The sequence below is a fragment of the Phaseolus vulgaris genome, chromosome 8 (genome assembly GCF_000499845.2).
Source record: "Phaseolus vulgaris cultivar G19833 chromosome 8, P. vulgaris v2.0, whole genome shotgun sequence".
NCBI lineage: Eukaryota > Viridiplantae > Streptophyta > Magnoliopsida > Fabales > Fabaceae > Phaseolus > Phaseolus vulgaris.
In genome coordinates this window covers 1,865,221-2,000,111 of record NC_023752.2, presented here as the reverse complement: position 1 = coordinate 2,000,111, position 134,891 = coordinate 1,865,221, and the positions used below count along the sequence as shown (strand labels likewise).

The 134,891-nt window shown below is 30.9% G+C and overlaps 17 protein-coding genes, 3 long non-coding RNA genes and 2 other non-coding genes across 33 annotated transcripts in view; 10 read left to right on the top strand and 12 right to left on the bottom strand.

The window, feature by feature from the left end:
* The window catches only part of LOC137823760 (pentatricopeptide repeat-containing protein At3g29290), a 3,504-nt gene extending 3,072 nt beyond the window's left edge, over nt 1-432 (bottom strand). The window contains exon 1 of one of the 2 annotated variants that reach the window (XM_068629020.1): nt 1-432. This exon is cut by the window's left edge and continues 1,870 nt beyond it. In XM_068629020.1, the coding sequence (XP_068485121.1) occupies nt 1-269 (269 nt within the window). In that variant the 5' untranslated portion in view covers nt 270-432. The other variant, XM_068629021.1, reaches the window with a different exon arrangement.
* A 1,661-nt stretch (nt 433-2,093) lies between these two features.
* On the top strand, nt 2,094-3,799 carry LOC137823482 (putative UPF0481 protein At3g02645). The gene has a single exon (XM_068628644.1). It carries the CDS (start codon nt 2,094-2,096, stop codon nt 3,771-3,773), a length of 1,680 nt encoding a protein of 559 aa, XP_068484745.1. The 3' UTR covers nt 3,774-3,799.
* Nucleotides 3,800-4,226: 427 nt separating this feature from the next.
* On the bottom strand, nt 4,227-7,815 carry LOC137823761 (amino acid transporter AVT6A-like). The gene is made up of 6 exons (XM_068629022.1): nt 7,413-7,815; nt 6,834-7,300; nt 6,563-6,715; nt 5,816-6,022; nt 5,185-5,650; nt 4,227-4,729 (listed from the first exon to the last, which is right to left on the bottom strand). Exons 2-6 carry the CDS (start codon nt 7,267-7,269, stop codon nt 4,591-4,593), a joined length of 1,401 nt encoding a protein of 466 aa, XP_068485123.1. The 5' UTR covers nt 7,270-7,300; nt 7,413-7,815; the 3' UTR covers nt 4,227-4,590.
* An 8,717-nt stretch (nt 7,816-16,532) lies between these two features.
* LOC137825220 (WPP domain-interacting tail-anchored protein 1-like) lies at nt 16,533-21,499 on the top strand. Of its 2 annotated transcripts, none has more exons than XM_068630894.1 (5): nt 16,533-16,681; nt 16,911-17,451; nt 17,844-18,997; nt 19,677-19,778; nt 21,040-21,499. In XM_068630894.1, exons 2-5 carry the CDS (start codon nt 16,950-16,952, stop codon nt 21,226-21,228), a joined length of 1,947 nt encoding a protein of 648 aa, XP_068486995.1. In that variant the 5' UTR covers nt 16,533-16,681; nt 16,911-16,949; the 3' UTR covers nt 21,229-21,499. The 2 variants fall into 2 exon arrangements, with proteins under 2 accessions (XP_068486995.1, XP_068486994.1); XM_068630893.1 differs by having other exon boundaries at nt 16,533-16,716.
* A 73-nt stretch (nt 21,500-21,572) lies between these two features.
* LOC137825219 (pentatricopeptide repeat-containing protein At3g02330, mitochondrial) lies at nt 21,573-25,495 on the bottom strand. Of its 2 annotated transcripts, XR_011083294.1 has the most exons (3): nt 22,537-25,495; nt 21,986-22,094; nt 21,573-21,781 (listed from the first exon to the last, which is right to left on the bottom strand). XR_011083294.1 is itself a non-coding variant. In XM_068630892.1 (1 exon), the coding sequence occupies exon 1, from the start codon at nt 25,390-25,392 to the stop codon at nt 22,717-22,719; it is 2,676 nt and encodes an 891-aa protein (XP_068486993.1). In that variant the 5' UTR covers nt 25,393-25,495; the 3' UTR covers nt 22,165-22,716. The 2 variants fall into 2 exon arrangements, 1 of the variants encoding a protein (XP_068486993.1); XM_068630892.1 differs by lacking the exons at nt 21,573-21,781; nt 21,986-22,094 and having other exon boundaries at nt 22,165-25,495.
* A 13,176-nt stretch (nt 25,496-38,671) lies between these two features.
* On the top strand, nt 38,672-39,548 carry LOC137826449 (basic leucine zipper 43-like). Its single transcript, XM_068632412.1, has one exon. The coding sequence runs from the start codon at nt 38,783-38,785 to the stop codon at nt 39,368-39,370; it is 588 nt and encodes a 195-aa protein (XP_068488513.1). The 5' UTR covers nt 38,672-38,782; the 3' UTR covers nt 39,371-39,548.
* A 3,062-nt stretch (nt 39,549-42,610) lies between these two features.
* LOC137824470 (6-phosphogluconate dehydrogenase, decarboxylating 2) lies at nt 42,611-45,622 on the top strand. 2 transcript variants are annotated; one of them, XM_068630121.1, is made up of 3 exons: nt 42,611-42,669; nt 43,011-43,089; nt 43,907-45,622. In XM_068630121.1, the coding sequence occupies exon 3, from the start codon at nt 43,917-43,919 to the stop codon at nt 45,366-45,368; it is 1,452 nt and encodes a 483-aa protein (XP_068486222.1). In that variant the 5' UTR covers nt 42,611-42,669; nt 43,011-43,089; nt 43,907-43,916; the 3' UTR covers nt 45,369-45,622. The 2 variants fall into 2 exon arrangements, with proteins under 2 accessions (XP_068486222.1, XP_068486223.1); XM_068630122.1 differs by lacking the exon at nt 42,611-42,669 and having other exon boundaries at nt 43,088-43,581.
* A 2,459-nt stretch (nt 45,623-48,081) lies between these two features.
* Nucleotides 48,082-49,013, bottom strand: LOC137824471 (protein SOB FIVE-LIKE 3-like). The gene is made up of 2 exons (XM_068630123.1): nt 48,743-49,013; nt 48,082-48,670 (listed from the first exon to the last, which is right to left on the bottom strand). The coding sequence occupies exon 2, from the start codon at nt 48,618-48,620 to the stop codon at nt 48,243-48,245; it is 378 nt and encodes a 125-aa protein (XP_068486224.1). The 5' UTR covers nt 48,621-48,670; nt 48,743-49,013; the 3' UTR covers nt 48,082-48,242.
* A 1,818-nt stretch (nt 49,014-50,831) lies between these two features.
* Nucleotides 50,832-50,912, top strand: TRNAL-CAG (transfer RNA leucine (anticodon CAG)). The gene has a single exon. It is a non-coding gene; the product is annotated as a tRNA-Leu (tRNA).
* A 4,449-nt stretch (nt 50,913-55,361) lies between these two features.
* Nucleotides 55,362-55,787, bottom strand: LOC137823481 (protein GLUTAMINE DUMPER 6-like). Its single transcript, XM_068628643.1, has one exon. It carries the CDS (start codon nt 55,785-55,787, stop codon nt 55,362-55,364), a length of 426 nt encoding a protein of 141 aa, XP_068484744.1.
* Nucleotides 55,788-62,947: 7,160 nt separating this feature from the next.
* Nucleotides 62,948-63,019, bottom strand: TRNAM-CAU (transfer RNA methionine (anticodon CAU)). The gene has a single exon. It is a non-coding gene; the product is annotated as a tRNA-Met (tRNA).
* A 6,903-nt stretch (nt 63,020-69,922) lies between these two features.
* On the top strand, nt 69,923-70,643 carry LOC137826886 (uncharacterized). Its single transcript, XR_011083609.1, has 2 exons — nt 69,923-70,055; nt 70,345-70,643. It is a non-coding gene; the product is annotated as an uncharacterized lncRNA (long non-coding RNA).
* A 2,458-nt stretch (nt 70,644-73,101) lies between these two features.
* On the top strand, nt 73,102-73,641 carry LOC137826600 (uncharacterized). Its single transcript, XR_011083541.1, has 2 exons — nt 73,102-73,225; nt 73,408-73,641. It is a non-coding gene; the product is annotated as an uncharacterized lncRNA (long non-coding RNA).
* An 8,694-nt stretch (nt 73,642-82,335) lies between these two features.
* On the bottom strand, nt 82,336-98,932 carry LOC137823365 (ribosome biogenesis protein BRX1 homolog 1-like). Its single transcript, XM_068628470.1, has 9 exons — nt 98,797-98,932; nt 86,272-86,492; nt 85,952-86,112; nt 85,604-85,682; nt 85,288-85,412; nt 84,726-84,827; nt 83,630-83,698; nt 83,450-83,548; nt 82,336-82,798 (listed from the first exon to the last, which is right to left on the bottom strand). The coding sequence occupies exons 2-9, from the start codon at nt 86,474-86,476 to the stop codon at nt 82,667-82,669; spliced, it is 972 nt and encodes a 323-aa protein (XP_068484571.1). The 5' UTR covers nt 86,477-86,492; nt 98,797-98,932; the 3' UTR covers nt 82,336-82,666.
* Nucleotides 88,590-92,480, top strand: LOC137823364 (H/ACA ribonucleoprotein complex subunit 3-like protein). Of its 2 annotated transcripts, none has more exons than XM_068628468.1 (4): nt 88,590-88,736; nt 90,082-90,153; nt 90,443-90,485; nt 92,138-92,480. In XM_068628468.1, exons 2-4 carry the CDS (start codon nt 90,100-90,102, stop codon nt 92,233-92,235), a joined length of 195 nt encoding a protein of 64 aa, XP_068484569.1. In that variant the 5' UTR covers nt 88,590-88,736; nt 90,082-90,099; the 3' UTR covers nt 92,236-92,480. The 2 variants fall into 2 exon arrangements, with proteins under 2 accessions (XP_068484569.1, XP_068484570.1); XM_068628469.1 differs by lacking the exon at nt 88,590-88,736 and adding an exon at nt 89,040-89,131.
* LOC137823362 (ribosome biogenesis protein BRX1 homolog 1-like) lies at nt 94,934-111,958 on the bottom strand. 2 transcript variants are annotated; one of them, XM_068628465.1, is made up of 9 exons: nt 111,888-111,958; nt 98,483-98,710; nt 98,011-98,152; nt 97,670-97,748; nt 97,356-97,480; nt 96,790-96,891; nt 95,618-95,686; nt 95,439-95,537; nt 94,934-95,345 (listed from the first exon to the last, which is right to left on the bottom strand). In XM_068628465.1, the coding sequence occupies exons 2-9, from the start codon at nt 98,692-98,694 to the stop codon at nt 95,214-95,216; spliced, it is 960 nt and encodes a 319-aa protein (XP_068484566.1). In that variant the 5' UTR covers nt 98,695-98,710; nt 111,888-111,958; the 3' UTR covers nt 94,934-95,213. The 2 variants fall into 2 exon arrangements, with proteins under 2 accessions (XP_068484566.1, XP_068484565.1); XM_068628464.1 differs by lacking the exon at nt 111,888-111,958 and adding an exon at nt 98,797-98,912.
* On the bottom strand, nt 100,166-102,624 carry LOC137823359 (uncharacterized). 2 transcript variants are annotated; one of them, XM_068628461.1, is made up of 2 exons: nt 101,336-102,624; nt 100,166-101,266 (listed from the first exon to the last, which is right to left on the bottom strand). In XM_068628461.1, exons 1-2 carry the CDS (start codon nt 102,144-102,146, stop codon nt 100,365-100,367), a joined length of 1,713 nt encoding a protein of 570 aa, XP_068484562.1. In that variant the 5' UTR covers nt 102,147-102,624; the 3' UTR covers nt 100,166-100,364. The 2 variants fall into 2 exon arrangements, with proteins under 2 accessions (XP_068484562.1, XP_068484563.1); XM_068628462.1 differs by having other exon boundaries at nt 102,154-102,575.
* Nucleotides 102,677-103,830, top strand: LOC137823366 (uncharacterized). Of its 2 annotated transcripts, XR_011083114.1 has the most exons (3): nt 102,677-102,806; nt 102,879-103,004; nt 103,038-103,830. It is a non-coding gene; the product is annotated as an uncharacterized lncRNA (long non-coding RNA). The 2 variants fall into 2 exon arrangements; XR_011083113.1 differs by lacking the exon at nt 102,677-102,806 and having other exon boundaries at nt 102,855-103,004.
* On the top strand, nt 109,264-109,873 carry LOC137823479 (ribosome biogenesis protein BRX1 homolog 1-like). The gene is made up of 2 exons (XM_068628641.1): nt 109,264-109,475; nt 109,669-109,873. The coding sequence occupies exons 1-2, from the start codon at nt 109,264-109,266 to the stop codon at nt 109,871-109,873; spliced, it is 417 nt and encodes a 138-aa protein (XP_068484742.1).
* Nucleotides 109,761-112,011, bottom strand: LOC137823363 (ribosome biogenesis protein BRX1 homolog 1-like). Its single transcript, XM_068628466.1, has 6 exons — nt 111,888-112,011; nt 111,574-111,801; nt 111,241-111,382; nt 110,896-110,974; nt 110,582-110,706; nt 109,761-110,120 (listed from the first exon to the last, which is right to left on the bottom strand). The coding sequence occupies exons 2-6, from the start codon at nt 111,783-111,785 to the stop codon at nt 110,049-110,051; spliced, it is 630 nt and encodes a 209-aa protein (XP_068484567.1). The 5' UTR covers nt 111,786-111,801; nt 111,888-112,011; the 3' UTR covers nt 109,761-110,048.
* A 1,576-nt stretch (nt 112,012-113,587) lies between these two features.
* LOC137823361 (zinc finger protein CONSTANS-LIKE 2-like) lies at nt 113,588-116,478 on the bottom strand. The gene is made up of 2 exons (XM_068628463.1): nt 115,423-116,478; nt 113,588-114,206 (listed from the first exon to the last, which is right to left on the bottom strand). The coding sequence occupies exons 1-2, from the start codon at nt 116,137-116,139 to the stop codon at nt 113,844-113,846; spliced, it is 1,080 nt and encodes a 359-aa protein (XP_068484564.1). The 5' UTR covers nt 116,140-116,478; the 3' UTR covers nt 113,588-113,843.
* A 9,971-nt stretch (nt 116,479-126,449) lies between these two features.
* Nucleotides 126,450-130,984, bottom strand: LOC137824076 (protein NSP-INTERACTING KINASE 1-like). Of its 4 annotated transcripts, none has more exons than XM_068629526.1 (12): nt 130,330-130,984; nt 129,650-130,023; nt 129,431-129,563; nt 129,270-129,341; nt 129,037-129,180; nt 128,866-128,937; nt 128,695-128,754; nt 128,490-128,587; nt 128,236-128,385; nt 127,779-128,120; nt 127,112-127,491; nt 126,450-127,022 (listed from the first exon to the last, which is right to left on the bottom strand). In XM_068629526.1, the coding sequence occupies exons 2-12, from the start codon at nt 129,747-129,749 to the stop codon at nt 126,702-126,704; spliced, it is 1,872 nt and encodes a 623-aa protein (XP_068485627.1). In that variant the 5' UTR covers nt 129,750-130,023; nt 130,330-130,984; the 3' UTR covers nt 126,450-126,701. The 4 variants fall into 4 exon arrangements, with proteins under 4 accessions (XP_068485627.1, XP_068485628.1, XP_068485629.1 ...); XM_068629527.1 differs by having other exon boundaries at nt 130,422-130,834; XM_068629528.1 differs by having other exon boundaries at nt 129,650-130,010; nt 130,330-130,773.
* Nucleotides 130,985-134,891: the final 3,907 nt, after the last annotated feature.

Here is a 134,891-nt window from a genome sequence, read left to right as displayed (position 1 = left end):
TCTCTCCCCTCATCAACACATTCTTCTTCTTGCTCCCACAAACCAGAGTCAACAACAGCATGAACCGAGTCCCTAGGCTTAGGAGTGGACTCATGAAACCCTGTTGACCCAATTGAGTATTTCGGTTGTGACAAGAAAACAATGCCAAGGTAGCTATCACGCGTTCGCACATAAGCTTTGGTACGAGTAGGAGCACTGAGAAAGGGAGAATGAGAAAGCTTGAGAAGACAAGTGTGAAACTGAAACGGTAAACTCAACAAAAGGGGCATATCAATATACTACTACGAAGGAACCACCGAGAATGAAACAACAAAGCATGACCCAATATTTGAAACGTTAAGAATTAAAAGAAAAATAAAAACTTCGAGAAATTGAGAAAGCAGAAAACACCAGCAGCTATGTCTCTGGCAGAACTGAGAAGAAGCTTTGGATAAAGGCGTGGTTCAAGATGAACCCTTTTCATGTGATCCGTTGGATGTGTGAGAGGTTAGATGAACGGCGAGGATTGAATCTGTTCGCTTGTTTTAGTTGGAGGGTATCTTTTCCGGAATTAAGGTAGTTTTTTTTATGAGGGATTTATATAGGATATTTATGTATAATCTTTAAGACATGTAGATATCGATCTATGGTATAATTATAAATTATATAAATTTATATTAAAAATTTATGTACGTTTTAATTTTTTTAGTATAAAGATGTTTTTCATGACTTATTTAAAAGGACTTATTTTTTATTTTTTAATTATAATAAAATTTTATATTATAAGTTTAAGTTCTTAAAAAATTAATGTATTTCTTCTTTTTTAAATTGTGTTAAAATTGTGTTAGAATTGTCAGAAATCCAACAAATATTTTTTAAATTAAACACTTCACTGATACACGTCGTACAAATGTTGGTGTCCGTACGTTTGTTTGACACACCATTTAAAAGACGTGTACGAGTCTCATAGGTAATAACTAACGTAATTAGCCTTCATAATGTGACGTAGGACAAAAGTAACCCTAAAATATATGTTTTTTATTGTTATTATTAACTCAATAAAAGGAGAAATATATGTATTTCTTTTTTAAAAATTTTGTTAAAATCGTGTTATAAAAAAAATCCAACAAATATTTTTTGAATTGGACATTTCACCAATACATGTGGTAAAGTATCCATATGTGTGTCTGATACACCATTTAAAAGACGTGCCCAAATCTCATAAACAATAATTAAGATAATTAACCTTCATAATGTGATTAGGACAAAAATAACCCTGGAATATATATTTGTTATTATTATTAAGAGAAATGTTGCTACACTCTTTTATCTACAATTGATAAAATATTAAAAATCATAAAAAAAAAATAAACTCAAATTCTATTTAATTATTTTCCGTTTTTTAAGTTTGTAGTTTTAGATAAATTTTAACTATTACAAAAATAAATTTAGAAAAGTGTTATCGGATTTTTTTTCTAATTTTATTCTTAACTAAAATTCAATTCGAGTGATTTTATTATAAGTAACAATGAAACATAAAAAAAAAATAAAAAATTGTAAGTTTTTTTTATGTAACAAAATGTTTAGAACTCTAAAGGTTACTTAGAAATTTAGAGCTTTAAAAAGGTAATTTTAAGGATATATAAACAATAATTTATATTTTAGAGAACACATAAAACGTAAAAGTTATTTTTATTAGAATAATAAAACATCGTTTTAATTTTGAAACCAACTTGTTACCCTTTTCCGTGAGCTACTCAAAATAATTAGTAATCTGGTTTTTTGTGATTCAGATTTTATTTTTTCAAAAGCTTATATAAAACATACTTAAAAAATTAGAACTGTCGTTTTATGTAAAGCGAAAGTGATTTTTCATGAAAAAGAAATAACTGAAACAAAACGAACACTTAATTTTGCTGACAAGCAATAACTTACGAAATTCATTTACATTTAAGCATGTGGAACGCTGTTTTTACTATTGAACCGAAATCTGTCACATAATGAACATTAATTAAGGATATTCATAGCATAATTATGCGCAGTTTAAGTTTCAATTTTCACCAAATATAGAACCAAAACAACTCATTCCTACCAAGTCTAATTTCTCCAAAAACATGTCTCATTTTAGACCCACAACACCAAAAGAATCCAAATCCAACTTTGATGAGCTTCGGTGGGTGATTCAAATACGTGATACTCTCAATGAAGTGCTTGAAGATGATGATCAATTCCATGTGTCCATCTTCAATGTGCCTAAGCCCCTTATGGCTACTGATCCAGATTCTTATATCCCTCAGCAAGTTTCCATAGGACCTTATCATCATTGGCGTCAAGAACTCTATGAGATGGAGAGATATAAAATTGCTTCAGCAAAAAGATTCCAAGAACAACTACAAAGCCTCAAGTTAGAACACATAGTTGACCAATTGATGAAGTTAGAACATAGGATAAGAGCATGCTACCATAGGTACTTAAATTATAATGGAGAAACATTGATGTGGATGGTGGCTATTGATGCCTCGTTTTTGCTTGAATTTCTTCAAGTTTATAGCATTCAAGATGGAACAGTGATGATACCAGGAGTTTCATCAAGAATGTCTCACTTCATGGATTATGCTGGGAGGAGAATTGCTCATAATGCAATCTTGAAGGACATAGTAATGCTTGAAAATCAGATTCCACTATTTGTGTTGAGAAAGATGTTGGAGTTCAAATTCTCATCAATGGAATTAGCAGATGGCATGTTGGTTGCCATGTTGATAGGATTGTTGAAACAACTTTCTCCTTTCAAGGTGATAGAGAAGGATTATTCAGAGATCAGTGTCTCAGAGTGTGCACATTTGCTAGATTTTTTGTATGCTATGATTGTGCCTAAATTGGAAGAACAATCAGATGTAGTCCAGTTAGAGGATCAACACAAAGATAATGAGGATCATGAAGAATCATTCTTGAACTATGCTAAGCAATTTCTATGTGAGATTTGGAGCTTTCTTTCAAAATTGGTTACAGCATTTGTAAACTTAATTAAGAAATTCCAGCAATGTAGAACCATGAAAGTTATCACTTGGTTGCCTTGGACTATAATTTCTAACCTTCCTGGAGTAGGAATTATTAAGCAACCTGTTGAATACTTATTTTTCTCGGAAGATAAAGAAGCAAGCACAGCAGAGAATGGGAATTTAAGCTCAGATAATGCCACCAACAAACCACCCTTGATGGAGGAAATTGCAATTCCTTCAGTCACAGAACTCTCTAAGTCTGGGGTTTGTTTCATGGCCACCAATGGAGACATATCAACCATTGGATTTGATGTAAAAACAGTAACACTGTACCTTCCAACAATTGGTTTAGACGTGAACAGTGAAGTGTTATTGAGAAACTTAGTTGCTTATGAAGCATCAGCTGCATCAGGGTCACTGGTTTTCACCCGTTACACTGAATTGATGAATGGGATTATAGACCATGAGGAAGATGCGAAGATTCTTAGAGAAAAAGGGGTTATTTTGAACCATTTGAAGAGTGATGAAGAGGTGGCTACCCTGTGGAATGGGATGACCAAGTCCATTAAATTGACAAGGGTGCCATTCCTGGATAAAGTCATTGAAGATGTCAACCAGCATTATAATGGTAGAATGTGTATCAAAGTTTTGAAGTTCATGAAGGTTTATGTATTTGCTTCATGGCAATTTCTAATATTTCTTGCTGCCATCTTTCTCTTATTCTTGATGTCCTTGCAAGTGTTCTGCTCTTTCTATGTATGCAATCGCAGAAATCAGGTCAGTGAGACTAAATGAATCACTTGAGGAAATGATATTTTCCCTGCTCAATATTTTAATGTCTTCTACCTTTTAGAAAAACAGCAGGAAAAATTTTAGCATTGACAAATTTATACTTAAATGAATGAGAAGCATATAGTCCTTGCTGGAATCATTTTTGGTTAAAAGTTAGCACAAATATGCCCTTTTATGTATGAATTCACCTCAGTTTTTCCATTTTTCTAACAACCTCTGCAATTGTCAAATACAACCTTAACCTCTAATTAAGGCATAACCATCTAATTAGTTCCTTGATAATACTATTACCACGTAAGTTACCAAGAGATATTCACCCCCCATCAAGTAAGTTACCACTATTTAATTTGAAGAAAAAAAATGCTTTCAGGGACAATGAGTATACTAAGTAATTCTCCGATCTACAATTCAATTTCTTCAACAATAGAAAAAAGAGAAAAAGAATGGAAGCTACAGTTTTCTCTCGTCCAATTCTTGAAATGTATACCATTTCTTTAACTAATTCATTCCTTTTTCACCCAATACAATACATACAAATGCCAACAAAGGTTTCTATTATTACATTTGAGGAAGAACAAATCAGGGAAAGGGATAGAGTGTATTGTTCGATAAAAACTTTCAACTACTACAACAAATGGAAAATTACAGAGGAGGAGGTTGGACTCATGCTGCAGACTGCAACACTTCTGAAGCACATTTGTACACAGGGTAGCTTTTCTGTTTATTCAAATCAACCCATGGGATCCTCTCAGAAAACCCAGATTTTCTAATTGACCAATAACCCTGTCAATTCAGTTCCTCTCATCTAGAATGATGGCCATCATTCTCGTGAAGTTTGGTTCTGCTTGATCAATGCATAGGCATCACTGTATATAGCCACCACGTTAGAGAAGACGGCCAAGACTATCATAACAACAGATAAAATCTTGTCTGATTTAGTTGCAATGTTGTAGCGGTCCCTGCATGGTTAAAATGATGGTTGGAAATACATTAATTAGGTATCAGCAAAAGCATAAACACAAAAACAATTGTAGTAACATTCCACATAATTTCTATGAATGGTACTATACATTCCACAACTAAGGCCTTGTTTGAATAAATATCTCTATAAGCACTTTTCAAACAAGAAAATAGAAAGGTAAAATGAATCCAGTTTTTCCCATTAGTTAAAATCAACTTATACATTTAACTTTTTTTGAAGTCTTCTCATATGACTTCTCCAAAAGTTGAAATCATGTTGATTTCAATTTTTGGAGAAGTATAATTCATTTTACCTTCTTAATCTCTTCTCCTTTAATAAGTGATTACAGAAAAAGCCTATAAAAACAAGGCTTAAGTGCATTTTCAGTTTGCTATGTCAGGTATCCAACAATGATCAAAATCCTGGAAGTATTAAAAACAGTAACCAACTCACCTAAGAGTGATGGCAGCTGGAAAAATGAATCCTATACAGACTGCGGCGGTTGCTCCGGTAAACTGGAAAGCATCCCAAATGCTGGGTATGAAATTTGCTCCCAGGAAGATTACACCAATAAGGGAAATAGTCACAGATGCAAATCTGAAGTTATCCAGAACCAGAGGCCTTGATGAAGAGAAGAGGAGACCATCTATATTGAGCCGCAATGGATAGAAGACAACTGGGAATACAAGCATCAGGTGTGCTGCGTAGCTTATACGAACAGCATCATTGAGCACAGAACCAAAAGGGATTCCAAGATCGGTATCGAAATTGGCCAAAACATCATCAAGAGTCCCATCCCCAAACAGGAGAAAACCGAAGAAGCTTATCATTACATATACAGAAGAACATAGAAGAAGGGCAGTTTGTACAACCCCTCGCATCTGTGATGAGTCCTCAAGCTCATTGTCTATGCTGTGAACTGCAGAAGAAAAGGTGCACAAATACCAGAACTTGTAAACTCTCTTAATGTAACCATCTGACTTTCAAACAAATAAAAAACTAGCATATAAAAACATCAAAACAATTAAACAGGCACGGCAAGGGAAAAAGTAAGCTTGGCACAAAGGTTTGAAAACTTGCATACCATTGTAGTGGCAGATATAGGCAGTCACAAACACAGGAACTACAGTGAATAGTTTAAAGAATGATGCCAAATCTGTGGTGGCGTCTGGGAAGAGTCTGGGCATCTCAATGCCTCCACTTATTATCTTGACAACTGCAATTCCCACAGCAATGACTAGAAAAACAACTGCCAGTGCAACTGAAAGGGCAGATGTGAATCTCAATGAATCTGCAACCACAGAGTAGGCATGTAAATCCTCCAGTATTCATTTTACAATATGAAGCCAAATAGATCAACATAAGACCACACCCATCACATGAATTCAACATTAAAAAGTTACTGCTCAAGGAATTTAATATGTTCCATCCAAAATGCAAGTTTTATTATAGAATATAAGACCACAAACATAAATGCTTCCAAAATTCTCTTTACTTAACTTATACAATAAAATAGATATTTTCAAAACATGAGTAAACTGTAACAGAAAGCTACCACGATTAACAAGCAATTATTAGGATGCCCTACTCATCTTAAACTTCAATGGTATCTTAAATTGCCCGTAACACTTCTAACAACTACTCTGATGAGTAGTTGTATGACAACAACCTTGAAGCAATCCCCGTTATCAATTGTGCAACCATGGGCTGTCAAAACTAGAACTTATGTACCATGGTTAAGCACGCATCCCAGTTATCTCAGTCATCTTCCTGACAGTAAATGACACAATTAACCATTTATTGTCATTTCAAATAAATGAACAACACTCACCAATTCGTTTAAAGCTCGCAAGCGGTGCAAATATGGCGAGTGTTGTAACAAGTACAACAAATGTTCGTCCTGTCCACCATTGCACACCAAACCATCCTTCAAGGATACCGTAGTGATGATCTCCGCTTGAAGATGTTCCAGAGAGCACATCACCTGCATGATGAACAAGACTAAACTAAATTAGACAACCATACAGATCTTTCTTCTAGGCTTGATGGTTAAAGCCTAAGCTAATGATAACAATAAACACACACTCAACAATGGGTCTTACCAATTATAATCATGTAAACAATGAGCACACCAATGTTATTGATTATAACACATATCTGCGCCAGAGCTTTTCCATACTTCCCAAATGAATCCCCCATGAGACCAGCGTAAGAAGCAGACTTCCCTGCTCGGGTAAACCTAATCAAAAGCTCAATGGACTTCTCTGTCAACAAGGCCATGATGACGATAGCAATAAGGCCAGGCACCATTCCCAACTGTTTCAAGGTTGCAGGCAACGCCATGATTCCAGCACCAATAATTGTAGTGGATAAGTTAAAAACAGCCCCAGAAAATGAAGCTCCGTTGAAATCATCAAACCCAGCATCACTCTCCTGAACATGACTTTTCGGCAACAAGGGCGCATTCTCATTAACCACTGCCTTGTTCTTCCTTGATCTCTTCTTCTCTGTCTTAGGTGCTAAACTACTAATCGTCATTCTCAAACCTTGGAAAGTCTCAATAAAAAATCTGAAAAACAAAAGCCAACATCAACAACAAAACACCATACCCAGTTATAAAATGGAAACTAAGATACAAACTTTTTGAGCAAAATTTAGTTCAGGTCAGTTCAATCCAATACCTGAGAAATAAAACACCCCAATTCACGCAAACACTATTGGAAACCTACGAAGGAGTTGAATCCAGAAGGGGAGAAAAAGAAACAACTTTCAAACCCAGCAACACAGAATTCACACCCCAATAAAATCTCAACAAGACCCAGTTGGCGAAAATCAACAAAATGGGCCAGAATCCAAAATCTGCTGCTAGGATAAGCCGAGAATCTAGCAATTCCCGAGAGATTTTGGGTTTGTGGCTGAAAGAAGCAAAGCAACCTACGACCAGAAAGATTCGATTACGAATTTTAAGGATGGTAATCTGCAACAAAAGAACCCAAACGAAATGGGAAACCAATGTGAGGTTGGTGACCAATAGCCTTCAATTTATAGACGAAATCGAAGAAGAAGAAAAATACACGCAATCGTATTATGATTAAAATAATACTGCTATATAAGTTCATAGTACACTAATTAACAGTAAATATTATTTTTTTTTAAATATTAATATTGGTAATGATTACGAATTTACAGAATTATGCATGCAATTTGGAATCATGAAATGATTTTGCGGGCAAAGTTGCCGACACATTTGATTCGGACAAGTTTAAAAGTTGGGACTTACGTTAGTTTCACCAAAATAAAATTGACAATATAAAAAAAAATGTAATACTATATGTAATCCTATTTTATTCTAAATATAGATTGTAAATTTATTGTTAAACGTAATTAAGTTAATTTAATTGTAAATTATTATTAAGAAACGATTAGTTGTTCTTTTGAATGTACCGCGAATCTATTACAATTGAGATTCATTCAAAATGTTTAAATATCAAGAAAGTTAAGTTTATAATAAATTTTTCTCTTAACTCACTTCATATTATACCCAGATTATATTATACCCAGATTAACTTGATAATCAAAGTGTTTTTACAAATTTTTTAGTCATTAAAAAAAAATAAAACAATCGAAAACCATCACACTAAAGACCGTAAAAATCAGAAATAAAAGATAAAAGAAATGAAATTGACTAATGTTTAAGTTGTTATTTTTTGTTAATTTTTAAATTAATCAGTTTATCTATATTAATCAATGTTATTTATTTATGAAAACAATGAAATTCAATCTAGTAAAATTGTTTTTAGAAAAAATGTTACATTTATAGTTGTAATTAATATATATATACACACATGGCGTAATATCACCCTTTGAAATAATTTTACTGTAATTTTTTTTCATAAATAAATATATGACACGAATTCAGAAAAGGTGGTAATTAATTGGAAGACAACTTGGAAAAAAGTTAATGTTTTACTAAAATATGAGTACATAAGTCAGTTTAATTTTTTTTATGACTTAATTTGGAAAGTCATTATGTAAAAAACTATTCTTATGAGTTTGTGAAACATTGATTCATTTTTTAAAAGAAAAATATATATATATAGATTTGAACAAAATTACATTTAATCTCTCAGTTAGTATTGTGTCTCTTTTTTAACGTAATTATATACGAGGATAGTTCAAAAAAATTATAAAACTATTGTTTTGGAAAAAAAAAATAGACAATAAGACTATATTTTCAAACATTACAATATTAACTAGTAAAAATCATTTTAAATAATTATTATAATACAATATTTATAATTACGCAATAACATAAAATAATACTATACTTTTATTATAATTTTCTATTTAGAATTGCGTATAACTATTTTTCTTATTATATATATATATATATATATATATATATATAATTCAAAGTATAAAACAAATAACAGCAAATTTAAGAAAGAAACATTTTTCCATATTAAGAGAAGGGAATGGAGTTAGTGTCTTCATTTATTTTGCATGAAATTAAGAAATCTAATGTTTTTTATATTAATTAAAAAGTAATTAAGATTACTCTCTTCTTTCTATTTCTATTTCTATTTCACGTTCTTAAATTAATTAAAAACTAAGTATAAGAAAACAATGTCATCAACAAAACATTAATTAATGACATATTAATTTTTACTGGATATATACATATCAAGTTAATATTAACTTAAAATAAAATCATTAAATAGTATTTAAATATTATATTCATTTAATTTAAAAAACTTTTTTTTTCCTTTTTCCTAAACATTATCTGTTTAGCATACATTAAGAAAGATTGTGAAAGTTTGGATTTTAGGTATTTACATATTTATGCCAGCTGGAGATATTTTCATATTTCTTTCCAAGGGTTTGCGATTATTTTATATTCAACTTTCTAGATTCAGTTGTCCAATGAAATAAAAATAAAAAACATAAACATTTAAAAAATAGAAAATAAAGACAAGTTGAGAAATAAAATAAAGATATTTTCTGGTAATTAGTCTAAGTCGCAAATGAATAAATAATGTTATGTACGAAAATTATTTTAATAAAATATTGCGAAATAAAATAACTTGTATGAAATGATAATTGAAATAAGTTATGATACGTTTCTTAAATAGATTCGTTTGATTCTTCAAAATCATCATCACCAAGGTGGCTACTACTTTGCTACAACTCATGTCGTTTTGTTGCTATTTCAAAACCAATCAATTACACAAACTAATCCCTTTTTTTATAGATATAAGCTGCAATTAAAAATACTAAAAACTTCAATGATAAAACAAATTAAATAACAACAATTGGGCAGTTTTGAAATTGCAAATTTTTTAATATTTTTTATTTATTTATGTTCACTTATTTATTGTAGTTTTAATAATATTTGTTTTTACATGACCTTAGAAACAGTTTTTTTTTTTTTTTCAGTCTCTCACTACTATCTTGAACTTTCGGTTACTGGATTCACGGATATTTGGTTGCTGGATATAGACTCTCACTTGTTTGTTTGGCCAGGTTCTACTCTCGACTTCTAGACTAAAGATTGCACACAAGTGGATGTGTGTACCTGAAGGGTTCTTATAATAGAGTCAAAATCAGTTTGTTTAGTTATCAGATGAAAATAACTCAATTACCTCTTGAACATATCACTTATTTATAGTGCTCATTTGTTGAATTTTAAATTGATTGGACTTTTACTCTTTGCACCTGCAATTATTAAATATACCCTGAGCGTTTTTTAACCTATTTATTAGGCCTTATACAATGTTTTCTTATTCTATTTTTTATTTATTTTAGTTTAATATTTATCATGTGATGACCATCCAACCTTTACACTATCAATATAATAATGTCATTGTAATTTATTTAATATTTTAATATAAAGAATTATATTGATCATGAAAGACTAAATCAATAACATTGAAACTGGTATGACAAAATTGAAATATTTATAGATGTTGAGAAAGAAAACAAATATATTAAACTTTTTAATTATTTGTTCTTGACGAACGCGAGAACCTGCAAACATTTGAAGAAAGTGAAAAGTGTGAGCCGCGGAAAATAGTGCGTTTTGGAAGGAAAAAAAAGTGTTTTGAAGAGTGAGGTATGTGTGATGGTGAATATGACTAAAACGACTTTTCGTTTCACAATGGGCTAACGGCCCACACCTGTCGTCGTCAAAAAAAGGTTGGGCCCATGACACCGACCAATACTTTTAATTGAAACGTTTCAATCTTTCTAACCTTTCAGCTCCCCCACCATATTTGTACTCTACCGTATTCTTTTTTTTTCTTTTCTTAAAAATGCTATTTTTGTTTTATTTCTTAACCTGCTCCCAGAATAAAACATGATTGAATTGATGAAAATAATTTTGTACACACAATTATTAAATGGATATAAAGCAAATTTTCCGTGAACTTTGTACTTTTTGCAGAGGTTGCTCCAGTTTCATTTTTTTGTTGGCTCTTTCCTGCTCAACTCATCTCTCGATCTTCTTTTAATCTGGGTTCAGATGGTACCTACGAAAGGCATTTCGACGTTCAAATTAGTATAAATGTTCGGCGTTTGGTTGTCAGAGCATTGTAGATGATGACGTACCTGAATATTGAAATATGTGTTATTTATATTATCTTTAGTGGACTTTCCTTATTGGGTTAGATTAGGGAGTTGGACCGCGTTTAGAGATGCATTATCTAGTTCTTAATTGCGGATTACACGATATCGGTCGACCTAAGGGTGGGACCGAGGCATGTAATCAGTCATACGACCCTCACCGATACATTTTATCTTTTTAGTATTGTGTTTTCTTTATTCTTAAGTGGTGATTGTTGTTTGTAGTTACTAGTGGTAGACGTCGGTTGTTGAAATAAATTTTGTGATGTTTTTATTGATGGTGGTTGTGTTTTCATTTGCTTATCGTTAAACACAACAATTTTTTTCGCCGACCCTCTCACACAAGCTTAAATGACGAAACTGCTATTTCAAAGATTGGATGGAATAAAAATAAAGTATTACGGTGGAAGAAAAATATGAAAGTGCATTTAAAGTTATTTTAAAAGGTGAAACTATCTTTCACTTAAGATTATTTAAAAAAAAAAAAAAAAATTGACTTTTTATAATTAATATAAAAATGCATTGTGAAATATGGAGGTGGAGTTATAATTTGCCTAAGCCCTAATTCTTATAAGTCATTATTTCATTATTGACTGTATTTTTGTAATTGGTAACGGTGCTTTTTATAATAAGGTATGATGAAAATTCGTAAAAATAACAATTAAATTTTAATAATTTTATAATTGATTTATACGCGTATCCATGTTAATTTAATTGGTCATACTCTAAAATATATTTATATTGTCTTTTCACTTAGAGCATGGATCTTTGGTTGTTTAATGGGAAAGAAACAAACAAATAAGATAGAAAAGTGTTTTGTGATGTAAAATGATTAATGAGCAAGAATTTGAATTTGAAGTCCTTGCAATTGCAGCCACAAGTTTATGATAAAATAATTTGGCATCATTGATTAGTTAAACCTAATTTTACCAGTTTTTAGTGGATGTCCTATAATCTTAGATATGTGTGCGAGCTGATTAAGAACTCAATAATTATTTAACATTAAAATGAAGATATTTTTACTATAATATTAATTTTAGCATTCATGTTCACTTTTTAATTATCTAGTGAAGGAGGGCAAATTGAGTTCTATTCATCTTTTTCTTTAATAATTGTTACTTCAATTTTCTTATAGTATTTTAAGTCATTTTTTTAATTTGTTCTATAACATTAGTTTTGAAAGTTTATTGTTCTTGTCTTTCTCTTAGTTTGTGTTTATTGTTGTTATTTAGCTTATTTGTTTTCTTATATTCTCTCTTTATTTTTCAAACTTTTTAAGTTTTGATTTTAATAAAATTATATTCTCAAATGGATTTAAATGTACACTGAATTTATTATATAAAAAAATATTTTAATCGCCATCAAAATAATCAGTAAAATAAATAAAAAAATTGGTCATTAATCTGATTTACAATCAAAATAACGATCAAACATAACTAATTAGAATCATTTCACAATTTTTATTTACACTTCTATTTTTATTTAGAATCATTTCACACTTTTTATTTGCACTTTTATTTTTATTTTTCTAAAAAATAGTTCAATTAAATGTTTAGATTATAAATATATTTTTTGAAATTGTTATCTATAAAAATTACACAACATAAAAAACTATTATTAAGCAATATTATTGATAAAATATTTGATTGTCTCCTGTTTTTATAGATGAAAAAGAATAATACAAGAAAGAAGAAGAACGTGAGTGTATTCCCATAAGACTCAAAATACCTCATGGTTTATTAGATCTTCCAATATAACTAAGATAAAAAAAAAATGATGAAAAATAAAAAATAATACTAATTTTAGTTTTTGTGAAGTTTTAGATAATAATTTTTTGATTGACATACCATAAGCAACCATCTTTCAAAATTAAAACATTTAGAAGTAAACTCTCTAAATATAAAGTGTATGAAAATCCAACTTTTTTAAAATGAAACTTTTGAAGAATTATTCAAATTTGAATAATGAACTTAAACTATATTAAAATAAATAAATAAAGAAGAATGGAAAATACAAAAATATTGAAGGAATTGTTTTTTAAATATATATTTTCTCTTATAGAGATAAAAATAAAATAAATATTTTATCTTAATTTTGGTATATTAATTAAGTTCCCTTTCTTTTATAGATTTGTAGATTTAGGTCGTAATTTCACATACTTTAAACTATTTTAATTTTCTCAGTACTTTGATTTTGTTTAATTACTTGTAAATGTGTAATTAATTCCAATTAGTGCTTAGGTCACACTACATATTGGACCATTATAATTAATAATTAGAGACAAAAACTATTTGGTGTGATTTTTTTGTTTATACAAATTCATAACTTTTTAATAAAATATTGGAATAAATGGTATTCAAAGTTCTCACGACTCTCTTCATAGGTGGTACACAAATTTAGAGTGGTCAATTTTGTTGGTCACACTAGGGTCGTTTAATATTAATTAATTCCTTCTATAATATTACACAACAATAATACGTAATTAAAATATTGTACAATATACATCTAGGTAAAGTACAATCGATTATATTATTTATACTAAAAATATGTAAATAAAATCCAATTAAACAGTTAATACTCTACAAGACAATACAAAAAAAACACTAATGTTTTATTGGAAAATTGCATGATTTTTATCCTTCTACTTTTTCAGAGAAAATATTATTTAGATGTAATCTTCTTTTTTACGTATGTTTATTTTTTATGTTTTAGTTAAGCAATATATTTCTTCATATAACCTTAAATAAATATACTAGGTTTAAAGCTTAATTAAAATATTTAAAAAATATTTGTGTAATGTAAAATTGCCAATTTTCAAATTTCGAGAGAACTATAATCACAAAAAATTGAGCAACAAAAATGTAAATAAAAAATAAAATTAGAATTTAACCTGTTTTTTTTTTAATTCAGATTTTGTTATTAATAATCTTTCATCATTCTGCATTTAATTAATTAGACTTGTTTAAAAAGGTAAGTGTTTCATAGTATATAAATGGGTGTAAACCTCACCTCATTGAGCCGGTTTTATGAGGTTGAGTTAGACTTAAAGCACAATTCTTAACATGGTATTAAAGTCATTTCGAACCTATCATAACGAGTATTTGTTGGGTTTATCAGGCCACCCGCTATCGGGCCGTTATCGGACCACCCATAACATATATCTCCACGCACGAGTTGGTAGTCTCGACGTGAGGGGTGTGTTGGAAATCACACATCAACTAGAGATTAAAGTTTTTCATAGTATATAAATGGGTGTAAACCTCACCTTATTGAGCCGATTTTATGAGGTTGAGTTAGGCTTAAAGCTCAATTCTTAAAAAAATAAATGTATAGAAATAATTTTTTGTAAAATGATAGAGGAGTGATGTTTGAGATTATATTAGAGTTAGATAATATAATATAAATTGTATAATATTGTATTGGTTAATGTATCAATATCTAACACACTCCCTTAGAATATATATTTTTTAAATAAATAAGAAATCATTATACTTTTATTAATTTTAGTAAATTTTATTTTGATTATTTAACTAAGACAAGTTAAGCATATCTATAGTTTAATGATGGCACGTTGCATTTATAAACATTTATTTGGAAACTGTAGATACATTTAACTATGAGTGTTTTTTTTTTTCAATTATAAAACGTTTTTTAATAGAGAAACTTTTCAAACATTTATCATTTTTTATATATAAAAAACCCAATATTGCTTAATTATAAGAGTTATTTGCTTAGCAAATGTGTAATTAGAATTGGTCTGTGATGGCAACTCGAAAACGGACAATTTGTTAACCAATTATGTTCTTTTGTTGACAGGAGACAAATGCTAAAGTAATTAAGATGGGAAAAAATAAATTAAAATATTTTTTTATAGATTAAAATCAAGATTTTAGGTAATTTACAGTAGAAAAATTCTGCAAATTAATTCTTATTAATAAAATATTTATTTATTTCTCTGTTTGAAAAACAAGAAATTTGTCTAGGGTGCTTTTTTTTTTTTTGGAAAATCATAGGTATCCTTTGAACCTTTACTATAAGTAATTTAGTTGTGAATATTTACCACCTTACTCGAATATCCAAAGCAATTGCTAATTACAAAATTTATGTAAAATTTTATATGTTTTCATATTACATCTCACGGGGACATAGTTAATCTTTCTAAAAAAAAATGTAAGTGTGTGTAACTTATTTATAACTTTAATTACTAACTAATACATTTATTTAAGAAATTAAGTATTATTTAAAATTGCATGTAGACATAAAATATCATGTACTAGTATAAAATTGAAATGATATGCATTATGACTAATTATGTATGTTTTTTAATTTTGCATAATTCACTCAAAAAGCTCTATCTTTAATAATTGAATTCATCGTCTTATAAAATGGATTAAGTTGAATTGCAATATGATATTAATAAAAAATACCAAAATAATATTGCAAGTGGAGGTAAAAGTTTTCTAGGCTAAAGGTTATACTAGTGGGTACTAATGAGTCATTGATATAAAAGTAACACTTTGTTCTTGGTATTAATAAAGATGTACAAGTAAATTTTCCTATAATCCCTAAAAAAAGGAAAAGAGTTTGCCCAAATTAATCTTGAAAAAAAAAAAAAAACACCTTGCCACTAGGTTTTGTGGTTCACTCATTCTTCATTAACCTCTTCATATGTTTTTCTCACACTTCCAAACAAATTTTAATTTAAAAAATATCGTTATGTAATATTATGATTTATCAAAGTTTTTTCAAATTTGTAATTAGGTTTTGGATTATGTAATCCGAAGTCTTTTTTTTATACATGATTAGCTTTTGGATTATGTAATCCGAAGTTTTTTTTTTATACATGATTAGTTTTTGGATTATATAATCTAAAAATATTTTTTAATATGATATTAGTTTCCGAATTATATAATTGAATTTTTTTTTATATGTGTGTCGAGATTACATAATTCGAAAGTTACTCTCAAATCTAGACTTTTAGATTATATAATATAAAATATCAGTTTTTAAAAATATATTTCGAATTATAATGTGTAAGCTATATTTCTGAATTTGAGATTAACTTTCAATTAATATAATCCAAAATATATATAATTTTTTAAAATTGCTTCTGTATAAACCTATGAAAGTGGAATAAGGATAAAAAAGTAATTTCCTTATTTTATATAGGGGTGAAAAAAAATATATGGAGGTGGCACAAGAACATTTGGTGAGTGAACTAAAAAAAGGTGACGCGCGAAGAAGAAACGTTTTCGTGTGATTGAAGGGGAAGTTTATGGTTTTGTGGTTAGGGTGCAACTGTCTCTGTTATAGGAAATCAACAATTCAGGTATCCAAACCGACCCGTTTCCCACTTCTCAATTGGTATAGTTCCATTCCCTTTTTCAATTATGGAAAAACTTCTAATTGTTCCTTCAAACCTACCATCCTCCATTCATTTCTCTTATCCCTTTCTAATTTCCAAATTCTATCCCCCAGGTGGCTGCAATGGATTATATTCAATTTCGTGGCTTAAATATATGATCTTTTTGAATTTTAATACTTGGGTTATGTACCAGGTTCCAGAGCAACAAGTGCTGAAGTGTTAGATTAGAACAATGGACACTCAAAGTGCTAAAGACACAGTTGATATTGATCTTGGAGGTGTTCCTTCCAGTGGAGAAGCAGCTGGGGATCTGGGTGATGACCTAGTAACCGTGCTCGATGGGCTGGAACTGGATCTGGCATGTTTCTCTGAGAAAGTTGCAAACTTGAGCAATTTTGTGATGCAGTTGGAAACTCTCGGGGTTGAATTGGAGGGCTCTGTTTTGGACAGAGAAGACAATGATGTGGACGTGGGTTGTGTTGGGAAGTTTCTTGAGTTTGACCTGTTATGTGGGGTGTTGGCTTCTGAGGTTGTGCAATTGGATAGGTTCTTGGACACCCTTCATGCTGAGATTGCTGATGCTGGTGAGAGGGTGGCTTCTTGCAAGCCCAGGCAAGACAATTTGCTTGATTCTGAGCAATGTTTGAAGCAGTCCGAGGAGCAGTTTTCAGAGATTAAGAAACTATGTGCTAGTTTTGAGAGAACTTTGTCTTCTTATAAGTGGGGAGGAAATGGTATGTGTAGAATCTCATTGATTGCTTCATTTATGTAGATTTTATTTTTTGGTGGCACATTGATTGCCTGACGTTATTTATTTCATGATTTTGTCGTTTTCTTTAAGTTGTAAGAAAAGGGTATTTCTAAGAAATCTTTTATGTCTGTCCCCATATTCTGGCGCGGAGGGGTCCACTTCCATTTTCACGTGAAATTGTTTGTGTAATGAAGTGGGAACTCCTCGTGCATTAATGGATTTCCTCTTTTATTAGAAGAAAAAATTATGAGGAAAATTGGAGTTGCTGGCTAAAGATGGCTGACTCATGATGAATGTTTGATCAATAAGAATATCTTTGTCTAAATAATTCTCCATTTCTGATGAATGTTTTTTACCTTTTTGTAACTACAACAGCAAATATTGAAGATGGTGAAATCATCCTAGAGGATGATGAATCTTTAATTGTAGGCCCAGTACTAACCATGCACACACCTGAGCAACATAGACTTGTTCTGAGGATGCTAGAGAAATCTTTAGCAAAAGAAATGGAACTTGAGAAGAATTTATTTGATTCAAGGCAAATTCAAGAAAATCTAAATCAAAGGATGGCTTCTTTAGAACAAAAGCTAGGTCTCGCGGAGGAAGAAGCAACTGATGTTTGGAAAAGATGGCTTGAGGCAGATAATACACGTGAGATACTGACAGGAATTTCAAAAGAGCTGTTGGGTAGACTCCAGATTTCTCAGTTCAATTTGAATGGTTTAAGTCAGCGTGAATCATTGCTCAGAACTAAGCTTGAAACTTCTCTGGAACAATTGAAAGAGAGGGATGTTACTTCAGACAAGATTGAGCAGTTGAATGGTAATCTAGTTCTTGCCAATTCTGAGGTTGTCACTTCAAGGGACAAGGTGTGTTCACTTGAGAAACAGCTAAAAGAATCTGAAAGCCAGCTAATCAATGTGAAAGCATCTGCTGATAAATATCAGAAACAGTATACTATTTTGTGTTCTGAAGTGAGAGAGACGGAAGGCATTATTGTTGAATTGAAAGAAAATATATCTAATGCAGAAAGGCGGGCTAATACCGCAGAAGCACATTGTAAGTTATTAGCAGAGGCTAATGATGAACTCAACAGGCAGATAGCTCTTTTGAAAGATAGTGCTGGCAAATCTGAGAGGGTAGAGTCACTTGAGAGGCGACTAAAGGAATCTGATTTACTGCTGCAGCATGCTGTAGCATCTGCTGAAGCTAGTATGGAGAAGCAAAGTATGTTGCATTCCACAATTAAAGATATGGAGCAAGTGATAAAGGATCTTAAGTCAAAAGTCTCTAAAGCGGAGAACCGGGCTGACAGTGCAGAGGATAAATGCATCATATTATCTGAATCTAATACTGATTTAAACGAGGAACTAAGCTTCTTAAGGAGCAGATTGCGCTGCTTGGAAGGATCACTACACCAAGTGGAGGAAGCAAAAGTGTCATCTGCAAAGGATATTGGAAAGCGGACCAAAGTTTTCAAAAGTTTGGTCATGCAGCTGGCTGTTGAGAGAGAGCGTCTTAATAAGCAGGTAAAAATCAGGTTTTTGAAAGGCTACGAAATAACAAAACCGTCTGGATCTGAGATGGAAGATATTGTTTATAGGCTTCTAGGTCTTTAGTCTGCACGGTATGAAGTTTAATTTAAGTGTTTCTTGCTCATTTATCAACAGAAACAGTTAGGATTTTAACTGGATTCAATTAATGTGCATTGTATAATAACTGGGTTTGTATGAATATAACTATGTTCGAGGAGTATGTGATGCTTTTATTTTTTGGTCAGTTTGTAAATACCAATTGAACAACCGAACAAGCATGACTCTTTCTCCCTTCCTTTAGTTTTCCACTTAAGCCTTAAACTTGTACTAGTAATATCTTATTCGTGAATAGACTTGTTCCCATTTTCTTTTTTATACATAGAGAAACTTAATTGAAAAGTAGTTTACTTGACTATTGGGATGCATTTTTTTTTTTCAAAATCATTTAAGTCACCTTGATTGAAGGGGTAATTAAAAAGAAAAAACACAAAGCAGAGGGACTTCGAAACAAATCTGATTGAAAATGTTGAATCATGTGTTGAAATGTGAGGTATTCGAAAGGGAAAATCTTTTGGTATTGAGAACTCAATCTTAGCAAAATGTATACTGGATTTTTTGTGGGCTTTACTATACCAGTTTATGGTTAGTTGAAATTGTTGTACTTTGTCTGCAGCTGTCTTCCTTAGCAAGTGAGAACAAAATATTGGTTGTGAAGCTAAAGCAACCAAATACGTATCCTCAAGAAGTTAGTGTGACTTCAACAACTGGTCACCAGGTTGGTACTTCTGACTTTATTAACTTGTTTTTTATTTTTTTGCATATGGTTGATGTTCAAAAATCTCCTGAGCAAGTCAACTTAAAAGATTAACTTTTCTTAAAAAAGCATTTTCTGAAAGGATTTTCTGGATAACAGTTGTCTACTTGAAAAAACTACAAGAGGACAAATTTACCTGCTTTCTCAGGGAAACAAATGTCAAATAAAACTATTTTCAAAAGCATAATGTTGATAGAAAAAAAAACGGTTTTGCTGAAGTAATGATTATTTTTATGACATGAAGACGGCTTTGGGGATCAGGGTGAGTGGATTTACTGGTTTTTGGATAGTACTATTACTTCTACAAGGCTTTAGCAATATTTTGTATATGAATCTGGTGTGTGCTGGACTGATTTTTTTTTAAATTTATTTTTGGTATGTAGGAGCTAGCAGTTTATAGCCCTTTTTTTTGTTTGTTGTTGGCGGGGTGGTTGACAAAATTTTTTCATCCAATGTAGAAGGGATGTGAAATCTTTAAAACATGCCATAATGATTTCTCGCTATTTATAAGAAATATACACTGATAATGGGTGTGTGAACACTTTTTGCTCTATTTGTGGGTGGGGTTGGAAGATCACGGGAACATTTCGGCCTGTGACTGTACTTGATAGAAAATACTATTAGACATGGCTTGCATCAAGGCTCCTAGTTTATATTAAAAACACCCTTTTAATATTGACTTATGTTTGATTTTAAGGTGTGCCGGTAGGATATGTCAAATTGTTGTTGATACCATTACTAGTGGCTTTGTAGGGAATTTACTTTTTTCAAGACAAAAAATGTTACTTCTTTCTATTTGTTTAGACTCCTCTTCCTCTGCAATACATTGCAGATAGAAAATAAATACAATTCACATTATGATATTATCTTGTTTTTATCTCTTGGTTGCATTCTGATCCAAAGAGAAAGACTTGACACTGAAATGTCATTAGGTCTCCGATTATTTCACTTCTAGTTTCCATTTTTTCCACTTACCGTATTTAATCTATTTTGGAGGGAACTATGTTATCTTATCTTACATTAAATTATGTTATATACATTAAAAGAGTAAACTTAGCATTTAATCATTGTTGTCAAGCTACTTTCTGAAGTTTATAACAAGTTCACAGATATGAGGACTTGGATAAAAGATGATATAAACATTTAAAATAAATTAAAGCACATAGAAGAATAATGTCAACAGATCAATGTTCTAATCGTTGCTCCTATTTTCCTTATTCAGGTGGACAGGACTTGGAAAAATTCATCCACAAATGATAATGAAGTAAAGTTTGCAGATACTCTACCAGATGCTGATACTGTGAGGAGAATAGATGCAGGAGTTCTTAATTTTAAGCACCTATTCATGTTATCAGTGCTTGTGTTAGTGTTTTCGGCTGTGACTTATCTGAATGTTGATGTCAATTTTTGAATGAATAGTCAGATTTCCCCCCCTTGCTTTTGGGATCTAGGAGGGGAATAATGAGGTGTGGAGGAATGGGACCCTAACCTTAAATACTCGGGTCAGTATAGGTTACAACTTAGAAGGCCATTGACACTGTAGGTTTTAGTGCAAGTTGTTGTGTTGTAATCTAGTTTTGTACTAACGGAGAAAATGATCATGGTTGATATGATCCTCTCTCTTGTAACTAGTTTTGAGATTATACTTGGTATAATGCATATGATGGACTATTTTTCTTAAATAGCTTGTGGATCCTTTTCTTAAGAGTTGTGGATTAAGTTGAGTCTAGCAGAATATTTTAGTTATCTTTAATGTAACTCATCAGTATTTGAATTCTTGTTAGAAAAGGTATTTACTTTATTGTCTCAAGGCGTAAAAAACATTAACAGTAAAACAAGTGGTTCTAATCTGAGGTCTGACGAAGAGAAATCGTAATTTGCCATTACCAACTCTGGTGCTTCATCTGGGTAGGTGCTCATAGTTAAAAGAACCATCTTTTAATTTGGGCGTTTCTTCCTGCAAACTGTCAAATTTCAATTAGGTGAAATGATGTCCATTTGATTCGTTATCATTTTGGAAGGTTTTTCTGGATTCCAGACTATGATTTATGAATTTCAGAAAAAATAATCTAAAAGTAATTTTAGAAAAAAAGGAAAAATAAGGTAAAACAGTATTTTCGGAAATTGATGGGGTGCAGGATAAATTTGATGGGTGCAAGAAGAAACACCTTTAATTTGTTGTTTGTTTATGGGCTTATGATCCACGCTCTCGTTAGGGACTTGCTGCATAACAATTATACTCGGGCTTGTACTTCCTGTACCCCCCCATGTTTGAACCTGCACCCCCACAATTGGGTGAGTAAGTGAGAATGAGAGAGAGAGAGAGAGAGAGAGAGAGAGAGAACACTGAACAAAATTATGAACTTGTTCTATTTGCAACTCATTAAAATTCTGTGCTAGAACACTGCGTGATCTGTCAAGTTATTTAGTATAGCTAGAGTATCAGTAAGTTTCCTCCACTTAAAACAAGGACCGAGATACATCTTTCCACCAGTCTCATACTCATTTGATGGTTGCGTGAATCTGTTCATAATGATCTCATGGTTTATGAATCAAGTGAAGAACATCTGAGGACTCTAATTACATGTTATTTCTTTAGATTTAGATTATCACATGCTTAGAACTTCTCCATATCAAATTCAACTGTGTACTTGTCTCAACGAATATGAATGAATGACGAATGTATGTTTGAGGTGCTCAGATTGCTGGATAAACTCACCAAACTCTTGATGTCCCTTAAGAGGAGCCAAGTTGAGGGTCTAATTATCCCAGAGCACTATCCAATGCAGGGGAACATGGACCATTTTCAGCATGTGAAACAGCACAACTCATGAACCATGAGTGTAGAGGAGTCTTCATTAAGCCATTGTGAGCAGCATTTGAAATATTTCCTACATTATTATCTCACACTACAAATGGTAGCTTTAAGCCCCTCATAAACATCCTGTTCTTCCACCTCCTCATCAAGTAAGAAATCAATATATGGAACATAACCAGCCCACTTCATCTCTTCCACAAGCAAATTAGTCTGCTCATATATCTCTTCAGATCTTGGATGTGCTCTGTCTCCAACAAGAAATGTGTGTACCTCATCTCTTACCTCAATCCAGCTACAGCCTGGCTCCTTCTTTAACTTACAGCTCTTCATTATACTTCTTATTTTTGCAACCTCACTCCATATCCCTGCGTTAGCATATACATTAGATAAAAGAACATACGCTGAAGAATCTTGGGGGTCTAACTGCAATAAATAACTGGCTGCTTTTTCTGCAACTTCTATATTCCCTTGCATCCTGCAATTACTGAGCAAAGTTCTCCATATTACATCATCAGCCTCGAAAGGCATGCTTTCAATAAGCTTTAAAGCTTCATTTACTTGGCCTAACCTCCCTAATAGATCTACCATACATGAATAATGCTCCATATGGGGATCTAAACCATAGTGACTAAGCATTTTCTGAAAGTAGTGTAGCCCTCTGTCCACATAACCCATATGTGCACAAGCTCTGAGGACTGAAATAAAAACTGTATGATTTGGTTTCACATTCAAAAGCTGCATCTCCTCGAATAATTTAATGGCTTCTTCTCCAAGACCATGGTATGCATATGCACAAATCATGGCACTCCAAGTCACATAATCCCGCTTTGGTGCCTTCTCAAACATTAGCCTGGAATCCTGCATATTTCCACACTTTGAATACATATCTACAAGTGTGCTGGCAATATACACATCTGAATGCAACTGTAACTTTAAAATTTGAGCATGAATCTGCTTTCCAAGTTCTACGGTGGCCATGTTAGCACAAATATCAAGAACTGTAGCATATGTAAAGTTGTCAGGTATTACACCCATTTCCAGCATCTGAGAAAAATATATCTGAGCATTTTCACTTTGCTTTTGTGATGAGAATCCTGAGATGATCGAATTCCAGGAAACAGTTGTTTGCTCTTCCAGTCTGTCGTGGATCTTTTCTGCCTCCTTTAACATCCCACACTTGCTATACATATCAACAAGTGCACTTCCAACAAAACAGTCTAACCCCATCCCAGACTTAATAATTCTTCCATGGATCTCCATACCATTGTTTAAAGCTTGCTGACCAGCACATGCCTTTACAACACTACCATAAGTAAAATCATCAGGTTCCATTGCTGATCGCTGCATTGAAACAAAGAGTGAAAGTGTTTTATCTATTTCTTTATTTTGCTCATGAGCTGCAATGATCGCATTCCAGGACACAGCATCCCTTCTCTCCATCTCGTCAAATATTAAACAAGCTTCCATCAGAGCTCCACACTTGCCATACATGTCTAAAATTGTATTCGCAACACAAATATTAAACTCTAAACCACATTTGACTGCTAATCCATGTAGCTGGATTCCCTCCAGATGACCTTTGATCACTGAACAAGCAGTCAAAGCACCGGACAAACTAATGTCGTCAAAGCCAAGATAAGTCCTCTGTAAAAACTGAAAAATCTCTAAAGCCTTAAAACCTTGATCTTGCCGAGCATATCCAACAATAATGGCATTATAAGATTGCCGAGGAGGACTAGGCAACATGTTAAATACCTTCCAGGCATCAGACATTCTGCCACATTTTGCGTACATGTCCAATGTGGCAGTTCCAACTATACTGTCATATCCAAAATCAGACTTTAGAGCGTGACCATGCATCTGTGTACCCAATTTAAATGCAGATAATCCCGCACATGATCTGAATACACTAGCATAGGTTGATTGACTCACCCCCATACCTACTTTCAGCAAATCCTTAAACAATTTTAGTCCTTCAATAAACCGGTCATTCTGAACATAGCCCGCAATTACAGCACTCCAGCAAACCAAATTTCGCTCTGGCATTTCACGGAAAACCTTAAAAGCATCATCCAGTTTCTTAAATTTTGAGTACATATCTACCAGAGCACTACCTGTCACCACATCATTCTCAAAACCCATCTGAATTGCAAGGCAGTGCACCTGAAGCCCTAAACCATAGTCTTCAATACCTGAACAAGCTTTCAGAACAACAGCAAATGAAGCATAGTCAAGTGTGATTTTAAGTGATCTCATCTTGACAAAAATTTCAATTGACTTTCGATTAGCACCATTATGTAAATAACAAGAGAGCAAAGAATTCCACGAAACCACATCTCTTTCAGGCATTGTGTCAAACAAAGACTGTGCAAACCCCATGTTCCCAACTCCAGCATACCCAAATATCATAGTATTCCAAGAGATTACGTCCCTTTCAGGCATTCTGTCAAACACATTGAATGCATATCCCATATTGGAACCTTTGCAATAGAATTGAATCAAGCAGTTGGCAACATAGATGTTAGGCACAAAACCAGTTACAATCATCTGGGCATGGGCTTGTTTGCCAGGATTTAGAGCTTTAAAATTGGAACATTTTTGGAAAATATGGGAAAATGTTAATTTCTTGGTTGGGGTCATTTGGGTTGAGGAAAGAGTACAAAATGCATAAGGTGACAGGGTTTTGATGAGTGATATTGATGGAGAAGCTTTGAGCCTTGCAACACAAAGTCCACAAAACACAGTACGCTGTAACATCTATTCACTACTGCAACAGTACTATGCATAAGTTCGCGGGATTTTCACACTTCAAAACAAAACAATGAATCGGTTCCTCTCATATTTTGGTGTTTTTATAAGAGATGATTCTTACAAAATAAACTTATTAGGCCAAAGAAAAGAGGATTATCACCCTTAAAACACTATTGCAATTTAATCATACTTTTTTTTCCTTTCAATATTGTGTTTTTTTTTTTCATTTTTTGGTAGTGTTTTACTTATTTTTTTATAGTAATTATAATATATCACAATATTTTCATTAAAAGTTGGTGATGAAAAATGTTAAATTAGCCTTATTAACTTAATTTTTTTAAGAAAAATTATAAGTTAAAACAATTTATTATTGCAAATGACTCAGCTAAACTGTGTCTATGGTATTTTATATAAATTTCATTAATAAAAATATATTTTGAGGATATTTTCATTATTTTACTTAGTATATATTACTTTTAATTGCTATCAATTTTTCATATTATATATTAATTATTAATTTTATATATTAAAATATTTCGATTCCAAATTTTAGATAAAGTAAGAACAACCTATTTTTACCTCGACATCAAATATTTAAAATAAAGTAAGAATAAATTTAAAAAATACAAAGTAACATAAAAAAAGTATTTAAAAACAATAAAATTAATCAAATATGTAATCTATCAGTATTAATGTATTCAACTATAATATTTAAATAATAACTATTATATAACAATATAGTCTTATCAAAGTTTTGATATTGATGTTTCTTTTATAAATTAGTTCATATCTATTGTATTGAATAATATGAATACTATATTCTATGATATACCACTATGATGACAGTATGTGAAAACTTTGGAGTGTTACAAAAGGTTTATCTACTAGAAAAATAAATTGTTTTCCTAAAAAAAAAGTCAAGCCTAAAATCTATGGAAATAAAGTTACTATTGTCTTATAACTGTGTATCAACAAAATTATTGAACTTTTTTTTTTGTCATTTGAAAATATAATTTTTGTAATAATATTCTTACTAATTCTTCTATAAACTAAATGCATAAAAATGAACATTTACATTTTGAAGATATTAAATGCAGTTTTTCATTTTATATTTACTTTTATAGGTATTAAAAAGATTAATAAAAAAGACATAGTAATGTGTCACTAAACAAGTGGTAGGATGTTACAGTGTGAACTTTAAGTCTAACTCAACTTCATAAAACCGACTCAGAAAGTTGAGGTTTGCACCACTTATATACAATGAAATGTCCTTATCTCTAGTCGATGTGTGATCTTCATTATAAGATGCACATCCTCTTCTTTTATTAGTTATAATAAGTATATTTAAGAATATTATTATGAAGTTTTTAAGTTTAGTTAAGATTTGTATCATAAAAAATAAAATATAGTAATTTTTAGTCGACGTGTGATCTTCGACCATTATTCCTGTATATTTACCTGCAAAGTTAATTTAATTTTCTTTCTTTGATTGGTGGAAGTGAATGTGAAGGTCTTGACCTGTTGCATAAACTTGAAAAAATGTTCTTGAGGTTGAGATTAAAATGGCTGTCACTTTTTACTGCAGAGAATCCAAGAACCGTGATAGTTGGGTATACCAGTTACATAATATATATGCAAACAAAAAAAGTGAGAGTTGTGCATTATGAGATCTTGTGGTGGATTTACTTCACCCATGTATCCACTTTTTAGATTTATTAAACCTTTTCTCACTATGAAAAATGGAGCACACTAGGGAGGAGAAAGGAAAACAAAGCAATGTTGTCACTTTCATAACTTCATTAATTCTCTGATTCCACAGTGTCCACAATAGCAATAAAAGAGAGCACTCATTCCCTCTAGAGAAACCTTGCTTTGTGTGGCCCTTCAGAGTGCCTTTGGTTCACCATTTCTACCAAGTACCATGCCCCTTTCCTTCCAAATCATTCTTTAAAGAGTAAGTGGGGACTAAGAATCATTATTACTTCAATCATTCTAGTTTTGAAACTCATATGCAAGGATGGTCTCTCAATAGTGTCACTTTTATTTAGTTTTTTTTTTTAGATCCACATTTAAAAATATTTTATTATTATATATAAGTGAGTGCAAATTTTATAAAATTGAATTAGAGTTAAAATCGACTTTTTAATTTGATATTAGAATCATTTAAAGTTTAAGTTTTTAGTGGACTTATTAGATCACCCGCTATCAGAACCGTTATCGGATCATTCATAATATGTTGTTCCACTCATTTCTTTGTTAATTTTGGCTTACACATGTTTCTGATTACCCCTTTTGTCTTACCTTACAGGTACATTAGCCCCCACTTCCACTTCACCATTTTATAGCACACCCAACATAACATTGACAACACCGGTTAACTCTGCTCTCTACATGGGTCAGTCTTGAAACTCCACAAAGCAGGCTTAAGCCAACACAATCTAGTAGCATCAATGTAAATGTCCAACCTATTTGTGAGGAATCTTTTTTGTATACAAGAAAAGCAGGGTATAGTATAGCCCACCAATAACCAATTTGCATAATAATAATGCACTCCACCAATAATTAATTTTTGGTGGTAAAATGAGAATATGAAAATACATTTTTTTTATACCATGAATGATATGTATTATTATTGTAAATAAAATACATTAATTATGTAAGTTTATCCACTTTTAGACATTAGGCAAAAGGCTTTATCCCCTTGGCCAATATCATTGTGACACCTTTTCTGCTATTTATTCAGAGTGATGTCAAGACAAGAAGTTCTGGTCAATGAGGCACTGGATTTTGAACAATTTGGCAAGCTGATTGCAGAATCATCAAAGATAATGTTGGAAGGGAGGACAGATAAAAACAAAATCAGAAGCATAAAAGAGAGTGCTAGTCTAAAACAAACAACAAAAGAAAAGCCTCAAGAGGGTGCATATCTCAGCATATCACATACTAATAATTCTGTGCTATGATGGCATTAAGTTAGGTGTGCCATCTAATGTTTGGAGAGAAATGAGTGAAAGATTATGCAACATGCTTCTTTTCAGGTAATCTATTTAAGAGAGTGATTTTTCTGGACAGATATGTTATTCTATATACAAGAACTTGAAGATGAAACAACTAATCACATATTTAACAGATATAAATCATCTGCTTTAGTTTTCTTAATAATAAGTTCTTTGCTTCATCTAATGGCTAAAGTTGATGTTGTTATTGTTCTTTATTAAGAGGTGAACTTTAAACCTAACTCAACCTTATAAAATACTCAAATTTCTAGTTGATTCGAAATCTTCAATATACACCCCTCACACCAAAAGTGAGGACTCGTGAGGGGTAATATAATATGGATGGTTCGATAACGGCCCGATAGTAGGTGACCTGATAAGGTTAACAAACAATCGTTAGGATAGGTTCGAGATGACTCTGGTGGACTTTAAGTCTAACCAACCTCATAAAATCGGTTGCACCCACTTATATACTATGAAATATCATAAACTCTAGTCGATGGATCTCCAACATTCTTATATTATTAATTTCTGTGTAATGAACTTCAGCTTTAACCTCTGCTTTATCCATATTTAAAAGCTGGTTTCTCATTCTCTGCAGCACTGATCCACTTCAATAGTGTGCAAGTACTTTCTAAATGGTTTGTTTACAAGTTTTAATGTCACTATGGAGACCTAAGTTTCTGCATAATTTTATAATTCTGCAAGACTAAAAAATATCTACCATGCCCTCTGTTTTCTAGTGGCTGATTAAATTATTAAATTGATCACTTTGGAGCTGAATTGATTAGAGGTGAATGCAGTGCCATATGATTGTGTTAGGGAATCAAAGTAGTTTAGTGGAAGATGTTAAACTGCACTCAGCCAAGTATTAACAAAAACATAATATTAAATTACACACAAGTCCGAAATTGCTGCTTAACACATGGCAAGAGTGTGTGAAATTGTGGTTGGATAATCTACGACAACTGACAGAGCAGCAACATCATCAACATCAACAGCAACACAGCAATAACATAATAACAACTTCTTATTGATATGTCCAATAGAAAGTTGGAGATACAACACCCCCATTTGCAAAAAACTTGAACCACTAACTTTCTTATCACTCTAGATTTGTGTGAGTGGGCAAAGAAAAAAAAGAAGTACGTAATCTGATAGATTATTGTACGTGCAAGTAAAACGAGGGCAATGAAATATCTGAATTGAATGCTTTTGGGTAGTGAAAGGAGATAAAGACTCAAAGTCTGGTTCATGAAATCAGCAATGGAGGATGTTGATGAGATTCTTGTTTAGAAATGTGATGATACGTGTCGAAGGGGCAGTGAAATATTGAAGTACTATTATTGTACTCCTTTCCTATTTCAATCATTATGTGTGCTGATTCTCTTCTTCAATTTGAACGTGTAAAATGGTGTTTTTTTGCTTTCTACAAAGTGTTCTCGTGCTTCCCCTATTTTTATTCATGTCAACAAAGAGATGGATTGATTTGATCATAGAAAAATTATATGGGTAGCCATATATTTGTTCAAATCTCACCCTTCTTGTCATGTTCAACCACAATATATAATAATAATAATAAGGTTTTAAACTTTTTTTTCTCAAAGTATTTGTGGTAAAGAAAAAGAAAGTATTAGAATATGTTATTATGAGTATTTTTTTAACAATGAAAATTATATTATAATATTATATCATTCATATAATAAATATAGAATATTTTAATATTGTGGCTCATTTTTGAAAATTTATTTATCTTGTAAAAAAATTTAACAAAAGATTAATAAAAATGAAAAAACATATTTAACTCTACTACTATTAATAATAGTTAATAATATTTTTATTATGGGTTGGGGTAGTGGGGTGCACACGCATGATTTCATGTGACAGCACCAGCAGGCCATGTTGCTACTTCCCTATACTATATATCTACCCCTAAACCAAAAGAAAGGGAAAAGAAAAACAAAGAGATACCCCACAAAACCAAAATAATATGCTAAAAATAACTCAATCATAAATAATTCACAAAGTTTAGCATAAATTATACGCATTGATGATCCCGCAAAATGTAAAGGAGTATGAGTTGTTTATTAATATGTCAATTTACATTAAAAATATACAGAAAGCAGTAAGATGATTTTTATATTTCAGTACCAAAATAAAATATAATAATAAGATATGTGTTGCTTCTGCGTGCTATTTAGTTTAAATGGCTCTGATACCATATTACAAAGTCTACTTTAAGTCTAACTCAACAAATCCTATAAAACTGGCTCGTGAGGTGAAGTTCACCTACTTATATACTATGAAATAATCTAATCTCTAATTGACGTGGGATATTCAACACCTTTTAATATATATATATATATATATTAGGTTTTAAATATGAATGAAATGATTTTACAATTTCATATATATATTAATATAAATGTGATATATTTTTTTATATTTTTAATATAAACTAAATCAAATGTTTTTACTTAATTTTTTTTTTAAAATTATTATTACCAGTATGTTTTTAACAAATTTTAATATTTTTAAAGAAAAAATTGTCAATAATTAAAATAATAATATAAACTGTTTATGGTAAATCTAAAATGAAATTTAAAAAAACACTTACTTTACAAGAGTTCATGTTAAATAAAACTAGTCTTTCCCTCTATTTTTAATAGACATATATCACAATTATATTTTAATGAACTGGCACTCCTCCAATTTTTAAATTTTAAACAAAAAGTTGAATAATTTAATCAATTCTCTAATATAATGTTATAACATTATGTGAGTGAGATTAATATTTGATTTAGTAAGCTTGGGGTTACTCATTGTTTGGAGGAACAACAACAAACATTACACTATAATTTCAAAAGCACATTCCCCTCTTTCATATTATTCATAAAAGAATAATTGTATTATTTAATTTATACTTGCATTAAAATCATATGTAATAATAACTTAATTTTAATTATATATTTTATAGTTATTTGTGAAATTTAGAAGTATATTAAAATTAAGAAGTTTTTATAGTTTTATTGGATTCTTGTGAAAACTATTTATTGAATTTTTAACAAACACGTTCTAACATAGTTTTTAAAATGAGAAATACATTAATTTTCTAAAAATTCAAATTTATTGTATAAATTTTTATATAAACATCTTTCTGCTAAAAAAAAATTAAAACATATTTGTTCATATAAATCTTTATTGTTAATTTATATGATTTATAATTATATAATATATAGATTCGTGTGATTTTAGAGATTATTCGTATCTTCGTGTCCATGTTCGTGTCGTATAAGTCTTTACTACATAGATTAATTATCTTTAAAAGATATAAATTATAAAAAAATAAATATATATTTAAATTGTTCTTACTCTTAATTTCTAAATGCAATATTGTATTTATGGAAAAAATAATAGCTATTTTTGTAAGATTAAATTTTGTGGAACGTGATTTCTTCTTCTAGAGAGCTTGAGTGATGTACATTGAACGTGAAACATAAAGTCATGAAATGAAATGTGCAATATTAACCACAGTATATACATTTTTGTCATTTTCTTTGATTTTCCAAGATACTTAAAGACAAATTGTCACATGCTCATATTAAATTTTTTTTTTGTTGAAAATTTCAGATAAAAGTACAAGCAAATGTAATTTGACAAATTATACTCTTTTTTTTCATTTAAAAAGTGTGTACGAAAAGAAATAAAAGTGATTTGAAGGCGACAATAATATTTGTATGATTCAAGTGATATTTTGTACTTAGTAATGTCGAAATAAGTTGAACTTCACATACCAATTCATTTAACACGTGGATCAAAGGATTAGTAAAATTAGGTTTACCTACTAATTTCATTTAATAAGATAATATTTTTATTAATGTGAGGTTATTCTTATATTACTTATATATATATATATATTTATTTATTTTTTTTAAATAAAAGCTTTCATGTTAGACATCATTATGCCATTTAAGATCTCAGCTAGGCTGACACCTCAAGTAACAACAATAACAATCATTTACCATCACATGAAAAAAGTATTATTAAACAAAAGAAAAAAGAAAAAAAATACAAAAATACGGGGGACTAGACCAAAACCCATATGTTAACAAAAACGATACATAGGTAGACTATACCTATTTATAAAGAATTATAAGAACAGACAAGGTGGAAGCCTATTATACCAAAGAAAAGATTCTCTATGAAAAAATCCTAAATTAGCCAACTTATCAGCACACACATTTCCTTCACGAAAATTATGAGTAACTGTAAACCTAATTTTGCCACAGTAATTAAGACAAGCATTCCATCGACTACGAAGCACCCAAGGAACATTTGTCTTAGCAGTAAACACAGCACAAACTAAAGCAGAATCACATTCCAGCCAGACATTAGTAAGCCTCATCTTTTGAGCTTCCTCCATAGCATGTATAACCCTATAAAACTCAGCAACCAGAGCAGTATTTATATTTATCTATTTAGTGGATAATCTATAGTTTATTAGGAATTGAATTGGAATAATTTTTTTAATTCCATTTTAATTGAAGTCTTAGAAGAGTGGCATTGACTATGTTCTAAAAAATATTATTGAAAATAAATAATGTGAATAAAAGAAGTTAGTATATTTTTGTTGGGTGGTTGATTTGACATGTTGGGCAATAGGGTGGTGCAATAGACACCAATGCGTGCTTGTTAGCGTGGACCCTACATCACTTCTATCGTGCGCCCCAGTTTTATCGTCTCCTACTACTTTCTTCTCTCTTTTCTTACCACTTCAATTGTTAAACCAAAATTAATATATAAGATCATTTCTCTTTATAAATGTTTTTAAGAAAAAAAATTTAATTTTATTCTTATTAATATATTTAATTTTATTATTTTATCTTTTAATTTTTAAAATTATAAAAAAAAATATTTTATCATTTTATATAAATCACTTGAAATTAAAATTATTTTTTAATTTTTTAAATTAATATAAAGAAACATTTTTTATATACAAATTAACTCATTATTTTTTATTTTTTTAAGGACTTAAAATACAATCTTTATAGAAGTAGTTTTTTTTAAAAAAATAAAAAACAACGACACTTTTTTTCGTTATTTATTTATATGTTATTTTTTAATTTTTAATTTTAACTTATAGAAGATGAAGATTATTTTGATATTTCACCGTTTCAAGTTCATATACATTACGAAATCTGTGTGTAAGAAATTAGAAAAGACATAAAAAAATAAAGATTTGTATAAAGTGTTAAAGTTAAATTCCTATCATTATAGCAGAAAATAAATTTAAGAATTTATTCTGCGACTAAAACTAAAAATACGACAACTTCTCTTTCATCAATATAATATAATTATACTTTACAAATATTATGCTTCCCTTTGTTATTTATTTTCTACAAATTGGATATTCATTATTAATTATGTTTAAAATTTCGGAACAGAAAAACATCATTAATAATAATATATTGATTAAAAAACTGTTTAATCTAAAATCCAATAATACCTAGCATCTTCCGAAAGAATCGAAAAAACTAAGACGAATAAGTTTAGTCCTCCCACCGAAACTATTTAATACATTATTATAAAAAATGTATATAATTTAAGTTTTATATTTTTGGATTTAATTATGCAATGTTAAATTGTATATATATTAAAAAATTGAATTGACCTTATCTTTTGTTATATCCCATTGAATCATGATTAGATTGCGTTGCTATTGAAATAAATAATTTTATAAAAAAAATTATATTCCAGAAGAATAAAAAGGAGCCCATTTCTACTTGTCTCATGCAATTATGCACACCCATATAACCTAGAGTAACTATATTTTATTCCTTTTTTTGAAAGTTACACATTATTTTATTCCTAACATGGATTTTAAGTCAAACATCGTCTCTTCTGTTTTGTTTGGACGCAGAGAAAAAAAATATTAATGAAAAGAAGAAAAAAAGATTTATCTTTTAATGAAATTAAACTATTTTTATGTCTTTTAACAAAATAAGAAGTGAATAGAAAGACAAATTTATCACTTTCACATTTTTTTTCTTAATGTCTTGTAGAATAAAAGTAAGAGGAAGATAATAGAAATAAGGATTAATAATTTATTATTTATCAAGTTGAGTGAATTTGTTATATGTGTTCTGTTTTTGGATTCAGATCAGCTCTTCTATGAAGGTTTAAGTGAAGTGTTCTCATGTTTTTACCTTTATATGGTGACTTCTGTTAATCTAGATCATCGCAGAGAATGATAAAAAAATTATATATTATTGAACAATATTCATTATCCAAGTTGTTCCGCTTAGAAACAACTACGCAATTAACCATTCTTGCACATAATCATGAGCTTATTTATTAATTTTGTTTTTCTTAACCCACTGGCTCACAGTTAAGAATTGAGTTCAACAGTTTATATACATCTTTTTCTCTTAATCAAAGTTGGGTTCTAACGATTTATATATACTTTTCTCCCTTAACCGAAGTTGAGTTTAACAGTTTATATACATCGTGAGAAAACTCCAAACTCCAAAACAAACAATATACCTCGGATGCAGTGATTGACTGAGTTATACTATCTCAACAGACTTGAGGTCGGAACAATCTTCTTTAGGAGATTTATTGGTTAATAGTGTTGGACTTACTATGTGAACTAAAAATAAGATCAATTCATATTATATAAGTGAATGCAAAATTTATCTTCATGTCGGTTTTCACTTCTTAAAATGGTATTAAGTCTATTTTAACACAAATTACGAGTTAACAGGTCTGAACGTGAAGAGGTGGATTGAAAATCTATACTAAACATATAATCCATTAGAGATTAGAGATCAGATCAATTCAGAAACAGAAAATATATTAACAGAACTGTACTGTATTTTTTTCTTTTCTGAAGGTAGATATGTTTTATTGGCCAAGTTGGATGAAATCAAATGGAGATTAAGAATCAAACTACAAATAGAATGTATGCGCAGAATCATTTTCATAAACTTTGGTTGGATCTAGTTTATTTTATTCACAGCATAATCTGGACCACATAATAGTTAAATCAAACCATTGTTTTAATATAATACAGGCAAAAAAGGAAAGTGCAGAAGAATCCTTGTGTTCTAAAAAATATGTGTGCAATAATAACTAACCCACTTAGAAATCAAGATTATACCTACGTTGCTACGTTTATGGCTTAGTTAGATAAGATGAATCAGCCTTTATCCTTTTTTGGTTTCTTAAACATGTTTGAATTTCGTATTCAAATAGGCTTAGGCTTCGGTTGTCATTGTGGGGCAAAACCAGTTTATGGTAATCACGTGCCTGTGAGGTCTTCTGTTACTCTCATTTTTAATGTACCTATCTACCATTTATGAAAACAAAGCATGATTTCTGAGGATTGACCTCAAATTTTCTCATTTCTTGCGGCCAAGTGGAGTTGAACATTTGATAAAGTCCAACTTTAGTTAAACCACAATCTCCTTAGAAAACAAAATTTGGATTGTGGGCTGAAATTAGATCAGGAAAAGGGTGAAGAAAGCAGTAGCAAATTCAAGCATGCAAACAAGTAATAATATAAAATAGCAGTGATCATTACAGACAAGAACTTGTACTTTTCTTCCAACCCAATTGTGGATTAAGATAGGAATTGTAATGTAAACTCAGTTGACATGTTGTATATGAACAAGACTTACAAACTAGTTGCTAGTTGCACTTAGACTTCAACTTGAACTAAAAAACACAAAAAAAGAACAAGGGCAGAAAAATTTAGCATATAATCTAATTCAAATGGAGGGTTTAGCATTTTGACCAAATTCACCAAACCAAAGAATGGTACAAGTACAAAGTAGAGTACAAGTACCAACAGATGAAACAGGTTAATGAAAGACATACTGATAAGCCTCCCAGTACGTGTACAATAGTACAACATATATACTCTTGTGCTCATTCACACAGGATAGGAAAAACAAAGGGAAATACTTCAATGGAGAAAAAGAGAAGGAGAAAGTAAGGAACAATCAATAGACAAGAAAAGAAAGAGGAGTCTAAATCTGTCTGATGATATTGTTGACCAACCAGTCCACTTAATCAAATTCACACACCAAGTGCAGGGAGAAAGCATTTTTCTAAACTAGAAATTTGGTTCCTGTTTTTCAATTAATTTTAAGATTTTGTTTAGTGGAAGATGCAAAGGAAGACCATTCTTATTCATTAATTTCCACTATACACCAGCATTATCATTTTTTCCACTCAGTTGGGTGGTTAAGTCCAAACTCATCTCTCTTTTTCCCTGAATGAGTAATCTGTTTTCGTTTTATGGAAAATGATGTAACCAAACTCAAGAAACTACATGAACTCTTTTACCATGTCAAGTATCATATTTTGTCAGAAATGAAATGGATTTCATGCCATGGATAACAACTGCTTGGAAGAGAAAGAGAAAGATACAATCATTGTATGATATTTTTTTTTATTTAACTGATGTTGATAACGCAATGAATCTATTATAAGCAGTTGGAAAACTTTAAGGTAAACAGAAATCAGCCTTATTGTAAAGAAGTGGCAGTATGGAACTATTGGCTCTGTGATTGGAAATAGATCAATTTGTCAACACCATTTACCCTTATGAATTCTTTTCAGGTTGGAATCATGTTATCCCAAAGGTTCATGATATAAGCTAATGAGTGAAAGAACAAGAACTGAAGTGAGATTTTGAAAAAGTATGGTAATTCATGGTGGTAACTCTTTCCATAGTTTACTTTCAAATCTTTCACAGAGATTCACAGTATCTTGTTTCAGCAGAAACAGCTTTTATGGACAACCACAATAATAGGTCAGCACAAGGGATAGTTGCATAAGCTTAGTTCAATAAGTTATTGGATAATATTCTGGTCACTACTACTATAACTTTTTTTTAAAGGTCTAGATTGTGCACATATCTCACCTAGTTTATGCAGGTATCTTTTCCCAAACAGAGTACCTTTATATGATTTTAACACTATACAATGAATATCAGAGTCTGGTACCTGAAGTATTTCTGCCACATAATTGGTGTGAGGAGTAAAAGCTGATCTTTCTTTTTGCTTGAGATTACTATTGAAGCTGTCATTACCAAGACGAAATAAACAACTAGTACCTAACCATAGTAAAATAACATAAGTGGTTGATCATCAAATATTTGGCTTCTAGTTAAAATATTATTGTATTTGGAGGATCCAAAAGGAGTGGCTCTTGAGTCATCATATATATGCATATTCATAAACCCTTCTTTCTTATTGCTCTTGGAGACTAACTTGCCTTTCCCAATCTCCTTTTTCCTCCAAATTTGTTATGTCATTTGAGTGAACATTATCCAATCCAACACAGAATGAGCTTGGAAATAACACATTACTGCACACTTAGTATAATAAATTGACTTCTGGAACATGTATTTTTTCTCTTGTGCCTGCTTTTGCCTAAACAGTCTTCCAATTGAATTATTATAGTCCCCATGATATGAACTTCCTTTGTCCATATGATGTAAGCATATTTTGTCCAAAATGATTATCCATTAACCCAAGTTGCCTCCCCCACGTTGCGTCACCCATGTCTATGTGCCTCATGTCTTTCTCACATAGCTTGTTCAATGAACCTCATACCCCACATACCACATGAACACACCATGCATGTCACATATGCACATAAATAAACACCACAAAACACCACACGCTTCTTTTATTTAATTCTAGAAAACCTTTGGCCAAATCCGTTTTTCACCATATACCTTTACACAGACAAAAAATATAGTAAAACCCTTTTGAATACAAATACCCTGTTGCATAAAAACTCATCAATAACCTTCTTTTTCCACTATTCTTCAGAAATAAGTTACAAATAACTTGAATAAAAGTTAGGTACTGTCTTCCTTAAAGCTAAATAGGTTTTTTACAAGCTATAGTGAATGCATGCTTATCCAACATTCGATTGCAGTAATACTACGTTAAACTAGCATTATAGTTGATGACAGATAACCTTTTTTTCTTTCTAAACTCATAATCAGAAGTTCTATCCTTCAGTTTTGTGTATGAAAAAACATTTATTAAAAGAAATCAACCTTTAAATTGATCTTATTTTCTCAAAGCTTAGTCATTAGTCATTGACTCTAGGTGAAGAAAGTACCATAATTCCAAAGAAAAAATTACCACATTAACATATGTGCTTGACATTTCATCAATCTATGCTTAGAAAAAACGAAACTCATACTGTTACTCTGGCCACATTCAGTGGGGCCATTTCACCAATTTCTCTCCCTATATATACTCAGCTCACTCTTGTTTTCTTCATCTCCAATAGCAACTTAGTTCTATTAATTCTCCATCAGTGTTTTTCTCCAAACCCTGCTATCTTTTGTTCATACTTATAGTGATACACAAACCATGCAGGCCAGTGAGATCACAGGACTGAATTATTTACTACCTTCAGACCCTTGTCCTTACCCGGGTCACTACAGCATGACTCAGAACACCATCCCCGCATTTCAACTTCACAAACTCTCAAACCAATTCTATGGTTTCCAAAACTCTCATCAAGGGGTGGCAGAATTCAGCTCCCCTCAGTCCTCATGCATCAGCAGCACCTCCACCTCTGATGAAGCAGATGAGCAGCAGCTAAGTCTGATCAATGAGAGGAAGCACAGGAGGATGATATCGAACCGTGAGTCAGCACGCAGGTCACGCATGAGGAAGCAGAAACACCTTGATGAACTGTGGTCACAGGTGGTTTGGCTGAGGAATGAAAACCACCAGCTTATGGACAAGCTGAACCATGTGTCTGAATCACATGATAGAGTTGCTCAAGAGAATGTTCAGCTGAGAGAAGAAGCCTCAGAACTTCGCCAAATGATATGTGACATGCAGCTACATAGTCCATACCACCCTCCTCCTCTGAGCCCCATTGAAGATGATGTCTCTCCCTATGTTAAATCTGATTCCTCAATCACTAGCTCCTTGAACCTGCTTGGTTGAATTTGAAGTCAAGGCCAAAGTGTTTATCATCATATCTCTTCAATTTTTCTTCTCCCTTATGTGTGTGAATTGTAATGGAAGTACAAGTAGTAGTAGTAGTCTTTGCCTCCCTTTTGAGATGTATGAGGTGAAACCATAGCATAACATAAACGGCAATGACATGTTTTTGAGTTTCTAATTTTAGTGTGCGCTCATAAATTTTGCCACTATCTTCCAAGTTCTAATGATATGTTCCAAGCAAAAGCATTATTTAAAGTGGCTACAGAGATATAAACAAACCTTCTGTGTTAATTGTTAGAAGAACCAACAAGTGGGGCACTCTGCATAATCTAAAACACCATCATAATACTGGCCCAGAAAACAATTACAAAACTCCCATTCATGGTCTCATCATCCAGTTCCAACAATCTCAAAAAAAATCATAACTGATAAACTAATCAACAAAATATGAAGCCAAAACATGTCTATGGATTTTACATAGATGTTTAGAGAATGAACTTTAAATAGCTATTGTTCTAGACAAAAGGGACAAAGGAGGAGACGGACTTAAGCCCAGAATATTCAAGATAGTCAAGAGTGAGTGCACCCTCAACCAATGTGTAAAAGTTTCAACTAATATGTAAAAGATGATCTACCCTATGTCTTTTAAGATATATATTTTAAGATATATATTTATGGCCATGATTCTACTATAATTGGTCTTTGTGACTGATTAATTTAGAATCATCTACCCTAAGTTTTTTAATGTCTTTTAAGATATATATTTATGGTAATAATTCTACTATAATTATACCATAATTGATCTTTGTGACTAATTAATTTAGAATCCCTTATCCGCGTCCAAATAATGTCGTTTGAGAATAAGATTCAGAAACCGATCATCGTCATTATGAGTCGGTTACAATACTATCACCCTAGAACTATTATCAAATTCAACAAACTCGTCATCTACAATATTTATTTTCTGTCTGCAATGAGTTTTTTTTTTCCTGAAATAATGTGATGTTTTCTAGTTAGATGAATTTTCACAAGATAATGAAACACAAGTGTCCTATTACATTAATAGTTCCTAGAACAACGTTAGTGACATAGTTTTTGAACATCATGTGTTGAAATACACGTATGATTAAATAAAATTGATGTGGTGTAAGTGGTGAAAATGTATTGTTAGTGTTGTGGAAGTAATTATGTCAGGTGGAGGCGAGTGAAGGGGAAGCAGGAAAAAGGGAGTGCAGTGGTTATTGGGTGACGATAGACATAGTTGCCAAAAAGAAGAAAAACATTTGGACAAGCTCCCCACTACACTACAATATCCTCTCTCTAGTGTATCATGGATAATGGTTTTTTTTTTTCTTCCATTTTATAGATGTTAATGGGTCGGTGTGAATTTAATTGTGTTTTATTCTTCTTTAAAAAATTATAAATGTATAAATTTTAACATAAAGTATTAGTAAATAAAAAATATTTTAAAATTTTCAAATGAAATAAAGATATAATTTGAAATCAGTTTCAAAGTTATAATTTTATAGAAGTGTGCTATAATGAAAACAAAGTTCTACTCTGTTTAATCACTGGCTTTTGATGAAAGAGAGATCAAAAGAAAAAAGAAAGGAAGAAATGTGACAGATTAATAATTGATGTTATGAGAGAGGACCAGAGAAAAAAATAAATTGGACTGAAAAGGAGATGTATATATATATAATTTGAACAAATATTTTAGATTATTTAATCCATAAATAATTATTAAAATAATGATTACAAGTTTATAAAAATAATAAATTTGAATGCATTTTCTGATAGCCTATATCAAAATCTTGAACGTTTTTTGTTGTGTATTTGAAAAAAGTGATTTTTTTTTAAATAATAAATAACTTTTGTAAATATATTATATTTAGGAGATGGGAGAAAAAAAGTTAGGGGGTGGAAAAAGAAAATGTTCTACGTTCAGTGTAGGGCTTTCTCTTTAACCACTGGGCTTTACGAGTTTGGGCCCAGTGATGGACGTTTCTTTAAACATTGTGCTTCAGATATTATTTTCTGATGCAAAATTAGAGAAAATATTTAAAAACATTATTTAATCAAATATTCAGTGAAAACATTCAACAAAAAGAGAATACGTTGGTCCAAAAAAAGTCAACTCAATTAATTATTTAGTTGAGTTATATTCACATTAAATTAAATAAATCAAAAGACTAAGTTACAGAGGCAACTAAACTCATTTTGACCGAATTAATGGTTGACTTTATAATATTAAACTTATTTTAATCTCTCTGCTTATATAAGTTTTAATTAAAAAGTGCACCCTCTAACAAATTCGTTTGAATAATACTATATTATAGAAAATGATAAATTTTAATTATATTTTTTTTAATTTAAGGTTTTTAATATATATTAAATATTTATTATAGTGTTAAAGGTATTATTTTAAATATTTATTATGGTGTTAAAGGTATTATTTTAAATATTTATTATAGTGTTAAAGGTATTAATTTAAATATTGATTGTAGTCTCAAAGAAAGAAAGAAAAATGGAAGTGCAGTGGGTCATATGTGAAAAGGGAGACTGTTATTGGGCCTCACTCTGACCCAATTTTGAACTAATTTTTTAATTTAAGAAAAAATTTATTCCATAAAAAACTATTCCGTTAAAATAAAATAAAAAACGAGTTTTCAAATAAATATTGAATATTTTTATTAATATTTTATATATTAATATTTTATTTTATTTCTATTTATTCTTATTTTTATTATTTTGTAACTGTTTTTTTATATATAATTTTTTTTAAAAAACGGTTAAATATAAAGAAAATTTTCCTAAATAACCGTTTTTTTTAAACAGTTTTGAATTTAATTTTTTATTTGTTGTTTTTTTTTAATCAGCATAACAATTTTTTATTTTATTTACGAAATAATTTGAATCAGCTGTTAATTTATTTATGAAATAATTTCAATAAAATATATTATTATTTTTTCACTTTTTATTGAATAATTACTTATAATTCCATATTTATTATTATTATTCTGTTTTTATTTTTTTATAAAAATTAACTATAAATTTATAGTGTAAATAATGGTATTATTTATTCAATTTTAATATTAAAAATAATTACATATAAATTATAAAAATAAAAAAATACGGATATACAGTAGTGTTTCCGTTAGTTTTTTTTTAAAAAATTATGTGACATTTTAAAAACTAACAAAATGTTTAAAAAACTATCATAAAAAAATCTGATGACTTAAGAACAGTGAACGGCGTCGTTCCTCCCACCGCGTTTCACCTACCCCCAATTCCAATTGGTAGCTTTCCAACTTTGACCCGCAACTTTCATCTACTTCCACTATTTTTATTTTCTAATTATATTATTAATGATTAATCAATTAATTAATATAAGACAATTTTAAATATAAAATAAACCGGAGAAAAAAGATAATAAAATAAATTTTATTTTTCAGTAGGTCCAAAAATTTGGCTGCTTGGCCTCGTTTTCAAGTTTCAACTGCCGCAATAATGATTTTTTTTATTGCTAATCTTTCTCCCTTTTATTATTATTTTTTATAATTGTATTAATAATTTTTCCGTCAGATAATTAATAACTAATATTGTTACTCTTTATGATTCTTATTTAATATATATATAGGGCTTGTATCCCACATCTTTTCACCCATGTTCTGTGATTCTGTGGCCATAATTTTGCTGTGATTCGGTTGAAATTTCAGGTTTGTCCTTTAGATTCATTTTTTCCCTATCTTTTACTTTTTGAGATTCACTTTTAAGATAATGTTAGTGTGTTAACATGCACTTAAGATGTTTGCAAAATTGTTATCTTAATTTGGCTGGATTTATTCTTGTTGTGATTTGTTGGAAATAAAGAGTGTGATTGCATTTTTTTTTCTGGGTTTGATTGTTGATCTAGGTTTAGGTTTCTAGGTTTTTTACTGATCTTCAGGGTTTGTTGAATGTACTGTAAGATCTTGTAGAACTTGGTTGTCTTTCTGTAATTTTTGGTGAACAAATAATTGCTTTGGATTGCAACTCGATTGTGTACTATTATTTTGTATTTTGGCACTTTTTGGGATTTTTGAGTTTTGAGACCGAGGCTTTTGCTGGATATGTGTAAACCTAGGAGTTCATGCGGCTTGTTTGGTGGTTGGGTTTTAGTAGTTCGCACTAATTTTTTAGATTAATGAAGAGAGCACACGAGCATTAAGGTACTCTGATGTCTGTATGGCATGATCGTAGGGTTATTTTGCAATCTCACTTTTTAAGAATAAGTTTGGTAATCTTGCTACGTTTTTATCGCTGAATATCTTAGAAGTCACCCTTTCTTACATTTCATACATTTATTATTGGAATATGTTCAAGATTGCTGTGTTCGGTAGAAGTTTAATTGATGGCATTGAGAGTTATGAATCTAGCTCTAATTGTCTTCCATCGTAGTTTATAGCATTTTTTGTTTTCATTCAAATCAGAAATTCACGCCAGTTTTTGTGTACCTTGTTCTTATTATGCCATTGGATTTGAATCATTGAACAGGAGGACAATTATGGCTCTACCCACAACGAGAATAGGCCTGGCTGGACTGGCTGTTATGGGCCAAAATCTAGCACTCAATATTGCTGAGAAAGGCTTTCCTATTTCTGTTTATAACCGAACTACATCCAAGGTTGATGAGACTGTAGAACGAGCAAAACTAGAAGGAAATCTTCCAGTTTATGGCTACCATGATCCTAAAGCTTTTGTTCTTTCCATTCGAAAGCCTAGGGTGGTAATAATGCTTGTTAAGGCTGGGGCACCTGTTGACCAAACCATTAAGACCCTGTCTGCCTTCATGGAAAAAGGTGACTGTATAATTGATGGTGGTAATGAATGGTATGAGAACACTGAAAGAAGAGAGGAAGCAATGTCTGAATTGGGTTTTCTCTACCTTGGTATGGGAGTTTCTGGGGGTGAGGAAGGTGCTCGTAATGGTCCCTCTTTGATGCCTGGTGGTTCGTTTGAAGCTTTCAAAAACATAGAAGATATTCTTCTCAAGGTGGCAGCTCAAGTCCCTGATAGTGGTCCTTGCGTGACATATATTGGTAAAGGTGGTTCTGGTAATTTTGTGAAGATGATTCACAATGGTATAGAATATGGTGATATGCAGCTGATTGCAGAGGCTTATGATGTGCTGAAGTCAGTTGGAAAGTTGTCAAATGAGGAACTACAAAGTGTCTTCTCAGAATGGAACAAAGGAGAACTTCTTAGTTTCCTGATTGAAATCACCGCAGATATATTTGGAATTAAGGATGATAAAGGAGAAGGATATCTTGTTGACAAGGTTCTAGACAAGACTGGCATGAAGGGTACTGGTAAGTGGACTGTTCAGCAAGCTGCTGAATTATCAGTTGCTGCTCCCACTATTGAAGCATCATTGGATGCAAGGTTTCTGAGTGGCTTGAAGGAGGAAAGAGTAGAAGCTGCAAAAGTCTTTAAATCAGGTGATATTGTGACTGATCAACCTGTAGACAAGCAGCAGTTGATTGATGATGTTAGGAAGGCTCTTTATGCAGCCAAAATCTGTAGTTATGCACAGGGAATGAATCTGATCCGTGCAAAGAGTATCGAAAAGGGATGGGATTTGCAGTTGGGTGAACTGGCCCGAATTTGGAAAGGGGGTTGCATCATTAGAGCTATATTCTTAGACAGAATTAAGCAGGCATATGATAGAAACCCTAGTCTGGCAAACCTTCTTGTTGATCCAGAGTTTGCGAAGGAAATACTTGATCGCCAATCTGCCTGGAGGAGAGTTGTTTGCCTTGCTGTCAATTCTAGAATCAGCACTCCAGGTATGTCTGCTAGCCTTAATTATTTTGACAGTTACAGCAGGGAAAGTTCGCCTGCTAATTTGGTGCAAGCTCAGCGTGACTACTTTGGTGCTCATACATATGAAAGGGTTGACATAGAGGGCTCTTACCATACTGAGTGGTTCAAGCTTGCCAAACAGTCAAGAATTTAGATCACTTTCTTTGAGCCCATCAGGATTTCAAATAAATGTAATGTTTTCTGCTCAGACTGTGTGCTGAGTTGAGTTTACATAGCCACTATGTGGTGAAGTGTTATTATATTGTTTCCAACTGAGTTGCTTGATGTTCCATTCTCCAAAAAAAATGTTGTATCTTTGCGGATAGTGTTTTGTGCTTGATACAAAAATTGGCCCCAGTTCGTGATGCCCTTTTAATTTTCACATTAGTAAACTTTCCTTTAACACCATGGATACATGTTATGTTACAGCAGGAGTTGAAATATTTTATTTCGAAGTTAACTTGATTTGTTTGATGTTCATCTATTGTCAAGAGCGATCAAGTTTGGCGAGTTAGAGAATATTAAGAATATCAGTGGATTATCTCAGAATCTATCTCTTGATTTATTCGGGTTTTGCTTTAATATTTGTGGGCTTGGGCTTAAGTACTAATTTTTGCTTCAGTTTTTGGTTATGGGAGAGGCCATCGGTTTCAAACTCTGCCATCTTTTTCTCTCCCATTTCCTCCACTTACTCCTTGTGTTTGAATAAGTTAGACGCCACTGGAGTAACATGCAAATTCATACTCTTTTTATGCTCCTTAGAAAAATGCATACTTCTCTTTTTCTTTCTTTTCTCATTTCTTGAGTTTGAGCTTAGATTTTACAGTTTCCCTGTAAATATTTTATGTCAGGCCTTACCTACCTAATTGTTACTATTCTCATTTTTAAAAAAATTATACGACTTTTTTTTATGATTTAATTGAAGATTATTTAAATTTAACATTGAAAAAAATAGTGGAATTATGACTAATTTTATCATGATCGAAATAGTAAATCTTGAATCAGTGTCTTGAAATGGTAACTGATATTTTGAACACTATTTAGGAGTGGTTCAACTTTCCTTTTAACTAGTTTACATTTAGCTTTTCTTATTTCCACTCCCCTCTAAATCTACCTTGTGTTTGAGCTAGTGGTTAGAAGTAACTGTGTACTCATATTTTTCTTTCTTTGAAATTTTCGTTTTTCTCTGTTGGTGTTGAGCTTCTTGGCTGTTGTTTAATTTTCTTTGAAGTCTTCAGTGTCAATAATGAACTCAATGATTGAGAAACCCATATTGATTTTTTCAATAATGAGCTCAATGATTGAAAAGCTTTTAATGTTTCTTGGCGGAATCAAGGATTGGCACAATTCATGTGCAACATTTACACAAATAATTTTTTGTCGCAATTCTTGTTATTTAGAATTAAGGGCACTGCAACTCTTGTTGATAGTAAACTCTCTAAAAGAAGTATTTGTAAGATCTCAGGTTTTACACATCATTACCTTTACCTGCGTTACTTGCTGTCAACTGATATGCAAGAATCTATTCAAATCAGAAAGCGATATTGCAAGTGGTGACAAACCAATTGAGTATTTAAAAATAACTTATAAACTCTGAAAAGTGACAAAGTTCAGGGTGAATGGTATGTAACACCTCTCTTGGAAACTTTATAATTGGAAACAGCTACGAGCAATGCAGCAATCCCAGATCCTGATGCCCTCAAAATTTCCATTGAAGATCTAAAGTAGCAGTTATTGATATTATAAATGTGAAATATGAAAATCATTTACGATTAATGTTCCAAGTTAACAATGACTCACCATTACCATCTTCCACTGAACCATGAGGTCTTTCACCAAAGTGCTTCCCATTGTTTCCCTTCTTTGCTAAAACGTGGACAAAAGAGAAAAAACAAACTCTTTTCTATCTTCTAAACAAAAATAAATAAAATTCTCTGTATTGGTTTTATATGAGTGCGACCTTTTATGATTCCTTTCAAGTCATGTGTTCCCTCATGTTTTTATGTCACTCATACAGCCTAAAACTTGTGATTGCCTTGCTGTTGCATTCGTGTCCAATCTTTGGAAAGTTAGTTCACATAACCAGCCAATGCCCTGTCACTGCAACAAAGCTTTAATTGCTTCTAGTTGTCATTTGTGTAACTATGTGAAACCTTACCATCTTTCCAGCGGAGCATACCCCATTCGTGCTGCATACCATTTGGCAGCACAGACACATGCATGCACGAATCATTATTGGAAGGTTTTTGATAGAAAATGCTTTCTTCCTTTTGTGCTATTATCCTCAATCTTTTGGCCACATCTCTAACTGCCCCCAGGCCACTTTTCTTGTGTCATGTTTCTTGTTTCTTCTGTCAACCAGCTCAATACAACTTTTGCGTACGTAATCATCAAGAGAGTTTCAGGTTCCAATTCAACATTCTTGCTGCAGTTAACTTTCTGCTTTTTACCTCTTCATCATCTTGATTTGGAAATTTCACATTTAATGTTTTTCAACTACAACGTCCTTTCACCCTTAATTAAGTTGTGTTTTGCATCAATGATGATGATTATGTCTTGATGGATGATCAGACATTTCTCTTCACATCTGGCATGAACTTCTATTTTGAACCGAGGTAAAAAATAAAGTACTCCTAAAGTGTGAGTTACATGATAAAAGATTTGACCCTCTTCTCTATAATTCCTCACTCTCGAACTTGGAAGTTAAAACCATCAGTTATTTTTCAGGTGGTGTTATTTGGCTTGAATACCACTGATAATGCTTCAATTCAAGCACAGTTGTGGTGTGTTTCTCATGGCTCAAGCATTTATCCTCTGGCTTCGAAGTTTGTTTCCACATTCAAAGAATAACAGCACTCAACATAGAGTTTAGTTTCAAAACGCGTAAAACTTATGATTCATTACTTCAAAGAATGTTTAGGGATATTTCCTTTGGGTAGAAGAGAGGTGTGAGTACAAATCAACAAATTCAAATTATGTAGATGCATGGTTACAAAAATCCCAGCATCATATACAATGGACATTTTAATCATTTTTTACTTCTGCTGTCAACGCGTTTCTTCTCCTGTTTGTTTGCATTCTTCTTCGAACACTTGCTTCCATGATCTTGTTTATCTTTCTTAGAGGCCGCGGTGCCATGACTAGTTTGGCTGTGACCATAGGCATGGTGATAATGAACAGGACCTGAAGAAGCATCTGAAGCCATTGAATCATCACTTTCTGCATCATCTACTTTGGCCCCTTGCTTCTTTCTCCTGTTCTCACCATAGATGTCATGATATCCATAATTTTCATTGCTGCATCCAGCATCATCTTCCTGCATGGGAGAGGCAATATACATAGTCCAACCAGATTCACTACTGCTACATCCTTCTGCACCACCCCAGATTTGTTTAAAAGAATCCATTGAGGCAGGAAAGCTGTATGTATGCCAATTCAAACCAAAAACAACACACACTGGCAAGGAAACACACAGGAACCAAGAATGAGAATCTATAGCTGATGAATGAAAATCTACATGGAACTTACATTAATAGAGATTCCTAAATAGATTGCTTGATATCTGCTGCTTATCTGTTTGAGCTGCAAAAAAGTGTGTAAAGGGCCAAAAAAGTTTGTGAAGTGAAATGGTAGATGCAGTGTGTGTGTGTGTGTGCCAAGGGCTTAAATTCAAGGAGGAGCCAGGAAGGTTCCTAACACATCTTAAAATAATTTGAAAGCATCAATTAAACAAAGGGAATGTTGGGACTGCCATCTTTGGTCATAAGAAGTATCTATAAATAATATTTTTTTAACCTCTGCCTTTTCCATCTTAAATAGGACTCTGACTTTTATTGCATAATACAGATGTCCCAATAGCACAATGTGCACATCTGGAGGGAATGTAAAATCCCTGTCCTTGAATATGCTTTGAGTGCCTTTTCACTTTGTGTGTATCCATCATTGCATCAAATTCTTTGTCTTGTCTGTACAACACAGGCCAATCTATCTCTCAAACCATGTGTTTTTCTCTTATAATTTTATCAGTATGCAGTGTTTTGTTCTTCACTAATCCATATGACTCATAATTTTACATAATTTTCTCTTCTTATCAACTCTTTTTTTACTCAATTCAAGGCCATATTTACAAAGACCGAATTCAGTTTCAGTCCATCAATCAAGTACATGTTGATTTAGATAGGTATCTTATATTATGAATGAAGTTTATAGTTGGTAGCCTTTGAAATGAGAAGCTGGGAAGTCTTTTTTAATGAACATTGATTAGTTCTCAAATTTATACTTAAACTTTAATATAATATGATGGCAGGTCGTTGTTGGTAAAGGGTTGTTGGCTAAACTGGTTTAGGTGTGATGTGATCGTGCTAACCACAAAGTTAGACCACGTACAACACCTACTAAGTTTGCCCTAATGGACTTAACTATTGGAGACCCTAATTACTTCTTTTATGGATAAATCTTCATCATCAAATAACAAATCAATCAATTTAAACATACAACAAAGCTATTATTCTAAGTTTGATAATGTTTGTGTGACCCATAAACCTCTTTTTATGTTTTAAAGTTTAATTAAACCTTTAAATTTTAGAATGTTGATATGTTGACAACTTTTCCAGATTATAACTGATAATTTTTTTACTAAAATGGCATAATTTTAAATTTTATCAGTCAAATTCAATGTATAGATGTCAAAGTGATATTTTTCTAAATTTTAACATCACTTAAACCTACCAAAATGATTTCACACTTATTAATTAGCATAAACTTGTTTAAGTAGATGACTGAACAGGGTTTCCAAGGCTGTAGGGTGGGAAAATGTAGGACAAATTGTAGATTAAATTATTTGGGTAGGATAGGGAACAGACCTACCTTATATAGGTTTTGGGGATCCTAAATAATTTTTTTTAATTCTTTTCATAATATCATATGGATTATGTGTACTAACTAACTCTTGCCATAAAAATATTTTATATTTTCTAAGTAGAAATGCCTAAGAAATCTTATTATTGTTCATAATAGTTATATTTAGCTTGAACACGACTTCTCTAAAAGATACTTGTGATTCCTAGAAAGAAAAAAAAATCCTCAAATCTAATATTAAGTTTTGTAATTTAGTTTACAGAATATTTGTAGCAAAATTATTTTTGTTAAAGAATATGAGTTGTGTTACTTGCAAACACTTCTGCTAAATCCATTGGGCTTGTCATTTTATGGGCCGAAGAGAAAAGCCTTGTCATCTTTAGAAAGATAAACCTTTTAGCCCAAATAAAAAATATATGAATAAATCATCCTGAACTATATAGTTTCCATGAATATATAAATCACCTGTCATTAATTTTTCATAAACACTAAAATACACTTTAATTTTTCCCCCTCTCTTCACACAGACACAACCAAAACTAGAGCCAAAGAAAAAAAAGTAAAAACAAAATATTATGTTCATAAATGGTTACCCTATTTCCATTTTTGGTTCATTCATTGAACTTGAAAGAAGTAGAAAAGATAACCCCAAACCCAAAATCACAATACTTTTAATTAAAACATTTATGTTTATCCCATGCTAACAATAAATAAAATATTAACTTATAAATAAAAATATTTATGAGATATAATGTCATAAGTCAAGATGGCCGAGTTGGTCTAAGGCGCCAGTTTCAGGTACTGGTCCGAAAGGGCATGGGTTCGAATCCCATTCTTGACATAAAAATTGTTTTAATTTTTAAAATTTTTGTCTCAACTAATTTATTTCTCACTCCTTTGATCTCTTCTGCTATGCTTCCGTACAATGACCAACATGTACCTTGATAGGACTTGAGAGGTGTCTGTCTCAAAATTGTTGTGAGTGAGACATGAGAGGTGGCTAGGGTTCCAACCATGCCAATCCTCTACAGTTTGTATCTCAAGTATGTTTGGAATATCCCCGTAGCATATTATCTCTTGCAAAATGGTGAAGCTTTTGTGGATGGGGTTACTACATATATAAGTAAAAAGGGAAAAAAAATTATTAATGATGTGATGAAAAATGAAAGAGAAAACACAGTTCATGTAAAAAACTAGTGAAAGAGAAACTAATGGGTTGGTATATACTATAAAAAAGCATGGTAACACATGCCACAAGATGAATGATGATGATCTTACTGTGTATGAATATATATGTGGAGAACACTTATCTATTCTCATGAAGAAATGATGTTGTACCCTAGAGGCATCTTCAAACAATATCACTAGATTATCTATTTACTATAAAATCACTAAAAACTTGCTGTATATTTTCTTTCCTTTTTTAGTTTCATGATTAGTTTGGAATACTGGAAAGTGGATGGATGGAACATGAACGAACAGAAAAACATCAAAAATAAATTATTCCTTCTTTTGTTTGGATTATGTAAAGAGGAAAAAGAATAAACACTATGGGAATCCATATTTAGAAGAAAGGAGATTATCAAAATACTCACACTTTTTTATTATTATAGATAGTTAATTACCTCATTTTTTTTATCTTTATAGTTTTTCATTACATCACCTATCATGTAAAAGGGTTGATACAATCCAATTCACTCTTTCTCTTTTAATATAGTTTTTTTGAAGAAAAAAAACTCAAATTCATCTAAAAAAATGGTGAATTTTTTTTTCCTTTTTCACATTTGTTATATCACACCTTAAATAATAGCTTTTGCATGAAACTAGTGTAATTTTTTTCACAAATTTTGATTTTGAGTAAAAAAAATTTTTTGCGAAAATAAGTAAGTTGTATCATATAAATAATTTTAGAGTGAAAGTCGTACATGATCCATACGATTTTAGTGTAAAATAATATAATTGAAATCATATATAAATGATACAAATTTAGTTATGTTTTACACTCACACTATGAGAAAAATAACTAAATAGCAACCAAATTTAGAGACCAAAAATATTTCGTCGTTATATTGACTAAATTAGATAATATTTTAGAAACTAAAAAATTATTGGTATTTAAAATGGTTTCTATTATTAATAAATATTTGTAGAATATTTTCTAAATTGGTATCTAAATTAATTATCAATGTTTTAGCTACTAATATTTTAGTTTCTAAATTAGTCTATAAAAGAATAATAGAAACTAATTTAGAATATGAAGTAATAAATAGCTAAAAGATTGGTAACTAATGGTTAGATATCAATTTAGAAAGTATTTTATAATTTTTTTATTAACAATAGAAACTACTTTAGATACTAATAACTTTTTAGTTTATAAAATAATTTTTTTAATTAAATAGTAAATAATTATTTTAATTTCTAAAATTAGTTTTTTTTAATAATTTGTTTGTAGTAGTGTAAGTCATCCATGTCATTGTACATCACTTGAAAGTTGATTTCATATTTAATCATGTGATTTTTGTTTAACTAAATTGAAAAAGTTGTATTGGTGGATACTTCCACATAACCTAAAATTGTATCCATTGAATATGACCTCTACTATGAAGTTCATGTGGTGTACAACTTACCTATTTTAAAAAAATTATCTAAAATTATAATTTGCCAAAAAAATTACCCACTTTTGTGCAAAAACCTAAATAATAACGACTAATCACATCATTTTCATTTTTTTTTTCAACAAAGATTAAATTAATCACATAATTTTCATAACATGAAAACTTTGTAGGTTTCGATGTTGTGCGACCACAGTCTAAAGGTGGTTTGTATTTGTTTGAGGTTTTGAAGTTGTTTCAATTCCATGGCGCCGCGTTTTTGAACCTAAAAACAAGATACGAAAGAAAGTGTGCGTTTCGGCGGTGCTTGAAAAGTTGAGAAGAGTAATAGCAAATCTTTGTGGGTCCCACAAAGTGAAGGCCACGTTGGTTCCAAAACAAAAGGGCTCCACTTCCACATGCCTAGATGCTGTCTTATCCTATGCTACCACTTTTCTATCTCCCTTTCATTCCCTTTTCCCACTTCAATGCTACCCTTCATTATTTCATCTCCATTCACATCCATTTTTCCTTAAATTTCACAAACTATTTCATACACATTTTTTTAACTTATTCTCTTACAAATTATTAAATAAAAACTAATTTTAGTGGCTAAAAATAATTAATTGTTACATTGACTAAATTAGATACTATTTTAGAGACTAAAAAATTTTTGGTTTCTAAATTAGTTTCTATTATTGATAAGTACTTTTTAAATTGGTATTTAGTTAGCTATCAAGTTTTAATTACCAATTATTTACATTCTAAATCTGGTAGCAAAACTCTTAGGTAGCTAATTTTGGTAGCTAATTAGATATCAATTTAGAAACTATTTATAAATAATAGAAACTAATTTAGAAACCAGTAATTTGTTAGTCTATAACACTATAAGAAAATCATAGAGACTAAATTTTTTTTTTCTTTCTAAATTAGTTTCTATTATTGTTAAATAGTTTCTAAATTGGTATCTAATTAGTTACCAAATCTTTTGCTACCAAATTTATAATCTAAATAATTGATATTTAAAACCTGGTAGCTAATTAGATACAAATTTAGAAATTATTTAACAACGATAGAAACTAATATAGGAATACAAAAAAAATAATCTCTAAAAATAGTCTCTAATTTAGTCACCATAACAACTAATTATTTTTTTATTTCTATTTAATGATTTTTTTGTAGTGTAATTTAGTCAATATAGTAATTAATTATTTTATATCTCTAAAATTAATTTTTATTTAATGATTTTCTTATAATGTTTGCAACAACTAGCTTAACAACTAAGCTTCTAACATTTTATAGGAACATTCATTCAACTTTCTCCCAACATCTTCAAACACAGGTGTTTTGCTGTTGAAACTTGAACAAGTATTGGAATGAGAGATGTAATATATCAACATTATTGTTGGTACAAATGAGATTCTTTGTGTCCCTTAATTAACAATCACAACATAATGTATTCATTCATTAGATATATTAGTGCAATGAAAGAATTTGTTAATATATGGATTGGATTGGATTTTTTCTTAAATGGATCTTACTGTATAAAAATTTGCATAGATCAAAATATATTAAAGATATTTTTTAGTTGGTCTAGTAATTAGAAATAAAATCTGTGTGATCTGTCTTTGATAATATTGACCAAGTAGTTTAAGGTTTGATTTTTAGTGTTTTAATCAGAGGTTTGGTTTTTGGTAATGTACAGCTTTGACTTTGAAATAAATTATGTTGGAAAAAGAACACGCTCCTTGATCTTGAGTTCAACTTGTTGTTTTGTGACTCAAACTGTGATAAAAAAAAGATGAAAAGAAGGGCTGAAAGAAAAAATTGTAACTTTATATTTGTTATTACCTTATCATGAACCCAGCAAAAGTTATTCTCTCTTTTTATCTCTAGATATTATATTTGGAATGTTCATTTTAATAAAAGGGCACTGAAGATTGTTTGCGTTTGGTTTTTATATAGGTGATGCCCCACTTTAATTCTTATGGCTACACTTCTGCGTTTTTTCATAGCATTCTCCACTCAGAACATTAACTCAGAAACAAATAGAATCATATGCTACATAGAAACACAAAAGAAAAAGGTGCAGAGAAAGAAGGAAAGAAAAGAAAAAGTTTGGCTAAGAGATGCAACAATTTCTTTTTGTGTTAAGTGACATGCAGATATACCCTCTATTTTTTTAACTCATGGACTGTGTTCAACAGAATGCAATTCCCATGCATGATTATTCAAGATAGCATTAGAAAAAGAATATGAGAAAAACTATGTATGTTTTTGTTTCTCTTTCTGTGGGGTTGTTATATATATATATATATATGGTTTCTTGTTTTCACTATTCAGTTTCACTTGCCTTCAATGAGATGAGTTTCAATGTTTCATCATTGAAGTCCATTACTGGTATACAAGGTCTTAAATTGTAGTCACAGTTTCATTCTAAAACCTTATGTATGTGCAAGAAAAGAAAATGAAAAGCATAATTAGTAACAAAATATGTGTATCAATATAAAGTGTAATAAGCCGGGAGATCCTTTCATTATGAAAAAGAAAACAAAATTCTCAAAAAGAAACACTCATCTTCAGTGATCACATTCAGTGCTCTCACAAAACCACTGGAACATGAAATTGAAAAGGAAGAGGAGTGTGTAGAGTTAGAGCAAAACTTTGGTGCCTTTGGGGTGTTATCGATCGATTAGCCTTCACTCAGTGGATGAGGTTGATGAAGGGGTTGGTTGAGGTTGAGTTTCGGGTTGAGGTTGAGTTTCGGGTTGAGGTTGAACACCACAAGTGCAGTAGAGTGAAGAAGAGGTGATTGGTTTGGCAAGGTATGTGGGGTTGTGATCGCCAGCCATTATGACAACAACCTCAGGCTCTGAGTTTGTGTGTAGGATCTTGGTCATTGCCTGTGATTTCATGTCTTCAGCTTCAGGTGATGATGACGAGTCAGAAGAAGAATCACGTTTTCTGTAGGAGCAAACAAGGATCACCAATGCCACAGATACCAGAGCCAGCATTACTGCTAAGCCTCCAAACAAGTAAGGAATTGGTGACTTCCATATTTTGATCCCAGTAACACCAACTGGTGATGTTGATGTTGATGATGATACACTGTTTATTGGCCTCATCTCTCCCTCTCTTTCTCTCTGTGTTACTCTGTCTCTCTCTGGATTGCAGTGAAATGAAGTGGGGTGGTGGTTCTGAAATTTATAGCACAAATGGCACAGTTTGGTTTACAAAAGTACCCTTTTGGCATTGAGGAAGATTCCCTTTTGTGCTTGGCTAGATGCTTTATGGAGATGATGTGAGGAGTGAAATAATTACATTATTGGTTTTGTGACTTCAGAAGTGTTTGATATTATGGGATAATTACTAAGATGGTATGTTACTGTTCCTCTGTTTTGTTTTCAAAAATTAACAGTGTTTTATTGCTTCATGTCAATTTGGTGTTGTGGAATGGATATTTCTGTGGTGCTGCTTTTGATTAGCACCTAAACACTCGGTTCTAGCTCCCCACAAACACTGTCACTTCAAAACTTGTTTATAAAATCTTTTGATTTATGTTCTTTTGGTGTTAATTCAAATATAGTTGTGGATTTGGCTAAAAATACAGGTTTAAAAGGTGTATTTTTCTTTTGGATCAAAATCCATCTACTTATTATCTATCTACTTGTATTATTATGACAGCAAAACATTTATTTTTGTGGGTTGATTTTTTACTTTGTTTTGATAGATTTATTTTATCCTAAGTGTTTAAAAAAGTTGTTTATAATCTTTATGTATAAAAATTGAAACAGAAATGTAAAGATTTTGAGTAATAGTTAAACAAGTTTAACTAAATTAAAGAAAAAAAAAAGAGAAAGAAAAATTTGCCAAAAGCAATAGAATTTCACCATAATTTGTTCCTACTGTCTTTACCTACTCACATGCAAGCCATGTTTTCTTTTTCTCTAAATGGTTCAGAATGCAGAAAGAAAGTGGCTTCTCTAGCCAAAAATATGGTTAGAAGCATTACAACTCCTCATCTAAAGAAAACAAAGTCAAATTAACCTTTATGGGTAATTTATTTTTTATGTTTGGATCAAAATAAAAAATTCCTAAAAAATATTTTTATTTTTTAATGAGTAATTTTAAAAAAAATATATGTATTAAAATTCGTTATTGTGATTGAAATTGAGTCCAAATCAGTGATATTATGTGCAGTGAAGGATGACAGAAGGGTGCAATGCTAGTTACAAAGTTGACGTAAACACAACATCCTCTTGAACTGATGGTGAGTGTTTGTGTGGCTAATAATCATGCGAAAAATCGAAAAAAAAAAACAAGATTTAATGAATTTGGCAAAAACAAGGGCCAGAATGTGGTGCAAGTTGTGAGAATGAGACTCTTTTGCTTCTTCTCTGAAGTTTCATTATCGTGAAAAATATTCCATTAGGAACTTTAAACATAGGAACCATGTGATTCTTGATGGTGAAATAAAGCAAGTGTTTCCATTTGTAAATGAAAATGATGAAATAAAGTAACATATTTTGCAAAGCTTTAAAGTATTGCCATGAATGCTTCATTAGATGAAAGGGTGCAGGAATTAGATACTTGCAATCTCTATTCCCTTCGTAATTTGGATTTTCCTCACTTTTACTTTCTCCAAAATTCAGGTTTTCTTCATCAAGAATATTAGAGATGACGTTATATGCTTAAGGCTTTTCCCACCATTTCAAACTCTAAATTAAAACAAAGCCTTCTTCTAGTGGACAATCCAATTTCAAACCATAAATTAAATTAAATTAAATAATTATTGTGTAAGAAAAGGAAATTCCTGTTCCTTTGCTTGTGTAACTGTAGAATTTGGCCCACCATTATATGTACGGATATTTTTTTTTTTAAAAAAAATAGTAATTTATATCTCTTAGAATAATAATAATATACTTTCATAGTTTTGATCTCATACGAAAGAGATAATATTGTTTAAGTCAATTTTGAGGTATTGTTTGCACCTGAGACAATATATTATGGGTGGTCCGATAACGATCCGATAGCGGGTGACCTGATAAATCTAACAAACACTCGTTAGAATAGACTCGAAATGACTCTGATACCATATTACGAAGTGAACTTTAAGTCTAACTTAATCCCATAAAACCGACTCATGTGGTGAGGTTTGCCCCCACTTATATACAATAAAATGTCCTTATCTCTAGTTGGTGTAGATCTCCAACAGTTTTTTTAAGAATAAAATCACGACAAAATTTTGAGTTGTAAAAACAATAACTCAAATGCAATGAATAACTCAGATGCAATGATTGAACCTGATGATATTATATCAACGAATTTAAACGAGATAAAAAAAAAATCTGCATTACTTTTTTTTTTCTATACTCTTTTCTTGTATAGTGTGGAATCTTAATTAACTTACTTTTTTTTGTTTGTGTAGTGGTGGTGATCAATGTCAAAACCCAGAAATATATATTATTTTCTTCTTCTTTTTTCTCTCTCTGACTTCTTTCTGTGAAAGTTCCTATACATATTTGAAGATAATGGATTAGGGTTCTTGGAGCCATAAATAGTTGGGTGGCCACAAAGAAATTAAAATCTTGTACAAGAAATGTCACCCACTGAAAGAAGCATGAACAATGTGACCCATTGATCTCTATAGAGAGAGTTGGAAAACATTTTCTATGATGTAACCTAATTCCTAAGCCTCCATATTAAATAATAATATAAATGTCTATCAAAGTTTTCTTTCCAAACCCAACAGCATGAGTGGGAAAATATTTTATCCTTAATTCTCGAAGAAAAAGGTGAAGAAAATGGTGTTCTAATTGCATTTCTGACTCATTAATGCTTCATAATTGTATTAAAAAACAAAAAGTAATAGCATCTTTACGTTTCCCATTTATCGCGTCCACCAACCCACACAGACCAAATTGGAACAGAATTCGATTGCTTTTCTAAGACTGATAGAAGTGGTTAATTAGGAGTGTTGCTTGTTAATGACAACAACTTTTTCAACTTTGTTCTACACACATGTGATGTTATTGATACAAAAGAAGAGTAGAAATATAAAGTTTATGTAATTTAATAGAAAATAATATTATGTTAATTTCTAGCTTATATAATTAAGTTTGACTAATTAAAAGGTTATGGTACCTACCACCTAACTAGAAAGGAACCTCCCCACCCTCCAAACAAAACATATATGATGGCTATGCGAATATTTTAGGCTTTTTTTTATACACATGGTAAATATGGGTAGGTTTTAAAAATTTACATAATTGTAATGCTTGCAAGCACATTTAAAAAAAAAAAAAACTCATGCATGTTTCAGTTTAGATAATATATTTTTTTTCCCAGCACAAAAAAAATCATTAAATAAAAATTAATTTAGAGACAAAAAAAATAGTTAATTATTGTATTTACTAAATTAGAAACCATTTTATAGACTAATTTTTTTTTAGTTTTTAAATTAGTTTCTATTATTAATAAATAATTTTTAAATTGATATCTAATTAGCTACCAAAGTTTTTCTACCAAATTATACCTTTTGTGATTTCAACTCATACATAATAAAAAATTGTACAAATTTATGCAATATACATATAATTTGTATATTAAAAGTATAAAAAATTATTAATATTAAAAAATAGACTTTAAATAATTTTTATATCATATTAAAAAATAGATTTAAATCTAATTCAATTTTACAAAATTTATTCATAAATTAAGGTTGGTACCCATTTATATATTATAAAATATATATTTTTTAATTAATGTAAAATCTCCGTCCATTAACCATCTCATTCATCCTATATCAACACACACTTGCTGATAAAAAAAAATATCAACACACAATAATCTTTGCTACATTTACTTGAACTTTTATGTTGATATTTGTATTAATGTACTTTTTTATTTTATTTTAAGACTAAAGAAAATGTATGACCGTAGGTCTTTGAAAAGGTAAAGTAAAAGGTAAGAGAATATATATTAACTATTTTTTCGATATAATTTGTAATCCATGCATTCTTTTAGATTTTGAAGATCTAAATTTTTTAGTCTAGGTTTATTTTATTTTAAATATATATAAACAATGTATTTATAATATTATTATATATACTTTAACTTTTTGTGGTGATATCTATATTAATATATTTTTATTTGAAACTAAAACAAATGTAAGAGCTTACGGTTTTATAAATTTGAAGTGAAAGTAAATGCTAAGAAACTATTTCTCTTTAATTATAATTTGTGTTTCATGCATCTTTTTAAAATTGGATTGTTCTTAATTTTTTTAATATAAATTTATTTTATTTTAATAATAATATATTTATATTATTTCCTTTACGGTGACTTTTTTTTGTAATGCTTATATTAACCTCATATATATATATATATATATATTTGTTTTAAAAAGGTAAGTTTGATAAATATTTTATGTGTAACATCTATCACTATAAAAGTGCAGTTTAAAAATATTAACCATGCTAAATTCTATATAATTAACTATTTCAAAATACGTATTTTGTGTGGTAATAATAACAGCATAACAAAAGTCATCGACCCTACTGAGCATCACAAGTGGACATGACAAAAGCAACTGTTTATTTACTGTCTTACTGTCACTGTCAATGTGAAAATTGAGAATAATGCAGTTGACTTTTAAGTTATTCAATTTAAAGTGATTCTTGTTGATTTATGTTTAACAAAGTTTCCAACTATCAATCATAACCATTTTACCTAGTTTCTTTCATTAGATTTGTCCTTAGTGTGGGATGCTATGCTTCTTGGAGTTTTCTACACATTAATTCAACTTACTTTATATAGGATAAGAACATACTTTTAAGTTTTATTTAGTTGTTTTAGAATCTAAATTTTTTTTACAGTTTTATTTTTAAAAGATGTTTCAGAGTAAATTAAGAAAGAAGGTGTATATAAATTGTATTTGACATTGACTCTTTAATTGTAAAACTATTGGATGTACCAAAACACTAATCATCAATTTAGTTATCATTACGAGAAAATCATTAAATATAAATCAATTTTAGAGACAAAAATAATTAGTTGTTATATTGACTAAATTATAGATCATTTTATAAACTAAAAAAAATTATTGATTTCTAAATTAGTTTCTAAATTGGTATCTAATTAGCTACCAAGGTTTTAACCACAAATAATTTATATTCTAAATTTAGTAGCAAAAACCTTGGTATAATTGGATATCAATTTATAAACTAATTTATCAATAATAGAAACTAATTTAGAAACCAATAATTTTTTTTTAGTTTTTAAAATTATTTCTAATTTAATCACTATAAAAACTAATTATTTTTTGTTTTTAAAATTAATTTCTATTTAATGATTTTCTTTTAGTATATATATATATATATATATATATATATATATATATAAAAGTTTCATTACTTAACCACTTAGAATTTGATGATTAAGGCCAAATTCATCCCTTTTCGAATAATTATTTAAAGGAGTATATGTTTGATCCTTTACCTACTTAGAGATGTAGTAGTATTGAACAAACACATATATGGAATAAATCCTCTAAATATGCCATGCATGTGAAACTTAATTTTATGAGACGAGACAAATTAAAAATATATCCTTTTATTATAAAAATACAGAAACAATTATGCATGCATTTTTAGATGATTAGAAATATTAAGTAATGCGAAGATAACTTCTAATACAAGCATATATATTTATATCTACACATACACGTATCCTTTTATTAAGGAATCCAATTATAAATTTAAACGCACATTACTTAGTTTAAACCTATGATTAGTGATAGAAAAAACAAAGTGATTTATAAGGAATCTTTGAGGAGTGGACGAGCCTCCACCACATTTTCAACGGGTATGTGTCTACAATTTTTTTCAATTTTCGATATTTACTTTACATTTTTATAGAATAATTTTCTTATAACTTTTTATTTATAATTTTTTTTCAATACGATGAAAATATAGTTGTATATCATTTAGAAATCGAGTTCAAATGTAATTTAAATACATATTTTTCCCTTAATCCATCGAAATATCTGTTAAAGATAAAATCGTGATGGAATACTGATCTTCAAAAACAGACAATATCTCAAGTAATTAATCCTAACGATGTTATATCGGACCTAAGATGATAACAGTCTCAAAATAACTTTAAATAATGTGAAGCTACCTTGTCTCATTGACACGTGTGGGTATTTATTTTGGCACGTTTAATTTTGTGGTGGTGGGGGAAATTAACATGGTCACATATATTTGTTGACATAGAATGTGGCCACTTCGGAAAAAACATTGGTTTATATTCCTAAAGTGATGTCCATGTGGATTGTTGAATCATTGATTGATACGTGTGGTTCTGTTTCATGTGCAAAATTGAGACACATTGGTAGCTCAAATAGTTGGACCTCTTAAAACTTCCCATCATTTTTTTTTTTCAAAGTGTTTCTCCACAAAATTTATCATTCTCATCTCCACATATATTCTTAAACAATTAAGTTTCTGTCAAAGTGATGCTATCTTCCTTGCAATTGATTAAAATCATTGACTTAAAGTTGCTCTGGTGTGTCTGTGTCGGACACATGTATCGGATGTCGACACATGTATCGGATGTCGACACTCGTACGACACTCATTGTTTGTGCTATACTTGTTTCACAATCATATTTAAGAACTTAAAATATATAAATATTTTTAAATAAATATGTGCACTCCTATGACATGTAAGAATACACTAATACATTGAACACTTCCTATGATGGTTAAAACATTAATTTTTATGTCGATTATAAACCTATCATAGATACCGACAACATAAAAAATGTGTACTTTCTATGACAACTGTACAACTAACATAGAAAACTTTCTATGTCGAACCTAAAAGATCCTTCATAGAATGTGTTATTTTCTGTGACAAATAATGTTTCAACCATCATAAAATGTATTACTTTCTATGACGATTATAGAAAGTGTAATTTTTTATTGTTTCTATTATATATATTCATTTTTCTACTTGCATTACATATCCTGCATAATAAACACAACTCTCAACACTACAAGAAAAACATGAATGTTATCTAAGACGTTTTTAAAAACGGGTTTCTATATCATGATTTTTTGTAGTGCAAGTAAATATTTTTAAAATAAAATCTTAACAATCTAAAACATAAATAATTATAAACTTTATTAAAAATTAATATGTTCAAATTACTACAAAATTATTTCTTATGTGTGGGTTTTTCTCATAAAACCGACTTTAAAATTTTCTTCCTTCGTTCGTCGTATCAGAGCCTGGTTTCGATCCAGGGACCTGTGGGTTATGGGCCCACCACGCTTCCGCTGCGCCACTCTGATATTCAATTATTAACTAATTCTAATATAATCAATACTTTAAAAAAAATTACACTTTAAAAAAATTATCTTACTGTTCTTTTTAAAAGAATAATAACAAAATAATTATTAGTTTCCTCTTGTATAAATTATCTAAATACAATTAGTTTCCTCTTGTGAAAATTATAGTATTAATTTACACTACAAGAAAATCATGAAATAGAAACCAATTTTTAGATAACAAAATAATTAATTGCAATAGTAACTAAATTAAAAACCATTTTAAAAACTAAAAAAAAATTGATTTCTAAATTAGTTTCTATTATTGTTAAATAGTTTTTAAATTGGTATCTAATTAGCAACCAATATTTTAACTACCAATTATTTAGTTTATAAATTTGGTGGCAAAAATCTTGATTGCTAATTATAAACCAATTTAGAAACTATTTAACAATAATATAAACTAATTTAGAAACCAAATTTTTTTTAGTTTCTAAAATAGTCTCTAATTTAGTTACTTGTACAACTAATTATTTTGATTTCTAAAACTTTGTTTCTATTTGATGATTTTTTTTTTAGTGTTGGCATCAATTTTATGTGGTTATATCTTCACCATCTTTGTCAATTACTGGTTCAATATATTCAACCTATGTTTCAATAACCAAGTTAGGAAAAAGTAATCAGCAATCCAACTTAACATAAAATTAAATAAAGTTTTATTTGTTTTAGTTTTTAAAAAATTATGATATAATTTTCTATGAAAAAGTGTTAAACATTTTATGTAAAGAAATATTAAATAGAGAATATATAAGCTGTGAAACCTTTATATAGTAATTATTATATTTATAATTTAAATTTTACCTCATGTTTATATATATGGTACATACACTAAAAAAAAAAAATATGAAATAAAAACCAATTTTAGAAAAAAAAAATAATTAGTTGTTATAGTAACTAAATTAGAGACCATTTTAGAGACTAAAAATATAATAATTTTGGTTTCTAAATTAGTTTCTATTATTATTAAATGATTTTTAAATTGGTATCTAATTATCAACCAAAGTTTTTTCTACCAAATTTAGAATCTAAATAATTAGTAGTTAAAATTTGATAACTAATTAGATACAAATTTATAAACTATTTAACAATAATAGAAATTAATTTAGAAACTAATTTTTTTTAGTTTCTAAAATGGTATCTAATCTAGTCACTATAACAACTATTTTTTTTTTCTAAAATTGTTTTTTATTTCATGATTTTCTTGTAATGATAAATTTGTATGATTAAAAATTATAATATATATATATATATATATTTATCTTATTTTAATTCGAAAAAATATATTATAAATAAAATATAATTAAATCATAAAACAATGTTTCCATAATACTTTATAAAAAAAGTTATATTGTTATTTTTAATATATATTTCTTATGCCTCATTTTTAATTATCGATTTTTCAGTAAAAAAATGTTTATTTTCATCTATTTTTTTTAGATTTTAAGATAATATTTTTTTATTATATTTTACACTTAGTTAACATGGAAAGAAAAAATAATAGTGATTATAAATAAAGAAAATATAATTTAAAGTATAGCAATTGTATAGATGGTGTTACAATTTCCTCATATAATGACTGCAATTTGAAGTTTTCCATATAAACTAAGAGCAACAATAGCAAGCTTACTTTTTGAATCAATTTTTAAAAACATTTTTACCTTTTTTAATAAATACATTATTTTATTTTAACACAGAGCAATTTGAAGATAAGATAAGAAGAAGAAAAAATACAATACTTTAAGTTACGAACTTCAATCAATTTTAATTAAAAAACTAAAATGATTGTGAAACAAAAAGAGGAAAGCAATTAAATAGTAACAAATAAATAAGCCGTAAATAAATTATAATAAATAAACAAAGGCTATATAAATAATAAATGATGAGTTAATAAAGAACACAAACCATAAATGATAATTAATAACACAACAAGTAATCAAGTAAATTATTTAATGTATCACATGCTATCTGATCTGATGTGTTTACAATTTTCTTTATCCGTTTCATAATTATTGCATTTTCAAGTTATTTTCACAATAAGTATTCTATTTTTTTAAAAATCTTAGAAACACGTTACATTTTAAAAAATAAATGCATTATTTTACCTGAGATAAAGAAAAATAATTTAAACACAAAAACTATAAAGAAAAAAAAAGTAGATGCTTTACTGAAAAATGAGAACATAAATCAAATTGAATTTTTCAAAAGATTAAAATTAATTTTATTATGAGATTGGACACATGGAATAAACCAATTTATTTGAATAAAAAGTAATATTTAAAAAATTTCATTTCATAATCAATAGTTAAATTTCTTGAATCCTGGGAATAATGTTAATCAGTAAATATTTGAAGTCTTCATTAAACTATTTGAACTCTAGAATAATCTTTAATTAACTTACCAATAAAATTAGAATTCCTGAGTTGTATGAGAGATTATTTGGTAAATGAAACGTTACATGATATAATTTTCAAAATAACCGTTTGATTGCTCTAATTGTAATGAAGAAGTTAAACATTTTCAAGGATCATCTAAGAGAGTTTCACTTCATCATACATCTATATAAGGATCATTTGGTTGTAAAGAGTATTGAATCAGTGCAAAATAAGAAGAAATAAAGAAAATAATGACGAAGTTACAAAACAGTGTTCTTATTGTGTTGGCTCTCTTTGCTCTCTTCAGCCAAACTTACGGTATATTATGATGATTTGCGAGTTTTGTTTCATCACAATATTGTTTCTCTTAAAGTTTTTATGTTAAGTATTATTATACAAATTGACATATCAGGTGATATGAATCGTGATTTTGTTATTATTTGAGATTTTGATGTGTTGTGATGTTGGGATGAACAGGAGAAGAGTTGAAATATTGTTCTAAAGATATGGTGTTTGATGGAAAATGTCCATTGGGGACTTCAAGATTTACCTGCTTAGAAGAATTCCTTGATCGATTTGAAGCAAGTGCCATGCCTACGCGCTGCAGGTGTCAAGATCTTCCCAGTCACAAACGCAAATGCACTTGTGATATTGTTTGTGGTGTGTGAGACAATTTTCCTCAAAATAATAATAAGTGTAACACACATTCACAATTTTTATATCTAATACCATCTTCAATTTCTTACCTTACTTTCTTTTATTTCTTATTTTTTATTTCGATATTCTTTAACAGATTAATTTGATTTGGGGTGTTTGACGGGAATAACCAATAACAAAGGTTTCAAGATAATCAAAAATCAAAGAAACATCTTATTTTTTTATATAAAATGTTCTGAGTGACATCTCAAAATAATAACAATAATTTACTATCACATAAATTAATATTATTAAAAAAATAATATAAAAAGAATAGATCAAAATTTATATATTAACAAAAATGATAAATAGATAATTTATATCTATTAATAATAAATTAGATGAAAATCTATTATACCAATAAAAATATTTTATGATGAATATTTTCAACTTGATTGTTTTCCTGGTTTCTTTCCACCTAATGTTCTCATTTTTTTTAAAGCATTAAGTTATTTTTAACCCTTGTTTTAGAATTTTTTTTCTTATGATCCAGAGTAATAATAACAGCTCTTATCAGAAAAAGTAAAATGTGTTTTTAGTACTGATGCAGCTATAAAAAAAATTAAAAATTATCGACAGAAATTTTAGTGAAATTAGAGATAGAAATTTACAAACGAATTTTATGTAATAATATCAACGAAAGACTCTGTCAATAATGTTTGAATATATTATGGACAAACTATTTATTGATAAGGACATTAATAAATTTCACGCAAAATGTTGAAGAAAAAAAAATAATATATCTATCGATAGTATCTATAAATAATATTTGTTATATATTATACAAAATATTTGTAACTAATATTTAATCAGTAATATTTGTTATATGTTAGACAAATATTCACTGTTAAATTTTTAAAGTTATTAGTTAATTGCGGAACAAAAAATTCCGTATACATTTTTACATCGGTTAACGAAACAAAAAAATTCTATCAAATAATATTCTCACGCTATCAAATTACTATATATATATATGATGTATCAAATTATTATTATGTCATAACTTTTAATATATAAATAAATTTTATATGATTATATTATTGTATTATAAAATATTATGATTTTCAAATATATATACATCATTAAATAAAATATAAAAAAATTTATCCTTTTCACTTTGAAGCATTATATCCAACATCATTTTTTGATTTGTAACATAAAATTATCACAGAATTTTAAAAAAATAATAACAACATCAACATAAAAATAGGGTAAGCAAATGTTTTTAAGAACTTTTGATAAAACTTCAAACTTGAATCATTCAATAAAATTATATATATCATCACATTTCATTAATTCCAAATATATTAAATATATATCCCATATCCATATTACTCATATATGAAATTTATTAACATCTGCTGATAGATACTTAACTCTACTTCTAAAAGACTTAAACATTGATTCAAATTCAGATATTTACAGAACTCATGTCATTCTGTTATGAAATCCACATAGACATACGCATAAAAATATTAGTACCAAATCATTTCATATGACAAAAAAAATAATATTACATTGATCTATGAACTATTTAACGAATAAATATTAACTTATTAATTTTGTAAATAAAATATTAATATATTAGTTATTGATCTAGTAAATATTAAAATAGTTGAATGACACTAGTCAAAATAATTATTAGAATAATATGAGTAAAATTAAAAATTAGAATGAATAGACTAAAGTTTAAATTATAATGATTAATTCTAATAGTAAACCTGAAATATAAACCAATTTTTAAAGACTAAAATAATTAGTTGCAATACTAACTAAATTAGAAAACATTTTAGAAACTAAAAAGAAATTTGGTTTCTAAATTAATTTCAGTTATTGTTAAATAGTTTATAAATTGTATCTAATCAGCAACCAAAGTTTTAATTATCAATTATTTATTTTTTAAATTTGGTAACAAAAACATTGGTTGCTAATTAGATACCAATTTATAACCTATTTAACAATAATATAAACTAATTTAGAAACCAAATTTTTGTTTAATTTTTAAAATGGTTTTTAATTTAGTTATTATTGCAACTAATTATTTTAGTCTCTAAAAATTAGTTTCTATTTCATGATTTTCTTGGATTTATTGTAGTATTCATCTAGCAATTTTGAGCATAACTTTGACAATGACTTTTATTAACTGAAGAGGTGAATGAGCAATTGTTTTACAAGTTTCACTCACCAATGACAGAATGATAAGATGAGGAAAATCTACTTCAATTAGGGTCACCTTCTTATTAGATATAACATTTTATTATTTTAGGAGTATGTGTAATTTTGGGTTTTAATTTAATCTTTAATTTAGTTTCATTAAAGAAAATTATTAAATAAAAATTATTTTGAGAAAAAAAAAGTTGTTATAATAATTAACTTACATATTATCTTATAAACTAAAAGTTATTGATGTTTAAAGTAATTCTTATTATTAATAAAAATTTATAAATTGATATTACCAAGATTTCAAGAAAATAATTAAAACTTAATAACTAATTAGATATAAATTTAAAAATTAATTTAAATTTTTTGTCAACAATATAAATTACTTTATATATTATTAATCATTGTATTGTCTTTAAAATAGTATTTAATTTATTTAATATAATAATTTTTTTAAATTAGTTTTAATTTAATTATTTTTTAGTGTTTTTAAATTTATGTATTTTCTATATTTGAAAATTCAGAATAATACGTATTTCCCACATTTAAAATTTACTTTTAAATTTTAGTTTATGATTTAAGTATGTGTTTGATCTTTTCGGTTTATGATTAATATGTAACATTTGATATAAGTGTTGATTAACATGTATTTGATTTTTTAGGTTTATGATTAATATGTAACATTTGATATAAGTGTTTGATTAACATGTATTTGATTTTTTAGATTTATGATTAATATGTAACATTTGAAATAAGTGTTGATTAACATGTATTTGATTTTTTAGGTTTATGATTAATATGTAACATTTGATATAAGTGTTTATTATGTATGTGAGATAAGATAAGAAGAATAAAAAATATAATACTTTAATTTACGAACATCAAACAATTTTAATTAAAAAAAACTAAATGAAAGCCTAATGGTAACAAATAAATAAGTGGTGAAATAAATTATAATCAATAAACAACAAACTATAAATCATAAATGATGAGTTAATAAATATGAACTAATAATAATTAATAAACAAAAGTAATAAAGTAAACCATGCAACGTTTCACATGCTATCTGATGTGTTTACAATTTTCTTTATCCGTTTCATAGTTATTGCATTTTCAAGTTGTTTCACAATAACTATATTTTTTTTAAAATAATGTTATTAGAAACACGTTACATTTTAAAAAATAAATGCATTATTTAACCTGAGATAAAGAAAACTAATTTAAACACAAAAATTATAAAGAAAAAACTAGACATTTTTCTGAAAAATGAGAACATAAATCAAATTGATTTTTTTTTTTAAAAATTAAAATTACTCTTATTATGAGACAGGGAATAAAACAAATCAATATCAGTTTTAACCGTTATTTAGAATTTTATATATCATTATTAACCTAATTAACTTAGCTGTAAAATTAAAATTGATGAGTTGTATGAGAAATTATCTGTTCAATGAAACTTGCATTATATGATTTCAAAAGTAACTGTTAGATTGCTTTTATTATAATAAAGAAGTTAAGCATTTTCAAAAATTGCTTTTATTGTAATGAAGAAGTTAAGCATTTCCAAGAAACATCTAGAGAGTTTCACTTCATTATAGGTCTATATAAGGATCGTTTGGTTGCAACACTTTTCAATCACTTCAAAGCCATTTGGATCCAACACTGTTGAATCACTTCCAAAAAAATTGAAACAAAGAAAATCATTATGACGAAGTTTCAGAGCAGTGTCCTTATTGTGTTAGCTTTGTTTGCTCTCTTTAGCCAAATTTATGGTAATAAACTCCCTCTCTTCTCTTCTCATATTTTTATTGGTGTTTAGGGTTTAAGGTTTAGAGTTTAAGGTTTAGGTTTTAGTGTCTTGACCCTTTGGTTTAGATAAAAATTATGTGGGTGGTGTCTGTACAAGGGGTGAACCACCCTTGAAGTGGTTCATATTTATTTATTTTTTATTGCTGATAAAAAAAATTAAAAATAAGTATTACCATGATTTGTGAGTTTTATTTTATGAGAATATTATTGCTATTTCAGATTTTGATGTGTTTGTGATGTTGTGATGAACAGGGGAAATCAAATTTTGCCCTAAAGATATGGTGTTTGATGGACAATGTCCATTAGGGACTTCAGGAATGAGCTGCTTTCGAGAATTCCTTGCAAGATTAGGAGCAAGTGCTATGCCTATGAGTTGCAGTTGTAACAATGCTGGTAGTAATAAACGCAAATGTACTTGTCAAGTTGTTTGTTCCCAGTGAGACAACTTTCCATAAAATAATAAATGTGGACCAATTTTATGTAACACATTTGGAAATTTTAAGAAAACCATTCTTATAGCTATAATAATATCTTTGTTTCATCTTCATTTTGTTTTTTTATTTGTTATTTCAATGTTGTTTAACAGATTAATTTGATGTTTGGTGTTTGACTGGAATAACCAACAACCAAGGTTTCGAGATTTGACCATAATCAAAAAGCAAAGAGAAAACATCTTACGTTAACGTCTAACTAAACTAGAAAAATGTGAAACTTATATGTAGGAGTAATCAATGCAATTAATCTCACTTGTCTCTCACTATAAAAAAAATGTTTATATCCAGTTTTGCAGTTTTTCCATACTTTTCTTTCCACTTAACGTCCTCATTTTTTATACTTCAATATTAAGTTATTTTTAACACTTGTTTTAGAATTTATTTTCTTATAATATGGAGTAAGAATAGCAGCTATTAAAATAAAATAAAATAAAATAAAAATAGTAAAATTATGAATTGTAAAGGAAAATGATTATTTAACACCCATTACTCATTGCTCCACTTTACACTTCACTGAATATTAATATTTCAATTATTTTTAATTTTTTTAATTTTAAAAATTATTTTAACATTTTGTATTTTGTCTATATTTTTATTAAGGGTATTTTTTAATTTTTTAATTATAAATATTAATATTTTATTGTGAGTATTAAGTGGAACAAGGTGTCAAAATATCATTACCCATTTAGTTAGAAAAGCGCTAGTGTACTATTATTTAGGTAAAATCAGTTAATTTTTAAATCTGCCAATTGATCTGGTTGCCTCTATAAAAAAAATTGATTATATTACTCTATAAAAAAAGTGATTATAAAAATAATATCGTAAAAAACTGTTTTTTCTCTCAACTTCTCTATAATTATTTTATTTAAATTAAAAAAATTGTTTGATAATTACTTATTAACTACTTTTTTAATTATTTTATTTAAGTTTAAATTTTTTCTTAAAACTACTTTTTAATTATTTTATTTAAATTCAAAAAAATTGTTCTGTAACTATTCTATCAATTATTTTTTATAATTATTTTATTTAAATCTAAAATAACTGATAACTACTCTATTAATTATAAAATGACTGAATAACTAAAATAAAATAATAAAATAAAATATTAATATAAGGAAAAAAAATTGTATTTACTTAAAAACAGTTAAAAAGGAATTCCGTTATATATATAAGTATAAATTATATATAGACTAGTGGAAACACAGGCGCGATAGCGCATCTGTTTTTTTTATTTTTATCATTTATATATATATATATATATATATAGTTATGTTTAATATTAAAAATTAAATAAAAAGATGTCAATTGAACCAAAATAATGTATCCGTATTTTTTTTTTATCATTTATATATAATTACGTTTAATATTAAAAAATAAATAAAAGATGTCAATTAAACCAAATAAATTATTTCTTTCCACATTTGACAAACTACTTCTCATCTAGAATTTAAAATTTAAAATTGATAACTGTTTTTATGAAATGACAATATATTAGTTTAAAAATAGGAAATGATTGAAATATCCAAAGAAATCATTTTTCCACCTCTTTTTCAATTCAAAATCGTCCTCCACGTATACCCAATGTTTAAAAAAAAAAAATGATGCAATGCACATGATAAAATAAAATAAAATATTATATTAAAATAAATAAAAAATAAAAAAGAATTGATAGCAATTAAATAGGTGAATTTTCTTTATATATAAAGGTATATAGATATAGATAAACAACAAACTATAAATCATAAATGATTTATAAATCATAAATGATTTATAAATCATAAATGATTTATAAATCATAAATGATGAGTTAATAACCAACACACTATGAACTAACTAATGATAATTAATAAACAACAAGTAGTAGTAAAGTAAATCATGTAAAGTTTCACATGCTATCTGATGTGTTTACAATTTTCTTTAGGTTTCATAATTATTCCATTTTCAAGTTGTTTCTCAATAACTATACTATTTTTTAAATAATGTTATTAGAAAGACTTTACATTTTAAAAATAAATGCATTAAAATATATTTTAAGTCATCATTAAAATATTTTTTAACTCTTTAGAATAAGAATTAAATATGGTTTTCGTTGTACCATAATACAAAATTGATTTTTTTTCTAGTTCAAACTTTAAACCTTTTGAATACTTGTAATAAAAAAATTATTAGAATATATCCTTACAAATTTTATTTTTTTTACATAACAAACACCGCAAGAAAATCAATAAATATAAACTAATTTTAGAGACAAAAAATAAATAGTTGTTATAGTGACTAAATTAAAGACTATTTTAGATACTAAAATAATTTTTGGTTTTTAAATTAATTTCTATTAGTATTAAATAGTTTTTAAATGGATATATAATTAGTTACCAATGTTTTAACTACCAATTATTTAGATTGTATTATTTAGATTGCTATGATTGTAATGAATAGGTTAAGCCTCCCCAAGAAGCACCTCAACACTTTCACTTCACTATACATCTATATAAGGCATTCAGATGCAACATTGTTCAATCACTTGAAAGTCATTTGGATAATCATTTTAAAAAAAACAGAAGCAAAGAAAATCATGACGAAGTTACAGAGCATTGTTCTGATTGTGTTTGCTTTGTTTTCTCTCTTCAGCCAAACTTACGGTATATAAATATTATCATGATTTGTGAATTGTGTTTTATCATAATATTTTTTTTTATATAAAAGCTTTCATGTATGCAACTTATTTCGGCTACACTGACACACACCTATCAGAATATTGTCATTATTTGAATGTTATTGTTATTTGAGATTTTTGATGTGTTTGTGATTTTGGGATGAATAGGGAATATGAGAGTTTGCACTAAAGATATGGTGTTGGATGGAAGATGTCCAACGGGAACTTCAGGAAAAAGCTGCCTTCAAGAATTTCTTGATAGATTAGGAGCAAATTCTACGCCTACGAATTGCACTTGTAAGACTCGTCCTACTAATAAACGCAAATGCACTTGTCAAGTTGTTTGTTCCAAGTGAGACAATTTTCCATAAAATAATAAGTGTGGACCAATCTTATGTAATACATTTGGAAATTTTAAGAAAGCCATTCTTATAGCTATAATAATATCTCTGTTTCATCTTCCTGTTGCTTTTTTATTTGTTATTTCAATGTTCTTTAACAGATTAATTTGATGTTTGGTGTTTGAGTGGAATAACCAACAACCAAGGTTCCAAGATTTGACCATAATCAAAAAGCAAAGAAAAATCATCTAACGTAACGTCTAATTAAACTAGAAAAATGTGAAACTTATATAACGTCTAACTAAACTAGAAAAATGTGAAACTTATATGTAGGAGTAATCAATGCAATTAATCTCACTTGTCTCCCACTATAAAAAAAAATGTTTATATCCAATTTTACAGTTTTTCCATACTTTTCTTTCCACTTAACGTCTTCATTTTTTTTATACTTTATTAAGTTATTTTTAACACTTGTTTTAGAATTTATTTTCTTAAATTAATTATTTGTTATAATAATTAAATTATATATTATTTTAAAAATTAAAATTATCAATGTTTAAAGTATTTTTTATTATTAAAAAATTTATAAATTAATTTCTTAATTAGGATCTGATTAGTTGTCAAGGTTTTAAAGTTAAAAACTTTCATAACTAATTAAATACAAATTTAAAAATTAATTTATAATTTTTTATTAATAATATAAAATATTTTTATATACCAATAATTTTTTTTTGTTTTTAAAATAATATTTAATTTAGTCAATATAATAAATAATTATTTTTTTTTAAAAATAAATTTTAATTTAATGATTATTTTAGTGTTTCTAAATTTATGTATTTTCTATATTTGAAATTTCATAATAATGTGTATTTCCCACATTTAAAATTTACTTTTTGATTAGGTATGTATTTGATCATTTTGGTTTAGTATTAATATGTAACCTTTGATATAAGTGTTTATTATGCATGTGATTTAAGATAAGAAGAAGAAAAAATTATAATACTTTAATTTACTAACTTCAATCAATTTTAATTAAAAAAACTTAATGACAGCAATAAATGGTAACAAATGAATAAGCGGTAAAATAAATTATAATCAATAAATAACAAATTATAAATCATAAATGATAACTTAATAAGCAACACACTATATGAAATAATGATAATTAATAAGCAACAAGTAATAAAGTAAAAATTTAATTATCTTATTCGTCGTTATATTTTGGGTCAATATTCAATTTAGTACCGTGATTTTTTAAAAAAATCAATTTGATAAATACAAGTAATTTTAACACTTGTCTTAGAATTTATTTTCTTAAATTAATTATTTGTTGTAATAATTAAATTAGATATTATTTTAGAAACTAAAATTATCGATATTTAAAGTACTTTTTATTATTAAAAAAAGTTATAAATTAATTTTTAAATTAGTATCTGATTAGTTGTAAAGGTTTCAAAGTTAAAACTTTCATAACTAAATAGATACAAATTTAAAAATTAATTTATAATTTTTTATTAATAATATAAAATACTTTATATACCAATAATTTGTGTTGTTTTAAAAATAGTATTTAATTTAGTCTATATAATAATTAATTATTTTTTTTTTAAAATTAATTTTAATTTAATGATTTTTTCAGTGTTTCTAAATTTATGTATTTTCTATATTTGAAATTTCAGAATAATGTGTATTTTCCACATTTAAAATTTACTTTTTGATTAAGTATGTATTTGATTTTTTGGTTTAGGATTAATATGTAACATTTGATATAAGTGTTAATTAACATGTATTTGATCTTTTTAGGTTTATGACTAATATGTAACATTTGATATAAGTGTTTATTATGCATGTGAGATAAGATAAGAAGAAGAAAAAATTATAATACTTTAATTTAGTAACTTCAATCAATTTTAATTAAAAAACTTAATGACAGAAATAAATGGTAACAAATGAATAAGCGGTAAAATAAATTATAATCAATAAACAAAAAATTATGAATCATAAATGATGACTTAATAAGCAACACTATAAAATAATGATAATTAATAAGCAATAAAGTAAAGATTTAATTACCATATTCGTCGTTACATTTTGAGTCAATATTCCATTTAGTATTATGTTTTTAAAAAAAATCAATTTGGTTCATATGGTTTTCAAAATGTATTCAAATTTGTCCTTTCAGTTAAGTTCTCTTGCTTAAGAGTGTTTATATGGAGAGAGAGGTAAGATTGAGAATTATTATTATCATTTTATTATTATTAGTATTAATATTATTGTTATTATTATTAATATTATTACTATTATTTTTTTCTTCATATTATTATTATTATTACTGTTGTTATTATTATTATATTATTTTTATTATTATTATTATTACTAATATATAATAACAATAATAATACTAATAATAATAATAATAATAAATAATAATAATAATAGTAATAATAATAATAAATATAATAATAAAATAATAATAATAATAATAATAAATAATAATAATAAGAATAATAATAATAAGAATAATAATAATAATAACAGTAATAATAAGAAGAAGAAGAAAAATAGTAATATTAATAATAATAACAATAATAATACTAATACTAATAATAATAATAAAAATAATATAATAATAATAACTCTCAATCTTACCTCTCTGATAAACACTCTCTTTCTTTCACATAAACACTCTCTCTGCCACGTAAGCAACACCAAACCCTGTTTGGTAGGACTTAACAGAAATGACCGATTTGGATACATTTTGAAAAACATAGGGACCAAATTAATTTTTTTAAAAACCATGGTACTAAATTGAATATTGATCCCAATATCGGAACGAATAAGGTAATTAAATCTAGATTATTTCATTTCAATAAGACATGAGTTAATGAAATATAAATATATAAATAATAAGAAAATAACATTTTAATAATTTGGAAGTTATTTTTAATATGATTAATAAATTCATATGGTAAGTTTAGAATCATTTCAATTCATATATATATATATATATATATATATATATTCCATATATTTTTTTTATATAAAATAGAGAGACACTCAACTAAATAACACATAAATTTACATTTTTATTTAACTTCAAGTTGAAAGATCTTATATTTTATGAGATTTTCAAATTTTATCTTATTAAACAACTAATAATTATTAAATTATATGCAATTATTTTATGTAATTATTATACGTTACATAATTATATGTAATTAATTTAATAATGATAAAATCTCATTATTAGTGGATTCTACGTAATTAACTTATAATACAAACCAAAAACTTTTAAATTCTATGTGCAAAACTCCAAATCTTTTCAAATGCGATTGCGTAAGATCGTATTGAGTAGAGTTCAAGACGATATGTACACGTATCAAAAAATCAATAAGCATGAATTTTTTCATTCGTGATGGTTGTAAAGATGGTGAAAAATTGTGATGAACAATCTGCATTATTAAAAAAAAAAAATTATTAAATTATAATAATTATTGTCAATTTAATAATAATAAAATCTCATCCTACCTACTAATTAGTTTATAACACAGAACAAGAAAATTCTAAAAAAATTACTTTTCTTCCTACTCTGCAAAAACTCCAAATTTTTTAAAATGCGATTGCGAAAGATCCTATAGGGTAGAGTTCAAGCAGGATATGTGCACGTATCAAGAAGTCTATCGGCATAATTTGTAGAATTCCTTCGTAGATATAGTGGTGAAAAATTTGCATTATTAAAAAAATAATAATTATCAAATTATACGTTATATTGTACATAATTATATTCAATTAATTAAATAATGTTAGAATTTCATGATTAGTGAATCTATATATTATATAGCTTATAATACAGGACCAAAAAGTTATAAAAAAAAATTCTTTTCTTACTACTCTCCTAAAATTTCAAATTTTTCAAATGCTATTGCGGAAGATATACCGTTCAAGTAGGATATGTGCAGTACAAACAAGTATTTGAATCTAATTTGGTATAAATTCCTTAGTGATGGTGGTAAAGACTGGTGAAAAAAATGTTGTTAACATCTGTATTATTAAGAAAATAATAATTATCACATTGCACGTAATTATATTGTGATGAACAATCTGCATTATTAAAAAAATAATAATTATCAAATTATATGCGATTATTGTACGATATTATATGCAATTATATGCACCTAATTTAAAATAATAGAATTCATGATTTACTATATTCCTATATAATTTTCTTATATATCTTATAACTCATATAAACTACTACTACTATTATTATTATTATTATTATTATTATTATTATTAACAAAATTCTTTCCATAACAATCAAGATAATAAATAGTTAACAACTTAACTATTACTAATATTATATCGAACACACTTTTCAATTACATCAATATTATGATATAACTTAATAAAAAATAAATATACAAATAAATAAAAGATAATACCTAATATTTTTTATTCAAAAATTATTTCTAAAATTCAATATTATAACCTTACATATTCCCATAAAACAAATATTCAAAAGAAACCGTGAAACCAATGGAATAAAGTTAAAAAAACATAGAAATCCATTTTTTTTTCATTCAAAACTTTTTCGAAGAATTGCAAAGAAAGTTGTAATTAATTAAATAAATATATATTTAACTAATTAATTAGTTAAAATTAATTTTCTTATTTTTTTTATTTTAAACTTAAATTATTATTTTTATTTAGAATAGAATTACAATTTAAATATAAAAAATATAATTAAAATTATAAAAAAATATTATAAAATAACATAATTAATCATATTATATATATAATAAATTATAAATATCAATAATAATAAAAATAAATATATTTTTTAATAATAAAGAAATAAATTTATATAATAATTATATTAATTACAAAAAGTAAAGATAAAAATAATAATGTTGTTTAATATAAAAATAAACTTTTATCAAATATTTATAATTATAAATATCTAAATAATATTTTAATTAAAAATAATTATAATTTATAAATAAATCAATCAAATTAATTTTTAATAATTTTTAAACATAAGGGTAAATTTGTAAACTTACATTTTTATCAATTAAAAAAAATATAATTTCAATCACATTCATCTAATCACTTACCAACTTTCAAAAAAAATTTCTACACTTTCCATTCTATTTACCTTAATCCAAACACTCTAACTTTCTTTACACTTTCCCTTCAAATCATCTCAAATTCATTTCAATTCCTTAATCAAAACAAAACATTAAGGTTTAGTATATAGGATAAAAACAATTAATAATAAAAAGGAGAAAAATATCTAAAATTATTGTGAGATGAAGTCTCTAAATAATCATAATTCAGTGTAGGTCAGCAAGTTAAGAACTCTAATGATTATGCTTTGGCATTGCAAAACAATGGACAACCACATAATGTGGTTAGTGTTTTTTGTAATGGAATGAGCTAGTTAAGAACTTTAACTATGTGATCCATTGTACTCTAACAGGGCAAATTTGTTGACTAACATAATGGATTTGGTGTGCTATGAATGAGTTTATGTGGAAAATGGAGATGGAATGAATGGTGACTTAGTTGGTGGATTAAGGTGAGAAAAAGCAAAAGGGTTTTGTGGGGTTAATTGGAATAAAATAAGTGAGTGGGAGTGGTTGATGGAGGGGTCCTTGTCCTTAAGACTTATGAAGTGATGAGGTTAAGAAATTTGTTGGAGGGCCACCCAGCACTCACATATTCCAAGTCCACATAAACATATTTAAATGTTTGTGAGCTTAGTGTGATGACAAGATATCTCAGTAAATGGAACAAAAGAGGTAAAGAAGAAATGGTGATTGGATTTTTGGTTTCAGAGTTAAAACTGGAATATGTTCTGTTCCTTTTGGAGTTACATGAGGCCAACATTTATTTTGTGGCCCTGACTTTAAGTGCTAACCAAAGACTACTCTTCTAGAAAACTGATTCCCATCAAAAAATTAGAGATCAAATCACATAATTATAACTCATGATTGAGGTGTATCTTATCTAGCTAAAGGAACTAATGGTTAAAATTGAGAATCACAAATCATGTGGCCATAATAGACTCTAAATCCATATTAAATAAATTGAATCTTGTATCGATAGGATCCGTAAGACAATTGAAAGTCCAACATTCAATTAGGGTTGACTGAAACAACTGAATTCATTATGTCTAAACAGATAATTAACAAGACTAATCAGTTAATAAACATTAGGTAATACATTCTTAATTATGGTCAAAAGTTTTAATTCAACCCAATAATAAAGAACTCATCATAATCGTATAATTATGCACAGATTTTAAGAATAAGGTAGGTGATCTTCAGTATTAATAACACCGAGTATTAAATACTGGAGATCTCACCTGAACATCAAAATGTTTTTACAGGTACTATCCAAGTTTAGAATTCACAAAGTTAAAAAAGATACCGAGAAGAAGACAATAGTTATTTTGATTTCAATCTGTTTGAGAACAAATCCTAACCCTTACAGTTACAACTCAAGAGTTTCAACATAGTGATGATTACTATGATATGAGTTAAACGAGTGTGTTGACCAAATTTTCTATTGAGGGAGAAAAATACTAAAAATCTACTACTGTACTTGGAAGTATCTGTGCCAATGTTCTACACCGACATGGGACATTATTTTATGTTTGAGATGTGTCATTTATTTCATAATGGGGAAACAGAGAATTGTGTTGTCGTATCTTACCATCGTTAGATAAGATAATAAAAGTCGTCGGTGGTTTATTCTTATTAATAATTATACATTTTCAAAAGAAGAAAATTGCTTTTCTTTATATTTTTGTTCATGCGTAATATTGTTGTGATCAATTAAAACGTTTCAAGCGTCTTATAATTCTTAGTGCATTTTATATCGAACTGAAACTACATCTTATTATGACTTTGCATAGTTGAAGAGTTTCAAATCGATACTTTTCGGTTTAATTTTTCAGAAACTTTCCAAACAGATTGAAATTTGGATACGTCAACTTTGTGTGGCTTACAAAATTGTCGAGAAATTTTATTTCAAAAGTGTTGAAAATAATAACTTGTTGCTGCCAAAATAACCAATGGTTTTGCTCAGTGCATCATTCCCATTGTTGTAGAAGAGGAAAAAGAAAAGACAAGACAAAATTGGTATACTATAATATGGCCTTCATTTCAGTTTTTTTTCTACTTCAAAGAACTGTACTAAAACAATACCTCCAGAAAAAAAATGACCAAAAGAAGAGATTTTATGCCAACATTGTAGAATAAATTCTAACCTCAACCCAAATATTCATTCCAAAATTTGTGGGTCAACCATGTTCAAAAATTTGTTGAACGGAAATTTGATCATTTTGTATTTGTGGGGGGTGCAGGGAGATATTCCTACAGTGTAGAAAGAAAGCTACACTTGGGAGCCCATGGCTCTATTTGGGCCTTGAGCCTCTTTTCTTTTGTTAAGAAACCCAGAAACAAAAGCACCTGAAATTAGGGTGTTTCTCCCTGCACCCCATCATTTTCGCACCCCATCAAAAAGACCAGTTTACCCCTTTTAAAAATGACTTCCAGATTACTATGATTTATCATTCTAAAAATTAAAAAAAAAATTTTTCCAGAATAGTTTTTTACCTTCCAGCTTTCTTATTCTAGAAACACAGTTTCCTTACAAAACCCCTATTCCAGAAACACCCTTGCTTACAAAACTCCTATTCCAGAATCACCCAAAATCATCAAGTATTTCAAAGAATGTAAGGGTGCAAAAAGAAAAATATAGGTGTACTGTCTAGGCCGAAAGGTCAACTGAAAGTCTCGACCGACCGAAAGGTTGTACGGCCAACCGAAAGTCTCGACGCCGAAAGGTCAACTGAAAGTCTCGACCGACCGGGAGGCTCTGACGCCGAAAGGTCAACTGAAAGTCTCGACCGACCGAACTGTTGTGCGTAAAATTAAATTAGTGATTATAGCAAAGCCCATAAGATGGGCCCAAATATACAGGTGTGTGTTTTCAAAATGTTAGGTGCAAAAAGAAAAGACCTAAGTAACTCTTAAGCCCAATAAGAGAGCCTTATAAATAAAGGTTCAACTCAAAAGGTAAGGAGAATTTCAATTGATCTGATAAGCAAAAAACTATATCTGACTTTGGCATCGGAGCGCCTTGCAGGTACACACACCCACCTGTGAGGAGAAGAAGCCGAGAGCCCAACCCGAGAAGAAGCCGAGATCACCTAGCTGAAGGAAAAGCCGAGAGCACCTAGGTGAAGGAGAAGCCGAGAGCACCTAGCTGAAGGAGAAGCCGAGAGCTCTTAGCCGAAGGAGAAGCCGAGAGCACTTAGCCGAAAGAGAAGCCGAGAGCATCTACCTTGAGAAGTCTAGAGCACCCAATGTGAGAAGAGACCGAGAGAGTCCAGCCCAAAGTTCGGAAGATTTGTATAAGAGTTAATCTTGTCAACCTAATTTTAGTGTTCTTGGTCCTTGTTGTAAGAACAATAGGGATGCAGGAAGAAACACCCCTGAAATTAACTACCAAGAAAAGAGCCACCCTAAACGAAATATATTGAAAACACTAACATGGTAAAAATGTCTATATTTTTTGAAGCATAGTAAGCCAAAATCTGATTTACCCAATAGGAATCTTCTATCAGTATTAGACAATTATTTTATATTTTAAATTAGGCCAGCATAGGTTATAATGAGACCGTTAATAGTGATTTATTACTGGTGAGATATAAAAAAATGGTAGTTCTCTTCTCTACAGGGGAATGAGAGCTCATAATAAACAATATCATTCAAACCCAATCTCAAAACTGGAACCTTCTCTGCCAAAATTTAATTTCCATCCACCAAATCAATGTTTGATAAGAGAACAACCAGCCCCCACAAAAATTACAGAAAAAAACATTGAAGAATAAAAAAAGTCTCCCTTTCATGTTATGGAGGATAAACAGAAATACAGCCTATATCTTCAATTGAACATATAAAGAATTTCACATCAAAAGCTGTTGCTACCAACCAAATGTTCCATCACATGATGAATGGATATAAGGTGAAATATGATTTTTTTTTCTTACTCTTTAGCTGCGGTTGTATTCAAAATCAATCTTTCCACATATCTGCAAACTCATCAGGCTCCAAAGGATTAGACATCTCATGCATTTTCCTCCTTGTCTTTGCTTTGACCTTCTTCGCAAACTTTCCAGCCTTCTTCTTTTTCTCCAAAGCTCGAACCTATCAGAACCAGCAACCAATGATAGATAAGCTTATTAGTAGTAGAAAGCTTGAGAAATTCTAAGCATACACGAAAAATATATTGGTTGGTGTACCGGTCGGCACCGGACGACCGCATTATACTCATGGTAAAATCATCACAAAACCCTGCGTCTTATACGACTCTTCGTCCTTCCATGACCTCTAGCCGGACGACCGGATGGTGTATGTCGATTAAATCTAATTTAATCCAGAACGTGGTTACACGTGTAGAAAAGAGCAGTTATGACAACCATTGACGAAGTAAAAACACGTTCTCTAGACCACTCCCCTGGTTTTCAGGAAACCACCAGGCACGACCCAAAGACCACTAAGCATGTCTCTAACCATCAACTGATTGGCCCACATGGCCAAGGCCCAGGTCAACCTACTAAAGGGACTGCTGAAAAGGGGGAAAAGGTACGTTTTCCATACTATCAGAGAATTCACACTTGAGCACCATCGCTGACTTGAGCGTCGGAGTGCAATCGCAGGTACCCCCGCCGGCCGACCGAAGCACGCGAAGAGAAAGAAGACTTGAAGAATAGGACAACCAAGAGTGAAGAAGACATCTTGTATCGACGTGGATCAACATTACTCAGGCCCCAATATCCATACAGGTACAGTTGGTACCTGATTTGGAGATACATAGAATGGATTCTCATATAATGTTGGGCCTCCAAAACTGCCACCAAATATTTTAATTGGGTTCAAGCAGAATCGTGGACCGACCTACACAAGTAGTTTGCACACAGGTTAAATGAATGTTATAAATGGAAAGATCAAAAATACACCAAGAACCAGTTTTCAGACCTCAATCAATGTCATTTTATCAAGGCCTCCCCTTGGTAATTTATCTGCTTCATTATGATGAGTAGAAATCTGCAAGGGAATAAAGATGTAGCATTCCTTAGTAGGCCACAGGCAGAAAATAATACAATACTTTGTCATGAAAAAATCAATATTATATAGTTGGAGAAAATAAGACCATGTAATGGTCGAATTAAATGAGTCTTGTGAACAACTAATAGTAACAATTGTCCTCTAAAAGACTATGCCATGAGTACAACACAAATGACTCAATCTAATGGGTTATTGTCCTACAAAAAATGAGTAGAACTTCTATTGCAGGCTCGCACAGGAATCAAACCAAAATCAACACTTGATTCAGTCATCACTGATTTGGTGAGACTGACCATCTGTGATGCACTGATACTTCAATTTGTATCAAATATCCGTATCCAATACTCTGGGATACTTTACCAACGATGAAGTATCTAATCTATTAAACACTAATACTTATTTTGACAATGTCTAATAAATGTGATTTCAATTTTTGTACATTTTTCAAAATTTAAATGTATAGCCGTATCAGGTATGCATCATAACTGATATCGTGCCCATGCATCATAGCAGACCATAATTAAATGAATGAAGTTGATCAATAAATGAAACATTACATGCACCATAGTTTAATCTTTGAGCTTATAAAACAATACCATACTGGAACGTCCAAAATGTTTTACACTGGTAGTAGATAAAAATTTAAACTCATTATAACAATCCAATATCCTCCATCTTAAAAATTGTTGTGGTTAAGCATTCTTTACATCATATTGAAGTCTATTTATTAAGGAACCCAAAAACTAATCCTTCAAATTGAAATGTATAGATAGAAACTTAAGTTTATTCCTCGGTAATGTTTATAAGAAACTAAAGGTTAAAAATGCTCCACCCAAACTTCAGTTCAATCATTAACCTGTGGCTAAAAAAGCAATCAACATATTTATAATCACAATGTATACACATAATTTCTTTAGAAGTGGCTAGAAAGGAGACCCCAAACAACAATGTTCAAATTAAGGAACCCATAAATTCTTTAAAGGACAATGCTAATACAAACACAAACCTGGTAATTACGGAACCATATATGGTCATCAGCTATTGAGAAAACAAAAACATGATCATGGAAGGGCTTAGCTTTTCTATGGTCCTTTGGTATTTCGAATATCTGAACAAAAAAGAAAGAAATAGTATATCAAATTATCAATTACAGTAGACATACAACAGTATCAGAAATAGAGAGAACTGTACACAGAAATATATGCACTAAACAGAACTCACAGCTTACTCAATCTAAACTATGTAAAAATAGATGGACCTACAATAACATTAATTGAATTTTCTCCAATCAGAAACAACAAATTGAGAAAATACTCTTAGGAAGATACATGACAACCACAATGCAAGATCCCAATTATATCAGGAAAGAGCACATGAAGCAGTTCATAATTAGACTGGAAATTCATAGAGGCAACATCATGAATCAACAAACTAAGATGAAACCATCAAGCTAACCTTTACCTTGTATATGAAATGGCATATATGAGAGTAATCAACTAAGTTTTCCTCGGATGAAACTAGGTGGAAAAAGATGAAAAAACTTGCAAGGAAAGAAACCGACCACATACCTGTAACAACATCTCCTTTAACAGTTTCCAATGTGCATCTTTTTCAAAATTTGCAGAAAACGTCAAAAGAGGACGGGAATCTTTTAGGTGATTTCCCGTTAGCTTCAACTCCTCCATAGTATGCACTGAAAAGCAGTGGTGGAAAAAGTATATAAAAAAATTGGGTGGGAGAGAGAGAGAAAAACACAAAATCATAATTCACTGGGAAGAATGACCAGTGATGCCTAGAGTATACAGACATCAGAACTCTACATGATCAGAGCAAGCAAATTAGTATTATATAAACATTACGACAATGATCAGATCAGAATATTACCCGCACTAACTAGAAATTTTACAGATGGGCCACTGGGGCATTTGGCCATCCAGAGATAAAGATCTTTTTGCTTCCTGCACTGAAATTGATGCATAGAAAATGAGAGGAGAAGACACTAATCAGAATATAACAAGTTGACCAGACACAAACTCATGACTACCACCATATCATAGTTAAATAGCATCAACATTTGTAACCAAGAAACGAATCCCTCTACCTACAAGCATGCTTTAGATTTTCCAAATAGCAAACATAATGCAAATACTAGTCTAGAGAACAGCACGACACATCAATCCTAAATCGAAGTAACACGGCACTGAAAAACCTTGTGGCATATAAATAAAATACCTCAAAAAATAAACACGAGGAGCAACTTTTGAGCTCAACAAGCTTGTTCAGGGTGGCGCCTTTAGTTTCCTTTGATTCAACCTTGTTATCCTTCTTGCAATGCGGCAAAAGTGACACCAAGTTCAACATCAAATGCCGGTACCTACAAATTAATGGAAAATAAATACTCCGCCCAAAAAAATACCATTATAATATACAAAAACTGACTCACTGCACAAGGTTTCTCTGTTCTTAAACTTTGCACATCAAGACACAAAAATAGAGTAATACAAACTATAAACGAAAAACACAAAATTTATAACTACAAGTCATGGGGTTTGTAATGCGCCTAGAGCAAGTGACCAAAACCTTCTCTTTGTTCCTGAATATTGGTGAACCAACGTTGCTGTCGTCGACTTCATCATTGACTAGACTCTTATCCTTCCAACCCAAAAGGGTCCTCGTTGGTCTCTCTGGAGCAGCATCTTCCTTTTTGGGCTGTGCAACAAGTTCACTACTCTCACTGTGCTTTCTCTTCTTCCCCATTTTTTTGCTTCAAAATCTGACACACCCAATAACCATAATCACAAAAACGTTATTCACCAAACCTTGGTCAGAAATTCAATTAAATTAATTAACCGATCATTCGGTCGGAATATATAACTAAAATCCGAATAATAACAAACGTTATTCACCAATCTTGGTCAGAAATTCAATTAATTAACCGTTCATTCGGTCGGAATATATAACTAAAGTTATCTGAATTATAACTTAAACGTTATTCACCAAACCTTGGTCAGAAATTCAATTAAAATAATTAACCGTTCATTCGGTCGGAAGATATAACTAAAGTTATCCGAATTATAACTTGAACGTTATTCACCAATCTTGGTCAGAAATTCAATTAAATTAATTAACCGCTAATTCGGTCGGAAGATATAACTAAAGTTATCCGAATTATAACTTAAACGTTATTCACAATCTTGGTCAGAAATTCAATTAAATTAATTAACCGTTAATTCGGTCGGACGATATAACTAAAGTTATCCGAATTATAACAAACGTTATTCACCAATCTTGGTCAGAAATTCAATTAAATTAATTAACCGTTCCCTCGGTCGGAAGATATAACTAAAGTTAGCCGAATTATAACTTTAAAACGTTATTCACCAGCCTTGGTCAGAAATTCAATTAAATTACCTTAGTCAGAAATTCAATTAAATTATATATAAATGTCCAAGTTACGCGCGACATCAAAGCACCGTCGTCCGGTATTAAACTGCGTGGTAATAGCAACATGAAAATAAATTCGATAGCAAAAAGTAAAATAGTTCAAAACACGTCACAAAGCAGTAAAATTCTCTTTAGCCCACACCCCGGGCCCAGGTAATGAAAATATTAAACAATATCAAGGGTGTCATCCGGTTGCATCGACTCCTCCGGCGGTACGGTATCATCTGCACGTGGCATCTCGGTTGTAGGACAGATGGTTTGATCATTCTCTTCGGCCTCCTCGTCCCCCAGAGGCATCAGACGGCCGTCCACCACATCCATGTTCGAGTCTTATCGCTCAACGTCGTCCGGCACCAATGGAAAAAGGCGACCTGCCGAACGCCCTGCCTGAACGACTCCTCGTTAATGCTCAACATGAACCCTTGAAGCTGTTCAACTTGAGCACTCAACAATTCTTTCTCCGCGGCCAGTTTTTCCCGCTCCTTGATGGCATCTGCCCGTCCAACTGCTACTTCTTCGAAAGTAATCTTTAAAGCCTCATGCTCCTTCCTGACCGTCTGAGCGTCAGCCCGGGCTTTGTCCACTGCCTTCAGGGCATCCTTCAACGAGACAGCCGATTCGTTGAGCTGAGATTTCAGTTTTGGAATCGAGACTGTCTTCACTCTCCTTAGCTCATTCCCAAGAGCCCTGGTCGCCACGGCCGCACGACACTGCAGCTCAACCGTCTCCTCGACCATATCTAAAGTGCTCGATTAACATCGCAAGTGCCGGCCGACCTCCCACCAAACTTGCTCGATGAACATCGCAAGTGCCGGCCGACCTCCCACCAAACTTGATGACATTGCAAGTATTGCCCGACGCCCGCTTGCTCGATTAACATCGCAAGTGCCGGCCAACCACCCACCAAACTTGCTCGATGGCATTGCAAGTATTGCCCGACGCCCGCTTGCTCGATTAACATCGAAAGTGCCGGCTGATCGCCCACCAAACTTGCTCGATGACATTGCAAGTATTGCCGAACGCCCTCTTTTTCGATTAAACATCGCAAGTGCCGGCCAACCACCCACCAAACTTGCTCGATGACATTGCAAGTATTTGCCCGACGGCCGCTTGCTCGATTAACATGGCAAGTGCCGGCCGTCCTTCGTCCGCTTGCTCGATTAATATCGCAAGTGCCGGCCTGCCGGCCGCCAAACTTGCTCGATTAACATCGCAAGTGCCGGCCGACCACCCTCCAAATTTGCTCGATTAACATCTCCCAGAAAGCAACATGATTCACTTCCGGATTGATGAATCCATAGCACACTCCCAGATCTCGAATTCAAATAACAGGTGAAGGTCAGTTTCGGAATTTACAAAATTATGGGGGTGCAGGAAGAAACTACCTTCCATATTAGCAAAATGGCCCATAACCAATAAAAAGGGCCTTAACCTAAATGAAAGGCCCATTCTCGTTGAACCAAAGCAACTTCTGTAGACCAGAAAACCTTAAAACCCTTTCCTCGCCTCCACCGCAGGTTTATTTCTTTACGTTCGGCTGAGTTTATTTTTGTTGCTGTTCATTCTCGATCAGGTATGTTTCTGATAACCCTAGACTGATTGTTGTTTCCAATTTCTGTTATCAACACGTGCTATGGTTTCTAGCTTTAGTGCCTGTTTGGATCAAGGGGTGGCACTGTAGCGCAGACGGATTTAAGAGTGCCACCCCCGTTTGGTTCCGTGAGAGAGTGAAGGTGAGGGTGAGATTGAGTGGAAACATGGGTGATTTTCGGATCCTCCCAAATATGAAGAGAAAGTAGAGTGGTTAGAGAGGAAAGCCACGTCAGATTAGTGAAATACTATTGTGCCCTTATTTTTTTCATCTTCCACAGTGTAAACTGCCATTGCCATCGCGCCCCATGCTTCTTCTTCTTCCTCTGCGGCTTCTCTTCTCAGTGTCTCTTCTCTTGCACTGTGCTTCAGATTTAGGTTTTCATATTAACTTGGGCTTCATTTTTTTCCACTATGGGTTTCAACTTTTAAAAAAACATTACTTTGTTTCTTCCTGCACCCCTTTATATTCTTATATCATCCTTATAATTTAAAAATTAATTTTATATTATATATTTTGACAACTATTTTTTAAAATATATTAATTTTGTTAATAATAATAATGAAAATTATTATTAATAATAATTTTGTATATATATATATAACATAATTTAAAGAATTATAAATAATATTAAAACTATCTAAATAAATTAACTTAAATAACAAAATTAATTTAAATTAATAAAATAAAAAATGATAAAATTATACTTATATTTAAAATTATATTTAATTATTTCTTTAAATTTTACATTTATTTTATTTTATTTATAAATAAAACTTTAAATTATTTTAATTAACTAAAATATGCACAAAATTAATAATTATTTATTCTTATTTTATATACAAGAAACATAAATAATATTAAAATTATCTAAATAAATTAACTTAATTAAAAAAATTAATTTAAAATAATAAAATGGAAAATAATAAAAATATATTTAAATATAAAAAATTATTAATTAATTTCTTTGAATTTTAAATTATTTATTTATTTATTTATAATTAAAACTTGAATTTCTTTTAATTAAATATAATGTGTAAAAAATTAATTATCATTTATTTCTTCTTCTTTTTATATAGAAGGGTAAATTTGTAATCTTAAAATTTACACAATTAAAAATAATTCAAAATATCCTTACAACCATCACATCACTCACATATTTCAATAAACTTTCCTCACACATCCACTCTAACATACCTCAATCCAAACATCCTCAACTTTTTTCACAAATCTTCACACTTCCACTCCCCCACACCCTCAACTTTCCACTCTCCCACGCCCTCTAATCCAAACAAAGCCTTATTGTTATCTGATTCGGTTTTTGCAGGTTAAGTTATCAGTGACAATGTATCTTCAGTTTTACATAAACGACAATGGTGACAAAGTCTACACCACTAAGGTAAGTTTTGTATTTGGTTATGAAGTTTGTATTTATCAAACATTCAATAATGGAGCGACAATATTTATTCTCTCGTGTTTCTTTAACCCTCTTGACTCAATCTGAAATGAATCATTGAAAGGCTGTTTCAGCCCTAGCTCAGTTTAACGCACTGGTTCTTTTCCTACGTTTTAATTTCTTCGTGTTATGATTTCCTGTAATAAAATTGCATCCTCACGGGTTATTGGCAACAAGCCAAAATCTTGGTGGTTATCACTGCTTTGAAGTGTGTTGTTTTTCTTCTTTGCAGAAAGAGTCGCCGGTAGGGCTAGCTACACAATCTGCCCATCCAGGTATTTTGCTCTGCTTACTGCAGTTTCTTGACATATATATGAGTTTTTTCAAATTATGCTATAATAATTGCTTGTGAATTCAAAAGAAAACCTTTTGTCCTTCTCTGTGCAATTTCTTTGTAATTTCTGTGTTGATACTAAAATGCACTGTGGACCGTAACATTGTTATAGTTTGTATTTTTTTATTTGGGGGCTTTTTTTTTCACTTCTCTTCTATTTGCGTAGATAATTTTCTGAAACGGGTTGGCTTGAATTGTATGGATTAATGGGTTTATTATTCTCATTGAAAATTGGGGTTGTACCTAGGGCATTTGACAGTTTGTGTTTTAATTTTAGAGGATCTGCTCTGTCAACAACGACAGAAAAAGGGTTTTTGGCATTGCATTCAATCTGTGTTTCTTTGTGTTTATTAAAGAAATGCTAGAGTTTTCTCTGGCAGCCCGTCTTCTAGAGTTTAGTTGTGAAATTGGGATCAAGACTTTTCTTGGTTGTTTGGTGTACCGGTCCGCACCGGACGACCGCAGGATACTCATGGTAAAATCATCACAAAACCCTGCGTCTTATACGACTCTTCGTCCTTCCATGACCTCTAGCCGGACGAACGAGTGGTTTATGTCGAATAAATCTAATTTAATCCAGAACGTGGTTACACGTGTAGAAAAGAGCAGTTATAACAACCATTGACGAAGTAAAAACACGTCCTCTAGACCACTCCCCTGGTTTTCAGGAAACCACCAGGCACGACCCAAAGACCACTAAGCATGTCTCTAACCATCAACTGATTGGCCCACATGGCCAAGGCCCAGGTCAACCTACTAAAGGGACTTCTGAAAAGGGGGGAAAGGTACGTTTTCCATACTATCAGAGAATTCTCACTTGAGTACCATCGCTGACTTGAGCGTCGGAGTGCAATCGCAGGTACCCCCGCCGGCCGACCGAAGCACGCGAAGAGAAAGAAGACTTGAAGAATAGGACAACCAAGAGTGAAGAAGACACCTTGTATCGACGTGGATCAACATTACTCAGTCCCCAATATCCATACAGGTACATTTGGTAATTGCCTTTTTAGAGGCCGTCTTTGTCAAATTCTTAGCGAGATTGGCATTCTTTGCTGCTTGATTTTGATCCTGGTTTTCTTTTGTCCCCTTTTGGTCTTTTTTCCCTGAAGGATTTTTGGTCTTTATAAGGAAAAAAAGTTAAAGGTGGAAAAAAAGTAACACCATCAGCCTCGTCGTTTTTCCGAAAGTGCCGAGTCATCATCTTGATATGCATGTTGGATGTAACATTGGATGAAAGTCATTGACTGAGAAACATATCATTGTGGCTGTTTGATTAAGAGCTTCTGTAGTGTGGAACTTGGTAGCATAGGGCTAATTTACTACAAAAAATTGTTTTCTATTTTGATTTGTTTGTTAATTTTATTTAAAAAAGCCACCTAGTACTTTGTTTCCTATTTTCAGCAGTAACAACTTATTATTTTCATTGCTCACTGTATAATATTTTAAAGATCTGCTTTTTGCACAGTTTGGATTTTGTCATTGGCATAAGGCATACTAGTCACTCTCAAATACATGTGAAATGTTATTTATAAATTATAATTCTCTCCATTTTCTGTACCTGTTTATGATTTTTGTGGTTTTCCCAAAATGCAGCTCGGTTTTCACCCGATGATAAATATTCGAGGCAGAGAGTTCTTCTGAAGAAGCGTTTTGGATTGTTACCAACCCAGCAGGCACCTCTAAAGTACTGACTGATTTTGAAGCTCCAATTTTTAAGTGTCTTTTCTGTGCTTGGCCGTGTTTTGTGAACTAGTGTAGTGCCGATACCTGGTGCCTAGTGATTGAGCCATTTATATTGTTTTGAACCAATTACGTCAAATATGGCTCACTTATTACTTACTGTATTAGAATGAAGTTTCCAATGTTGAAATGCACTAAAGGATTTTGAGTTCTGTTGCAGTCAATTTAATATTGTGAAACAAATAATTTGTCTCAACGCATGGGGTGGTTGCCAGCTTTCAAAACGAGATAAAAGTGCAGCTAGATGAAACCAGCTACATGAATCAACAAAGAATGAATGAAATTTTTATCTGTGCAAATATGTTTACACGTATTTTCCTTTTCCCAATTAAGAAACGTAAGAGAAAGAACTTAGTTATCATTAACACAGGTAATTTGATGGAGATAAATGAATTATAAAAACAGATATTAATGTATGTCAAGGGACTATAATACTTTAAAAAAAAATTAATCTATACGTTGATGATACAATGAGAACGTGATAAGTTATATTTTAAGTTTAATTTATATTTTCTTAACCAATTATGAGGAAATAAGAAAATATAATTTTAATTATGTTTTATTTATGCAATTATTATTTTTATTTATGTAAGACTTAAATTATAATTAATAATTAAAAATATTTAAGTGGTAGTTATTTAGTTTTAATAAATAATATAATTTAAATTCATGGGTCATAATAGTTATAAATATAAATACAAATTCATTCCAAGTACTTGCCGAACGCCCGCTTGCTCGATTAACATCGCAAGTGCAGGCCGCTCGACGCCCGCTTGCTCGATTAACATCGCAAGTGCCGGCCGCCCAACGCCCGCTTGCTCGATTAACATCGCAAGTGCCGGCCGACCACCCATGGCAAGTATGGCCGAACGACCACCCATGACATTGCAAGTATGGCCGAACGACCGCTTTCTCGATTAAACATCGAAGTGCCGGCCAACCACCCACCAAACTTGCTCGATGGCATTGCAAATTAATCACGCATATGAAAAAAGGCTTCCAGATTTTAATCTCATACTTTCAAATTACGTAATATAGAATATTATAGAATGACAATTTTGGAATACAAAAATTTATGGAAGTGAGAGAAGAAACGTAAGGAGGTGTAGGAAGAAGCAATCTTACTACCCGCTTGCAGAAATGTTAAGTTCTAGGCCGTCCCGTTTCAATTTCTTGGGCTTCATTAGGTATGTTGACTCATGTTGGATCCTACTATTTACATTCCTTTTTTGTGAAATGCAGCCCCTTTTGTTGCTTTTCATTTAAAATGACATATTATTACCGCATTTTTCCCTTTCAAAACTATTTATCTTCTTTGCATTCTCTTTCATATCTCACATTAACTTTTATGCTTTCACTGCCAAGCTCGCAACAATGCAATGCTTCTTCTTGAATAAATATAAATTGAGATTAAGTTTGTTTTCTCCGATTAAATTAAACTATTTTCCACTCTTTTAATGTTATCCTTTTTTTTGGAAAAAATTTGGTTGAAAATGTCACCTTAAAAAATAATTTCATAAACATTTTTTTATTTCTTACATTCTGAAAAATATTTTACAAAACACTAATGATTTTCATGTTATCAAAAGAACCATCTAACTTTTAAGAAAGCCAAAACTTATTTGGAAAAGTACATTTCGAAATCTATAAATTAGAAGATTGCAGTGAGTAATCCAAATATTTTATTTACCTTATTTCTAAAACATTTGTATCCATTTGTTATTTCAAAATGTACTTTACTAACACAATAACTCCAGAAAAAAAAAATATGACCAAAAGAAGAGTTTATGCCAACATTCTAGAATAAATTCTAACCTCAACCAAAAAATTCATTCTAAAATTTGTGGGTCAACCATGTTCAAAAATTTGTTGAACGGAAATTTGATCATTTTGTATTTGTGGGGGGGGGGTGCAGGGAGATATTCTTACAGTGTAGAAAGAAAGGTACACTTGGGAGCCCATGGCTCTATTTGGGCCTTGAGCCCCTTCTCTTTTGTTAAGAAACCCAGAAACAAAAGCACCAGAAATTAGGATGTTTCTCCCTGCACCCCATCATTTTCCAAAAAGACCATTTTACCCCTTTTAAAAATGACTTCCAGGTTACTATTTCATCCACTTTCCAAAACATATTTTATGAATTTCAGATTTATCATTCTAAAAATTTAAAAATGTTTTTTCCAGAATAGATTTTTACCTTCCAGATTTCTTATTCGAAAAACACACTTTACTTTCAAAGCCCCTATATCCCAAAAACACCCTTTCTTACAAAACTACTATTCCAGAATCACCCAAAATCATCAAGTATTTCAAAGAATGTAGGGGTGCAAAAAGAAAAATATAGAGATGCAGGAAGAAATACCTGAAATTAACTACCAAGAAAAGAGCCACCCTAAACGAAATATATTGAAAACACTAACATGGTAAAAATGTGAATATATGTTTGAAGCATAGTAGGCCAAAATCTGATTTACCCAATAGGAATCTTCTATCAGTATTAGACAATTATTTTATATTTTAAATTAGGCCAGCATAGGTTATAATGAGACCGTTAATAGTGATTTATTACTGGTGAGATATAAAAAAAAATGGTAGTTCTCTTCTCTACAGGGGAATGAGAGCTCATAATAAACATATCATTCAAACCCAATCTCAAAACTGGAACCTTCTCTGCCAAAATTTAATTTCCATCCACCAAATCAATGTCTGATAAGAGAACAACCAGCCCCCACAAAAATTACAGAAAAAAACATTGAAGAATAAAAAAAGTCTCCCTTTCATGTTACAGCTATATCTTCAATTGAACATATAAAGAATTTCACATCAAAAGCTGTTGCTACCAACCAAATATTCCATCACATGATGAATGGATATAAGGTGAAATATGATTTTTTCTTTCTTACTTACTCTTTAGCTGCAGTTGTATTCAAAATCAATCTTTCCACATATCTGCAAACTCATCAGGCTCCAGAGGATTAGACATCTCATGCATTTTCCTCCTTGTCTTTGCTTTGACCTTCTTCGCAAACTTTCCAGCCTTCTTCTTTTTCTCCAAAGCTCGAACCTATCAGAACCAGCAACCAATGATACATATGCTTCTTAGTAGTAGAAAGCTTGAGAAATTCTAAGCATACACGAAAAATATATTGGTTGGTACCTGATTTGGAGATACATAGAATGGATTCTCATATAATGTTGGGCCTCCAAAACTGCCACCAAATATTTTAATTGGGTTCAAGCAGAATCGTGGACCGACCTACACAAGTAGTTTGCACACATGTAAATGAATGTTAGAAATTGAAAGATAAAAAATACATCAAGAACCAGTTTTCAGACCTCAATAAATGTCATTTTATCAAGGCCTCCCTTTGGTAATTTATCTGCTTCATTATGATGAGTAGAAATCTGCAAGGGAATAAAGATGTAGCATTCCTTAGTAGGCCACAGGCAGAAAATAAAACAATACTTTGTCATGAAAAAATCAATATTATATAGTTGGAGAAAATGAGACCATAAATGGTCGAATTAAATGAATCTTGTGAACAACTAATAGTAACAATTGTCCTCTAAAAGACTGATGCCATGAGTATAACACAAATGACTCAATCTAATGGGTTTTTGTCCTACAAAAAATGAGTAGAACTTCTATTGCAGGCTCGCACAGGAATCAAACCAAAATCAACACTTGATTCAGTCATCACTGATTTGGTGAGACTGACCATCTGTGATGCACTGATACATACTTCAATTTGTATCACATATCCGTATCCAATACTTTGGGATACTTTACCAACGATGAAGTATCTAATCTATTAAACACTAATACTTATTTTGACAATGTCTAATAAATGTGATTTCAATTTGGATTCACACAATTGTAATTATATATTTATTATGTTTTTATACATTTTTCAATACTTATATGTCACGCATAGTACCTTAAATATTCAAAAGCAAGTGTATTGCCATATCAGGTATGCATCATATCCAATATCGTGCCCATGCATCATAGCAGACCATAATTAAATGAATGAAGTTGATCAGTAAACGAAACATTACATGCACCATAGTTTAACCTTTGAGCTTATGAAACAATACCATACTGGAACATCCAAAATGTTTTACACTGGTAGTAGATAAAAATTTAAACTCATTATAATAGTCCAATATCCTCAATCTTAAAAATTGTTGTGGTTAAGCATTCTTTACATCATATTGAAGTCTATTTATTAAGGAACCCAAAAACTAATCCTTCAAATTGAAATGTATAGATAGAAACTTAAGTTCATTCCTCGGTAATGTTTATAAGAAACTAAAGGTTAAAAATGCTCGACCCAAACTTCACTTCAATCATTAACCTGTGGCTAAAAAAGCAATCAACATATTTATAATCACAATGTATACACATAATTTCTTTAGAGGTAGGTAGAAAGGAGACCCCAAACAACAATCTTCAAATTAAGGAACCCATAAATTCTTTAAAGGACAATGCTAATACAAACACAAACCTGGTAATTACGGAACCATATATGGTCATCAGCTATTGAGAAAACAAAAACATGATCATGGAAGGGCTTAGCTTTTCTATGGTCCTTTGGTATTTCGAATATCTGAACAAAAAAAGAAAGAAATAGTATATCAGAAATTATCAATTACAGCAGACATACAACAGTATTAGAAATAGAGAGAACTGTACACAGAAATATATGCATTAAACAGAACTCACAGCTTACTCAATCTAAACTATGTAATAATAGATGGACATATAATAACATTAATTGAATTTTCTCCAATCAGAAACAACAAATTGAGAAAATACTCCTAGGAAGAAACATGACAACCACAATGTAAGATCCCAATAACATCAGGAAAGAGCACATGAAGCAGATCATAATTAGACTGGAAATTCATGGAGGCAACATCATGAATCAACAAACTAAGATGAAACCATCAAGCTAACCTTTACCTTGTATATGAAATGGCACATATGAGAGTAATCAACTTAAGTTTTACTCGGATGAAACTAGGTGGACAAAGATGAAAAAACTTGCAAGGAAAGAAACAGACCACATACCTGTAACAACATCTCCTTTAACAGTTTCCAATGTGCATCTTTTTCAAAATTTGCAGAAAACGTCAAAAGAGGACGGGAACCTTTTAGGTGATTTCCCGTTAGCTTCAACTCCTCCATAGTATGCACTGAAAAGCAGTGGTGGAAAAAGTATATAAAAAAATTGGGTGGGAGAGAGAGAGAAACACAAAATCATAATTCACTGGGAAGAATGACCAGTGATGCCTAGAATATACAGACATCAGAACTCTACATGATCAGAGCAAGCAAATTAGTATTATATAAACATTACGACAATGATCAGATCAGAATATTACCCGCACTAACTAGAAATTTTACAGATGGGCCACTGGGGCATTTGGCCATCCAGAGATAAAGATCTTTTTGCTTCCTGCACTGAAATTGATGCATAGAAAATGAGAGGAGAAGACACTAATCAGAATATAACAAGTTGACCAGACACAAACTCATGACTACCATATCATAGTTAAATAGCATCAACATTTGTAACCAAGAAACGAATCCCTCTACCTACAAGCATGCTTTAGATTTTCCAAATAGCAAACATAATGCAAATACTAGTCTAGAGAACAGCACAACACATCAATCCTAAATCGAAGTACCACGGCACTGACCTTGTGGCATATAAATAAAATACCTCAAAAAATAAACACGAGGAGCAACTTTTGAGCTCAACAAGCTCGTTCAGGGTGGCGCCTTTAGTTTCCTTTGATTCAACCTTGTTATCCTTCTTGCAATGCGGCAAAAGTGACACCAAGTTCAACATCAAATGCCGGTACCTACAAATTAATGGAAAATAAATACTCCGCCCAAAAAAATACCATTATAATATACAAAAACTGACTCACTGCACAAGGTTTCTCTGTTCTTAAACTTTGCCCGCGAGCAAGCGGGCAGTCGAGCGGCCGGCACTTGCGATGTTTAATCGAGCAAGCGGGCGTTCGGCCAATACTTGCAATGTCATCAAGCAAGTTTGGTGGGCGGTCGGCCGGAACTTGCGATGTTTATCGAGCAAGCGGGCAAGTGACGAAAAAATAGAGTAATACAAACTATAAACGAAAAACACAAAATCTATAACTACAAGTCATGGGGTTTGTATTAGATTGTACCTGTAACTGATGCGCCTAGAGCAAGTGACCAAAACCTTCTCTTTGTTCCTGAATATTGGTGAACCAACGTTGCTGTCGTCGACTTCATCATTGACTAGACTCTTATCCTTCCAACCCAAAAGGGTCCTCGTTGGTCTCTCTGGAGCAGCATCTTCCTTTTTGGGCTGTGCAACAAGTTCACTACTCTCACTATGCTTTCTCTTCTTCCCCATTTTTCTGCTTCAAAATCTGACACACCCAATAACCATAATCACAAAAACAGAAAAAATTGACAACGACCCTTTAGAAAGGAGTGCGCCAGAGAATAAACGCACCTGCGGAGGAAAGAGATGATAGAGAAACTGGTTTGGGCTTTCGCCGGCGGTGACGACGAATGATTGAATGAATGAGCTGTGGCAATGGCGGCAAAGGGTTTTTCTACTTCGCAAAGGGTTTATGCTTAAGTTGGGCCCTTTATAAACCGGTTTCGGCCCTTTTGGGATATGCTTATGAAAACATATTTCTTGGCAGTTTCATTCTGCACCACTACATTCTTCTTCCTACACCCCCATAAGGTTGAGCAAAGACAAAAGTGTCCCTATATAAATTGTACATTTTTTTGTATTACAGATTATGAAATCCGGTAAATTTTCGGTAATCTCACGGATTAATGCTTTCGGTAGTACATGAATAGTAGTGTTAATCCAAAATAAAAAATGCAAAACATTCATAATTGAAAAACCATTCCGGATCCGTCAATCTGTAATTCAAAATATTATCCCTAAGGATGGTTTTCTAGCGAGAAGGTTTTAACGAGGCACTTTAAATTACCAACCTTGGTCAGAAATTAATTAATTCATTAACCGTTCGTTCGGCCAAAATATATAACAAGTTCTCCGAATTATAACTTAAACGTTATTCACCAACCTTGGTCAGGAATTCAATTATTAATAAACCGTTAGTTCGGACAGAATATATAACTAAAGTTATACGAATTATAACTTAAACGTTATTCACCAACCTTGGTCAGAAATTTAATTAATTTATTAATTCACGTTTCATTCGGTCAGAATATATAACTAGAGTTATCCGAATTATAACTTAAAGCGTTATTCACCAACCTTGGTCAGAAATTTAATTAATTTATTAATAAAACGCTCGTTCGGTCAGAATATATAAATAGAGTTATCCGAATTATAACTCAAACGTTATTCACCAACCTTGGTCAGAAATTTAATTAATTTATAAATAAACCTTCCGATCGGTCAGAATATATTATCCGAATTATAAACATTATTCACCAACCTTGGTCAGAAATTTAATTAATTTATTAATTAACCATTCGTTCGGTCCGAATATATAACTAGAGTTATCCGAATTATAGCAAACGTTATTCAACAACCTTGGTCAGAAATTTAATTAATTTATTCATAAACCGTTCGTTCGGTCCGAATATATTATCCGAATTATAACAAACGTTATTCACCAACCTTGGTCAGAAATTTAATTAATTTATTAATTAACCGTTCCTTCGGTCAGAATATGTAACTAAAGTTATCCGAATTATAACTCAAACGTTATTCACCAACCTTGATCAAAACATGCGACTCATAACCTAAGTGGTTAGCCGCTCGTCCGCCAACCTAGGTCAGAAATTAATAATTATTAATCAACCACTCGTCCGGTCAGAGCATGTGACTTAGGTTACATGAATTGTAACTTAACGTTATCTACCAAACTTGGTCAGAACATACAATTAGTAACTTAAGTGTCGTCCGAGCGCATAACTTCGAATACTGACATGATACGTTCAAAAACAAAAGAAGTGCGCGGAAAACAGCAAGAACTAAAAGCAGTTAAATTGTTCAAACGCCCACAACCCGGGTCCAGATATTTTCACAAATTATACTATCTTGATGGCTTCATCCTGCTGCGGAGCCTCCGACACAATTTCTTCACGATTCTGACGTTCGTCCTCCGCCCCTTCTGCCTCCTCACCCTCTGCGCCCCCAAGAGGTACTAGGCGGCCATCCACCACATCCATACCCGGGTCGTAGCGGTCATCATCAGTCGGCACACCATGGAAGAAAGCTACCTGACGAACGCCCTGATTAAAACTCTCTTCACTTACACGCAGCATAAAACTTTGGCATTGTTCGATTTCGGCGGTCAAAGACTCCTTTTCAACCATCAGACCATCTTTTTCTCTCTTTAAAAGATTTCGTTCGGTCGTCATTTCAGCCAAAGCGGTTTTCAATGCTTCTTGCTCTTCCTTCGCAAGCCGGATATCTTTCTCCCTCTCCCTTTGGCATTCTTCAACAGACTCCAAGGCTCTCTTCAAAGAAGTGGCCGAGTCGTCAAGCTTCCGCTTTAACTTTGGAATCACGACCGACTCAGCCCTCTTCAACTCCTCACCAATAGCATGGCTTACAACCGCTGCCCGACACTGAAGTTCTACCATTTCTGTAATAAGGTCCAAAGTCGGGACGGCAGCCAAGATCCCCTCGTCCTCTGGTCGCAGACCAAATTGCATGGTGGGGGCAACTCGTATCCCAACTCCCAACATGCTGATGGGTTTGCCTCCAGAAGAAGAGCCCGCCTCGATTCTCGGCACCTTGGTCGGACGGCCCCTCTTCTTATTCGCAACTGGAGCAACAATAGCAGTCTCGGTCGGCACCTCCCCGATGACAGCAATTGGGGATTTCGGTTTCACACCAGCAATAGCAGCAACCTTGCTCTTCTTCGCTTGTCTTTTCAAGCTGTTCATGAACTTACTCAAACTTGGATCCATTGTTACTACAATATCTGCAAAACACACACAGTTAAATAAGTGTCAAATATCAAATCGAACTAGCGAAGGGCAAAGATGCTCACCGTTCAGATCTGCCCATTGCTTGGACGATCCATAAAGAGCTATCAGTTCCCGAGTGGGAAGTCTACACGGCAATTGGTTTATAATCATCAAAATCTCCTGATCAATAGGGGATAAAGATTCCCAAAATCGATTTTCAAGCGTGGCAGGTTTCTCGGTCCAATGAAAGGGAAATTTGGTAGTCCCATCAGCATTATAGAAAAGATGTCGGCCGTTCGGCTCCACAAAAACTTTAAAATAATAGTCTTTGAAATTTTTGTAAGAGGAGGTAAACGCAGCAAAACGCACATTACCCGGACGACTGGATAGGGATAACCAACCCACAGGATGGCTGGGATGAGTATTATAGTAGTACAAGAAGGACTCAGGAGTCGGCGTAAGGCCAAAAATTTGACAGATAACCCGGAAGGCTTGTAAAATGGCCCACGAGTTCGGATGTAGTTGGGTTGGTGCAACATTAAGTATCCGAAGGATATTCATGGTAAAATCATCAAAGGGGAAAGATACGTACAAATGAGAAAATAAAGTGCTATACACGAAGAAAAAGTCATGCGGAGCATTTTCCCGGCCGTGACAAACACGGTCGGTGATACCGCATATATCGACAGATAACGCCTCTGCCGGACAATCTGGTGTTAAAAAGTTTTTATGGACAGCAAGAAATTCATCTAATTTATCAGAGGACTTTATTTTACTAGGAATCTTAAGGACGGCAGGATCGACCCAGTCATACGTTGGGCCATCCGATGCCTGACTCGCACCGCGAGTCAAAGACGAACCCACAACACTAGAAGACCCCTCAGAAGAAGGCATGACTAACCTTGAATCGAAGAAGACACCGGCAACAAACTCAGCACCTGGCAAACGAAGCAAGCGACGTGAAACTCAGAGCAAGAGAAACGGAAAACCCTCAACTCCACAAATGAAGCACTATTTATAGGAGAAGCAAAACCCCTACGTTCGTCTAGCACCATTAGATCAAATCTAATCTAACGATCAAACACGCTCGGCGTTTGAAACGGCACGTAATCCCTACCATTCAATCGATCTAGATGTGACAGCATCCCCAAACGGCAACTCTGCCATGCGTCACATCTCTGCCACACATTAATGATGCCAGCTATCAAGCATTGTCTCAAAAACCCTCTGCGTCTCATACGACTCTTCGTTCTTCCATGACTTCGACCCTGGGGGGCAAGTGTACCGGTCGGCACCGGACGACCTCGTTGTTCGAAGTAAATTATCTAATTAAGCAAAGAACGTGGTTACACGTGGGACAAACGGTTACAATTCCCACTGAGCAACAAACACACGTGAGCACTCCCTGGATTTTCGGGAACACCCCCTAGATCCCAGGAAACCATCTAACACGACCCACGACCCAAGGACCACAAAACAGGTCGCGAACCACTAACGACCCGGAGGGCCCAAGCCGAAGGGGACATACAAAAGAAGAGAAAGAAAGAGAGAAAGGTATGTTTTTCAGATTATCAAGGATTCTCACTGAGAGAGATTACTAACTTGAGCGTCGGAGCACAATCGCAGGTACCCCCACCGGCCGACCGAGGCACGCGAGGAAGAATGAAACTCGAAGGACAGGACAACTAAGACTGAAGCAGACACTTTGTATCGACGTGGACCAACATTACTCAGTCCCCAATATCCATACAGGTACATGACTTGAACGTCAGAATGTTTTTACAGATATTATCCGAGTTTGGAGCTCAAGAAGTCGAAAAGTAAAGGAGTTAAAGAAGAGTACAAAGACGTTATGTGAAAAAGATACCGACTGAGAAAAGACAATCCTTCTTTTTCTTAAAACCAGTTGAATTATTAAAGTATGATCCTTAGTTTGCTTCTTTTTTTCATTGAACTCAGATTTCAGTTTCAACATTGGATATTGGTGTTGTACCTGAATCACCCATGAGGGATGTCTCAATTTCCCATACAAGACCCCCCAAAGGGACGATTGACCTATTTTCTGGACCTCCCATTCAGATGATGCCTTCCCACTTTTCTCCAATGGACAGGGAGGCCAGAGTCCTAAGGTACAGGGAGAAAAAGAAGACAAGAAAATTTGAGAAGACAATAAGGTATGCCTCAAGGAAGGCCTATGCAGAAACTAGACCCCGTATAAAGGGTCGATTCGCCAAGAGAACAGATGTAGAAGCTGAAGTGGATCAGATGTTCTCCACAACACTAATTACAGAAGTTGGATATGGCCTTGTTCCCTCTTTCTGAATATGATGTGCTGAACAAAAATGGCCACAAGACAGAGAAGAAGCTAGAAGATCGTGATCAATAGAAATGGCAATGGCAACCACTTATGTACTAAGTTATTTTGTTGATACTGTATTTTTTATGTAATCTAATTACTCTCAGTTGCACTAATCGGATGCTTTATTATTTTGTTTACTGTATTTTGAATGGAACTTGTATTTGTAAATACAGTCCTTGTATTAAATTATTAAATTATAGTCAACATATCTTTGATAAATTTTCATTTTCTCTAGTTCTATCATGGTGTATCTGTCATTTCATTTAGTTGCAATCACTTCAATCAAACTAAGTACTCTGAACAGATATTTAGGGACCAAAACTAATTATCTTCATCAAACATCATTCAGGTGCATTGAACTTACTGTGGCTTGAGTTTTGGTTTATATACTCATGATCCTGATCTGGCTACAGTGAAAAAGAGGATAGAAAGTTGTCGAGTTTAATATAATGCACATAATTCCTTTTTCATTTGTTTGCCTTGGAAGAAGGTCAAAAGCCAAAACTTGTTAATTATATATTCTTTTCTCCTCTCTTTCTCTTTGTGATTTCCACTGTTCATCATTCCTCTGCATAGAATGCTCCTATATCATCAAGAGAAAGAGATCTTTTGGCATATTTGGCTGAAGTGAGAGAATTCTATTTTGGAGAAAAAAATGCATTTAAAATCATTGATTAGAAACTTAATGATTAAGGTTGTAACAAGTTTAGAATTTTTATACATGGAAGTGAATTTTATTCTTTAACATGTATGTCCTTTAATTTTGAGAAGCCAAATATGCTTTTGTAGCAACACAGCATATTCTTAAGAAGAAAAGATCTTTTTATTATGACTCTCCCTGACCATACATGCCAAAGTACATTTAGAAAAAATCTGCACAAAATGATTGATGAATTTATCGCATACAAAATGCCCTCTTGATTATTTTAGTCTACAGATAACTGGGAACGAGAGAAGAGATTGAAGAAAGAAACAATGAAGTTTTTTACAGTGAAAGTGTGGCTACGGGTTCGGTTAATGAACAGAACAGGTTGAAGAAATACCATGCCAACGCTATAAATATTCAGTATCTGCTATTCTATTTGCTGCACATAACTAGTGATAGCAGACAATATTCATTCCTTCCCACATTTCATATTCCAATATTGTTTCTCTACCATGTCAGAAGTTGCTTAGGTGGCTATAGTAAGTGGTATGGTTTCTATTTGAATGTAAAGTATACTCCTCTTCTGGTGAGTTGAGACAAATCAGCACCAAAATTGCAATAAAACTTTTTCTTTTCTCTTTCTCTGAAAAAGTAAAATACCTCTGATTTTAACCTTGTACTCTCTGTTAAGTTAGTTTCTGTTGCGGAATACGAGGTTCAGTAAAAGGTAATGCTTTTTTACATCAAAAGTTTTGGAAATCATTCACCTTAAGGTAAGAGTAATCCTCACCAATAAAAAAAATGACATCATTCATTGAAAGCAGTGGTGATACAATTTATTGTTCCTTGTAGATCTTCCACATCTATTTATAAATATATCTTCACATTTTATTTCTGCCACTATTTGTTTTTCTACCCTCTTAAGGTATAAAAGTATCAGATTAAAGAGAGAAGAAGCCTGTGTTATAATAAGTTTCTTAGTAATTTGTCTTAGTAAGTTTCTTAGTTCAATCAGTTTACTGAAATAGTGGTCCTCAAAAATTGGCTACACTTTTTTTTATTTTATGAAATGGTATGAGACAGAAGTAGAATAGTGAACTTGTGGAGGTTGTTGTTACATATGTACAAGGAACGATACCCTTTTGTTTGATCTGCATGTCTCACAAACTGCAAAACTCAGACAGGTACACGCACTCACCAAATTGATTCTAAAGACGAAAAGAACACCTATTCCCTTTCCGCTCTTTCTTTTTCTTTTCAGTAAAATATTTCCTTGCTTTGAAGAGACAGTTATGCAAAAACTACCATCCAGAGACAATTGAGTTTCACTGGATCACATCCGTATACGACCGTATACTTTCAGGTCCAAACATGCGACTATAAATATAAATAGACAAGTCCCTTAGATCAAATGTGTACTACTAGATAGTCGAAAAGACCGACATGACCGAATGGTTGAGAAGGTTAATGATTGTCTTAATCCAAACACAAACCATAAATCCATGATTAACAGTAAGTAATTAAGTCAGTTTGGTGGTAAAATATGATTGAGTCCTCTTTTAGACTCAGAAGCAGACTCATAATAGCTGAAGCCCATCTAAAAGGTATAAATACTAGAGAAGACTTAGCGTCAGAGGTAATTTTTCCCTTTCTCAACTCACCTGTATATTATACTCGGACTAACTAATTAGAGACCACCGTGCCGGAAGACTGTGAAGACGGGGAGACGAAGACCGAAGGAATCACTCTAGGACTAACCTGACCATGTAAGAACAAAATGTAATGGCAACTATACTCCTTGTTCTCTTATTGCTAATTAGTGTCAAATAGGTAGAAGACTTCAAGACACTTAGTCTCTAAGGGAAGTTCCGTCCCTACAAGAACAGATATAATATTTTAAGAAGGAATTCTTCTATTGCTGCAGAATCATAATAAACTCCTATCTTTGAATATCATTATTGTATTTGCCGATAATGGTATAACTAGATTGTTTATTACCTTCCATCATGGGCATGCATTTCATGTTAAAAATCATTAACATATCATCTGTGTTACTAAAAATAGTCTTTACATATAATCATAGCGTGCAGCATTAAAGGGAAAAGGGTTCTTTATATGAAAGAGTTACTTCAACCTTGGAAAGCAAACATGTGGGTGGCCCCAAATTAAAAACAGTGAATCATGGCCAAATATGTTGCCTTTGCTTTAAGATCCACAAACTCTAAGAGAACCAATTCCAGCTTGCTAATTTGTCCAGCAGCAAAAGTAACACAAACAATGACAAAAGTGTTCCAATTATTGATGAAATCTAGTAAGCGTTTCCACCAAATTATGGAGGAAAGACATGAACAAAGAAAAACAAGCCCACAAAGGGTGTTGTTGTTTTCTTTTTACTTCACAAAAAAAATAAAGTGAGTGAAGATCTCACCTTTTCAAACTGATTTTGTTTCATGTTTTCCAAAATTATATTATAACACTTTCATTTGTGATTTATATTTTAATGGATTTGTATCATAGAACTCCTTTTTATAAACTATTGAAAATTTAATTGAATATAATCTTAAGAAAACCCTAATAATTATAATTAAGTATATAATTTGGTTTGGTTGATTGAGTAAGATCTAAATTAGATACTAATTTTAAAGACTACAAATTTTTTGCTATCTAAAATATTTTATATCATTAATAAAAATTTATAAATTGGTATCTAGATTAGTTATCAAAGTTTTAGTTATTAATATTTTAGTTTATAAATTACTCTATAAAAGACTAATAGAGACTAATTTAAAATATGTAGTAAATAGTTAAAAAAATTGGTAGTTAATAGTTAGATACGGTTTATCAACTATTTTATAAATTTTTATTAATAATAAAAATTACTTTACATAAAAAAAAATTAGTTTATAAAATGTTTTCTATTTTAGTTAAACAATAACTAATTATTTTGATATTGTAGTTTTTATTTAGTGATTTTATTTTAATTGAGTTAGTGTAAACTTCCTTTACATGTGTTCAATTCCTATAATCCAATGCACCCTATGCTTGTTTGTATTTTCATCTTAATTAATGTCATAAATTGATGGAAATTATAAAACTTGGAGGCTTCAATAATTTACATTTTTTTTTGCTAATTGTACTAAACTTTCAATTATTTTATTTAAAATGATCTATTGGCACTTATTTTCTCTTTCTTAATTCCAATTTTGGAGAGTATTTTTAATAATGTTATGTAAATAAAATATCGTCTGTAAAGTACATTTTGAAATAACAAATGGATAAAAATGTTTTAGAAATAAGGTAAATAAATATTTGGATTACTCACTGCAATCTTCTAATTTATAGATTTCGAAATGTACTTTTCCAAATAAGTTTTGGTTTTCTTAAAAGTTAGATGGTGCTTTTGATAACATGAAAATCATTAGTGTTTTGTAAAATACTTTACAGAATGTAAGAAATAAAAAAATGTTTATGAAATTATTTTTTAAGGTGACATTTTCAGCCAAAGTTTTGCCAAAAAAAAAGGATAACATTAAAAGAGTGGAAAATAGTTTAATTTAATCGGAGAAAAACAAACTTAATCTCAATTTATATTTATTCAAGAAGAAGCATTGCATTGTTGCGAGCTTGGTACTGAAAGCATAAAAGTTAATGTGTGATATGAAAGAGAATGCAAAGAAGATAATAGTTTTGAAAGGGAAAAATACGGTAAAAATATGTCATTTTAAATGAAAAGCAACAAAAGGGGGTGCATTTCACAAAAAGGGAAATGTAAATAGTAGGATCCAACATGAGTCAACATACCTAATGAAGCCCAAGAAATTGAAACGGGACGGCCTAGAACTTAACATTTCTGCAAGCGGGTAGTAAGATTGCTTCTTCCTACACCTCCTTACGTTTCTTCTCTCACTTCCATAAATTTTTGTATTCCAAAAATGTCATTCTATAATATTCTAGATTACCTAATTTGAAAGTATTTTTTCTAATATGAAATTAGCTTATTATATAATTGGAAAGCCTTTTTTCATAATCCAGATTTTTTTTAATATAATATTAGTTTTTGGATTCTGAAAGTTGTTTTTAGATGAGTGATTACTTTTGGATTATATATTTTGAAATTTTTTTTATGGATTTGAAAGTAGTTTCTGGAATATGTAATTTGAAATATATTTTGGATTACATAGTGGCAATTTCTCCCTCCACCTTATCAATTTCAGCATGCACCCAATCAGCTTTAGAAAATGACAAAAATACCCCTCATAAATGACGAAAATAACTTTACACAAAAATGGGAAAAATTATTTTTGAAACTTTTATCTGAAATATTTTGGATTTCAATTTTCGGAACATATTTTTGAATTCTGAAATTTTTTATCCTTATTTTTAGTTTTGTGTTCATAATTTTTTTTTTCCAGCATGTATTTTGTTATTTCTCAATTATAATTATTATTTTGGATTTTTTAATTTGGAATAAGAGTAGTTTTGGAAATTTAAAAAATTGATATGGTGGAGGTTAAAATTGATATGGTGCAGAAAAAATTTGCCTTACATAATTCACAAGCTATTTCTAAATTCGAGATTAGATTTTGGATTATATAGTCCAAAATATATATAATTTTTTAAATTGATTCTGGATGGTATAAATCTATGGGAGTGGTAAAAAAGATAAAAAAGTATTTTCAATGTGGGTGACACAAAAATATACGGAGGTGCATGAAGAAATTCTCTTTTCATAAGCATATCCGAAAAGGGCCGAAACCGGTTTATAAAGGCCCAACTTAAGCATAAACCCTTTGCGAAGTAGAAAAACCCTTTGCCGCCATTGCCACAGCTCATTCATTCAATCATTCGTCGCTACCGCCGGCGAAAGCCCAAACCAGTTTTTCTACCATCTCTTTCCTCCGCAGGTGCGTTTATTCTCTGGCGCACTCCTTTCTAAAGGGTCGTTCTCAATTTTTTTATATTTTTGTGATTATGGTTATTGGGTGTGTCAGATTTTGAAGCAAAAAATGGGGAAGAAGAGAAAGCACAGTGAGAGTAGTGAACTTGTTGCACAGCCCAAAAGGGAAGATACTGCTCCAGAGAGACCAACGAGGACCCTTTTGGGTTGGAAGGATAAGAGTCTAGTCACTGATGAAGTCGACGACAGCAACGTTGGTTCACCAATATTCAGGAACAAAGAGAAGGTTTTGGTCACTTGCTCTAGGCGCATCAGTTACAGGTACAATCTAATACAAACCCCATGACTTGTAGTTATAGATTTTGTGTTTTTTCGTTTATAGTTTGTATTACTCTATTTTTGTGTCTTGATGTGCAAAGTTTAAGAACAGAGAAACCTTGTGCAGTTAGTCAGTTTTTGTATATTATAATGGTATTTTTTTTGGGCGGAGTATTTATTTTCCATTAATTTGTAGGTACCGGCATTTGATGTTGAACTTGGTGTCACTTTTGCCGCATTGCAAGAAGGATAACAAGGTTGAATCAAAGGAAACTAAAGGCGCCACCCTGAACGAGCTTGTTGAGCTCAAAAGTTGCTCCTCGTGTTTATTTTTTGAGGTATTTTATTTATATGCCACAAGTTACTTCGATTTAGGATTGATGCGTTGTGCTGTTCTCTAGACTAGTATTTGCATTATGTTTGCGCTATTTGGAAAATCTAAAGCATGCTTGTAGGTAGAGGGATTCGTTTGTTGGTTACAAATGTTGATGCTATTTAACTATGATATGGGGGTAGTCATGAGTTTGTGTCTGGTCAACTTGTAATATTCTGATTAGTGTCTTCTCCTCTCATTTTCTATGTATCAATTTCAGTGCAGGAAGCAAAAAGATCTTTATCTCTGGATGGCCAAATGCCCCAATGGCCCATCTGTAAAAAAGAAAGAAATAGTATATCAGAAATTATCAATTACAGCAGACATACAACAGTATTAGAAATAGAGAGAACTGTACACAGAAATATATGCATTAAACAGAACTCACAGCTTACTCAATCTAAACTATGTAATAATAGATGGACATATAATAACATTAATTGAATTTTCTACAATCAGAAACAACAAATTGAGAAAATACTCCTAGGGAGAAACATGACAACCACAATGTAAGATCCCAATAACATCAGGAAAGAGCACATGAAGCAGATCATAATTAGACTGGAAATTCATGGAGGCAACATCATGAATCAACAAACTAAGATGAAACCATCAAGCTAACCTTTACCTTGTATATGAAATGGCACATATGAGAGTAATCAACTTAAGTTTTACTCGGATGAAACTAGGTGGACAAAGATGAAAAAACTTGCAAGGAAAGAAACAGACCACATACCTGTAACAACATCTCCTTTAACAGTTTCCAATGTGCATCTTTTTCAAAATTTGCAGAAAACGTCAAAAGAGGACGGGAACCTTTTAGGTGATTTCCCGTTAGCTTCAACTCCTCCATAGTATGCACTGAAAAGCAGTGGTGGAAAAAGTATATAAAAAAATTGGGTGGGAGAGAGAGAGAAACACAAAATCATAATTCACTGGGAAGAATGACCAGTGATGCCTAGAATATACAGACATCAGAACTCTACATGATCAGAGCAAGCAAATTAGTATTATATAAACATTACGACAATGATCAGATCAGAATATTACCCGCACTAACTAGAAATTTTACAGATGGGCCACTGGGGCATTTGGCCATCCAGAGATAAAGATCTTTTTGCTTCCTGCACTGAAATTGATGCATAGAAAATGAGAGGAGAAGACACTAATCAGAATATAACAAGTTGACCAGACACAAACTCATGACTACCATATCATAGTTAAATAGCATCAACATTTGTAACCAAGAAACGAATCCCTCTACCTACAAGCATGCTTTAGATTTTCCAAATAGCAAACATAATGCAAATACTAGTCTAGAGAACAGCACAACACATCAATCCTAAATCGAAGTAACACGGCACTGAAAAACCTTGTGGCATATAAATAAAATACCTCAAAAAATAAACACGAGGAGCAACTTTTGAGCTCAACAAGCTTGTTCAGGGTGGCGCCTTTAGTTTCCTTTGATTCAACCTTGTTATCCTTCTTGCAATGCGGCAAAAGTGACACCAAGTTCAACATCAAATGCCGGTACCTACAAATTAATGGAAAATAAATACTCCGCCCAAAAAAATACCATTATAATATACAAAAACTGACTCACTGCACAAGGTTTCTCTGTTCTTAAACTTTGCACATCAAGACACAAAAATAGAGTAATACAAACTATAAACGAAAAACACAAAATCTATAACTACAAGTCATGGGGTTTGTATTAGATTGTACCTGTAACTGATGCGCCTAGAGCAAGTGACCAAAACCTTCTCTTTGTTCCTGAATATTGGTGAACCAACGTTGCTGTCGTCGACTTCATCATTGACTAGACTCTTATCCTTCCAACCCAAAAGGGTCCTCGTTGGTCTCTCTGGAGCAACATCTTCCTTTTTGGGCTGTGCAACAAGTTCACTACTCTCACTGTGCTTTCTCTTCTTCCCCATTTTTTTGCTTCAAAATCTGACACACCCAATAACCATAATCACAAAAACATAAAAAATTGAGAACGACCCTTTAGAAAGGAGTGCGCCAGAGAATAAACGCACCTGCGGAGGAAAGAGATGATAGAGAAACTGGTTTGGGCTTTCGCCGGCGGTGGCGACGACGAATGATTGAATGAATGAGCTGTGGCAATGGCGGCAAAGGGTTTTTCTACTTCGCAAAGGGTTTATGCTTAAGTTGGGCCCTTTATAAACCGGTTTCGGCCCTTTAGGATATGCTTATGAAAAGACTATTTCTTGGCAGTTTCTTTCTGCACCCCTACATAGGACCAATATTTCAGTAAACTGATTGAACTAAGAAATCTATTAAGACAAATTACTAAGAAACTTATTATAACACAGGCTTCTTCTCTCTTTAATCTGATACTTTTATACCTTAAGAGGGTAGAAAAACAAATAGTGGCAGAAATAAAATATGAAGATATATTTATAAATAGATGTGAAAGATCTACAAGGAACAATAAAAATGAATGATGTCATTTTTTTATTGGTGAGGATTACTCTTACCTTAAGGTGAATGATTTCCAAAAGTTTTGATGTAAAAAAGCATGACCCTTTTACTGAACCTCGTATTCCGCAACAGAAACTAACTTAACAGAGAGTACAAGGTTATAATCAGAGGTATTTTACTTTTTCAGATAAAAAGAAAAGAAAAAGTTTTATTACAATTTTGGTGCTGATTTGTCTCAACTCACCAGAAAATGAGTATACTTTACATTCAAATAGAAACCATACCACTTACTATAGCTACCTAAGCAACTTCTGACATGGTAGAGAAACAATATTGGAATATGTAAACATTTGATTTGGTATCATTGCTTTATGGTCATGAAATGTGGGAAGGAATGAATATTGTCTGCTATCACTAGTTATGTGCAGCAAATAGAATAGCAGATACTGAATATTTATAGCGTTGGCATGGTATTTCTTCAACCTGTTCTGTTCATTAACCGAACCCGTAGCCACACTTTCACTGTAAAAAACTTCATTGTTTCTTTCTTCAATCTCTTCTCTCGTTCCCAGTTATCTGTAGACTAAAATAATCAAGAGGGCATTTTGTATGCGATAAATTCATCAATCATTTTGTGCAGATTTTTTCTAAATGTACTTTGGCATGTATGGTCAGGGAGAGTCATAATAAAAAGATCTTTTCTTCTTAAGAATATGCTGTGTTGCTACAAAAGCATATTTGGCTTCTCAAAATTAAAGGACATACATGTTAAAGAATAAAATTCACTTCCATGTATAAAAATTCTAAACTTGTTACAACCTTAATCATTAAGTTTCTAATCAATGATTTTAAATGCATTTTTTTCTCCAAAATAGAATTCTCTCACTTCAGCCAAATATGCCAAAAGATCTCTTTCTCTTGATGATATAGGAGCATTCTATGCAGAGGAATGATGAACAGTGGAAATCACAAAGAGAAAGAGAGGAGAAAAGAATATATAATTAACAAGTTTTGGCTTTTGACCTTCTTCCAAGGCAAACAAATGAAAAAGGAATTATGTGCATTATATTAAACTCGACAACTTTCTATCCTCTTTTTCACTGTAGCCAGATCAGGATCATGAGTATATAAACCAAAACTCAAGCCACAGTAAGTTCAATGCACCTGAATGATGTTTGATGAAGATAATTAGTTTTGGTCCCTAAATATCTGTTCAGAGTACTTAGTTTGATTGAAGTGATTGCAACTAAATGAAATGACAGATACACCATGATAGAACTAGAGAAAATGAAAATTTATCAAAGATATGTTGACTATAATTTAATAATTTAATACAAGGACTGTATTTACAAATACAAGTTCCATTCAAAATACAGTAAACAAAATAATAAAGCATCCGATTAGTGCAACTGAGAGTAATTAGATTACATAAAAAATACAGTATCAACAAAATAACTTAGTACATAAGTGGTTGCCATTGCCATTTCTATTGATCACGATCTTCTAGCTTCTTCTCTGTCTTGTGGCCATTTTTGTTCAGCACATCATATTCAGAAAGAGGGAACAAGGCCATATCCAACTTCTGTAATTAGTGTTGTGGAGAACATCTGATCCACTTCAGCTTCTACATCTGTTCTCTTGGCGAATCGACCCTTTATACGGGGTCTAGTTTCTGCATAGGCCTTCCTTGAGGCATACCTTATTGTCTTCTCAAATTTTCTTGTCTTCTTTTTCTCCCTGTACCTTAGGACTCTGGCCTCCCTGTCCATTGGAGAAAAGTGGGAAGGCATCATCTGAATGGGAGGTCCAGAAAATAGGTCAATCGTCCCTTTGGGGGGTCTTGTATGGGAAATTGAGACATCCCTCATGGGTGATTCAGGTACAACACCAATATCCAATGTTGAAACTGAAATCTGAGTTCAATGAAAAAAAGAAGCAAACATCAGTTAATAAATATTCACGTGATGACAAGTTCAAGATAAATTTTCTAAGCAGTACTGATATTCATATCTATGATGCTGATGAAACCAATAATTATCATTTTTTATCACTTGAATAAAATATGCATTTCACAAATACCAATTCATTCTAGGGTCTGGTTTGGTTTGTATATTAGGTGCTGCAAAATCCAGCTAAATACACGACTGATAGAATCAGCTGATAAGGTAGCTGGATTTTCTTGACAAAGAAATAACATCTATAAAGAAGTCAATTTTGTGGAATCCAATAAATTGATGAATATTTCACTGACTGATAAATATTCCTATGCTTATGTAATCACTGCTTGAGATTACAAAAGTACGAGAATCTAGGGGTGGCTTTTAACGCTTTAGAACAAATCAGTGACACAACTTCTTTGCTCCTTGGTACCGGAGTATACTGCAGAATAAATTATAATGAGAGAAAAGCAACTGCATGCATATAAGATATAGAAAATTGATCAACTCTCCCATCAACATTTAGGAGAATAAAAAAGCAGAAAGTTTTCAATTGTTTATTGAGGGAAACAATCTTATAGCAAGAAAGTAAGATACTTAATTTTCCTTTAGATTCGTTCCAAAAAAGAAAAAGTGTAAAGGCAAAAGGGTAAAGAGAGCCAAAAAAGTTGCAGAACGAATCGAGACACCATTTATGTACAAATTAAACCAAACATGAAACACGAGCTCGGACAAGTCTAATTAATGGCAAACAGTCCAACAAGACAGATTATGTAGATACCCCAGGCCAAAAACAAGGTAAACAGAACATCAACCAGAGAGTTAAAGCTGGCATTGGACATTCCAGAAAAGGAAACTACTTGTGAATCCAAAACTTCTGCCAAAAACATGTCACGTGAAGGTCAAAAGCAAGAAAACTACCATCTCAAAAAAAGGAACATGCAGTATATGATATATACCACAACCCAAGTCAAATAAAAAGCACCACTTTCCCCCTCTCAAGATCTTGGTTGAGATTTTCAAGAATGAACAATACAAAAGTAAACCACCCACAAGAGTTAAGTGTAGTAGAAGGCTAACGACAGTTCAAACACTGAAAAAAGTGATCATTTTCTGTACGTGTTTGTAACAAAAGAACAAAGAAAACAGAACCCAAAGGAGGAAAGAGAAAAAGGGAATTAGAAAGGCTTACACTTTGACTAATAGAACCATTGTAACTGAACGCAGGCTTAGAATTCTCAAACTCCAAGCCAAGCTGAAAATGCTGGTGCTGCTGAACCGGAACCACACTGTCCCCAGCATAACTCTTCTGAGAAACACCATCAAAATGATGGTGCTGAGTGTAATGATCAGCAGTAGTGGCAGTAGTGGTAGTTGTTGCAGCGAAGTGGTTGTTGTCACCGCAAGAGTTACAGTTATCAACAAGGTCCAAATACTCATCAACCTCACCACTGTACAAGAACCCATTGTTGTTGCTGTTAGGGACAGTGCCGGTTTTGACAGGGTTGAGCAAGAGCCAGGAAGCGGTTTCGTCGTCGTCGTCCACGTCAGCAGCATCGTCGTCGTCGGCGACGTCTATTTCGACGTGGGAGTGGTGGCCGGCAGCTATGGGGAGGATGGGGACGCGGTGGTGGCGGCTGGCGAGAGGGTTGGCGGAGTGGATGTCGGCGTCGCATGAGGAACAGAGGGAGGCGGCGTCGGCCTTGCATAGGAACGCCGCCGGTGCCCGCTCGCAGGCCTCACAGACCCAGACGCGCTCGTGCCAAGAGGAGGAGGAGGTGTGATGAACGCGCCCATCGCAGGAGGAGCAGAGGTAGGCGTTGTGGGCGCGGCAGAAGACGGTGGATGGTGCGGAGCGGCACGTGTCGCACGTGCGCGCCCACGTGCCAGCAGGTTCTCCCTCCAACATTGGTGGACTTAATGGTATTGTCAGAGTAAGTGAGTTTAGTAAGGTTGCGGTTTTGGTGAGAACTAGAAAAAAAAGAAGTTGTGTTGTGTTTGTGTTTTTGTGTTAGCAGTGAATGAGGTTATTGCTGTTTTTGGTGGCTTTGATAGAGGGGGAGAATCTCTGTGCGACACGTGTCGCAAAGTTAGTGGTGTCAAAAAGTTGGGACATTATCTATTTTGTGGGTGGCTGTGCTTTAAGGTGGGCCCATTACAAGGTTTGGGAAGCTGCTACTCTCTCTCATTTCCTTTTGCCTTTTCGAATAAAATATACTGCAATCTTCATGGAATTTGTTATCTCAAACTATTTCAACTTACAATTTTACACCTATATATAATAAATTCGAGTTATATTACATTTTAAATAACCATGAATATTTCTTATTTAAAATTAGATTACGAAGAGTCTCACTACATGGATTCCTTCAACAGAATATGTTCATATCATTCTCCATACTCCATTCAATTCTCCATGTCAGTCCATGCATTACTATTAAAATACTAATTTCAAACCATAAGTTCTCTAGAGTCTATCATAGCTAGACATAGATTTAAATAGAATTATATACACTCAAATGTACTTTACTCACAAATTAATTTGCTTTTTTTATATTTTTTCCTAACTTATATAGTTCATAATTTCTTCTACTTCAAGAAAATAGCAAATAAACTGTATGAGAAATGTTTTATTTACACTATATAAATAAATAAAAATTAATATAATGTAATAAAGATTATTTATGATATTAAATGGTGTGTTCGGATGTGGGTGAAATGTTCCAATTCAAAAATTCTGAAAATTTTAACATGTTTTTTTAAAACTCAAATTTATTTTATAAAATTTTATTATATTATAAAAATAACAAATAATATTTTGAATTTTACAAAATAATAACTCTATAATTAATCATCTTTCAATTTTAAGAAGTAATTAACCAGAAAAATTTGGTAAATCACAATATATTCATGTTTCTTTTCCTTTTTCTGAAATGATAACAATATATACAATTTAACATGGTACTTTCTTTTTTTTCTTGTAGTACTCTTTCTCATAAATCTGATTTACAAAGAATTGATAGAAATAATAAATATATTGGGTTGTTGAAAGTTAAAAAAGAATAGCACTGGAATTAGTCACGATTAAAATGAAGAGGTGTAGGAGGGTAGGTTGGGCCTCCCATGTTGTTTGTTTGGAAAACAATGTTGGAATATTCAAGAATTGGGTCATATCTATCACTTATGCACTCTTCATTGGTCAATCTGATCACACGTATCCCTTACGTCATCTTCTTCCCATAATCTCATTTATTAATAATTTTATTTATTTTTAAATTAGTTAGTAACTAATTAATTATTAATTTTTTACTATCAAAATTAAAATTTAAATAATTGATAGTTAAAATATTGTTAAATAATTAAAAATTAATAATATTTTTTTTTTAAAAATAATATCTAATTTAATTAATATAATAATTAATTATTTTTAATTTTTAACATTGGTTTTTATTTAATAATTAATAATTCTTATCCAATAGTCTTGAGACAGAACTAAAAGAAAATTCTAAATCCTATAAGTTGGTGCATTTATGCATGTCCCCTTAATTAATTGCTAATATAGTTGAATTTAACGTGCAACAAGTGCTGAAATTTCTTAAATGAAAAAATAGGTGACATTAACGTACCTCTATAAGATTTAATTCTGTCTTGAAAGTGCTAACGTGGAGTGGGGATGGATTCATTTACATCCATAAATGAAGATCTAAGACCATGTGCTCCTCTTTTCTTCCTCTTTAGATTTGTTTGCTTTTGTTGTTTTGAATCAAAGAAAAAACCTCTGCATTCCAGAATTAGGTGTGGTAGATAGACCCAGTTCAAGTAAAAAAACATATCTGCATGGGATGTTGGTACGTATGTTGTTATATTTCCTCATTATAGTAAGAGAATGTTTCACTTTTTTAATAAACTAACTCACACTTCTTCCTTTCTACCTTTTTTAAATGACACACGTGAAGTGCCACTTCATCAGTTTAATATTGTTTTTTCTTGATTGTGTTTTATATTCTTCTGGGAGTTCTGTCTTCTTATATTATATTGCTAAAACATTTTTTAATAGTCGTGCCAATTATTGGGATGTGTGATTAAACAACATTGTACAATTATGAGTTCGTACGTAAGTAACCTAATTTTCATGCAATGAATTTGTGACTAGAATTTGGCATGAGACATACAATTGGATGATTGAAAATAACTTCCGTTGGCAGTTGGAAGTTGGGCCAATTGATATGAAAAGTAATATAAATTTCTTGTAAATAGGTTTAGAAAACTGTAGGTATAATATTGTTGTATTGATTACATAACACGATGTTTTTTTTTCAAAACATAAATTGTTGTGGCAGAGATTAATTACGAAACAGACAGACTGAAAATGTAGGTCTAATGTGTTGTAAATTTGAATGACAGAAAGGGATTGAAGAGCACCTAGGAAGAAAATGTGTAACTGTTACATGTTGTGGAGCATTCAGTGTGAGACACCTATGTACACATCAAGAAATGTGGTAGGGCAACAATTCTTAAAGGAATTTTTCACTCAATAATGGGAAAGACTCTAATTGGCATATATATTGAACTAGAGAGCATGAGGCTTATGAATTAATTATGAGCTGAATCATGGGTTAGATATTAACATGTCAGTAAAAAATACTAATTAAGTAGGCAAGATATGTGACATATATTATAAATACCATGAGCCGGTTTTATGGGATTGTGTTAGGCTTAAAGTTCACTTCTTAATATGGTATCAGAGTCATTTAAAACCTATCATAACAAGTGTTTGTTGGGCATATCGTGACACCCGTTATCGGACCATTATTGGATTACCCATAATATGTGGTTCAACGCACGAGCTGTCAGTCTCGGCGTGAGGAGAGTGTGTTGGAGATCCCACATCGACTAAAGATGAGAATATTTCATTGTATATAAGTGGGTGTAAACTTCACCCCATGAGCTAGTTTTATGAGGTTGAGTTAAGTTTAAAGTTTACTTCGTAATATATTATCAAATAACATAACAAGGGAACCTAATAAATTTATTGTAAAACTATTTAGAGATAAGTCTAAGTTTAAAAAACAAGAGTGTGAAATGAAGATATATTCTTACCTCACATAACATATATATATATATAACATATTTTATGTTTTCTAAAGGATAAGTACATTATCAACAAGAAAGACTTATGAACATATTTATCGATTTATTTTATGAATATTTATGCAAATATTTGTTATGTTTAGAATTAGAGGTGTGAGCATGACATGTTTGAAGCTTATTTGGCAGAGTGGTAAGTTTTGTGAGAGTGTATGGTGAGGTGGAAGCAACTGAAAGCATGATGAGTGAGATAAAGTTGGTGAAAAACTATAAGATCGAATGTGAGTGTGGCACGTAAGAAGAGAATAGATGAGGATGCATGTAGACCACAAACAAAGGGGTTGGTGGTCCTGCCTTTTAGGACGTTTACCCTTATCTCTTCTCTTAAGTTCTTCACATGGTGGCTTTTGGATCAGTGAAGAGCTTTTCATTTTCATCCATTGCTGCTCCAACAAAACATGCATGTCTCTTTTCCCACTCATCCCCATCAAGATCAAATCTTTACTTTGTGGCCACAAGAGTACTAATTCAATTTTCATTTCCCTTCAACTTCATACTCTAAAATTCACCCAAAACATAAACATTCTTCACATTTTATATACTTTTCTTCTTCTTTTTTATAATCATTTTCCCGTTTCTAATTCACTTCACACTTGTCTAATTTATTGTATAAGTGTTGGATTATTTGTAAATATTTTATCTAACTTTAGCGATGAAAAACAAGTATTAATTGATAGAAATTACATGGGAACTTTTGATTTTGTAATTTGTCCAAATAAATGTTAAAGGAAACCTTTTTTTTTTTGTCTCGTGCGTCCTTTTTTTGACTTTTGACAAAGGAGTAATACAATTGGATGTGATGCTCATATAAGAATATTTTAAATTAAGCTTTAATAATTAGTAAATATATTATGATAAATATAATCCAAAGCAGAAACATGTTACATATAATACTAATTTATTGTGTATCTTGTTAGTGAACATTTAAGTCAATGATTACTATCACAATGTTGAACTAGATTACTATCACAATATTGAACTGCATTAAATTTTAATATTAGTGTAAAAATGTTGATTTATATGAGAATAACTTTGAAAGTGTTTTTATTACTAAATATTGTCTATCAAAATGCGGTGACATTTATAAAATTGAAACGAGTGTTGTTGCTATTGTTGTTGTTGCCGCTATCGCGATCTAATCGCTTCTCTTTACCATTGTTGCCTTTACGTACAAGGTTGTGTCTCCATTCGTCGCTGCTACCGTGAACTTGCCACTTCTCTTCACCACCGTTTTAGGACACCATGTGTGCTGAATTAGGAAGGATCTAAAACGGTGACTTTTACTATAGTCGTTGTTTTAAAGTGAATATAAAACCGCGGTTAAATAGTTGTTATCTTTGCTTGAAGATAATATGCTCAAAGACAATAATCCAATAACTACTTTTTTATTGCTAAAATGATTGCTATGATTTAAACTTTTTTTTTACCAGTGTAATAAAAGGTACATGTGATTTATTACTGAATTGATAATATATATATATATATATATATATATAAATAATTTTTGTATGTAACATAATATTAGTTTTATAAAATAATTTTGTATATGACTTTGATTAATATTAATTAAGTTTTTTTAAAATAAAGTTTGCGAGACCAAAATTATTATCTTTTAATTTAGAAAACAAATGAAATTTAAATTTAATTTAAGATATTCAAAATATACTTTAATGATCCAAATGAGTTTTTACGTCACATTTTTAATTATACACTTAATTGTAGACGTAGATGTCGTTAATTCTGTTAACCACAATGAATGTAACAGTATTTGAGAGAACATTAAAACCACTTATTAAAACTGAGAAAGACTAAAAAGACAATTTTTTTTTAATTTTAAAAAGTAAAATAAAATTCAAATTTGAACAAATACAAAAATATTTAAGTCAGTATTTTATTTTTTGTCAGAAAATCTAAACAGCAAATACGAATATGATGACTATTAGAATCAACATCTCAAGTCATAGCATCTTGGACTTAGGAATCTTTTTGAAATGGTTTCCCACTAATATGTTTAAATATTTATTTTAATATTTATATAAATGTAGATGTTAATGATAATTATAGTTCAAACTAAGTGGCTTTTAAATTTAAAAAAGTTATATATATATATATATATATATATATATATATATATATATTCTGTTTGTCTATAGATTTGATTAACAACATGAGTGATCACTCGTTTTCAGGATTTAATCAGTGAACCTTAAATGATGAATGGTTACTTAGCAGTTACATGACTAACAAAAAAATTTGTAACAATCAACTCAGAAAATACCACATGATCAACCTATAAATATTTACTATTGAAGAAGTACAATCTATCTAATCTCATACTCTTAATTCTCACATTGCTAAGAACATATTATTCTTGTGCTCCTACTGACTTAAGTATCGGAGAATCTTTCTAAGGTGGATTTCCCATTTTATATCGAAAACCAGCTGAGAACTCATCCTCAAAAAACTTCTGATTCTCAACGAGTTGCACTTTCAATTTTATTTTCGATACAAACAATATATGTAAACTAATTATGTGAAATTAAGTTAAATTTAAACTCTATTTGTGTTGGAGATTCACATCAACCAGATGTACAAATACTTTATAGTATATAAATAAGTATAAATCTCACTTTAAACTAAAATATTTATAATATCATATCAAAGTTATTTATTTAGAAACTATCTTAATAAGGTTTGTTGGATTTACTAAGAGTATGCACCATGCTTATAGAAATTTTGGTATGAATTAGATGTTAAAATAGTGTGGGCCATGCATGTGAAGATGGTTCCTAGTTGATGATAGAATTAGGAGAGGTATCGAAAAAGAGTCAACATCTGAAGGAAGGGTTGCACTTGAGGGGAATGCAATTAAGATAAAGCAGTGAGAAAGTTTGTGGGATTGAAGACAATGAAGATATGCAGGGTCAGTGTTTTTGATTGTGATGCCGACAGTGCAATAGGTTGCCAAAACTTGTGGCTGAAAAGTGAGGAAATGGGTTGAAACGTGGAAAGATTGTGTAGATCACAGTATTGGACATGGTTTGCAGCTAGATTTTGTTATCTTAACCTGCTTTCTTGTTAAGTTAAGCCATGTCAAATGACAGCCACACAATAACACCAACCATTTCAGCCCACAAACTTCGGAGAGACACACTTTTCTCCTAAGTATTAGGTAACACTTAATTCAATTATGTCTGGTCATTATCTACCTCTCCTTCTCCTTGCTTATATATATATGAATGCCCCCAACCCTACAAATTGAGAGAATAATCAAAGGGTAAAGATAATAACATGAGTTAGACTCTCTCCAATAACATGTATTAACCACACAATTAGTGATATAAGACATCAAATCGACTAAAGATTATAATATTTCATAGTTTATATGTGGATATAAACCTTATTTTATAAGTTGATTTTATGATATTGAGTTAATATTATAAAAAAATTATTAAATATAAATTAATTTTATAAATAAAAAATAATTAGTGACTATATTGATTAAATTAAATACTATTTTAGAGACTAACAAATTATTGGTTTCTAAATTTGATTCTATTATTGATAAATAGTTAGAATCTAAATAATTGATAGTTAAAATCTTGATAGCTAATTAAATGTCAATTTAAAAATTATTTATTAATAATAGAAACTAATTTAGAAATCAATAATTTTTTAGTCTCTAAAATAGTATCTAATTTAGTCAATATAACAACTAACTATTTTTTGTCTCTAAAATTAATTTTTATTTAACGATTTTCTTTTTTTTTAAGCTTAAAATTTACTTTTCAATATTATATTAAAATCATTTAGAGTTTTAATAACTGGTATGAAGATATTTTAATAAATTTTGTTTTATTTTTTTTTTATTTTTAACCATTGTAATATGACACTACAAGAAAATCATGAAATAGAAACCAATTTGTAGAAACCAAAATAATTAGTTGCAATAGTAACTAAAATAGAGACCATTTTAGAAACTAAAAAGAAATTTGGTTTCTAAATTAGTTTCTATTATTTTATATTATTGTTAAATAGTTTCTAAATTGGTATCTAATTAGCAACTAAAGTTTTTGCTACCAAATTTAGAAACTAAATAATTGGTAGTTAAAACCTTAGTTGCTAATTAGATACCAATTTAGAAACTATTTAACAATAATAGAAAATAATATAAATTAATTTATAAACCAATTTTTTTTGTTAGTTTTTAAAATGATCTCTATTTCTATTTCATAATTTTCTTGTAGTGTGAGTTGTTGTGTTGTGAACATATAAAACACACATTACCATATATGAAAAATACTTACAAAAGTGTAATTTAGACACCAATATATGTTTCTTTTCTAACCCTTACTTTGATCGTATTTTAATTTTTGTACATTATCAATCAATTAAAATTAACCTAAATATATGTTTTAAAATACTTTTTATGTCAGAGTATATTTTGAAATAATTATTAGTGTTATCATACATGATTGTAACTATAATTTTTAAAGTATGATTTTTTTTGTCATTTTTTAATATTTGAAAGGAAAGTTATGTATATAATTCAAGGAAACGAAGCAATGTATGTGAAAACAAGGAACCTAATTCATTTTGAGAGTGATAGATTCTGAAATAAGACTTCTGAGACACCCTAAAATACAAAGTAGTTTTTGTCTTTCTCTCTTTAGGCAAATCATGAAAGAGAATTTTTCTCAAAGGATGATTAGTTACATTTGTCTAAAAATAATGAATTCGTTTGATAATAGTGCTATACTAAATATTTTTGTAAGTCATTGTGATTTTTAATAAATGATTTACAAATTAAATTTTAATATATTTTTTAACAGATGATAAATAGATTTACAATTCAATAAAGTATCTCATATGTTGATGTTTGTTCTGAAAATTTTATTTCGAAAAATATCTCATTTGTTGAGCCTACTTATTTTAGAAAACTAGTTATGAAAATTTTGTTTTAAAAAAGTTATACATTCTAGAAAGGTTGTGTTGGAAATCTTATTCTAGAAATTTTGTTTTGGAAATCATGTTCTACAATTTTGAGAAAGCTTGCTTTGAAAGATTTTCAAAACACGTAATATATAAGTTACCTTTATAAAGAGTAAAATGGTGATTTAAAAAATTATGGGGGTGCAGGATGAAAAAGCCTAATATTTTTGGGCTAATGACTTTTATTAAAATTGAAGAAATGTGGCTCATTCCTGAACGGGTTAGCGTTTGCAAATTATTATTTTGAAAATCAATCCGAGTTCAGGACTGAAGGCCATAGCTAATGAGGCCTTACCTATTCAATCATGGGGTATTTCTTATTGCACCCCTACACTTTTCTTCCTGCACCCTTACATTCTTTAAAATATCAAAATTATCTTTGATAATTTTGAGTGATTCTGGAATAGGGGTTACGTAAGAAAAAGGTGTTTCTAGAATAGAGGTCCAAGAATATGTTTCTTAATAATATAAAAGTTTTTGTCTTTCAAATATTCATATTTGTAAATCAAATTATAAAATTCTGGATATACAAGTTCAAAACTAATATGTCACTTCTAGATTTGACCATCTGGAAGTTTACCTGGACAACATAAATGATCTTTCGGATACCAAGATCCATAAGCAAACATAAATATGTTATGGATCCCGATCTTCAACATCATTTACAACACACTATTCTAGACATGGAAATTCAAAACTCATAACTCACTTTCGAATATGACCATTCAGAAGCTTAAATGAAACACGAAAATGACTTTTCGATTATTTAAATTTAGAGTATATAACAATCATTTCCGGACTTCTACATCCGTAAACAAACATGAAACCAAGGGGCAATATTGAATTTTAATTTTATGTTGGGTGGATGTATTAAATTATATGGTGTAGAGAGAAATTGCCTTCTTCCTTTCACAAAATAAAGCCCATGGACTGTGAAACGTAAAAATCTGTTCTTTGTTCCATTTTCTTTTAAATCTTGCTCTACAGGATACCCTAAGATATTATTTTTTGAAGTATTTAACTTTTCCCCTAATAATTCAACCACAATAACAATAAAGTAGCATTACGACACACTCACACACACACACAATATTTCACCAACAAAATTTCAGTGAAATATTAAAAGTGCTTCCAGTATTATTTTTTTTAATCTTTCACTATGAATACTCTAACTTTTAATTTTGATCTTTTTTGTATAACGGTGAAATATATTTTCATCTTTATTATTGATTTTAATAGTTAACCTAATAACTTATATGAATACTTAGACTCATTAACATATATAAGTTTATTAAAAACATAGATTAAGTATAAAAAGCAAAATAAATATTGAAGTTACCTAAGAGACTAGATCAAGTAGGTGGATGAGAAATCCTATTGTTAGGTAAAGGGGTACAACACTTATGCCTAGCTTTATATAGAAAGAATAACCATTGCAACTTTCCCTGGGACAAACCTAAATGGATCAACTACCAAAGTAAAGGACCGTTGCACCTTACCATGGGACCACTTAAGTGGTTCACATTTTCATAAACATGGATTATGAGTTTATGGTCGTGTGTTATTGTTGTTAATGTAGTTTGAATTTCAAAACCATGATGTGTAATTGGTTGCAACTCATATGCCTAAAGTAAACATCATAAATAACACAGTAAACTTTGACACAAGCCTCTTCATTTGTTCATTTTGCTCAAGCTCTGTGTTCTTTTCATTCTTGTTTGCAAAATTTGATTCATTATGTTGAAAATGATTTAAATAACATTTCTGGTATAGGAGTAGAAGGTTCACAATTTGGAAAAGAGTAGCTCATAAGGACATCAAATAAGATGTTAAGCATGTTTGGTAGCAGAACTTATGTTATTAGTTAGTAATGTTTAGGAAACGTTTGTTGAAATCTTAATTCTTTCAAAATAACTTTTTCTCTTTTTTAGTTTATATTCATCAACCTGTTTGATGGTTGATTTTTTTATATTAATAAGGTGAATGCTCAGTTTTCGGTCTCTAACTTTTAGTTAACACATTTTGTAGTGCTTGAAATGTAAGAAGGACAAAAAAACTACAGAAGGCAAGTTGAGATCATTGTTCATACCATCACAAGATGTTTCACTGCAATTCATTTTTAATAATACTATTACAAAATTAACATTCAACGAATGAGATTCTGTACATTTGAAAGTAAACATTACCAAAGCCGTTTTCAGCTTTGATAAATCTCTATCATACAACATTTATAATCTTCTTGTAACAAAGATTCAACTATCATATGCTCTTGAATTTCATATGCTTTCTTTAAAAACCTTTAAAAAAAATGTACTACACTGGACAATTGATTCACCTGGGTCCTGAGAGCTCCATGGCTTGGACTAACAACAAGGAGTCATCAGTGAGATCAGAATACCTATCTGATGAAGAGGACTCTTGGGGTTTGTACTTGGTTGTGTCAACTCTTTGTGAAGCTTCCCATCTTTCTGCTAGTCCATCACCTTCAAGCATGCGTACCACTTCAGACATTTTAGGCCTATGCCCTGGAAGATACTGAGTACACAAGAGGGCCACTTGAACCATTTCCTCAAGTTCAATTCTGTCATAGTTGCTCTTGAGATCCTTGTCTACTAGAATTTCAAGCTTTTTCTCCTGATGAATTTTCTTTACCTGAATGTCAACAATATAAGGACTTAGACTTACCATTTGGTTTAAGATAAAGGGAAGGTGTATTGATGAATAAAGGGAAACAAACTCACCCAATCAAGCATGGCTCCTTTGTTATTGGCTGATTTTCCAAACTCTAGAGCCCTCTGGCCTGTGATCAACTCAAGGAGGAGAATGCCAAATCCAAAAACATCAGTCTTCTCAGAGGATTGTCCTGTGGAGAGGTACTCTGGGGCAATATGCCCCACTGTGCCCCTAACTGCAGTTGTGACATGTGAGTCTTGGTGATCCAAAAGCTTTGCCAACCCAAAATCTCCAACTACAGCTTCACAGTAGTCATCAAGCAATATGTTGGCAGCTTTCACATCCCTGTGGATTATCTTTGGATCACATTGCTCATGAAGATACAGTAGTCCTCTTGCTGCTCCCAAAGCAATGTGCTTCCTAGTGCCCCAGTCCAGCACTGGTTTACCTGAAAACCACCAATTTGGTATTAGAATCCTTAGGTACATTGTGTTTTCACAAATAATATAAGAAATCTCACATTATGTTTATTTTAAAATTTGTTACAATGAAAACTAATTGAAAACATAAGGTGATACTTTCAAAGTTATTTATGCAAAGTGAAAGTACATCTGAAAACATTCATACGGTGAATCAGCTAGTAAGATGAAGCTTTGTTGCTGGTGGTGGTGATGAAAAGTAAAAAACAGAATATGTTTTCTTAATTTGAGTATGAAATTTGACTGCTGAGCTTACCCTTGAGACGGGAAGAAACACTGCCATTGGACATGTATGGATAAACCAAAAGCCTTTCTGTTGTTGTCATGCAAAATCCATAGAGTCTGAGGAGGTTTCGGTGCACTGCCAGGCTGATCATTTCAACTTCGGTCTGAAATTGAATCTCCCCTCCAATGGCATTGCCATCTTTGAGCCTCTTGACAGCTACAAGAGTACCATCAGGAAGAACTCCTTTGTAGACATTTCCAAAACCACCTTTTCCTAGTATGTTTTTGCTGCTGAAGTTGTTAGTAGAAATCTGGAGTTCTCTGAATTGGAACCTCTTCAAGTTTCCAAGATAGACTTCTTCATGATGCCGGTCTGAAACAGTTAACAAAATGAATTCAAACTGGTAATTTTTGACGCACGAGAACATTCTTATGTAATGATGCATATTTGAAATTGATCTCATTTAAGGTGTGCAATCGGAAAGTACCTTTAACATCAAAGAATGCTTGTTGATTGTGTTTGTGTCTCCACCAAATAACACCTCCAAAACCAATAACTATGAGGCAGAGACATCCCAAACTCAAGCCAAAGGCAATTGCCATTTTATGAGTTTTTGGTCTGCCTGTTTGTAAAGCATCTGGGGAAGCAAAGACACTGCTATCAGCATCAACACAATGACTGACACAAGGCTTGGAAGAACAATCAATTTTAAAAAACATGGCAACACTGAGGAGTTCTTACGTTCGGTATTGTTTAAGTTCATGGACATAGGCATCAATGTCATCCCATGGCAATTTGGCTCTTTTCCCGTGGCACAAACAAGTGGGTTTCCAACAATGCTGAAACAATACAAAGGAATAGGATTAATCTATCAGCTAGTACCCAATTTTCTGTTTTCCTTGTAAGCAAAAATGCACATACATCACAGAGAGAGAAAGAGAGTTACCTGAATGATTTGGCTAAAATTCTGGGCACCGGGCCACTAAGATTGTTGTATGACAAATCACTGAATTATAATCAAAATACAAAAAACGTCTTCAGGAACACCAAACTGGAAATATAAACTGAAATAATGCATAAGATAGAAGTATAAAACAGAAGAGTTCATGTGTATTACAGAAAATTAAGCTGGGTCATGTTAGCCAGAGACTCTGGGCATTCACCAACAAGACTATTATTATTGAGCCTCCTGAAACAATTTTAGGGAACTTTTAGCATTAGACATTAGAGATTGATACTGAAAATGGCTTCATGTCAAGATATCAACTCCAAGCTCTTGTACACTTACAGGTATTGGAGGCTTCTCAGGTGCCCCAGAGAGGGAGGAATCTCCCCTCTGAAGAAGTTGTTTGAGAGATCAAGGGTCTGAAGCTTAGGAAGTTTTCCCAGCTCCGAAGGGATTGAACCACTTATGTTGTTATTCTGTAGCAGCCTGAAAAGTTGTCCAAAACAGCCCTTATAGTCAATAAGAAGCATCCATCTTGAGAGTACTAAATTGCATAGAGCATTGCAATTACTTACACAATCTGAAGGTTGGTTAAGTTTCCTATGCTTGGAGATAGAGTACCAGAAAGACTTTGGCTTGGAGTGCCCCTGCATCAAACAAGACAAGACAACACAAGTTTCATCAAAATTCAAATACTCTTTCATTAACTTAATTATAAGATTGAAGGAAGACTCACAGTCCAACGACCAAGTTTTCTGAAGAACATGTGACCATAGTCCAGCTACATGGATCAACTGCATCCCCATCCCAATTATCTAGAACACCATGTGGATCCTCCAGAGATTGTTTTATGCTCATCAAGGCTTGCACTGCATTAAAGAGAGACCCAATTCAAAACTCAGCATATTATGAAGCTATGAACAAGGGAAAAGAAGGAGCAAAACTCCAAATTTACCTTCAAAGTTCACTCCCTTAGGAGAAAGCACAGCATCTGCGGAGCACCAAAAGAAGAACAATGTGTAGAAGAGAAGAGTTGTTCCTCTTGGCGTCCCCATTGGAATTTCCAAGGAACAAGATGCAAGTACACTTCACTTGAGGTGAGGTTTCTAACTTCAACCCACAGAGATGTAAATATGGAACGTTTAACAGTTCTCAAAAGGGTGTTCTTTCATCACTGCGGTGTTCAAAATAAGAAAAGAAACTCACTTCCTTCTTTCCATGCTAGAATCTCATTCACCGAAAAATCTCGTGTCAGACCAAGGGGGTGAAAAAAGACATGTTTTTAGACAGCATAAAGAGAAGTAGCATGCCTGTCACTGAGTCAGGAAGCTGTAAACAAAATATTATATATATAATGGCCTAATCTCAGAACAAAAACAGATGAATAAACCAATTCAGGGTAAAAGTTTCCATGGCATATGTGGCAGGGAGAGAAGGGGAAATTCACTGAGTTACTTAATCATGCACATGCACTTAAAGCATAAAGAAGTTTTCACGAAACTATATATGCATCAGCAAAGTAGTAGATAAAGCAAAAAATGAAAAAAGAAAAAAAAAAGTACTGGCGCATGAGAGATATCATTAGATTTTATTAATGAATATTATGCAGACACATTTAGAACAAAAGAATAATACCCTAGTGCTTTTTTTCCCCTTCTGGGTGCAAAGAACCATAATCCTACGTGTTTGATTCAGCAGTAGTACATTACTAGAGTATTTAAATTTACTTGTTTCTAATCTGTTAGACTAGGAAAAGCTTGTTGCGTGGAGAATCCAAAACTGTGGAGTTTGGCCATTTAGTAGAGTCCTAAAGTTAAATTTTATAATATTAAGGTATTGAGAATGTGAGAATCTCGAGGACATTGGAGTTCTGGGGGCTCAAGATTGATGGGAGATTTGGTGAGCCAGCATGGATGAAGCAGGGAAATTGAGTTAGCTTTGGTATATGTTTGATATAAAAAACAATATGAGGTGATGTCTTTTGTGGTGTAAATGGATGTTGGGTGATGGCATGGGATGTGCTTTATAGATTCCATAAACCACTATGAGCTAACCATCACACTTTGGTCTCTTTGGTCTATTCCCACTGCAGACAGTCATTCCCATAAAATTGTTCAAAAAGAGTAAAACTTTGAAAAGCAAAAGCTGCCACTGCCATCCCCTCTCTCTTTCTGTGACCCACCACACTCCTTCCTTTTCCAACTTATCTTTCTTCCTTTTCTTTTCTTTTCTTTTCTTGTTACATTCTCACTAACACTACTCTTCTCCTACCTTCTACTACCTCAACATTAACCCTAACATTACCCTTCATTTGCTTTTATTCTTCTACTTCTTCTCACTGTTGTCAAACAAAACTCAAGTGTCACATTCATTCAGATTACAAAAATGTCAGAAACATATTATTGAACTCTAGGGTTGGGAACACAACCTCACACAAGTGCATGCCCTGAATTTTCAATTACATAGTTTTATTATGAATCATAAATTTTATAAGTTAACTTATGCAACTATTCTTTCTTCTTAATTTTGTGATTTACAGAAGTGAAAGTAATTTTCACACCTTAGATAACATTACTAAGCTTAATTACTGCATATAAGATATTATCTGTTTTGAAGAGTAAGGTGTATATAAAGTCCCTTAATTGAGAGTTAAGATAACGAGTTTTTAATTTCTAAAGACAGTATTAGTGTTTCGACCTCAAATTCGTTGAGATAAGATTGATTATTGCATTTGAGGTATTGTTCATTTTGGATAAAAATGTGTAAATAAAGTCTCTCAGTTGAGAGTTAAGGTAACGAGTTTTCGATTCCTACGAACAACGTCAATTTTCTAACTTCAAATTCGTTGAAATAGCATCATCAAAGATATTATATATTTGGAAACTTGAAACTCCATCACGATTTTATTATTAAAAGACATATCAAAATATTAAAGTAATATTAAAAAAATAATGTGTATATAAACCGTCATTAACCTACACTCTTAGGAAATACGACACTTCAATAATTTAATTAGAGTTAATTATGTAGAGTTATTAAATTAGGCCAATTTTATTAAGAAAGTGTTGTAAAATTGAATTAAGACAAATACTCATATTACTGGCAAGAAAAACAAACTTTTACATGCAAGAGAGGTGTCTTTTATCAAAGAGTACAATTGTGTTACTGTTGGGATTTAACTTTAGATCTTTGGGAAATTACTTTTAAAAGGATACGGATCCTTTGCATTTTCAAAAGAATTGCACTCTCTGCAATTCCACGTCCAAATTTATGACAATATATGCTAATTGTTTATTTGTTATTGTTTAGCATAAAACATTTTGAAGGCTGGGGTTTTCAAGGATCATGGGTTGAACCAGCATGATGGAGATATGTTTTTTAAATTATTGAGAAGATTTTAATCTTGATTCACTTAAAACCTATATTTTATGTGTTATTCTTTTTATAAGGATACTGTTATATATATCACAATATTTAATTATTATATTTTCCAATATCCACTTATATCAAACACCAGATAAATTAATCACCAATTATTAGTTATTAAGAATATGAATACTTTTTTGAAAAACTAAAAATATTGAAAAATATAGTTGCTTTGGAAATAAGATTTAGTAGATTACCCAGAATCTGATAAAGGTGTTTAAACGGACTTATATTTGATTTGAATGCTAACTTTCAGTAGATAGTTTTGTCCATTTGCTAGTTTTAAGTAACTATGAGATAAACATTTTTTATATATTTATTTATTTTTAATTATTAAATATGTTGGCTTACATAAACATCAAATTTATAAAATTATTATAAAACATAAATTTATACAATGTTGAATGACATTATTACAAGATAATTTTTTTATTAAATAAGCAATTTCTTATATTATGTAGTTTAACATTAAATATCAAATTAAAGAATTGACTAAAATTTTTATGATTAACATATCAAAATTTTGAAGAAATAACTACATTTGAAAAATAACGATGATAAAATGACTTTGATGAATTAAATCACATATTATCATTTGTGGAACCATTGGATTCAACTCTTGTTACTCTTAATTTTTTTTTTACTTATATTACTTTAATGTCTATAATTTTTTATTTATATAAAATAATTAATAAAATTGTCAATATCTAAAATCACTCACTTGTTAATGTGTTTGTTTCTTAGAAAACTAGTTTATAAATGCAGTTTTTAAAAATTAAAATAGCATAATGTTTTCTAGAAAATCCTACATATTTTCTCGGAATATAAAGTTATTAAGTTCTTAATTGTTTTTACCAAAGTTAATCATGTATGATATGAAGTCTTCATAGAAGATAATTTTGTTCAAGTTAGTAATATCTAAACAAGTGATGTTGTGTTTTAAAATACAAGAAAATTATTAATATTAGCTATCAAATTTAACCTCACAACCTTTAAGTGAATTTTTAAAATTACAAGTATGGAAATAAATTTTTAAAACAAAAAAACTAAAACTACAAATTAAAACCTGAAAATTAGTGTAAATTAAAAATAAAGTAAAATTACTCCAAACTTACCTCTAAAGAATATGTAAAATAAAATTGGCACACGTTTCTAGAGAGGAATATGAACATTACATTTTTGTTAGTGTTTTAGATATGGAATGTGACATATTTGTGCTTCACATGTCCCACAATAGATTCCTATAGATGGTGATTGTATAGAAGCAATTAGGGTGGAAGACACGTCATCTAGAATATTTGGTAAAGATATATTACGCATGCAATTTTACTAATAACATAATTTTAATGCCTTAAACACCATTCATCCACATATGGCAAACACCTATGGCTCATAATATAATATAATATTAGCATTATAATAGCTTACTAATAACATTTCAATATCTATGGAGCAATGAGAATGTTTGCCACTTCAGTTAAAGATTATGATATACACCAATGTATTTGGATGTGTATGTGGGTTATATCAAGGAATCTCCCAAAGTGTCTAATGGTGCACTCAAAAGAAGAATGTTAGGGTGTGATCAATACATCAAAGAGAATAGTTGTGGTTTATATGGTAGTTTATGTGACTTGATTAAGTTGTTAGAGTTATTATTTTGTTGATTAGTAAAGAATCAAATAAAAAAAAGTAGGATATTTCAGGAATATCCCAATCGATATATTAAATAAAAGTATTATCATTTATTTCCATACATAACTTACCAAATTAATCGATCTTAATCCACCTTATTCAGAAACACAAGTTATATTTACATAGTCTAAACAAGATTAAGTGGTTATTTTAAATGTAAAACCAAAACTAGTAAGAGAATAACATAACAATGATTTATTAGGTCTAAACAGATGTTGGAGTTTCTGCACTACAAGAAAATCATGAAATAAAAACCAATTTTTAGAGACCAAAATAATTAGTTGCAATAGTAACTAAATTAGAGACATTTTAGTAACTAAACAAAAAATTGGTTTCTATTATTGTTAAATAGTTTCTAAATTGATATCTAATTAGCAACCAAGGTTTGGTAGTTTCTAAATTTGGTCTCTAAAACCTTGGTTGCTAATTAGATACCAATTTAAAAACTATTTAACAATAATAGAAACTAATTTAGAAACCAATAATTTTTTAGTTTCTAAAATTGTCTCTAATTTAGTTACTATTACAACTAATTATATTGGTCTCTAACAATTGTTTCTAGTTCATGATTTTATTATAGTGATGTGTGTTTTTTGTTTTTGCATTTTCTGCTATGTATCATTGTTTTGATAAACTAGAAAATTGACTAATCTGAAAAACTTACGAAAAGATTTGTTTCCAATTATATATTTACCTACTTATAAATATTCACGAACTTGTTCTTTGTTTTTATTAGTTGACTGTCCTGAACCAACTTATTAATCTTTAACTCAAATCTGTTTTTGTATTTAAGTTAAAATACACCAAATAATCACTTTTATTTAATTATTTTTATTGATAAAAAATATTCATTAATTATTAACTATTACTCTCGTAAATTGTTATATAATATTTTACCATTATGTATGCATATGTCAGATTGATGTCACTAAAAATCAGCAAAAAAAAATTGTGCAGCACAACTTGAAGATGTATGTGGGATATGAGGTCAAAACTTTGAATTCACATTTAATATGTAAACATGGTGTCATTAAGCTTATATGTACTATGTGGTCTAGAACTACTCAAAATTCAAA

Coding starts and splice junctions, on each gene's coding strand:
- LOC137823482 (XM_068628644.1), top strand. CDS start 2,094: ATGTCTCATTTTAGACCCACAACACCAAAAGAATCCAAATCCAACTTT.
- LOC137823761 (XM_068629022.1), bottom strand. CDS start 7,269: ATGACGATTAGTAGTTTAGCACCTAAGACAGAGAAGAAGAGATCAAGG. Junction 6,023..6,562: donor TGCGAGCTTTAAACGAATTG/GTGAGTGTTGTT, acceptor CTGTGGTTGCAG/ATTCATTGAGATTCACATCT. Junction 5,651..5,815: donor CTATATCTGCCACTACAATG/GTATGCAAGTTT, acceptor TTTCTTCTGCAG/TTCACAGCATAGACAATGAG.
- LOC137825220 (XM_068630894.1), top strand. CDS start 16,950: ATGGACACTCAAAGTGCTAAAGACACAGTTGATATTGATCTTGGAGGT. Junction 17,452..17,843: donor TTATAAGTGGGGAGGAAATG/GTATGTGTAGAA, acceptor TAACTACAACAG/CAAATATTGAAGATGGTGAA. Junction 19,779..21,039: donor CTTCAACAACTGGTCACCAG/GTTGGTACTTCT, acceptor TTCCTTATTCAG/GTGGACAGGACTTGGAAAAA.
- LOC137825219 (XM_068630892.1), bottom strand. CDS start 25,392: ATGTTACAGCGTACTGTGTTTTGTGGACTTTGTGTTGCAAGGCTCAAA.
- LOC137826449 (XM_068632412.1), top strand. CDS start 38,783: ATGCAGGCCAGTGAGATCACAGGACTGAATTATTTACTACCTTCAGAC.
- LOC137824470 (XM_068630121.1), top strand. CDS start 43,917: ATGGCTCTACCCACAACGAGAATAGGCCTGGCTGGACTGGCTGTTATG.
- LOC137824471 (XM_068630123.1), bottom strand. CDS start 48,620: ATGGATTCTTTTAAACAAATCTGGGGTGGTGCAGAAGGATGTAGCAGT.
- LOC137823481 (XM_068628643.1), bottom strand. CDS start 55,787: ATGAGGCCAATAAACAGTGTATCATCATCAACATCAACATCACCAGTT.
- LOC137823365 (XM_068628470.1), bottom strand. CDS start 86,476: ATGGGGAAGAAGAGAAAGCACAGTGAGAGTAGTGAACTTGTTGCACAG. Junction 83,699..84,725: donor TATGGTTCCGTAATTACCAG/GTTTGTGTTTGT, acceptor ATTCCCTTGCAG/ATTTCTACTCATCATAATGA. Junction 83,549..83,629: donor ATAAAATGACATTGATTGAG/GTCTGAAAACTG, acceptor CTACTTGTGTAG/GTCGGTCCACGATTCTGCTT.
- LOC137823364 (XM_068628468.1), top strand. CDS start 90,100: ATGTATCTTCAGTTTTACATAAACGACAATGGTGACAAAGTCTACACC. Junction 90,154..90,442: donor ACAAAGTCTACACCACTAAG/GTAAGTTTTGTA, acceptor TCTTCTTTGCAG/AAAGAGTCGCCGGTAGGGCT. Junction 90,486..92,137: donor TACACAATCTGCCCATCCAG/GTATTTTGCTCT, acceptor CCCAAAATGCAG/CTCGGTTTTCACCCGATGAT.
- LOC137823362 (XM_068628465.1), bottom strand. CDS start 98,694: ATGGGGAAGAAGAGAAAGCATAGTGAGAGTAGTGAACTTGTTGCACAG. Junction 98,153..98,482: donor TCTAGGCGCATCAGTTACAG/GTACAATCTAAT, acceptor ATTAATTTGTAG/GTACCGGCATTTGATGTTGA. Junction 95,346..95,438: donor TCTATGTATCTCCAAATCAG/GTACCAACCAAT, acceptor TGGTTCTGATAG/GTTCGAGCTTTGGAGAAAAA.
- LOC137823359 (XM_068628461.1), bottom strand. CDS start 102,146: ATGCCTTCTTCTGAGGGGTCTTCTAGTGTTGTGGGTTCGTCTTTGACT. Junction 101,267..101,335: donor GCAATGGGCAGATCTGAACG/GTGAGCATCTTT, acceptor TGTGTTTTGCAG/ATATTGTAGTAACAATGGAT.
- LOC137823479 (XM_068628641.1), top strand. CDS start 109,264: ATGGGGAAGAAGAGAAAGCACAGTGAGAGTAGTGAACTTGTTGCACAG. Junction 109,476..109,668: donor TCTAGGCGCATCAGTTACAG/GTACAATCTAAT, acceptor ATTAATTTGTAG/GTACCGGCATTTGATGTTGA.
- LOC137823363 (XM_068628466.1), bottom strand. CDS start 111,785: ATGGGGAAGAAGAGAAAGCACAGTGAGAGTAGTGAACTTGTTGCACAG. Junction 111,383..111,573: donor TCTAGGCGCATCAGTTACAG/GTACAATCTAAT, acceptor ATTAATTTGTAG/GTACCGGCATTTGATGTTGA. Junction 110,121..110,581: donor TAAAGGAGATGTTGTTACAG/GTATGTGGTCTG, acceptor TCTTTTTTACAG/ATGGGCCATTGGGGCATTTG.
- LOC137823361 (XM_068628463.1), bottom strand. CDS start 116,139: ATGTTGGAGGGAGAACCTGCTGGCACGTGGGCGCGCACGTGCGACACG. Junction 114,207..115,422: donor ATGGTTCTATTAGTCAAAGT/GTAAGCCTTTCT, acceptor CATTGAACTCAG/ATTTCAGTTTCAACATTGGA.
- LOC137824076 (XM_068629526.1), bottom strand. CDS start 129,749: ATGGGGACGCCAAGAGGAACAACTCTTCTCTTCTACACATTGTTCTTC. Junction 129,181..129,269: donor TTAACCAACCTTCAGATTGT/GTAAGTAATTGC, acceptor ACAACTTTTCAG/GCTGCTACAGAATAACAACA. Junction 128,121..128,235: donor AGCATTCTTTGATGTTAAAG/GTACTTTCCGAT, acceptor TAACTGTTTCAG/ACCGGCATCATGAAGAAGTC.